This window comes from Trachurus japonicus, chromosome 5 (assembly GCF_045865225.1).
Source record: "Trachurus japonicus isolate A0001 chromosome 5, Traja_1.0".
NCBI classification, from domain to species: domain Eukaryota; kingdom Metazoa; phylum Chordata; class Actinopteri; order Carangiformes; family Carangidae; genus Trachurus; species Trachurus japonicus.
This window is the reverse complement of record NC_140911.1, coordinates 13,508,037-13,627,673: the sequence shown is the minus strand read 5'-3', so window position 1 is coordinate 13,627,673 and position 119,637 is coordinate 13,508,037. Positions and strand designations below refer to the sequence as shown.

The 119,637-nt window shown below is 43.2% G+C and overlaps 4 protein-coding genes across 5 annotated transcripts; 2 read left to right on the top strand and 2 right to left on the bottom strand.

Annotated features, from left to right (window-relative positions):
* Positions 1–12,846: 12,846 nt before the first annotated feature.
* Positions 12,847–20,329, bottom strand: ppp4r2b (protein phosphatase 4, regulatory subunit 2b). The gene is made up of 9 exons (XM_085776444.1): positions 20,155–20,329; positions 19,402–19,483; positions 18,889–19,059; positions 16,042–16,135; positions 15,908–15,945; positions 15,718–15,792; positions 15,440–15,580; positions 15,037–15,341; positions 12,847–14,424 (listed from the first exon to the last, which is right to left on the bottom strand). The coding sequence occupies exons 1-9, from the start codon at positions 20,186–20,188 to the stop codon at positions 14,054–14,056; spliced, it is 1,311 nt and encodes a 436-aa protein (XP_085632570.1). The 5' UTR covers positions 20,189–20,329; the 3' UTR covers positions 12,847–14,053.
* Positions 20,330–21,394: 1,065 nt separating this feature from the next.
* On the bottom strand, positions 21,395–37,432 carry gxylt2 (glucoside xylosyltransferase 2). Its single transcript, XM_085776443.1, has 7 exons — positions 36,961–37,432; positions 29,760–29,958; positions 28,497–28,628; positions 26,074–26,325; positions 25,606–25,729; positions 23,770–23,942; positions 21,395–22,377 (listed from the first exon to the last, which is right to left on the bottom strand). Exons 1-7 carry the CDS (start codon positions 37,260–37,262, stop codon positions 22,201–22,203), a joined length of 1,359 nt encoding a protein of 452 aa, XP_085632569.1. The 5' UTR covers positions 37,263–37,432; the 3' UTR covers positions 21,395–22,200.
* Positions 37,433–38,655: 1,223 nt separating this feature from the next.
* Positions 38,656–78,313, top strand: shq1 (SHQ1, H/ACA ribonucleoprotein assembly factor). 2 transcript variants are annotated; one of them, XM_085776442.1, is made up of 12 exons: positions 38,656–38,727; positions 39,803–39,969; positions 40,109–40,173; positions 43,195–43,323; positions 43,432–43,595; positions 43,689–43,801; positions 43,898–43,995; positions 50,328–50,485; positions 51,018–51,071; positions 57,597–57,720; positions 66,382–66,502; positions 76,223–78,313. In XM_085776442.1, the coding sequence occupies exons 2-12, from the start codon at positions 39,827–39,829 to the stop codon at positions 76,905–76,907; spliced, it is 1,854 nt and encodes a 617-aa protein (XP_085632568.1). In that variant the 5' UTR covers positions 38,656–38,727; positions 39,803–39,826; the 3' UTR covers positions 76,908–78,313. The 2 variants fall into 2 exon arrangements, with proteins under 2 accessions (XP_085632568.1, XP_085632567.1); XM_085776441.1 differs by having other exon boundaries at positions 38,688–38,724; positions 39,795–39,969.
* A 21,438-nt stretch (positions 78,314–99,751) lies between these two features.
* rybpb (RING1 and YY1 binding protein b) lies at positions 99,752–117,689 on the top strand. The gene is made up of 5 exons (XM_085776440.1): positions 99,752–99,903; positions 100,595–100,720; positions 114,829–115,158; positions 115,242–115,340; positions 115,710–117,689. The coding sequence occupies exons 1-5, from the start codon at positions 99,878–99,880 to the stop codon at positions 115,957–115,959; spliced, it is 831 nt and encodes a 276-aa protein (XP_085632566.1). The 5' UTR covers positions 99,752–99,877; the 3' UTR covers positions 115,960–117,689.
* The last annotated feature ends 1,948 nt before the right edge of the window (positions 117,690–119,637 follow it).

The following is a 119,637-nucleotide window of genomic DNA, read 5'->3' as shown; positions in this document are numbered from 1 at the left end:
AAATTATTCTCATCTGTACCTTGACAGACTTCATATTTCACACTGCTGCAGTAACATTTGGCAACAATGAAATACAAGTGTCAGATCAGCTATTATTTCTAAGAACAACTGACAACTGCATTACATTGTGTCGCTTTTTATCACTCTTAATTCAAATTTCCAGATGAATGTGTTTGCTGTGAAATCAGATGTGACAAGCGGGATGAATGAGACCGTCTCCAAAGGTAACCAAATATATCACATACATAAAATGAATAATAAAGTCCATGTGCTGTTCTGATTTATCACAAGTGTGAGATGGAACAACACAGAAACATTACAATGATTAATGAAAGGAAAAGAACACAGGAACATCTTGTTCAGCGAAGATACGATAAAACTGCGCAGAAGCCTGGACAACATGCAGGAACCTGTCTTATCAGTCTGTACAGGATCAGGAGAACAATACTCGTCGCAAGGCCATTTTGATACATGCCATACCATCCTGTCAAGTCTAACCATTGCAACATTTATTTGCCTGAAAAACGGGCAGCAAACAAAAAGCCACACTTTATGGTTCACTCTTTTTCATACATATAGCCTACATGAATGAGACAAAAACAATGAGGGTTTTTGTTAATTAGTACTTCACACCAAATCCTGCTAAGGCTGATGGGAAATGTCATTAGCTTTGGTAATGGATGAACGAATGTAACAGTGAGCAGATCTACAGTGCCCAAGAAAAAAATTGATAGAGAAGGAAAAGAAAAATCAAGTGACGAACTTTAAAGTTCAGATTCCCCATTTATTCCAGGCGACCTTCAGCAAGCTCTGAAACAAGCAAACAGTTGCACCATGATTACCTGTACCCAGTTTGGGGGGTGTTGATGCATCTGCCATTTCTTTGCACTTTGACAAAAAGGTCAGGACAGGTAATAAACAGAGGGTGTCCCGACGTGCAAGTGTGAGTGTCACATATAACATATTACTGTCCCCTTAACCAGGCAGAGGCAGCAACGGGACTGACATTCATGTAACATGAGTGGTTACAAATAAATATCCTTCTTCACTCAACAAAATCCAAGTGTGATATAATTTTTGAAACAATTTTCTATAATAGGATTTAGAGATTTTTCGTTTTGTGGAATTTATCTTTTCTCCTTCATCTTAACACATTTCTTTCTCATCTAACATTCTATTTTCCATCTGATGAATGCAAAATGCAAGCCAACTCTTTGAATGCCAAAGACACATAAATGTCTCTAACTACGTATTTGACCCTTGCGTGGTCTTGTTAGCTTCAAAGGCCCCTTTGCTTGTGTTTTGTTCATGGCCCAGCGGAGCCATAATTCATGGCGGTCCGTCCTCCCACAGCTCGTCCCTCTTAGCTCTGCAACCATTCTCCCAGCGCCGTTTCCTGGGTCAGATCGTATGAACCTCTGTGGCTCCCTTTCTGCAGATTTATTGGTTGACAGCTAATTTATCCATTATCCACATTCCAAATTATAGGTTTCGTTCAGCAGGATGGCAGCAACAGAACAAGGAAGGCGAAGAAGAAGAAAAAAAGAGAATAAGAGGAAAAAAACATGCTGTCCTTCCTCTGTGTCACCTCATCTCCCTCTGGATCCAAATGTTTTATCTTGTGGTTGTGTGGAGTGAATCAGACAGTGCTTGTGTTCAAAGAGTCTGAGAGTCAAAGAGTCTGAGAGCGAGGTGCGTGATAACACCTACATCATTAAGTGTTAAGTGCAGCACTATCACAACAGGCTGACTGGATGAGTGGAGGGAAAAGAGACAGGAAGGTTGGGGACTTATACCAATATAAAGTGTCAGCCTAAACGCTCTGTCAGTGTGGGTGTAACCTTCATATTCTCTGGTTTTGAAAGACAGAACAAATTAGATGAAAACCTTTGTCCTCATGTCAAAACAGATTGTCATCACTGAGCTTTTTACAGGTTGTAGGCTACAGTTTACAATCTGGCAACATTCCTACTCTTGATATCAACAGTATTGGTACATGGTTAAGTACTATGTATGGGAAAGTATTGAGACTTTCCTTTAATTCCCTTGCTTTCCATCACTGGAGGCAGCTGTTCATAAGTACTCTGCCAGTGGTGACGGCATTTGGACAAACATGTGTGAACAAGGACCGTAGTAGGGGTCCATGCCTATGTTCCCACAGCCTTATGTTCCCACAGCCCTATGTTCCCACAGTTCTAAGATTTTTCTCAAAATTAGGCCCTATGTTCCCACCGGACTCTCTCCACCTATCTGGACTGTATCTATCTGGCCTGTCTAGCCTCTACCTGGTCTTTTTACTAAACTTAACCAACTCCTTTCTTCATTGCCTAAACCCAACCAATGGTGGGACCAAAGGGCTGTGCAACATAGGGCCTAATTTTCAGTGACAACAAAAGTTAGAAATGTGGGAACATAAGGCTGTGGGAACATAGGGCTGTGGGAACATACTGTAGGAATGACCCCCGTAGGACTAGCTGAAAAATAAAATGTATCATTTGTGAAAACACCATCAGATGAGATGAATGCTACTAGCTGGTACTAGCACTATGCTTCAGCTCAGGAGTAGGCCTAACTGGAAACTGGTGTAAAAACCAGTTGGTGTTTTTAACATGTCTACTTGTCCAGTATAAAACAAGACATCACAATGTGCTTTAGAGGTGTTGGTGTTTTGAGACTCTGGACAAGGCTAAGCTGATGTTCAGTCTTTATATTAAACTAGGCTAATTGCTTCCTGGCTCCAGTTCCGTACTTAACGCCAAGAAGTGGGATTGGTATCGATTTTCTCATCAAGCCATTACCCAAAAGTCAAACAATTTTCTTTCCTGTTACCCCTCCCCGCAGCAAAAAACTTGAAACTCCTATTACTGTAAAGCATGTTTTTGTGTCTTGGACATTGAAGCCTTCATCTAAGTGGGGCTGCAAAATACTGTCGGTAACTAGACCTTCACTACTGAGTATTTCTGGCCTCCTGGTCCAAGGTTAACAATAGAGCAGATACACAGCTTAAAGCCTTTCAAGGCCTGAGATGATTAATTTGACCACGTAAATTTTTTATGTTAATCCAAAGATTAAAGCTAACAATGTCATGTGCTACATGAAACGATTAAACCGTTCCTCGTTTTCAAACGACCTCCCCCCAAAGGGCTCCACTTGAGAACCACTGGAGTAAGGAATTAAAATCCCAGCATGATACACGCTGTAATTGAAAGACTTCACTTACACTTCATTTGCAGATGCAGAAAGAGTCTTAATTATAATTTAAAAAAAAAAAAGAAAAAGTCTCTTCATTTTGGTAAAATGATGACTATCGGGCAGCGGGCCACTCTCACTTTCCTTTTCCCCCACTCAGTCTTGTGTCCTTGATACCCACTGCCTCTCATCTGCCTCCATGGTGCTACTGTCTTCTCTAGGCTGGACTTGTGAAATGCACATCACCTTGTTTGCATCCATGAGGGAGATGAGTGTAAAACAACTTTTAATACTCATCTCACCTAAGCCATTTTGAATATCTGGTAATGCCGTTTGGTTCAACTAATGGTCAACAATCTCCTGACAGGGTCACCTTCTTTTTCTTCTGCCTACCTGAATAACACTGTAGTTTACCCCCAAATTAGCAGCAGCACATACAACAGGTACTGCAGCAGGTGCAGATGGACCCCACCTCTCCCTTTTACTGGACACCTGAATCTTAAACTGCTGCCTCACCTCAGCTTCTGTCCTCATCCTGGCCCTTTCTGTCCTTCACGAACTCCAAGCTGCCCCCCAATACCCACACTCCCTTGTATTTCATCACCCATATACCTGGTTCCAACCTCAACACTCTTCCTGATCGTAGACTCTGTTGCACATCCAGCTTCGTTCCAGCTGTTCTTATTATTCAGCAGTTCTCTAGCTTTAGCCTTTTGCTAATAGTCCTATCCTTCTCCCTGCAGCATTCCCTGATCTGACACCCGTCACCATCTCCCTCCTGACTCATTTGGATCCACTTTTTCTGGCTCCCTCTCTCTACAAAGACCCCAGCCTCAGGCCTTTTCTCCTCATCTCCCAGCCCCTCTTCCCCTCTGGATGTCCATCTTGCTGAACTCATTCCCTGCCTCTGCTGCCATAGTATTTATGAATCAACTCACATTCTCCTGTTTACATGGGTTTCCACTCCGCTAATGTTCATATACTGCACAAGCACCCTGTACCTGTGTGAGTGTGGGGGTATACTGTATGTGTACACTCGGGGTCAAACCGTGTGTGTATGCATGTAGTTTAGAGGGGCTTTTATTGAGCCATTAGCGTTTATTAAAATCTCTTGAGAGCATGAGGTAAGGCAGAAGTTCTCATATTATGAAGGCTTGATATCTTTTTTACTATTTAGATGCTTTTAATATTTACTATCTCCATCATTCTTGTTCATTTATAATGTATGTACCATGACGTAGCACTAGAAATTCAAGTCCTGTCCATGTAATATGCTGGTGTGATGGGCAGTAACTCCTCTTTAGTGCCTATTGATTTAGAAAACAACGAGCAGCCCTAAAAATGACAAGAGGTCTGTTGTTCTGTTGAATGAACGGTACTTATGGCTCACCATGTTTTTCTTTTCTTTTTGTGGCCTCAGTTTTCAACCATCCATAGCATGTTTTCATGAGCTACATTTCAACTTTATCTTCCCCAGGCTAAAAGTAAAATCAATACAGTTTAAGTGGCCACCACAAAGGAGTCTTTTATTTAGCTGGTTTGTGCGAGAAAAAAAACTAGAAAATTTTCTGCAAGGAAATTCTCTAGTTTTTTTTTTCAATTGGTAGGCTCTGCCAGGGTGTGATGTGTCTCAACATGGGAATCAAATCCACAACCTTAACAGGAGTCACGACATTGTCTACAGACAGAGCTAATCAGACAGACACACGATCATCACTCTCTCTGAACACTGGCATGAAGGAGCTGTCAACCTGTCTGTGTGCATTGTGTAAGTGTGTATGTGTTAGACGTTGACAGTAAAGAAAGTAACACACACCACAAACATCCCAGATCTGATTTGAAACACCTGTGTGTCAGCCTGCCCTCTGTTGTAGAAATTTCCTTTAACTTGTGAGAGAGAAAATCATAAGTCCAGCAAAGAAAGTAAAGTTTAAGTACTTTATTTTTATCTTGCAAGAGGTGGACTGTCATACTGTACACACAAAAGTCTGTACAAGAGTGCACACTGAGATTTGGTTACATCAGGTTACATAGGCACAAGAGCAAGAGGGAGCCATGTGCTCCTCCTTGGAGGCAGCATCAAACATTGTCCAATAACATTATTGCATTCTTGCAGAATAAGTTTGCATAGTACAAGTTTGCACTCAGCGCTTTTGACATGTCATTGGGCTATTATAAAATCAACTCATATGTAAAGGCAGGAAGCTTGTGGTTGTCTGTAACTGACGGTTTGTTGTGGTTTTTTCACACCTCAGCATGTTGACATCTCATTGACATCTCACCGGGGTTTTGGATATGGAGACAACTGCTTGCTTAAGTGTAATCATCACAAAATAACAGGAACCAAGACGGACACCTGCATGTTGCCCTATACACAGCAGAAAAGTGCAACTTGCACTTTCTCCGAAGTTCACCTAAAGTTCATGAGCATACATCTTCAAAGTTCAATCAAGGGTCATAAACATAAAGATTTCCATTACACCTCAGAGTTCTATGTGTGTGTGGTTGTGTTTCACAAAGATTTCATGTAAATGTATGGGAGACAGAAATATCACTGGAATAATTGATAAACTATTAGATAAGGACTCCCTAATTAATGAACGGGTCTCCACTGTGGCTCTAGCCTGGGGCTCAGAGGTTGCCATGGCAATTCGAAGGGCTGCAAAGACAGACCACAGGCGGAGGCAAGCAAAAAGGCAGAGAAAGAGGTAGGTAGCTCCTATCAAAACAAGAAGGCTATAAGTGGCCAGAGGCCTTTCCAAACACATTCATATCCTTGTGGAGTTTCCAGAGTATATTTTGGAAACCCATGCAAGTTAAAAACTGGGAGCACTTCTGCTTTTCTCCGAAAATCTTTGTATTGGAGTTGAAAGGGATCTGGATGCACTCAGGGGCTCATAATTCAAATTGTTTAAGTATTTCTGCTTATTTGAGCACATTGTAAGAGAGATGATAATATAATAAGTTCAAACGGAGTCTCTTGGTGAAAGTTTGCTGAAGCAGTGGGTTGAATAAGTCCAATAAATATTCTGTTTTTTCACTTCCTCCAAATTATTTCTAAAGCATTTTTTTTGCAATTTTTTGTGATTTGCGTTTGTACATGGAACTAATTAAAATTTATTATATTCAGTGCAAGGAGCATGATTTCTTTCTTATTTATTTCTATGTCACCTGTAGGCTATCCAAAGACCTGAAGAATGAATATTTATATGTCAGCTTTTGTTTGGACGGAGAGCAGCAGCTCAGACAGACACGCTCCCATGAGCCTCTCCAGTGTGGCCTAACAATCCATTATCATCATCATCACAAAGCATCGGAGCAACCCGCCTCCTCAGCTGCAGGATGCACAGATACAAACCCACTCAACAGCAGTATCACCACATCCACACACAATTGCTGTAATTGCACCTTTATTAGTCTCCCATTCACACTTATTACAACCTGGCGCAAAGAGCAGGTCGCATCTGTGGAAATGGCCTCTAAAAGCATGGGTCTGTTATAAACAAGGCCCTTCAGTGCCATTAGACTGAGTGGCTGGGGGAAGCAGGCAGGCCCCACGCCGCCAGCACAGCCAGGAAAGTCAATTAATATACTTCGTTAGAGCGTAGTAAACTTACAGGGAGGCTATTACCTGATGAATACTGGTCATGTTTCCTGTGTTAGATGGATATTTTAGTATGGACATAAATAAAATGTCAGTGTTGTCACTGCTTCAGTATCAGATCAGAGACACCAGAGGTTGATGAGACGTGACACAACATTGTGGCTGAAAAGGAGAAAACCTTCCATTCATTCACTTGTGGTGCATGATGGCAGGTTAGAGGTTTAAACAAGCAGATGTTGCACCATTTTCTTCAGTTTAACAATAGCAAGAGAGAGATTCTTCTTTTTGGAGGTGAGCCTCTTACAGCAAATTCTTGCATTTAACATATCCGGGTACTTCATTGCTAACATGCTGATAATTAGCAAGTGTAATATTGACTTTGCTCATATATTAATTAAGTTACCATGTTTGCTTGCTTCACTGTGTGCTGGTGTCATTTGTTAAGCAGGTATTTGGCCATAAAGCAAAGAGTGATGGAACATTTCTGCCAATTCGTCCAAAAGCACATTGCAAGAAAAGGTTGATTTTTAATTACAAACAAGACATTGCATTGCATGAATGAAAAACTCAGCCAAACACAAAACATCTATTTTATTTTCACTACATGAAGTTTAGCAGAGGGGTTTTGGACATATATCAAGTTGAGAAATTGTGAATCCCCACACATCAACACTCCCAAAATGGAAAGTGTCTTTCTCCATGGTGGTTTTGGACTGTGTGCTGCCATGTTTGATTATAAGAAATTTGACAGAGGGCAATGCTAGTCAGAGACAGTATGTCCAAATTCTATTAAAAATTGATTGTCCGCCTCACATAAAATCAACACTGTCAACCTAATGGTGGCATTAGAGGATGGGCACAGTGGGTATCTATACAAAATTTAAACCCATCCATTTTTCAGTATAAATTTCAGTGCTGGACAGTGAAATCCACAGAGCTCCACCCTACTATCCAAATGTGGCTAAAACAAAGTGGCAAAGACAATGCCTGTCATGGCAAATGCAATACATTTGATTTGTCTCTCACTAGTCTGAAGAACATTTTGAACTAAAAACAGTAACAGTGATAATATTTACTTTTAGACAGTAAAACCTAACATGACCAAGCTCTGCAGGACATCTGTGACCTGTATGGTCAAGTGGTGCAGGTCCTCTCATTAATCCAAGGATTACACACAGAATTGGTGACGTTGCTTGTGTTGTTAATGGTGTGTTTAAGTGTGAGTCAAATGCATTGTCCCTATTTGCATACAACGCGTCTCACCCTGCCCTGATTTCCCCTGTCATAACTTATAAACAACACTTTGCCAACCACAAATGTCACCACTTCACATAACGTTTTATATATCTCCAGCGAATTCATCATCTTGGCACATTTGACAGGACTGGAAGCTGATCTGATGGGAAGTGACACAAATGCACCGACTAAATCAAAGCATTCTTCAACTTACTGTCTCTCTCTCTCTCTCTGAGATGATGCCATTCTTACAGAGAAGTGGAAATTCAAAACAGCAGCTACCTAAGGCCTGATCCCGCTGAGCATCTGAGCCACCCCTACATTGAGTTTCATAAAAAAAAAAAAAACACTCCTGGAACTCACAAGAGTCCAGACATCAGAATAATCCAATCTCTACCTTTTTTTCCCCCTCGCTGGACCATTTCAGAACATTACACAGTATTTCTCACTGTCCCCGCTTTGCAAAGGCGGGACTTGTTAAGCCTGTCTGGAGGCCTCCTGTGGTGTCTCCATTTTTAGGTGTGCTGGCTTGATGTTCTTGAAGTTGCAGGGGAAATAAATGTTTCCACCCCACCACCCCAGCTCCTTCCAGACCTTCTAGTCTGCCAACACAGTGTCCCACCCACCCACTGCTGGTGTTTGCCATTTTGTCAGAGCAGCTCAGAATGTGTGAACCTGCTGCGTGCCAAAGAAATGTAACGTGACATCGACACCAAACCCCACCCCCTCCACCCCCACCACGAGAGATACTAACAAACCTCCTTAGCAGGGTAGAGAAAATCAATTTCTCACCTTGTTTATTGTCTTAACACTTCAAACACTACCTTGAAATTCACCACAAGATTCAAAGCTGCTATTTACAAGCAGCATTTTTCTAGATCACTCTGATAAAAGCATCTTTTTTTTCCCACCTCCTGTGAGAAACGAGACGCGTGGGAGTCGATCTCATGTCTGTGGTTTTTGAAGAGGCGTGACAAATGTGTCGCAGGTTAAACCGAGCAGCAGTATCACACACTCTACGTTCTCACTGGCATTTGGAGGAGAAAGAGAGAGAGAGAGAGAGAGAGAGAGAAGAGAAAAGATTGGCCAAGTCATCTCATCTCATACTCATTTCACAAGCATGCACGGGACAGCTTTGCTCTGAACGTCTCCCCTCCCAGAGACACCACAATTAGACGAGAGAGGGTTCATCCTGCGGACAGTGCTGGATGGAGATGGAAGGAGGTCATGATTTCTGTGTGTGTGTGTGTGAGCGTGTTTGTGTGCACATGCTTTGCAGGCCGTTCAAGGCAGCGTATAAGAAGGCATGCAGAATGTGTCACAGCCTGGATTCAGTGGCAGCAGCAGCAGCAGGACTTGGCCTGCATCCTGATTTCAGGGCAGACTCTAAGCGTGTTTGGTCTGGCTTGGAAACTAAACAGTACCCTCTATTGGATGACACGGAGATTGCGTGTGTCAGGAGAGGACACGACCGGTGGTGAACTGTGAACTTTTTCAATCCCCGTTAAACCACATTATAGTTTCAAATCTCACAACCGATGCACTTCAAGAGCAGCTCCTGTGTTTTTAATGACTTTCTTAATACTTGGTATATATTTCTTCTTTTAATCCTGTCAAAGCCACAGAGTGTGTCCGACGCTCAAGTGCCTCCTCGTAACATGATGACTCGAGACAATTAGTGTGATTTGTTACGCGCTGCTGCTGACCACACTTCCATTAAAAAAGTTCTTCTCTTGAGGCAGGTGGCGATGCATGAGACTCAAGAAAGAACTTGATCCAGAGGCCTTGTGGGATTTAAGTGACAGTCCAGAGCCCCCCCTCCTCCAGGGGTCCAGTGAGGGGACAGATGCAAGAGAAATGAAAGAGAGTTTAATTTCATAGTTATTTTACGAGTTTGATCAAAGACTTCACTTCACTCATTGCAGCTATTGCTCCAGATGTGCTTCATTTACTACTACAACTCCAAAACGGCTAACATCTGTAGCAATTAGTGCAATTTACAGCATGTGCGCATTTTACCAAAAAAAAAACATGTTTAGAAACACCAACAACAAGTAATCCAACTGTCATTTGAGGATATATTCCAGCAGTGTGGTGTCTTTTTTGTGCAGTTGAAATTTTATTTGATTTTTTTTAAGGAAGCCAGAGGCATTTTTTCATGCAGCTCTGACAGCAGCCTGCTGTTTACCTTTCTCAAATTTGATCCCCCGTTAATACAGTCCTCGCTCCCCTGAGGCTGCAGACAGGGGAGGATGAGTGCAGTAATGACACATGAACTTAAGGAGTAATAGTGGTTTAGTATAAACTGCCTTTAGAAGAAGTGTGAAGAGTCAAAGCACATTTCTTTAGGCCCGAGAAAAGGCAGTGGAAGCTTGAAGTGGCCATCCTCCTCCTCCTCCTCCTCCTCCTCCTCAGTCCATATCATCTGCTGCTCATAAAGCAGGTGTCAGATTAGAAATCATTTGGTGTCAAGCTGCTTTTAATATCCCTCCCGACCTGGCATTTGTTTCCCTAGAGACGAGTCTTCAAAGCCCTTAAACACCACCGCGTGGATTAATGCGGTCCAGTTCTTATTTCCTCTGAGAGCCTGGGCAAATTTCAGCAGTCTGACAACAGCAGTGACAGATGGTGTTGTAAACTGACCAACAGGAACTCCTCTCTGAGCTTTGATGTACAAAGAGACACCTAAAGTCATCTTTTTTTAATGAGCTACTCTTTTGAATGTGACCAAAACCATACGACAGATTTTCGCGCTGCCCCCTGCTCAAATAGGCCCGTGCTTCATTATTTTTCACACCTTTCCTTTGTCCTCTGTCAGTGACTGAGGCAGTGCTGCTGATGGGCTCATCACTTGCAATAATAAAGATGCTGCAAGAAGATCTAAGCAAAACATGTTTACTTTATTCTTCAAACAGAGATAAAGCCTCAGAGAGTAGCTAGTATCCATCCCCATGCATATGGGATTTTTATGTAGCACCAATTCTACCTGCTTGTGTAGAGCTGATAGAAATATTTAACAAATTACAGGATGATATATATGGGAAATAGTCTGTCAAACATACAGGTATAGGTAATAAGATTTAAGTGGCAGCATTGCCTTAATGCTTTGCTACTGCCAGGGTCCTCTTGGTACTGTGCATGCAAACTATATATTGTTGCATAAAAGAGAGAGTGTGAATAAGGGAGAGAGAGGAGAGGGGACAACAATATTCAGGAGGGCGCCATTGAGCCATTCTTACCACAGTGTGACTCAGGTTTATAATGCAGTCTGGATAGTTCAACATTTTGGCAAATTCACCTATAGGAGTAGATTCATTACCTTTAATTACCGGTGCATGTTGTTTTGAGATCTGCGGGGCAGAGACGCAAGCTGGTCAACTAACACCAGAAGTTGTGACCTGCACATTCACCACGCTATGAAATAATAATGTAACATTACGCGACAGAGTTGTTTTCAAGGTAAATGCATAGCCGGAACTATGGAGTGATTTCAAAAGTGCGAGTAGTTCCAAGTATTTGCTTCATGTGTCATAATGTTACATAATTATACATTATTATTTCATAGCATGATGAATGTGCAGGTCACAGCTTCTCCATGAGAGCATTTTGGAGCTGTCGGATTATGTATTTGATGAGTTTGATGAGCCATGAGGATCATGGCAATAGGTAAATTTGCCAAACAGTTGAACTATCCTTTTGATACCCGTGTATTACCTGGCATGACAAGTAATAATGTCTGTGATGTGGTCAAAGTCTTGAGATCTTGGCACCAATTTGTGAAGTCAAAACACAATAAATAAATAAAAGATGTATCAGAACCATCCATGCGACATAAAATACTGGTCCACCAGGTTTAAACTGCACTGTGCTCAAACTGGAAAAGTGACAAAAGCATACTCCAAAGCCAAGCCACAGAGTTCTTGCAGAGTTTCCTGCCGTGTTGAGACACCTTTAGCCTGATCGAACAGAGAGCCAAGACAAGTAGAACACAAAGTATTTTTTCACCCAATGTCATTTACAGTATATGAATGTTTAAAATCAATGACCAAATCTGTTCTCAATGCAGCTTCTCTGTAAAAAAAGGGAGGGAGAGAGAGAAAGGGAACATCAAGGTTCTTCATCCTCTTCAATGGGACATGAGCAACAAGTGAAAAGACTTAAATGAGCCTTGTCCTCCTCTGTTGGCAGGTGAGGCAGCTCAACACATGGTCTCACCTGTGATGGTTCAGCTCAGACTTTTTCCATGTCTCCACCACCTCCTCCTGCAGACATGAGCTGTTTTGTGCTTTCAGGTTTGAGTTCTTGCAGAGCTGCTACGTCCGCCTGGTTTCTGTTGAGATTTCCTGCACCCATGGCAGTGCCAATTTCAGGCACTCAACACCCTCCTCTCGTTCTTTTTGTCTTCTTGCTCTTCTGTCTTCTTTCTGTGGTCTTGCGAACATTTTCCATCCATCTCTCTTTCTTGCATTTCCTCATTAATGATGTAATTCCAAAGGAAAAAGGTGGTTGTAAAACTTGGAACAAACTCTGAAATGACATTTTCATGGCAGGAAAAGACGACATGAATGGGTCTGCTCTGTTCCCAGTTCCTGTTCCAGAGAGCCAGCAGCCAGCGTAGATTAGGTGCGACCAAAATTATTAATTACACCTGTGCTGTTCTGCTACAAGTCAAAATGTCTGCAGTGAATCTGGTCTGCTGGAGAAGCACTGTATCCAGCGGGAACTAGTATAATCCATCAAATTCAAGGCCATTAGTAATGCACCCAGTGAGGAGAGTCGGTGAGATGCTATGTGCGAGTAAGCAAGACCATCACGCATAAAAATGTTAACATTTATTGCTGATTCTGAATACCGCATTGAAAGCAAAAGCATTCAGAGTATACACAGAAATTATACAATTATATATGGTTTCACAAAGGCAGTGAACACATACTGTATTACAATCTACAAAAATCTACTTTACAGAAATTTAAAATTCTAAATATCAAAAAGTACAGCTGCAGAAACAGGTGTAGAACTGGAACCAGAAACTGCTCTGGATATCGGTCGGTGAAACAACATGGTGACATCACGATACAAAGAAAGCAGAGGTCATCTTTGTACTTACAGCTGGTTTTGGAAACTACAACTGGCAGACAGAACCAAAAAAAAAAAAAAACATTCTCCAAAATAACTCATTGAATTGAAATGATCATATAAATTATGGTGGTTTTATGCATCCAAAATATATCATTTTACAGAGGACGCCTCTACAAGGTAGCATGTCATAGTATTGTTCAGTGGGATTGGTAGTGTATCTTTGCAAAATAATATGGCTAAAATAATATAAAGACACAATGGAACGAAATGGCCTCCCATCTCACAGGGATGGCGATGTAAATTTTTGAAAACAACGCGTGTTAATCAGCAGCCTGGTGGGGTTACAACACAGCAGTGGTGGGGTGTAATGGTCATTGCTTGACTAAAGAATATTTTTACATGAGCTCCTGTCAGGAACAGAAAGTGGTGGTAAGTTAGCTCATATTTGAACAACCTCATTAACAAATGAGGGCTGGTATGGCTCTGCTCTGACCCTGGTAGTGTGGTCCACTGGGCTTAAAGGGTACAAAACCTAGACCACCGATCCTGTCACAATGTCCGAAAAGTTGGAGAGAGTGGCATAAGAAAAGAACCTGACCACCACAGCACTCAAACAACCCCATAGACCGCCAAAAAAAAAAAAAAAAAAAATCTGCAAACAAACTCAAGGCTGCTGTATCGACCCCCTCTTAGGGAGAAACTTAAAAATACAGAATCAATAAAATATTCCAGTTACAAAGAAAAAAAGAACTAACTTTAAATGAAATTTTATTTTTATGCCCACATCAATGCCAGGTAGCCATTTTGGAGGAGTGTCCAAAAAGCGGGACGAGGCGTTCATCTTGTGTTCGAGGTGCAGTTATCCTCGTTCCCAGTGACAGTCAAGCTGGAATCAAGGACAAGCTGGTTTATGGTCACACGTGGCTGCAGGGAGGGGCCTTCAGTCTAGTCTTGCTCCATAGGCTCCTCAGTGGTCCCAGTGTTCAAGATGGCACTTTCCATGGCGCCCTCTGTAGGAGTTTCAGTCGTACTGCTGGAGGGAGCTAGGGCTACGTCTTCTCTGGCCGCTTCTGCACTATCCTCTATGCTACAGCTGCTGCCGCTGCTGCTACTGCTGCTGCTGACCGGGTCGCTGTTGCTCTCCTCACTGTCCCTGCTGGTCTCTGGACTCTCCAGGACGCCTGCGGGCGCCTGCTGCTCCGTCTGATCCATGTCGCTGCCCTCCTCCTGGGAGCCGCACGGCACCTCCCGCTCAGCCTGCTCTGCCTCCGGACCTGAGCCTGCACACACCTCGGCCTGTGTGCTGCTTGTCGGCTCTGTGGAGAAAAGGTGGAAACATGTTAAAAGGCTTTTAAAAGTATTTACACTGATCTTTACAAACAGATGAATAACTAGTATGTTTGCTTTCTTTTTAAAAGAAAAATCAGGAAGCAAACGCACATTCACACAGAGTACTTAATTTGTCATTCAAACTTGTCAAAATAGTTTACAAAATGAATCCCCAAATCCCTTTCATTACTACAGGCAAGCCAGGTTCATAATTACATTACGGAAATACTTTTAAACCTATATCATGGGCAACAGTTCATGTCAGCATGAAGAAAGACCACACGAAATTTGATCACCGGTCAACTGGTCAACTATATTGATGTGTATGCAAATGTGTTTTGTTGTACAAGTCTACCTGTCGTCTGTGCATCTATCTGACACAATAAACAACTGAACCCACTCCTGCCTGACCTGGTTTTCTGAGGAGGCTTCCATTAGTACTTGACTTTTGCACACACCTGCTATGATGTGTCAGCATAAAACAACTGTTTTCAGAGATGGCTGTCTTGGGTTCAGTGTAGCGGAATAATATGCAGCCATTAAAACTGCAAAATAATATATATATAAAAATTTAGCAAGAAATAAAAAATAAAACCTGCCTTGGTCTTCAGTGGCAGTAGCACTGCTGGAAGCTTCATTCTCCTTGCAATATGCTACTTTTTCCTCTTCTTCATCCTCTTGGACCATGGCCTCTGCCTCTTTCGAGAGGCAGGCGGCATGTGAAGGCCTCAGTGTGTCCACGTCCTGCTCTTCGTCTTCATCCTCCTCCTCCTCGTCTTCCTCCTCATCCTTGCTGAACTTAAGTCTCTTCACCTCCTGCTGCTCAGCTTCCATGTCCTCCTCTGCGTCTGGATGTTTGTTCTTCAATGAGCTCCCGAGGGAGGCTCCCGACGCTGAAACCTCACTGACAAAAAGGAATGGCAGATAGAGACATGACACCAAAGGCTTCATTTATGTTGAACACAAAAAACAGATTTGGTGAGGAGTTGCAGCTTAACAAACCTGGCATCTTTGTCGTCTTCCTGCTCTGTGTTGAGGTCTTTGTTGTCTGTGCTGTCTGGCAGACCATTAGCTGCTAGTGAGTTGGCCAGAGACACCTTTGGTCGATTCAGCGGCCGGGGAGTTCCCGGACCGTTCACTTTCCTAATAGAGAGCCAGGAGAGATACAGAAGGATTGCAAAGAGGATTAAAAAAATCCCCCAAAAGTATCATGCAATGTCATTTAAAATACCGTATATGAATTTTACAAATCAAGAACCTAAGTCGGTCCTCAACGCTACCTCTCTGTAAAAGCAGATGTGTTCCCAGGAAGCATAACTCCATTCATTCTATTGACGGCACTGCATCCGTTTTTCCTGTACAAATGTTGTTCAGAAAAAGAACAGAATTTTTAGTCCAGTGGAAATAATAATCCATGTTAAACTTATAATTTATTCATTTAAAACCGCTTCATTTGGACATGACACTTACTCTGAGGTTGGATGTACACAGCTTACCACCATTACATTCTATAAGGAAACAAGGATTTCCATATGAGTGACATGAAGTCTGAGGTTGATGAGACAACAAAAGGAATAAACATAATTTGCCCAGTTTGGACTTACCTTCTCCACCCCCCGAAGAAACTTATCTGTTCCTGTGTAGTTCCTCTTAGGTTCCGTGAGCAGCTCGCACAGGCGCTGGATCGTAAAGGGGATTCTAGGGAGAGAAGTGCAGCAGAGTAGATATACAGCAAGTAGAAAACACGCCATTCAGGCAATCTTCAAATAAAACACTGCCCCAACTTGACATTTGGTTTATCCTTTTATGTGGTCAATAGTAAACGATAGGACCTACAGTTATAGGAGTAGTCTGCTCACATGCACTGTCTGATTGACTTTGCATGTTGATTATTTTACAGTATTTACTACATAGTAAATTGGGAGTGATTTTGGATACAGCCCAATGACTATGCATAGGCCCCACAATAAAAGTGCCAGTGTGTATAAAAGCTGAAAATGGCGTTCACCGAGGTTTCTACTTTTCTCCCTCAGAGAACATAAAGGCAGCTGATGTCAGAGAGCAAACACTATTCTCACTATGCACTATTCAGTTTTTCCCTTTTCATATCTGCGCCTCGAATTTATATGTAAATCCTATAAGTTGTTTTTGTCTCCTTACTACATTAACCCTGAGGAGCAAGGAAGGGTTCATGCCTATGTGAGAAGTGTGAATAAATCTTGATTTACTGGGTAGTAAGAAAGAAGACTTTTTGGCAGAGCTCTGTGAACCATGGATTTCTTTTTAACAACAAGAAGTGCTCTGACCTTCTGTGGGCTGTGTTCTACCAAACAGCTCAAGTGCCTTTTGAGAAGTGTGTGTGACTTGCGCACATATTGCTCTCTTGATACTACATCCTTAAGATATCAGCTACATACTGTGCCACTGAGTTCAGACGTGTATTTAAAGAAGGTGGTGCTAGACAACCAAATGACAACTGTGGCGGCCTCAAAGTGGCGCTGACACGAGAGTTGTACAGCATCATGTCTCATGTGCAATAGTGGTTGATGTGTGGATGCGCTGTAGAAATAAATAAATGTTAATCTGAATTACTATTTTCTGCTCACCGCACACACTGCCTCCTCGTTCACTGTAGACACAATGAAAAATGTGGAAAAATCTATAAATTTTTTCCTCACGCTGCACTTTCCCTTGAGTTCTATGGCTTCATTCATTCCCTACAGTCATTCAGCGGCTGTGCAGTGCCGCTGCTAGATTATGAGAATCAATGCTAAAATTACACTTGACCATTAATATCAACAGGCCACAAATGATTATATTTGCCAACTGTGTAAGCGTGACAACACGTGACGTTACGTTGGAACTGTTTTGAGTTATTGATGAGTACAACAAGTCCCACTGGCCGTACCTTCCCGTTCTTCAAAATTAGACTAGTGTAGCTGCTTTGGTGAACAGCGCAGTGAGTAAGTAAGTGAGTAAGGGGGTTGTAGCGTGCACACTGACCTGCCGCTGCAAAAAAACAGAAGGGAAAACACTGAGATCTTATCTCCCCTCTGTGGTGCACTCTACAATTGCCTATGACTGTCAGTAACTTACAGCAGTCTACTCTACTCTACTCTACAACAGCCATCTACTAGGAGTGTTGAAAAAAAATTGATTATTCGGTAATCGCGATTATTGTATGGACAATTATGAGTCGATTATTAAATTTCCCAAAATCGATTATTATTGTGTTTTTTTCACTGTAATACAAACTCTTGACCGCTGGACACGTTGCCTCTCCGCTCCGTCTCCAGAGCCCAGAGCAGCTGGAGACCCAAGATCACATATCACGGGAGAACACGCTAACGTGATAACAGCCGTGTGTAAAGTGAGATGTAAACAACAGATTACTTTTCCTTTCTGAGGTCGATGTGCTGTTCAACATTACTCCATGTTTTTTTTTCCTTCTCTTGTAGAGCGGATGTGTTGTATCATAAAATGTTTCCACCTCCACTATTATTTTTTCTCCATGCATAACGTCCTGTAAGCTTTAGCTTTAGGACCGATGACATGGATTAATGTTCACAAATGATGATTTTATTGTGTTAAATTTCTGAAGTTACAAAGCTAGATTTTTGTTCTGTAGGAAAAAACTCAAATATATGGACTTTTATTTGCAAGGGTGGACATTTGTTTTATTTATGTATTTTGACTGTGAAAGGCTACATCTAAAACAAACAAAAAAAGAAAATAAATAAAAAATATAATAATAATTTGGAAGTTACATCTAAACTACACAAATTGAAGGTGCAGTGATGTCTAACACAATAAAAGAGAAGTAATTCAGCAGCTGACAGTTTTTTAATGGTGCAATAAGTTTGTGGTGTATTTTGTTTTACTGGTACTGTTAAATGGGAAAACAATCAAAAATCGGGTGGCCTCAATAATCGTAATTGAATCGGGCAATCGGACCGATTAACCACCCCTGCCATTTACATGTGGTAATTTCCCATGACTGTCAGTAACTTACAGCAGTCTACTCTAGTCTACAACAGCCATCTACTAGTGGTCGGGTTGTTACTAACGAGGCCGGTGTGTGTGATAGTGAGACAGCGCTAATGAAACATTGGTCAAACCTAATTTTACATCTTTTAGAATCTAGAATAGTTGTATGACATAGGTATGCCTTCCATAAATAAAACTGATTGATTATAGCTTTAATCAATGTGGACAGAGCTTGTGCAAGAACATGCAGAAAAGCCTCATAAGATGTCTAAAAAAATTACACAGCAGCCATAATATAGACTTTTGTAGTCATAACAGATTATGAAAATGTCATAATCACTACATCATAGAGCACAGATGTCTGTGGAGAGAAGTCATGCTTTGTCCCGACTTCTCAGTCCTTCCAGTCAAGCCTGTCACTATCACTGTCATACAGAAGCACACTCATTTGTCTGAACACCTACCCGTTATATCCTTTCACAATCTTGAGGATTCTCTCCTTCATGTCTTCAAATGGAATTGACTCCACGTTGGGATTTGCGGGACCTCTTTGCTCAGGTGCCGAGGCTCTGAAGTCATCCATCACCTTCTCCAATTTAAACAGGAAGTAGTTCTTAAATTGAGACCATTGAACCCTGGAGGGAACGGTAAACACACCAGAGTCAGCTCACATCAAATCAAACAGCAGCATAGGCTACGGTAATATTATAAAAAGGAGACCTGAAAATAAGGTCCCATAGGTATCATAAACTAAACATCAACTTATTATTAAAAGCCACCAAAGTCAGCTCTATAGAAATACTCAGAGTGCTCAATTACAAAGACACAAATACATTTATCATCAAAATAATAAATAAACAACAACAGAAATACAATGTGCTTGTCTGTGTGTGCGTGTTGTAGTAGTAGTAAGAATAGAAGTAACAGTGGTAGTAGAAAGGAGGGGGACATTTTCCAGGCCTGCAATTTTCACTTACATGGTCTCTCCAGTCTTGGCAACATGACATAGAAACTGTTCCAGCAGAGGACATGCCTCCTTCTTTGCTTTCTTATCAAAATCTGAAAATAGAAACAATAAACCACAGAGTTAGTTAGGTTATAGCCACACCAGGGATCAACAGGCTTTGATTTTTGATCTTTGAGCTTAACCAGTTCACAGTTGCTCCTGACTGACCTGCAGTCAGTGGGTACCTGCTTCTTTAGCCGACTGAGCAAAGCTTGTTGGCAGGTCTGTGACCAGTCTTAAACTGAAGCCAACCACATTCTGTCAGTAACGCTAGCTATTTACATAACACGTCGGGCTAGTGTTGCTAAAAAATTAAGCTAATTAACAACTAGCGTCAGTTTAGCACACCGTGTAGCATGCTAAGTTAGCCGCAGTAGCACAACCGGCAAACAGCCGGTGACAGTAACGAGTGACTTAATCTCATTCTCAACCAAAGATATCGATCAGAAAACTGTCAATACCGAGAGTAAACCCATACATATTAAGAGGAAAGAACGATGAAATTGTCATTTTAGTTTGCTTCTTTTGCCTTGCTAACGCATTGAACAGCTAACCCATTTCCGTGTAACCCGCTTGTAATATTAGCTGTTAGCTTTAGCCAACGTTAGCTAGCGACATTAGCCTGTCAGCTACAACAATTTTATTGTGTAACTATCACGGAAGCACGCGTATAACACGTGGCTTTTTAGTAAACGCAAAAGCGATCGAAATAAACTCAAGTAACCTCTGAGCGCCTCTTGAAGCGAGTCAATTTCCATCACGCCGTTGCCCTCTGTCAGTCCTGTGGATGTATAAAGTACACTGGCTGGCGGCTAGTAGCTGCTGCAGCTAAGCTACGGTCTCACAGGCGAAGAGGAGGAGGAGGGAGTATTTTAATATGGCGCCGTGAGGTCACTGCCTGTTCAGGAACAGACGAGGCTCTGCACTAAGAAGAGCTGAGCTACACACCTAACCCAATGAATGGAGTCTAGTCCTCTCAAACAGATAGGAGCTATAGAAGATAAAATAAAATGAATGAAATAATATAACAATAAATAGACAATGATAACAATAAAATGTAACATAAAACATACCATTGAAATATGTGAATTATACCAGGGCTCCAGACTAAGTGTAAGAGTACATTGGCCCTTAAAATGTTAGGAGTGCAAAATTTAAGGACACAAATCAACTTGCAAAGCAAAAACCGGTATTCACATCCTTTTTTAAAATCCTCCTACACCTTGGCCTGCCACCTGTAACGGCAGATTCCAGATTTAAAAGCAACCGCAAATTAACTGGTTGCACATGCGCAAGTAGATGAAACATTTACTTGTAGCCCTGTATACCAGTATAATAGTTTTAAGCTTAATCCTGTAAATACACAATAATAATGCTACACATTCATTGTCTTATTTAATCCATGCAGCCTACACTAATTCCTCTCATCTTTCCATGTCAAAAAACTACTACTATATAAAAGGTAATTTTATAGATGAAGCAACTGAAAGTGGTTTCAACAGATGACATTTGTTTGAAATCCTAAATGAGTAGAATGGGAGGACTTTGTACCACATTGCAGTTGCAGTTTCAGAGAAATACATTTCATCCATTTGAATTGTTTCACAAGTTACCATTCCTACAAAGTGCATGCAGTGGCATCCAATTGTACTTTCAAATGAGGCTCAATCAGACTCTGTACATTGCATTGTTTTATTTAGAAACACGTGATGACTGTACAGCCATTTCAGTTTCCAGTTTGAAAGATTTGATATGTTTTTCGACAATCAAACCACATTTAAAGTAATGTTGCTAAAACATTCAATTCATTTGCTCACAACATAACATACATTATATTACAAACTAAGATACCCTCTCAAACACACACATGCCTATATCACTCAATAGTAAACATTGAATGACGTGAATATTTATATGGCACATAATCAGCTGTAGCATGTAGTATGTCACCTTTTAAAAAAAAAAAAAACACTAGCACTTTTGGTGATGTTTTACTCAGTGTAGCATCTTATGTTGACATGTGTACAAATACCCATCCAGTCCTAATATCATTCTGAAAGTGCATTTCAACATTTGGTGTGTAACATAGAAGTCCATATTCCCTCTGTTGTACTGTATTTACGTAATACTGTCAGTGGCATTTGGCAACTGTAGAACAGACCAATAACTCACAACAACAACAACAAATCCTCTCACTCAGGCTCACATTTCAAGTTATTTGCTGATAAAACATTCACATGTTTTTAAAGGAGTGGTTTATGATGCTTTCCAAAAGTTCAAAATTGACTTTGTTTAGTGAATACCATGTCCATCAGGAAAAATAAAGTACATAATTTTGTTAAAATCATGGTTGGAAAAAAAATATGTCCTCAATTTCGCTTTTACGCTTGAGATGAAGAGCTGATGCTTTACTTATTCTCGACAAAAAAGGGTCCATGCAGTCTTTTTTCCATGTAGTTTTCCAACATTCTCATACATTTCATCACCACCTACATGAGGGGATGTGAAAGTTTTAGGATGGCAATAAGGCAAACCTACTCTATGGCACCACTGACCAGCACTGTATGCTTCTGTGTATACATAGGCTTGTTACTTATACCGTCACTTGAGAAACATAATGTCATTTAGACCATATTTCCAGGAAGTGGCATGTAGTGAACAGACTGCATTTGCCGAGCCGTCAGTTCTATCTTGAAGATGCTGGTTTGACACATTGTGTACAGCAAGACAGTCCTTAGTGTTGTCAGACAGAGTCCTCTTCCTCCATCAGTTATTTGTGCGGTTTGGCGTGTCGGACCACTTTCTCTTCAAACATCTTCTTCATGGTCTTTTCTATCTGCTTGAGAAAGACTTGAGGAATCCGGCCACACAGGGTGTTGACTGTGTCCAGGAACTTGGTCTGGATGGGGTAGAAGAGCGACTGGAACATGTTGTCCTCAAAGGGAAACTGCAGAGACAGAGACATTACTGTGCATCAGTTCTGGTCCCAGAGCTATCACAGACTAAATGGTATTTACAAAACTCGTCAGCAGGGTTCGGGTTAGGGTAGGGTGGGTTCTCTATTAATCATAAATTACGACACAGCTCATCTTTAAGAGGCTTATCTCAACAGTGCAGGGGGAACTGACTCTGCTGCCGGAGAAAACAAATTCTAAATTTAAAAACTGACCCAGATTGTTTAATGCAACTAGCATGAGAGAAAATATTCAAAGCTGCTCTTTTTGCAATGTGATGTATTTAAAGGAACAGTTCAACATTTTGGGAAATGTGCTTCTTTGCTGCTTTCATCTATGTCGGTCTGACTCAAACAATATATCTAGTAAAGACTTCAGAACTCAAACGATATTAAATGCATTTACAGAATATTATGATGCCATGGTGAAGCTGACCCTTTGACCTTTTGTATATAAAATGTCACAATTTCATCTTTTTGTCCTATTACATATGGGGGCGGGACTAGATAAGCTTTTGCTTCTCCCGCTTTCCCTTTTGGCCATGTGTATTGTATTATTTGAACGAAGATGAAGTGTGATGATGATGATTTAAATTGACATGCCCGAAATAAACAAATTGATTGATTGATTGATTGACATGATTGTGTGAAATGTTGTCATAAGTAGTGTTAAAATGATTTTGTTATGAGGTCACAGTGTCTTTGACTTTTGTTCTAATCCAGGGGTGTCAAATGTGCGGCCAGTGGGCCAAAACCTGCCCGACAGAGGGTCTAATCCGTTGTGAAGTGTGAAAATTACATTGAAGACAGAAGAGGCATAATATTGTTGAAACTGCACATATTTTTATCAAAAGATTTCAGGTTGTTTATAATGTGTTTTGTAAGTGTAAACATATTAATAATACTAAAACAAAGGGAATTCAAAGTTTTCTTTTTATTTATAGGTTAGCATGCCATTATTTTACTGGTCCAGCCCACTCAACATCGAATTGCACTGCTGTGGCTTCTGAACTAAAATGAGTTTGACACCCCTGTCAATTCAACCTCAGGTCCAAATGATCATTTGTATGAAATCGGAGAAAATTCCCACCAGGTATTCCTGAAATAGTCCAAGAAAGTTCAAAGACATTAAAGACGTAAAGAAGAGTAGATTAGATAAGAGCAGTCAGTTATTGTCATAAGTATTTCCATGTCATGAAAACATGGCTGTTTTGAGAGCAAACAGATCCCTTTCTTAATATCAGAATGGGGTTCATAATAAAGTGTTCATTGACACACATACATCAACATCTATCTTGCACTGGGTGTGGGATTTCAACAGAGGGCGCTATGCATCAGTACCACATTGTGGCAGGTAGAAGTGGGTACCCCCCCTGGACTACTCACCTCACGTATCGCATCATATACTACTTTAAAGGCCGGCTGCTTGTCGTCATGATACACTCCACGGTTGCCATGAAGGATGGACACGCCCTCCTCTTCAGCCGTTTTACAGTTACTCCCATACATACAGTGATCAGGCCTGTAGTTCCACTGGCAGGGAAAGATGAAGAGGCTCTCTGGAAAAAAAAAGAAACACACACACTGTGACTCATGCACTTCAACTCCGCGACTGCAAGGAGGACAAATTGAGGACAGTGGTTAATAGAGTGTGATAAAAGTAATTCTCCAGTTCACAGAGAAGAGTCTCGATAAAAAAATATTGAATGTCTCCTCATGAAACAGAGGTTTGAAAGAAAAAGAGAACCTACATTTCACCTAGTACCACCATCCAAACTAGACTGCATATGTATGATATAATGATTCTATGGAAAACAAATGACTGTGGAGAACACAAAACATGAAGCCGAATCTATGGCCACTACACAACCAGCAGTGGGAGGATATGCTGTCCGATAACAGATGTATTAATATGGATAGATGTATATTTTTTACAGTACCACCCTATTCAGTCAAATTAAAGTCCTGCAATAGGTGCTCCACAGACTTTCTCTGACTTAAGTTTTCTGACTGGCCACACACAGGCATAACACACACATACATGATCATCAGACTGATGGGATTTTAAATATATAGTGTACCTGATGGTTCACTGATAAATGAGTGTTCAATGAGTGTGCAATGCTCACAGTAGCGGGTGTACAGTGGATAACAAAACATATTCCTGCAGTGCTGTTCCAGCAGTTTGTGTCCTGCACATTAACAATGAGAACAATGTAATAGCAACAAAATAAAGTGAATGGAAAATTTAGGAGTTATGTAGTCAGGAGAACTGCATCATTCTATATGATATCTACATTATAGTCTGCCAGTGCAAAGATTGAATTGTTTCTTCAATCTCTGTATGTACCTACACCAAACAAAGACAATGAGCAGGACATCTACAAACACTGTAAACTGTTTATACTGCCCTTGAGCAAAGAAATCAACCTCCAGCTGCTGTAGTGCAGCGGCTCAGTGGCTGCTGGTGACTGTACTGCAGCTGGGAGATGGGAATGTGAACATGCTGTTATGTGTGAACATTTAATTAAACAATAGCATGGATGCACATATGTGGTTGACTTGATTTGTCGGTTCATTTGAAACAGTATAACAGTATACTGTATGATACGGTTCAATGAGCTGATGATCTAGCATGGAACACGATTTAAGAAACCAGCTCCGTTTGATTCCCTTTACATGGATTCAAATCCTGATCTGAAGAGATCTTAAGTCTTCAGATATTTTCCCTTGGTTGTGTTAGAAAGCAAAAACACGTCAGAGCGATGCTTACAGTACGGACTAATATGACTATCCCTCTGGAGAGAGAGCCTCGGCATGTAAAACAAACACTCCACTCTGCTGTGTTGTCAAGCAAACACCAGCGATGCCAGCTCCGCTGATGGCTCTGAGCCCTTAATGCCCACATCTGGCTGCTGCAGCTGGAACCCAGGCTGCTGCTCAAGTCTGCCGTTGCCTATAGCCACATCCTCATGTGTTTACTGATCAACATTCACAAGGTAGACTTGTATGTCTACAGTGAAATAAGACACATTTTATGTGAATGCACAGCTACTGAGTTAACCAATATTTTGAATTACATTCATATACACTGTGATGTGTTAGTTATGTCTTTCACTATGCTTGTTTTATGCTATTACATAATGTGTTTCCAGTGTGATAGTAATACATCCTATGATAACTGTAGATGACATGAAAACACTACTAAAAAAGGGGCTGTACCTGGATTGTAATGGAAGATAATGTTGAGGAGGTCCTGGTCTCCCCAGGTGATGTGGTTCTTGTATTTCTGATAGAGTGGATGTAGAAGATCCTCCCACGACAGGCCATTGGAGATCATACTGTTCTGAAATACCAACAGCAATGATCAAAAACTCACACACTCACAAACATCTCAAGCAGCCATTTTTTTCCTTCTTCAAAGGAGGAGCACATTTACATTCCAGCTTCCATTTCCAATCTGCTGGCGGTATTAAGAAGTGGAGAGCTGCTAAATTGAGTTCTGAGGGCAGAAGTCTGTGATGCTAGTATGGTAATCAGAGAGCTTCAATCACAGCCCACTCAGAGCGCTCAGCCTGTGACTTCAACTCAAACAAACCTTTCAGAATGCAAAAGAGACACCACAGCTGACTTTAGCTTTCAACCTCTCAGAGTGTGTAGAGAAATATGACGGTGACGATTTGACCTTACTTTGAACAACGTGCTGCGGATTCTTGTGAGATTCATCAGCATCACTCCAGAGTTGACCCCCGTGACCCCGTAGAATGGGTGACGTGCAAAGCGGCTGTACCAGCCAATCTTGGGGACCTCGTGTTCGGGAGCCATAGCTGCAAGCTGGGTGCTGTTGAAGGACTTCAGGAGACTCCACATGTCATCCATGGGCCTCAGGAACAGGACGTCTGTGTCCACATAGAGTAAGGAGTCCACATCTTTCAGGATGACCTGGAAGTACAATGGGAATTTATAAGTAAACCCTCAAAGATTAGTTAATTAATGAAATAGTTGATGAAGAAAATTACTTAAAACTCAACAATCTTTAATTAATAAAGTGTTTTTTTAAATCAAACAAAACTGATTGGAAAAATCAGTAAATTATTTCTCTGACAGTGTCTCACTATGCCTCCCTGTTTGCAGAATTGGGTTGTTCTCGCAACTAAAATTATAGTGTGGAAGAGTGTAATTATTCAATTGCCCCAGTTCCAGTATTTCAGAGAGATTTGATGACCTGGGGTTTTTTCCCATTACTGTGTCTGCAGTTTCTGATAAAGAGTCAGTCTTGAGACAAAGGTGGTCGGCAGAAGAGCAACTTAGACTCACACATCATCAAACACTGACGCTGATAATTGCTTCCAGTATCCACTGATGAATTTCGCTGTTAGTGCAAGGCAGATAAATTACACTAAGAGTCTGGTAAAGACAAAATATGTCTTACTTTTCGTAGACATGGAGACAGTTTTCAAAGTTGAGAAACCTTAACAGTTTCCTTTACATTTCTGACAAAGTCATCCTCGCCATATAGGATAAGGAGTATCGTACATGTTTTACCACATACTGTATGGTCAGTAACTGGACAGCAACTGGGTAGTGCTCAGTGTCAGTATTTGTGTGCTAGCTACAAGAAATGATTCTTTTCAACAGAAATCTTCATTGTTCAAGGCCAGGCTCTCTTGGTAACAATATAATCTGAAGGTATTTAGTCTTTTAGGCAGACTGGAGGCAACAATGAGAAAGTGTTGATGCGGGCCAAGGCCGGTTTGTAAGCGTGCAAACCAACATGAGTTAATATTGGAGTTTCTTTGCACTGCTTGAGACAGCTCTTGGTGAGTAAAGGAATAAAGTTTGATGCTGAAATCACTTCCTTCTAGACTGGTACTGTAAGTAATCAACCGGGTAATGTTAATGTTAGCTATGCAGCAAAAGTTACCAATAACTGCCTGGCTCTACTGTGTTTGATAAATAGAGAGTTTTGAAATGTTCCAATTGAGAGGCCAACACCATTTTATTTATTCTTATTTAACCTTTATTGATCCAGGGAAAAAAAATCCACTGAAGTTAACAATCTCTGGATGTCGTGACCATTTTAATGCCCTGTTTATTGGGAACAGAGTGGAGTCATGAGGCAAACAGTAAAGGAAAAAGTGGTTCTAATATTAGGTTTACATGCAATGACATTCGTGTTACAGTCAGAAGTCGACAGAGTGGAGCAAAGTGAGCAAATAAAACCGACTCAAGAGTTTCCACCCCACTGAACAGATCTGTGGTGCCAGCTGCGTCCTTCAGAAGAGGCTCTGCTCTCTCCTTCTCTGCTCAATACCTTCACATTCTTTACGATTCTTTCCTGACTCAGAACAAGGGTTGAAGTGAAACTATTTCTGAGCTATATATTTGCTTTATTTCAAGAGAAAATAAAATACAGTGATTGAGCATCTGGTTGCACTTTCCTGCTACTTAGAAAAAAATGATGCAGTGATTTAGTTCCAAGAAAGTCATTCTCCATTGTGGGGAGACAACTAAAAGCAGAGCCTGTTTAACTGGCTGCGCTTCAAGTTATGAAAAATATGTCAGCATCAAATGCCCAAATATTGATTAAGTACCTGATGGTACTGAATCAAGATGGAACAGCCCATCCATTAAATAATTCAGGGTATTGTGGTGATGCTTAGTAGCAGGAGGCGTTGCTAATAAAGTGAATAGTAAATGCTCATTGATCGCCTTGCAGCAACAGAGAGAGAAAACAACCTATGGATCTGTCTGACCTGCAATATGTTCATTACATGGTAAGTAAGCTGGCTGCTATTTCAACCGACGCCAGCAGAAGAGGAAAATCAATAGTCAGGCACAACCTTCACTTGATGCAATTACTGGGTTAAACCTCTGGAGACTGCTTATTTGTTAAGTAAGTGCTGCAAAAAAGATGGTGTGAAATCATCAATCACCACGCTGGTAATTAATCATAATCATACGTTGGGTAAAATAAAAAGGGTGGGAAAACGCTGTTTGAGTAGAAAATGAAATGGATTAATGACATTTTTTTTTTTTTTTCTAAATGCTGGTTAATCACATTATACATGGTGTCTGAGGATATGAGGGGAGATAAGTGCTGCAGGCCTTACAGGGAGAAAGAGTCTCTGAGCGGCGCAGGGCTTGAAGAGTTTCTTCCACTCGTCAGCGTTCCCCACAGAGAAGGTGATGGGGTAGATGTTGTACTGGAACTTGGCCGCAACGGGGCGAGGCCACTGCTTCAGCTGGAAGTAAAGCAACATATCACACTTTATAAAAGAGGAAGTGTCTAATGGACTTGTTAAGAGGCTGAGCACGGGGGGAAAAATGCCATCATAAACAATCATTATTCTGAAAGCTAACCTCTCTCCTGCTCTTTTCGCACAGTTGTCAACATAGAATAGTTGGTAGAGCCGGCCATTTAAAACAATGAAGTCATGTCTCGTGGCGCTGTTTCTGCGTTGAGGCTACGCAGCTGCCAGCTGTTGTTTTATTAAGAAACTAATAGTCTAAACAAGGCAAGGCACCCTCTTAAAGTCCATGGTGTAAGGCTGGAGGTCCGTGTTATCTAACCTGTTAGACACCGAGTCCCTCTGTAATCATCAGTTTAACAGTTTGGCCCTGGAAAGAGTGAGAGTGCTGCAAGCATTTGGCAGGGATCGTGCTGACGAAGATGAGTGATCAAAAGAGATTGTGAGCGACCTCTTTAAAAAACACACACACACACACACCATGTCTCTTAACACTGTGTCTCTACATAAGCTCCTTGCTGTACAAACCCCAGCACATGTGCTACATTATCTAGGGCCTTGACTACCACGACTCCACGTCCTCCATGAGGGGATTTTCTACATATGGCAATAATTTACAAAACACGGCGGCAAGCTCACAGGTTTAGGGTTTGGATTTAAAGCTGTTTAAGGCGCTTTTAGGTGCTGTTTGAGGTCTGTTAATTGGAGTAATTTTAATAGACTGTTCCTTACACTATCAGTGGAACTAATCAAAAACATGCCAAGCAACCTTTGTAAAGGTGACTTTGAAGTGATATACGCTACCGGAGAAAAAGCAGGGTGTCTTGGTGATATATTACACTGCAGCCCTGAGATAAAAGGGTTATGACTGTACCAGAGGGAGTCAGAGAGGCAGAGTTGAAAGTGCTCTGATCTTGATGTAATCCATTACAAAAGAGAGAGGGGGAATGTTTAATATGTGCTGCATTAAAAGAGAAATCACAGCATCCTTTAGAGAGGTGTATACATAAAATAAACTGTGTGTTTAGCCGTGCCAGGAATGATTTTGTACCATTTGTTAAAAAAAAAGAAAGAAAAAAAGCGCACCGCATACATTCAGGTGTCAGGAAACTCAAAGCGTCTTACCCGTTCTTCGAACTTTGGGGCCAAGGGGTCTTCAGCAAAAATGTGAAACTTGATCTTCTTGAGGCTGAACAGGACGGCCGATTTGACCATGGTGAGGGTCTCATCCAGACGGTTCCCACAAGCCACCACGGCCAAATGCATGACCTCCTCAGCCCGGGTGCGCTTGATCACAGGTCGGGCCACATTACTCCGTGGTTTACTAGAAAAGACATGAAAAGAGAAAAGGATGAAAAGTGAACGGATCGTTAGGCACAAAAGAAAACAGAATACAGACAGTTAAGCATAGAAAAATGAAAGAGCAGCAGCACTTATCCAACCCCCGAAAAGCCCACTGAGGTGGTGCCCTTGAGCAAGGCCTTACCCCATAGGAGCTGCTTCACTGCTAAATTAAGGTGGAAAAAAGTAATTAACCTGACGACTTTTACAGTGGTATGTCATCTTTTTCAGTGCAATGTAACAATAAGGGCAAAATGAGCTCCATTAATCAAGCAAATGATGTGCAGGATGTGCAGTTCTGGCCTCCACCCCACGGCGCTGTCAGATCTAAATGGGCCAAGGCCGTGTGTGGGGGATGCGGACGGGGTTTGGACCTGCTGACAATCACTTATTACACAAACCTCGTTCCCCTCACTCGTCGCTTCCAAATTGGCCCAAGTGCTGCAGAACTGCTGAAGAGCAATTTGTACCCCACAACAGATGTAGTGGACTAACAGCCAAGCCAAAATATACATTGGATATTAAAGCACTGAGGCATGTGGTGCAATTTGAAACAAACGTCCATAGGAAGTTTGACCAAAACATAACTTTGAATGTTGACACCAACATTTCATATTTATTTGGACACTATTATACGCTCTTGCATGATATCATTTTTTGTGCTATAGCAATTAAGCATTTCCTACTATATGATACTATGGTGAAAAAGCCTGTGCAACAGCATTTCAACACCATGTGATTATTATTCAGATAACTGGGTGAATGGGCTTAGCTTGCATCACCCATTTATTTATAGTAGTGATGAACCGATTGTGAAATTCTGGGCCGACACTGATGTTTTAAATAACTCTTTGGCTGATGGCCGATGCTGGTGGTACCAATGTTTTTTTTCTCTGTGGTCAATTCCTCTTTTGTGTAAAGGAAACCAAAAAAATCTTCATTACTCACAAAAAATATGACATTTTCAATCACTTAATGTTAAAAAATTGAACGGACATGTGCCCTCTGGTGTCTCGGCAGAGTCACGTCCCTCCAAAAAAAGAGAGAGAGGAAAAAAAACAGGCTTCTCCTCTGAGTCAGCACAATATGCCACGAGACATAACACATCGGCCACTGAGGCAAATATTGGCCGATACCGATGTTCAGCCGATGCATTGGTGCATCCCTAATTTATAGAGTTGAACAAAGTCATGTTTGTTTCTTTGAAATATGAAATCAAAAAATGTTAGTTTGCACAGTCTTGCTTTAATGTCATGAGAAATCTGACCAGTGTCTTGCAGTCCTATAATGAATTCAGATCAGCCTTTCTCAAGACACTTCACAAATGTTGATTCATTGTGGAACAAATATTAACACTGGGTCCAAACACAGATTGGGTTGCATCACATACTGAGCAAATTTATCCGTCAGCTACACTTCCCTCGGCGGCTGAATGCATGTTGTCTCAGAGCAGAGCAGCACATGCGAGCTGTCTCCCTCCTCACCTGCCAACATGTCACCGCTGAGCAGTAATGGCCTGTCATTTCGTGAATATGTCAACGGCGCAGGACTCAAAAATGTGGATCGAGACAGAGGAAAGAACGTCTGAAGAAAATACCACATTCACCCTGCTGTCAGATAGACATGGCGCCAAGTCAAGGATTTCTCCGAAGGGCACGACATCTGTGCCTTTGCATTGTCTTCAACACTTCCTCCACACGCACACACACATAGACACACATATACTTCTTCTCTGCAGCGCTGGAAGTTCCCACTGGACTTTGTTCTTCCATGCTCAAAGGCAAGGAGGTCTTTTATGTGATGTTTAAAACTCGCTCTCTGCAGACATTGTGCTGCTGTGTAGAGTTAAAACACACTCAGCAGTGCAGAGCATCTCCCGCTACGACGAGGAAACATTTGTACAACGGTGGAGCCTCAAGCTACGGCCAATATCATCTCCTTGTCCCCTATGTGTACATGCAGAAACTACATGGGGCTGCTTATAATAAAACATGTTCTTCAAGTCAAGATAAAAAAAGAAATTATAGCCTATAGGAAGAGAAGACTGGCACACACAAAAAAACACAGAGCAGGGAATGTTTTCTTAGAGAACAGTGGAAGGCAAACGGTTTTACATCGAAAGACTGCGCCATTCTATAAAGGCATGGATTTCCTCTGAGCCTGGAGGAGGCGAAGAGTCTACCATAAAACGGATGGGAAGAAGAGAGGAGTGAAATTTGACAGGTGGGGTACAGGGCTGTCTCCAAGCGTGACACTTCGTTTTCTGCATGGCTACGGGACAATGATGAACCGCAGATTAGGATGAATGAGAAGGTGCTGAGAAATCTGTCTGCCACGCTTCAAAGGCTGATGCTCTGTCAAGGTTGTTGAACACGCAATTTTTTATTTTCCGGCAGAAAAATGCAATCCATATCTCCCTACACAAGTGTAATTATGTTGCACTTAGTCATGCAAAATAAAAGCCCTTGAAACGATATCTGCATGAAATTGGACGACAAAACAAAACAAAAAAAAACAAACTATTTTCTTTGTTGCATAAAGCATGGCCTGCGCACATGATGTTTAGTGTCATGGCAGCCTTCCCCACATCTGGAAACAGTCAAAAAAGCACAGAAGAGGTACAAAAGGACTGAATTCATTACTGGCTGCAGAGTGAGCATAAGAGGAGCCCTCTGCCTACAAAATACCACAGCTAATGCTTTGAAATCACGGAAGGAGAGAGAATAGATAATGTCGAAGAGAAAAAAAAAGTACATGCACAGGAAAGAAAGAGGCAGACTTAAAACGAGACCAAAGGGAACCTTGAAGGCATATAACTGTGTCATTGCTTTGGCTGCTCGCTTTGGTTTGGCCCAGTGGATAGCAGAGCCTTTAAATTGAACATGTTTGCCATTACGCCTTTCATCTCTAGGTGGGTGCAAACAAAATTCAGCTCTTCATAACAACCTTAAAATGTCAGACTGTGTGACAAAGAAAAAAAACCTACAGATCCTTCTCCAAACTGACTGCAGATCATATGCGAATCAACAGTCGACGAGGCGGCTGCAGCCAAATGAATCAAACATCAAACGTTTTTTTTTGTTTGTTTGTTTTTTATCTCAGTCGACCCATTACATGACTTGCAAATTGCAATCATCGGGATTTCTTGCTGAATCACCTCAAGCAAACGTGTGATATCGGGTCCAAATCATAATTCACCCAAGATGTGCTGAAAGAACCTGACTGAATTTTATAGGCATGTTTCGAATAAAGTAACATTCACATTACTGAAATACATAACAAAAAGATCTAATCATCGACCAGTGTCTTGGATATCAGACGATATCAAAGGTGTTATGATACACAGGTTCTTCTGCCCAACCTGTTCTTTGGAACTTATTTAGGCCAATACTTAACTCTCTCTCAATTTCTTTAAGTGTTTTTTGGGCTTGTATGCCCAGGACGGCTGTAGAGAGACAGGAAATGGGGAGACAGAGAGAAGGGGAATGACTTGCAGCAAAGGGCTCGTGGAATCGAACCGGGTCCGCTGCAGCGAGAACTATAGCCTCTGCATATGGCGTGCCTGCTCTACCCGCTGAGCTAAACGATGGCCTGATACCTAACTCTCTTAAGTTTATTACACCTTGTAAACCCAATAATTACAGCTGCATTAGCCTAATAAATCCCAAGGGCAGATGTATGGTTCCTGCACATGCTCCTTACCAAATGCATGCAAACCTGCAAACCCCTGCAGCTGTGCAACTACGCACGGCTTTTGGACAATCTGTTGAGTGCACACCGATCGTTGTTGAGGTTTCACTCACTGGTCTGTGCAACCCCCCCTCGCCCGATTACTTCCTCTGCCCTTCAGAAGTCACACCTTGTTAAATAACCCATAGATGAGAAGAACGGGGATGCATGGAAAAATGACACATGCTGCACATGAGTTAGACAGTTGTGTTCTGCTTTCCCTGCTTTCTTCTCCCATACAGCAGCTTTCCCACGTTTTTGCTATAAATCTTTAAGAGAAGCCCTTTATGAGATTGGGGCCACACTTCAGTGTTCCTTCACATTTGCATCGGTCTGTTGTGCCAGCTCACAAAACAAGCTCCAAATGTGCAAAAACTTGCATCAGACTACTGTGAACCTCACAGCACCAGCGCCATGTGATCTATAGTCCAGAATTTAAGACACACAATGTTCATGACTAATAACCGTTCCACAATGATTAGTCTTCCAACTATGCTTTTAAGTCATTGATCATTGTTCGATAAATCAATGTGAAAAGTGTGTTAAAAATTCTCCCGATTAATCATAGCACCGAGCTGACATCTGTTGGTTGCTGTGTTGGTGCATCATCCCAAAACTCTGTCATTTCCAAAAATAACCAAACACAGAAAAACCAAATATAATTACATGATGGATGACCTCAACGCTGAAGTTGGAGTTTCTCTTGATTTGCTGAACACAACTAAACTGAAAAACAAATTCCTTCAGCATTTACTGGATCACTCGCTGTTATCTTCAGTGCTTCCCGGAAAACCTTTTAGCATTTTGAGGCATGATCTGACACTTGCTATGCTCTGGCTTCCAAATCTTGCTCCTCAGCAATGTTGGCTTTTATCCCAGCGGAGGTCTTTCAAACATTTCTGCATGGCTTCTCCCTCCACGCCCTCCGTGACTCATTCACCAGTAATTTAAAAGCTACTCATCCAGTGTAAGAGACAAATACTTCTGCTCCTGATGTGGCTCACACAAGCACACCCTCTCGAGCCAGGTCAGGCTACACAGGCACGAAGGGAGATTTCAAACTGCGAGCAGAGATAGTGTTCACTCATGCAAGATGACATTTTTATAGCTATGCATAATGCCCCTGCGAGAGTATGACTTCTTTTACTGCAAGGAATGCTGCTTAGCTATATTTGAAGTGACAGGCCAAGGGATTTGTTTCAATACAAAACATCAACAGCATCGAATACTGCAGATATGTCTGTATTATGGTGTGTTTGACACACATGCTGAAGGCAATAAAGAGAGGAGGAATGTGAATCTTACAGATAAGAACATCACGGCTTTATGATACATACCGACAATTTGCCAGCAATTAACATTACACAACTAAGAAACACTGTCATTATGTTGATACTGAATAATATGCTGATCAAGATTATCCCAAAATATTGAGTTTGAATTGATACAAAATAGAGAAAGCAAAATCTCTATGTAAGCAAAACCTCACATGGATCTGGGACCAGAGACAGTTTTTAATTAATCATTAATATTTTTTCAGATGATACTTTCATAAACCGCTTGACTAATTGACGGATCATTTGTCTCCGACACGTTTGCTGGAGCTCTATTTTCTATTTTTAGCCACAGGAAGTAGTGTGATGTGTCAAGAGGAAATGATATGATTAGGAAAAACAAGGATGTTTGTCTATTAGCATGCTGCACAGGAAATCTGTCCAGCGCCCAGATTCACAGATGACCACCACAGTGTCGACACTAGCGGATGTGAGAAGCAACAGCGAAAACATCTGCCCTAAAACTCACAAAATCAGCTCTTTATTTGAACACGTATCCTCGTCTTCCCTGTGATACAACTATCAGAGCACTGGTGTTGACCATAGAGCCCAGGTTTGTCTGCTAACCACCAGAAAACGACACCGAACATCACACACATACAAAAAAAAAAAACACATCTGATAAGGTAATGCTTTTAAGAGGAGAAAGTTTTTGAAGGCAAACATGCAGTCAGCTCTGAGCATTTTCCAAACCTGTTCATGTTTTCTTTTCTTTTTTTCCCCAAACAGCAACGAATGACCCCCTCCAACCCTCATCCGCCTTATCAGTGCTGAGCACACATGGAGGAGTGTGGTTTGTGGGAGGATGTAAAGGTCCTTTCTCAGTGGAACGCCTTGATGGCTTTTATCTAGCGAACAGTGTCCTCAACCTTCAGTCTGGCTTTGGAGTAGAATACATATTATTGCCTGGTTTTGTGGAGTGGGTATCTCTCTCCACAAGCACACAACATGGCTGTTGTGGCATCACTGGCATTCAACCCAGGAGAAAAAAAAAACACATGGGGATGTGTGAAGCTGGAACTGGAAACCTGGAAGATACAATAACATGCTCCCATCCCTTGGACCGAAATAGCACCTGAAAAAAACTCTACCCTTTGTCGAAATCTTTGAGGAGATGGTGACTTAATCAGATCATCTGTCAGAGAGCAGCCTGCCTTTAATGACAGAAAAGGGAAATCACAGCTGACAATCTTGTCACTCCAATGTAACGAGTGTTTTGTTAGTGAGTTTGACGGGAGAAAAGTCAACAGGATGGGTTTCCGTTCTGTGTCATTTCCAGTCAAACTGTTTAACAGGCAGCCATAACCACTCTGGGCACATTTGTAACCATGAATAATTGCCATTTATGTCTTTCAAGGTGACCTTTGCCCCCCGCCTTTTTTTTTAAACAGCTGAGAGTTGGCTCATAAAAAAGGCAGAGAGCACCAGGGGTCAAATGATCAAGATTTAGAGGTCAGGTAATGATTTATCATTCTGTTGTGCTGTTGTCTGATGTCCTCTGTCAACATTTGCACCTAATCACATTAGTCATGCTCTCAGTCTCTCTACTCACATTTCAGCAGTCACCCCCTCTGATTGCAACAGTGTGATTCACAGTTCAATAAATGATGAGGAAATAATGGTTATAAAAATGCAGCCAAGCAAGATGCGAGCCCATATGCATGTTTAAGTGTCCCTTGACAGATTAGGGCTATTGTGGAAGCCAGCGTCCTTGAGCACAATGTAGGCAGTTTGATGGAGGGAGCACGTCTGCTTCAAAGCGCGATTAAACGCTGACACACTCACTCTTTTAACTTCCCGGCCACGGCAAAGATGAGAATCAGCCAGTGCCAAGTAGTTAACGATGCTTTTGTCTGAGCAAAAAAAGAAAAAAAGGGATAAGGCGTGGAGGAGAAAGGCTGAAAGAAACAAACTCCCCTCACCTCTTTGCATTCACGCTGGCACCTCTATTGATCGCTTTCCCCTCTTTCCGTCCCCTGAGAGGCTCCTCCGCACGCACGCCGCCGACTCCTGCGGATGATTTCCTGACAAACTTTGACGCAACATCGCGTCCGAGAAGCTTGGGGGGCGACGTGGGGAAAGACTTGCTGCTGTCCTCCTCATCTACCTCATCTACAACTTCTTTCAACAGCGGATCGTCCGCGGCGTTGCCCCCCAAAAAGTACAAAAGTAGGAAAACTCCGAAACACACGGCGATCACAACTACTTTGCAGTGGATCCGCATGGTGAGGGCGACTTGTTGCGGCTGCAGGAGGCAGAGAGGACTCCGCTCATGTCTGCGAGTGGGGGAGAGCAGCTCGAGTTGACATTTTGTTACCGTTCCCCGCTCGCATTTTTCTGCAGATGATGATGGAGAGCGGAGAGGGGCTCCTCATCGTCCATGGAGGATTACACAGGAGAGGCGTGGCTTCTACAGCGCTACCGTAATGACGGGACTATTAACGCACGGTTATTTTGTAACACCACTTAAGATTGAAATGTGTCTCTTTGGTTTTTTAAATCTTTTTATCATTATTTTTTACCTGCGTCATTTATATCTCTGGTATAATGGCAAGAATGTTTGCAGATGTTCACACTTCAGTGTAGCACTCAAAAAAAAAAAAAAAAAATATATATATATATATATATATATATATACATATATATTTTTTTTTAACTTACTTTCTTTTGTTTTAAGCACTTTTTATTATAGACGCTATGTGCCTTTCAGTGTCTACTACTTACCTACTTACTACTATGTGCCTGGACTGTTAGGTTTGTGCACATATGGAGAATAAAATCTCTTCTATTTCGCTGCCATATTAATATCACCTTAAAGATTATTAAGTTTACTTCACTACTTCTTTAAGAAACTTTTTAGAAACACAATAAGTTCCCATTACATTAAGCAGCATTTATTATCGACGTAGACTTCTAAAAAGTATTGACCATTTGCCTGGTCAAGTGATTATGCAGAGCTGCAGAGTTGCATTGTTTCTTTGGTTAATCCTGTCATAAAACTAAACAAGGCACATAGGGTAGGCCTAGATACAACACACATAAATAAGCACTCATGACATCAGTTTGAAAACAACAAGCAAAAAAACAACAAAAAGAGGAGAATGACATAGGATAATTAAAATAATCATGCAAAAATATAGCTGTATATGCTGTAAAGGAGATATTATTATTATTTTAAAAGCAACAGGAAAAAAAAGTTTTATATTGGTGCATATTATGCATTAAGGTAATGAGCAGCGAGTCCAAATAACAGCAAGTCAAGTTGAGGTGTCATGTCAGGTGTTGAGTGCATTAACTCCATACTGATCTTGAGCCCATTGTCTTTACTGTAAGTTTTAAGCCTATCGTCATTTCTGACTTGTGCTGTCATGAATGCATGTGTTTGCATAAAGAGTATGGAGAAAAGATACTGATAGGGTTAAATAGTCGTCTCTGTTGCACCAAAGTATGTTTCAGTATGCAGTCTAACTTTTCAAACTTGTTCTTGTGCAATGCCTGCCAGTCTCCCTGTAGATGACAAAAATGATCCAGCAACTATTATATTACAACATTAATCACAAGTAATATTCTGTGTCTAATTGAATTTTCTCAGAATAAAATGTAACTGCGCAGTTTGTGTCTACTTTACGGTAAAACATGGTCGCAACATCTCAGAGCTGACTGTGGTGTGTGGGAATACTGTTCTCCTGGTGAGTGTATATTATTTTAGATGTAGCCTAAGTACCCCGTTTCTCCTGCTGTCATTGAGAATATCCAAACAGCCAGTTTAGACAGGATACAATGGAAAGTAGCGTTAAATAGCCGCTGTTAGTGTCCGTTAGCTAGCATCTTTACTGTGCTATGTTAGCCGAAACACACGAGGAGAGCAGTCATGTGTTAGCTCACTACACAGCCTGGTAGCGAGTTAGCAGTAAAACAAAACTTCGAAACAGCCGCTAAGTCAGCCTTGCATTTAGTTTATCTACAACTTTTGTTCGCGGCAAAAGACGACACCCTCTTGTACGGTTTTTAGGGCGTCTGGATAAATGGGGATACGTTACTCGGACGCCATTAAACAAGCTTGTTTTTCTTATCAATTAGAAATTGTAGCTTTTAATTTATGCCAGCTCCACAATGTTGACGAAACAGTCACACAATAATACCACTGTTAGTTTCAAGTGAATATTTTACGACTTAAGTGACATACCTGAAGGTGAGGACGATCCCGGAGATAAACACAGGGATGTATAATCAACTAAAATCAATCAAAACAGTGGTTCAGTAAAATTAGCGAAATGCACACGTGTCTAGAGCTGCTTAGAGACCTAACGGTTGCCTAGAGACCGTCAGGTCTCGCTTAGAGACAGATACATTTCGCTGATTTTACTGAACCTGTTTTTAATATCTTTATGCAAACTACATAAGAAAAAACTGGTGCATTTTAAAACCATGGCATAAAGATGTTTATAACGTTATATAAATAATAGAAGGCGAGAGAGAGTCGGGTCCCTTTTAAAGGAGACTGTATTTAGCTTCTTGCAGTAGGAAACAGTATTGTATGAAACTGTTAGCTGTGTTTACAGTTGTCACCGCCAATGTGGCACATGTGGGCTCCTGCTCGTGGACACATGTGATCAACTGCAACAACGTCTAATAGAGTCAGCCACAAGGTGGCATGCTCTAGTCAGCTGGGCCACGATTCATTACGGCCACTGCTTACACTGCTGTGTACTGTGATCCCATACTGACTGGAATTAAAGTTGTTGCCATCATTGACTTTTCCAGGTCTGTACTACAGCACTGTCCAAAATGATAACTCCTGCCTTTGACCTGAGCCAAGACCCCGACTACTTGATCCTCAGCATCCGCGTGCCATACACCAGAACATCAGAGTTTGACCTGTATATTGATGGGACAGATTTCAAGTTCTACGCCAAACCATACTTCCTAAGGTGAGTTAACCATCCACGGACTGATGTTAATGTGTTTAAACCTAGCTTTGATGACTGAGGGGAAGTCGTACCATCTATCTGCCTCACACTTGAATTTGAGGTCTTTATTTTTTCTCATCTGTCTTTATATCATTTCCAGATTAACGCTTCCTGGTAGAATAGTGGAGGATGGACGAGAAAAGGCCAAATTTGACATTGATAAAGGTAGGTCATATTATTATATGATGACAACAATGTGTGCTGAACGGCTGAAAAGCAGCAAATTGCCTGTTGATTTACAGTAACCATGTCATCAGTTTAAATTTCACTAAAGGGAGGTCAGGTTTGCAATATTGTGACTTATTGTGACAATATTGTGTTGCAGTCTGTATAATCTGGTGGCACCGTAGTTCATTTATTTTTCTATAATTAGCCTAACTAACAGTGATACAAAAGATTCCCTGAGAGGGAATACATTTTTTATTGAGGATCCAGTCTACTCACCAGTTTGCATTTTACTTGTGTTAAAGGGACAACGAGGAGTTTCTTTTCGGTTATAAAAAAGTCTCACGTTAATGTGGATGAATCTCCGCTACCCACACTTGTTAATGGGCCCATTTTCGATAAATATATCGTTCTGTCTCTATCGTTATTTTGTTATTATTAGTGGTGGCGGAAATGCTGGTCGAGCCGACCAGCGTTTCCTTAATGAGAATAACGCAGCTGAATGGCCGTTTATGGTCGGAACTACGACGGTAACTGAACCTCTTTGAACCTCGGACTTGAATTATTGATGAATGAAAACATGAGTCCGTCTTGCGCCGGTCAAATAATTTTACGGTGCGCGCGGAGGCTCATAAATGTAGTGTGAAAACGCTTCGCTTTTCCAAAACTCCTCGTTGTCCCTTTAATCAAAATAATGACTTGGTAACGGGTAAGAAGTTGTTTTCCTGGATATGTTTGTTATTTATAAAACTGTTGTTCTTTTTTCCTTTGTCAGAATGTGCTGACCTTTTTTTTCAGCAGAGGAAAACACTTCCCAGGATCTTACAACTAAGTTGTTTCAGATGCTATGTCAACATGCTGAGTTGTACAATCCACAGAAATGCTGAACAGGGTTTTTAACTTTTCATTCAGTTTATTTCAAGTGTGTAAACTTTTGGAACTGGAGACCCCTTTTTCCATTTTCAATGTTATTAGTTTGAAAGTGAACATATTGACAGAAAAATACATGCAACAAAAGTCATTAGCCATAATTGCAGTACTAGATGTCTAGGACATCCTACATTGGTTTAACTTTAAAGCTTTATGTTTAAATTCACTGTGCATTTTGTAAATAGTAGCGATGGAAGATAAGCATTAAAGGCGTGAAGAAGGATGCTTGCATATCTAAAAAAAAAACACACTTTTTTTTTAAGTATTTGAAAACCAACATTGGTGGTTCTTTATAAACCTGTACATTTGGTGAAAATGAGAACATACACTGATGTTGTTACATAGCAGATCTCCGTAGCAGATGGCTGTGCTGGCCTTGCATGGTATTGGTGACCAGTTGCACTATTGCAAGACACTGAAGCCTGTTTCTAATTGCAGTTAGTGATTGATCCCTGGGGTGTCTTTAGTTTGTACTTGAGTCAATCATCCAGGCTAAATGAACCTACTGATCATGTTATTTCATCCCATTGAAAGGGCCACTGGAACCATCTGTAACGTTATAATGATCACAGCCTGCAGACTCCCTGTAATATCTCCTCTCCCAATGACAGGGAGCTCACACAGGATTTACTTTAGATATATATAACAAGCAAATGAAACATGATAATGACTATTGGCACGATTGTCTAGACACTACTCTCTGTCACTGTGATCTGTCTTTGACTTTCCATTGCCCATAATCAGTTGTAATGAAGTTGTCTTTATGGAGACGTCTGCCTTATGGACTCTGACACCTCGTTGCCCGTCTGTCAGCATGGCCCCGGTTAACACGCTGTGTCTAAATAAGCCTGTAACATCTGCTAATAAAGCTCCGCTAATGAGTGTCCTTGTTTAGACTTATAATGAGCAATCATTAAGATCCCTCTTTCAGGCTCTCCACTCTGCAAGGCCTGCAACTCAAGCAATTAATCAGCTTCTATCGTAAAGTGGTTGTAAGCTTTTACACTTGGGTGCATTGAAATTTTACGAGGTCTTTAGGCGACCATCAGATCATCTATGTGTAGTGAAGGCAAATCATTCTTATTCATCTGTTCAGTGTTAGTAGCAGTTTATAAAGTAACTACTTCATTTTGAAGTATTGCACATGCGGGTGGGCTGATTTATCGGCTGCTGCTTGTAAAAAGAGATGCTCACTTTCAAATTCAAATGTATGACTGATCAATCAACATTGACTTTTTTTCTCCTGTGGGATTTAAACGAGTAGTGAAGTTGAATCTGTCAATGACTTCATAGTCATTAATTTAATGTGAAACATGAGGATGAGACTCTGGACTTTAATTGTGTCATGACAGGTCAGAACAAGCATTAGTTCATAAACTTTTCATGACCGCTCTCTTTTCACAGCTACAGATATGGAAATAAATTAAAGTTTTGTATTAATTAATCACCACAAAGTTGTTTGATAACTGCATAATGTGGTTTACTTCTCTTTTCTGTTTAAAGTTATTTTTTAAAAAATAGTTTAGAAAGTTTTGAGTATTTTTCCTCTACCTGCAGGTGGCAGGTGTGTTAGTTATCACACGTCTTTGTGTGTAATTGTGAGCTGTAGGGAGATGTCACACTCCTTTAAACTGAAAAATGGGATTGTGACAGTGGATTGTGTTGCAGGAGGCTCTTCAGTCCTTTTCTCAGTCCAGTTTTCAGTCAGCATCACCAGACACTGTCATTACCATTCGACACATTTACTCAGATGATCAGTGTCTCACAAAATGAGCAATAGCTGATTTTATCAAAGATGGCATTAATCATTTTTAATTGGTTAATATATCCATCAGTCCCTCTTGTAGGCTCCAGGTCACTTTAATTTAATTATCAGGAGTTATTGTCATTTTCTCTTGGGATTAACTGAAAAAATAAATAATTCATGCCAATATTATCTGGCCTGGTTTTCCATACGTGCTTGATATGATAACGAAACTAGTTTTAAATGAAATTCTGTGATCTAGAAGACTTTGATTCAGCTGGGTGAACAATGCAGAAATCCCTATGTGTTGTTTAAAAACCATCCCTTCATGTCCTACCTTGCTGTAGGTCTTTTCACACTTAGGGTCCCTAAGGAGACAGCTGGGGAGCACTTTGAAGGTCTCCAGATGCTGACAAGTCTCCTCGCCCCAAAAGGCTCCCGTTCAGCACAACCTTTAGTAGAGGATTTAAACCCAGGTATGTCGATTTTTGCACGTGGGTTTTTAACTGAAAATCAATCAAAGCAACATGGAAAGTGTGCAGTGTACACCTAGAGCCAACCATACATGTTTTATGTTTTATAAGGGTGCAGTGAAAGCACAGGAGATGATGGGGAAGACGAAGAAGAGGAAGAATTTGACTGGCAGGTTGAGCAGGAGGTGTACACGGAGAGCTCTGCAGAGGAGCTGAGAGCCCTAAACAAGTACGGCTTTGGGAATCAGAGGTCTGGCGTTTTTGTCCGATTACAGGTAAGATCATGGAAAAAAGATTCTTCCCTGATTTCTGAAGTGCTCACATTCCTCGTGAATGTTTATTTTCATGATGCTGGCTTGTTTTCACAGGAGGAACTGAGTGATGTGATTGATATCAAGAACCCAGAGGGAACAACAGCAGCAGAGAGGAGGCAGGCGAGGCTGCAGGCCGAGGCATCTGTCTTTTCACCTGACCACTATCTGTGAGTTTATCAGTGAGAAAAAAAACTCCAACACTACTGAATGTTACTTTTTTTTCTGGGCTGTGTTTGTCAGCTTATGTTTATATGTCACTGCAGAGCTGATTTGTTTGAGGATGATGAGGTGAAAGGTCTGCTGAAGTTTAAACCATGGTGGACAAAGCTGAGTCCTTCCACAGAGCAGGAGGGAGAAGCTGGTGAGTTCACGTTTTCCTGTCATGATCCTTGAAAGTGTCTGTGGACTATTGACTGACTAGTGTTGCTAGACTGGCCTCCTTAAAATCAGTACACGATTATTTCTTTTTTCTATATTATCATTTCCCACTGGGCAGAAAGATGATCTGCTAAATGATGAGATGGAAAAAGAGAAAGATAGAAATAAACGTGTTTTTTTTTTTAGCTTTTTTGAAGTGGGGTTGTATGAGCTACACATGCCCATTAAGTACCCTAGATGCAGTAGAAAGGCTGTTCAGTTGTTTGGATCAGCAGTGTGGAGCCTGCTTGTGCGAAGGAGTACCGAGGAGTACTGAGTGAGTGAGTTAGTTAGTTCCAGATAAAAAAGAAAAACTTTTTTCCAACTGATGCATTGTAAATTTTTACTTTAGATCGTACTCTTGAACTGGTGTATTATTTTGAGACGGGACTTCTCGTAGGCGGCGAAAATATGCTGATTAATTGTCCCTCATTGACAACAGTGTACTGCCTGTGTCTCGGTGCAGCGTGATGTGCCAGTGTTTCTCAGTTGGGGATAGCAGAGACCTTTCTACTGCATCTGGTGTACTTAACGGGCATTTGTAGCTCATACAACCCCACTTCAAAAAAGCTGAACTATCCCTTTAAGATTTAAGTATGAGTTAAAATGACCTTATAAAACATTGAGAAGCACACCTGTTATTGTTGTCTTAACCCTGCAATCTAACTGCTACCTGAGGAAAATGCAGTACAATTGATGTATAATATTTCCCTCTGAGACATAGCGAAGTATAATCGTAAAGTAGCATTAATTAAAAATGGTATAGTAGTGAAGTATATAGTTTAAAATTATACTCAAGTCCAGCACTGGTAAGAGCTGAGCAGTACGTCTGTGTGTAGGTCAGTAGGTCGGTCTGTGTGTTTGTTTTCACAGTAAACATGGGAAGATCACATGGGACTTGTTACGTTTTAAATTTGATTTGTCACAAATGCTCAATGATTTAGTAAAACACATTATAAACCTTATATCTTACATCAATATAGCACATGTTTAACAATGTTGATTTTGTGAATGAATGTGAGTTTTTCAAGTAAACTGGAAGTAACCAACAAAGTAGTGACTGAAGGCTACCAGAAGGTGGCATGAAGTTGCAAACATTGAGAGGGCAATCGAGCATTGTCTCAAAATGAAAACACTCTTGATGACCATTTTATTATTCCCACTGCACCATTCCGAAACTTCCACTAATTGAATAATGAATAGAATAAAAGTGCGTATGCGGAGATCCAAACAGGAATGTGTTGGCTGGACTGTTTGTCTGCCAGGCACAGACATTGTTCTCTGACAGTATATTAATCCCCAAAGGACACATGAGTCTTTCTGCTGCCCCCGTTCCAGAGGAAGGTCAGAGCTCAGCGAGTCGGCCTGAGCTGCACTCCCTGCCAAACAGCCTCAGGGCTCCTCAACAGGAAAGACACTTGCCATTATGAGAGATTGAACTTGGACCTGCCCTAATCACTACATCTCTCTGGTGCCTGTTGACCAATTTAAACAACAGCAACCGCTGAGTTTGAATGTCACAACTTAAAAGGCCTATATTTCCACCTTCCTGCAGCAGTGTTAGTGTTTTTTCTCCCCAATTGTTGCTTTCCTCTTTGCAGTTATTTCCTCCCTATCTATTTCAAATAAATGACCTGTGCACTTCTGCTTGTTGGCTGGAGCCTCGCAGCTTCACATCTTAGCCCAGCCCCTCGTACAGGCGCAGTAGCTCATGATGCCTCAGCACTGCGAGAGACTATTTAATTGTGCCACCCCAGCTCCTCTAACGACCTGCTAATTCCAGCGCTTCCACTGTTTAAGCGGGGCGAGTGGCTCACAGCCATATGTGTAATGCATGGGTGCTGTACGCTTGAGAGAGGATTTAGATTAAACAGATAGCATTATCACAGGAGGGAGCGCTGGCAGCCACGTTTTCCAACCAGCACCAAGGTTCCCGACCGCTGACGAGCAGCCATCAGTCAGCAAATGCAGAGGCCATTAGCCGCACTCCGAGCTTAGCCTCCCCAAGAACATTACGGCTTTCTGTAGCCCCGCCGGCTCCCTCGCCTCATTCTGCATTCTGAGACGGAGCGCTGCAGTCAGGAGCCCCGGCGTAGATAAATGGGCCAAATTAAACTTAATGGCTTGATTGACAAGTGGAATAGCATTAGCCTCGGCTGAGTGTGAAGAATGGCGTCGGTCAGGAGATTTAAGCGGCTTGCCATCAAATCTTCGAAAGCGTGCTTGTGATTTTAACTGTAATAAATTTCAAACGGAGAACTACAACTCCTCCACGTGCCCCCCTCCCCTCCTCCTCTGCGCCTTCACTTCTGCTAAGTCTGATATATATGTCAAGTGACAGATGGATGTGGTCACAAGTGCTAATGAAGTAGAAACTGGCCCCCTTTGTGCTCTCCAGTGTCGGGGCCAGCGTGCTGACAGGCCACAGCTGCCCACTGGAGGCCTGAATTCACACACTGGCTCAGGCTAAGTGATTCTGACAGCTCGGTCTCTCTACCTGCTGCACTTTGTTACGGCTGAGTTTAGAAATCCGACCTTTTGACCAAGATCGTCTTCTGCTGTTGTTTCAGGTTCCTTATGCACCACCAAAAGTTTACACTTTGAGGAGACTGCATCGTTAAATATCCCTGCGATTTCCACTTGACATGATCACAGCATGCACACACAAAATCGACCATATCTGCCAATGCCAAGGTCACACGGTGACCCCCCTTTGCATCGGTGGAATTCTGGGCGCGTTCTCCAGCCCTCCACAGTGTTTTGACGAAGCATATTTACTCCATGCCATCAGGCCATCTGGACCTGTAGAGAGCAGCGACGAGCCAGGCTGCCTTTCCAACTGGTGGAATTAGGTCGGAAATTAATTTGCAATCAGGAGAAGCCCTCATACACCGCTCGCTAACGCTGGCTAGGATTGATTGGCTCCACAGTGGAGACGAACGAGCGCGGCGTTTGGGTAAATCTATCAGGTCTGCTCACCTCACCTCACTTCACCGCTTCGGCTGCAGAGTTAATAGAAAATATATCAGCGTCATTAGGCCGCCGTGGCCTTGCAAGGGGGTGAGTCAGTGCTCTGTTTCCGTTTTACATTCTGCATTTAGTTTTTAATGGTGTTGTGCAGCGGCTCTGTTTTAAAACAGATGGCCCATGTATCCACAGAAATCTCCAGGACTGTTTGTGTGTCAGTGCAGCCATACGTTTGCTTTGTAGTAACATTTGTTTCTCTTGTCTTTTTATTCATTTGTGCCTGTGCATTTCATACTGTGTGTGTGTGTGGGTGCACATTTGCTTGGATATCAGTTGCTTGTGACTCTGCAGATTTGTGTGTTGCATGTGTGCTTTTTATGACGCTTTCATCCCTCCTCTCTGTGTCTTTTGAAGAAGAGTGCGTGCACTGCAGACAGATGTGTGGGGGCACTGGTTTGCGTGCGTGCCTGTGCATCTTGTCTGTGTGTGTTCTGCTCGGCCGCGCTCTCCCGCTGCAGCTGCATCGACGCGGGACTCAGGTAGCATCTGCAGGGAGCTAAAAAACTGACGTAATGCAGTGGGAATCTCCCTCCCAGCAGAGCCAAGTTCCCACTGCAGCCAGAGAGATCGTTCTGAAACGCTGCACGTGTGTGTGTGTGCGTGTGTGCGCGCCCTGTGTGTGTGTTTGTGTATTTGTGGACTTGCTCCAGCCAGTACACGCCGGTACGTCTCGCTCATCAGGGGCTCAGTGCAGGGACTCTCCTCTCCTCATGCAGAGAGAGGAATTGCTTTCAGCTGTTTTATAAGCTGCTGGGAGAAGGAAAAAAAAAAGACTGTTTGAGTTACAGCGTTTTCCTGCAGACATTCACTGTGCCTTTCAATACTGAACGATGCAGATAGCTTAAATGGGATTGAAGTCTGTTTGTGTTGCCCCATTAGGCCTGCCACAGATCCTCATTAAGCAGATGTCTCCTTCAAAAGGCTGGAGTTAGTGAATTTTTACGAAGAGCAGGAAATAGAGGTATTGAGTTATTTTCATGATAGAGCTCTGCGTTTTCTCAACGCAGAGCTGTTGAGCTGTCATACAGATGAAAAAAAAAAAAAAAACGGTATCTGATTGACTCGTTTATGCTGGTTTGATGTCCGTTGAATGTTTGGCCTGCTTTGCTCCTGCTGCTTATCAAGCTCAGTCAGGTGCCCTGCAACAAGGCACTTTGCCCCCAACTGCTCTAGAATAACAGTTCATTGGCCAAGAGTGGAAACACCTTAACAACAGGAAAATGGCCAAGTCCTCTCTTTTTCCTTTTGGTCTGCAACAACACACACACACAACACATTCTCATCAGAGGAAACATACCCCTACACAAGTGGTGATGACAGATTACCTGTGATTTTAAAATGATTCATCACAGATTTGGCAGGATTTGACTTCCTCAGGTGTCCGGCTTTCATGTTGATTTAATTATGAGAAGAAACAGTGACATAACTTCTGTTCTGTCATGCATCTGCAATAGAAATGGTGTCTGACTATGTTACTAGAACTAGTGAGGTGGAGCCATTGCATGCAGCTGTTTCGGCGCATTTATTCTTCTGTTTGAGGAACTAGATCCTCGATGTGTAGTTGAAATGTTAAGACTTCAATTGGTTCTTGATGGCCAATTATTGAAAACGCTCTGCATGCTGATGTTTGGGGTTAAAGGTTATATTCTCCCGCAACGGTACAGTACTTGATATATTGACAAGGCTGACACACTGGCTTATTGTAGCCATGTCTGTGCTGGTGTTTGTGCTGGCTCATAAGTTACAAGAAATGCCAAAGCAGGTCAGCACAGAGAGAAATGCAATCATGACCTGTCCCCATTATAATGTGTAGTGTGTCTAAAAGCTCTGTATCAACATTTTCTATAATATTTGTTGCACTGAAAAGAACATTAGGCTGACTGTACATCATCATCATTGTCGGTATCGGCCTCAAATGTCTCTGGCGTCTTCGTTTCGTTACACATGATAGCCTTTGGTACACAAACACACAGGCGCACCCAGAAACACAAGCACACACAGATACACACATGCTTAAAAACCTCAGCCTCCTGCACTTATTTGTCTAAGAAATGGGAACAAGTTTTGGCAAGAATTTGTGGGAAATACCAGGATCTTTATCTTCAGCATTTAACCACACTTTAAAAGGTCTGTTTTCTCATATCTAACTAAAACATGAGGCTGGTAGCACAAGACAGAGAAAATGATGCATTTTCAGATTCAAGCCAATGGACGTAATCTTTTTTTTGTAATTAACTTTTTTTATTGATTCCACATATCAATATTCAATCAACATTTTACATACAAATTTCCAACAGTATAGAACATTCCTATACTTCTCCACTGGGGAGCAGAGACATAGATAGACATACATTCTCAGATAAAGTTGCAGTAGAGTAAATATGAAGAAAAAAGGAACCCTTTTTCACTCCTGTCCTTATTTTCACACCTCTCTTGCATTGTCCTTTTTCTCCTCTTGGAGGGTAAACATGACAAATAAACATATGAACAATGAACAAGTTTGTAGCTTGAACCAAGGGGATCAGTAATCTACCATACACAGCGTCCGTACTGCACAAAGTCTGCTCTCAAAGGAGACACAAAATTAACCCAGTTTTCCCAGTAATTTAAAAAAAAAAAAAAAAAAAAAAGTCAGCTTCTCCATTCTATAAATATTGAGCATTACCTCTGCCCAATCCTCCATTTTTGGTGCATCAGTTTTTAGCCATTTTCTGGTGATGGCTTTTTAGCTGCCACCAGCATTATTCGAAATACGTATTTTTCTCCTGACCTTGTAATCTTTTGGTTCTCTTTTCCCAAATATAAGACTTCAAATGTACTGTAAGTGGAATTTGCACTAGTATGGATGTAATCTTAAAGACTCAGAATATTAAACCCACTTTATTAAAGCTGCTTTTAGCCCATCGGTGCTATAATGTGATCATTGTGCCCTTTATCTTGACATTTGATGGTTTCGGTATGATTTTAATAAGAAAATCATTGATTTGTGTTCCTACTTTGTGGCAGAAAATCGTGCTCAAGCGATGGTGGTCTGGTTGTACAAAGAGTTTGTACAAGTCATACGCTCCCTCTGAAACGTATGTGTACAAAGGAGCTCATGCAACCACCTAACCACCGCCGCTGCTTCTCACACCCACAGCTGGATTCTTTTGCGCTTCTGCGCCTCGGCCCGTTCTAAATATACCAATGACTTGTGGTGACTTGAAATGACACGTCTCTAACTGTAGAATCCACCTTCTTCTCGTGCAGCTGTGTCGTTCACCGATGATGAGAAGGAGCAGCTGAGAAAATTCACCAACCGCTCCTACCTGCTGGACAAGGTGTCCCGTCAGCACGCGTGGCTCGGCCTTGTGGACACCCTGCTGGCTTACGCCTATGAAGTGCGCTCGACGGAGGGAGAGCACAATGTGAGTGTATGTGTGAAGAGGCAACTCCTCCTGAGCGGCACTTAGACTTGGATGACAAAGCCCTCGATCCTCAAATCCTTTAGACCCCCTTCCATTCCATTCAGAGCCTTAAGAGATTACCAGCCGATCCGAGAGCTCAGTCCAGGCCTCTTTGTGTCACTCCTATGCGGTAGCTACACACAGGCAAGGTGAGCGAGGCTGATTTCATTGTTAAAGACACTTCATCGTATGTGTATGTCAAACACTGCAGATATGTGATACAGTAAATCTTGAATCACAGCCAACAAATTCTATCGAGGGAGAGTATTCGGATCTCCATTTGAGATATTCTTATATGCAGAGGGTCCAGAAGTCCCCCCGCTTTATTTCAACTTGTATCTTTTTTTTTACCATGCATGAACAGACATCGTCTGGGCAGCTACTCTCCGTGCTTTTGTCCAAAGCAGAATTTATGGTGCTATATGTTCTTCTAGTATTTCCTGTCTGTCCTGTGTGTTGCAGTGATGATGAATAGTTCTCTCCCTCCCCGCAGGTGGAGTCACCGTGGACAATCAGGAAACTCAGCGGGACTCTCTGCTGGCTGGAGGTGAGTTCACTGTGCACAAGGAACTCAGACATGCAGCAGTGAGTGGTTTACTCTCACATGTTCATATTATTCATTAAATAGGGAGAAAGCACAGATTCAAACACCCTCTTATAACTTCTCATCTGTGGCTCCTGGATTGAACACTTTGCCTTACTTCCTGACACATAGTGGCAGAGCAGTCACTAAGATTACAGATGTAATCAAACCCAGCTGCAGTTCATCAGCCTTATGCAAAAAAGATCTGATGATGGGCTGTTTTGAGACTTGTCTGGAAAGTAATGGAAAGTGTTTCCTTCTTCTGAACTTTTCCTCTTTAAACCAACTTTAAATTGGTTTAAAATATGATACTTTTAGATCTGCAAGTATGGATTTTCCCCACAGGAAAACAACTGCATATGCAGAAATATTAAAAAGCCCATTCTTTTCAACTGTACAAAAAAAACTGTATAAAAACAACAACAATCTGCCCAGTCACTTGAGCTGCTGAGATCCATTAAAAGTTAGGAAAAAGTATAAATCAGGAGCCAGCAGGAAAATGCAAAAATATTGCTACCCCATTGTTCTGTGCAGATCTCTGGTGAAGTTACTTTATAAAGTGTCTTAATTTGTTTCCTTGCTCACTTTGTCTCTCTCACTGTTCCTCCTCACAACACTCTCACTCTCTCTCCCTGAGTGTCTGTCCACTTTAACAGTGCTGCAGTGCTACGGTGCTTTTAATGCAGTTTCCTCAGCCAGCACTGCTCAGTCTGCAGCGATAAATCAGCCGCTGAAGGTGTTTGTATAAATTTCTAGTCTGATGTCCATTGTATTTATCAGCTTGAGTTATTTTACAGGTGCTGCTAAACATAGTGCTGTCCTTTGGTAGAAATAGGGATGGGCTCAGTTTGATTAGTTAGGGCCCTACAAAACGCTATGTATCTTTTACTAAACATCCCCTGTGGTGTGTGGATCTGCTTCTGTTTACCAAGTTTCTCATCTTAGCATTCATCTTGCATTCAGTCATCCCTCCTCTGGATGTTGTTTCTGGTTTTATAATGCCAGTGAGTAGCAGCCCCAGTGCTCCTGCTTTTGAAAGTGCCTGTGGCAAACAAAGGACAGGTGCTCATTAACAGATGGGACTGGTTCCCATTAAGTTACAGATGTGAATTTAGAACACGTGTTGTCAGGTCTTTTCGCCACCCTGCTGTGAAAAGTTCGTCACTCTGCTATTACTGACTCTGTAACTGCACTTGGAGTATCCTTATCAAACGTGCTGGATATTTTTGCTCTGTTTATTTTCCCTCCGGTCGCCGAAAATTTCAGCAGAGTGTGACACATCACCTACTGAACTGGAAAAAGGAGCAAGTAAAAGTTCTGTTTGATTCCTTCCCATCCCTCGTTTCAACAAGCCAGCAAATGGACAAGTGCTTATTTGGCCAGAGGGTAGACAAATATAGAGACAGGTCATGGTTGAACAGCCGTTTGAAATCTGTCCTTTTTTAGCAACAACCGTTAAGACTTGTGAAGATTGTAAATGCGGAGGCGTCAGAACTGCAGCAGAATTTATAGTGTAGTTCCAGTCTACTGGTTGCGTTACTTGAATTTTGACCATTTCAGACTTCTCACCAAACACCCTGGTGTTTATTTTTCACCGTAGGTTTATATTCGGCGTGTCTGTGATAGATGTTACAGCTCGGACAATGTTACAAGGTGATTAGAGAGGCACTTGAGGTGATTATCAGTGTGTGAATAAGCAGATAGCTCCACTCTGTGTAAATATGTCGACAGTTAACAGTAACGTTTAAAGGTGCATTAGAGACTCCAGCTGATTTTTCCAGATGACTCCATCACTGCTACTTGCTCTGAAACAAAACAGTCGAGGTCCAGGCTCTCTCCATGGCGCTACCACAAGCCTGTAATGTGAACTACAGGAAGTTGTCAATTGTCGGACTTGGCACAAGACATGTACAATAGCAGTAACAGGTGTTCCCAGTTCAAAGAGTAAATGATAGGTGGTGTGTGTGTGTGTGTAGCCTGTCCGCTTACAAACTGCCACTGAACAACCACTTGAGGGTATGTGTGTGTGAATGACATTAGAAATAGGAGTCTCACATCTTAGCCCATGTCCACAGCAGGGAGAACAATAAACATGTTGCTATAAACTGAGCCAGTGCTTTTAGATAATTTGCTGAAAGTTTGCCATCTCATTAACGGCAGGAAATAGTTCAGTCTCTCCCTCTTCTCCAGGCTGATGAAGGCTGCATCTAGGACAAGTGCTTTTAAAAATGCACCACTTTCTCTCTCACACACACACACACACACACACACACACACACACACACACACACACACACACACACACACACACACACAGTTTCTCTATTCAGTCTCATTGCTCCTTTGTTCTGTTGCTTCCTGCTCTTTATTATTACTTCTTTTAGTATTTTTTGTTCAGGTAAGCATGCTTGATGTGCTCTTACTGTTGCTCCTTTTGATATTTTTATTCATCATCACTGATGAGACATTTGGTTTTATCCATTAGTAGACTTCAGGTAAAACTTAGCTAAGCGGTGACATGTCTTTGCACATGGTTATCCAAGTCCAGTTGTCCTTGGTTCAACTTCTTGGGTAACATGTGATGAGGAGTCTGTTCCAAGAAGACCAGTAATCTTTACTGAGTAATCTGGACCACCTTGCTGAGTAAAATCTCACTCAGGAGTAGGACACTTGACGTCAGATAATGATCCTGACTTTGCCTTTTACTCAGCAGAGTTTTCCAGATTACTCTGTTACCCTGGTTCTTAGAACAGGGCATCGAACTGTGAGAACAATTTAGCACATTACTATGCGAAATCGTTGATCATAGGGTTTTTATATTTTTGTTAGATAGCACCTTTGTAGGTATATTTATAATGATGTGGCTTCTCTGTCTGTTCTTCAATATTTGAGCTTTGTTTCAGATTTATCCACTTGATAAGATCTTACTGTTGACAAACTGATACCTATAATGTGGGCATTGCCTGAAGAAGTGAAAGCCGTTAATAATTACCTCATTGCTGCAGATTAAATTGATTAACAAGTTGCTATATAATGCAGTTCTCTGACTGTCTGACATCAGACTGCATATCATGTGAAGTAACATTCATTCTTCATGCACAGGGTCACCACGAGGTCCTCCACATTAACCTGCATCGAAGGTTCAGACGTCAGCGATTTTGTGGATTGATATCTCAACCTCAATGCTAGGCTTATTCAATATTTCACTCGTCTCATTGCGTGTTGAGTAGTTGATTTATTCACTGTAATACAGAGCTCAACACAGCTGTTCACAGAAACATTAGAAACGGATGTCTCTGCTCAATGTGTGGCATTGAAAAGGAACAGTCTTACCATCAACAGTGTCTACTGGCGTGAAAAACAAAACAATGTCTCCTGGTGTAGAGTTTTACACATTCTGTATTTCTACTTCAGTTTCAGATACTCCAGAGTTAGGATATCCAACAATGCAACATTCGTATACTTTTGATTATTTCAATTCCTTAGTTGTTTAAACTACCTTCAATTTGTGCGAGGACTTCTCCCTCAAATTCTAAACAATACCCAGGAGTGTTAGGCCTGTCTGAGCCGTGTAAGTGCTCCGACGGCACGTCTTTGAGAAAGTTAACAGGACTTTATTTCTAGAACTAGGGCCAACCGAAATAGCTGCTTCCTCTCTGCAACTCTATCTCTGTAGCCAAGCCAAGCCAAAGTGTAGTGACATTTTTAAGGAGGCTGACATCAGTAACACAGTGACCCCCCCCCCACAAATGAATGGCCATGAATCAAGCTTCAAGCTCAAATGACACAGTTGTGAACTGAAAGTTGTGAAGTTGATAAAGGCTACACCACTGCTCAATACAGACCTTGTACTTCATTATTTTAGGTGCTGTGGTTGTTGCTTCGTTACTCTCAGTGACATCAGTTGTGCATGAACACATACAGCCGCCTTGACAGACGCTGCAGTCGAATACACAATCCGTCATTCATGTTCCTGTTAGGGACTCATTAGAGTTCACACTGCACTACAGATTTGGGGAAATGTGTCCCAGAGCGTCCTCATTAGGTCTTGGGGCGGTGCACACATGATCACCACTTGTGATCGCAACACCCAAGACGCTTTCCTTTGCTAATTACAAACAAGTCAGTGAAGCAGCCTGGAGGAGTTTGCTTCCCCCGACCTCAACCACATTTAAGAGGAAGTGGTTCTACTGTCGTGACACTGGAGTAGAGAACAGTCTTCAGCTGCTGCTTGTCAGTCGGCTATTGGCTCCTATTGACTGTAGGGATGGAAGCTGGAAGGATTTTACTGGCAACACTGCTATTATTGATTCTGCTTATCAATTTTCTGTGTGGGCGGAATAACATTAGAGCCTAGAGTGTGGTGTTTATGTAATGTTATGATACCAGGATATTTACCCTCATGGTGCTCCAGGAAGATAAGTTCATGGTGCATAAACTGGCTTTTTTTTTTTCATTTGATTACATGTTACAACTGTCCGAAAAAACTCAACAGCATCAATAAAAGGTCACGATGAGCTCATGTTATTCTAGTAGTACAGATTATTTGAAACCTGGGAAGACAGAAAGAGTGATGTGACTTGTCCCAATTTGGGATAACAAATACAATCATCATCTATCCTATCTTACTTCATCCTATTTTTATCTCAGGTTAGAAAAATCCTAAAATACTTTCAATCAGAAATTGGGCATCACTTATATGTCTGTTACCTAGCAACCAACAACACCTTTCTCATCTCAATGAAACGTCCAAAATAATTACTCAAAAACAATGTTGGACACCTGGCTACAGCACAAGTTAGAAGTGTTGGTTACATCAGGAGGAAAAATAATGAAATGTTCTTTTTTTGGGAAGTTTACAACAATTGTAACACAGAAGATAAAAGAAATGGAGAGGGTAAGGAACTGGTATCTACTAACAAGCATTTTATCATCGAACAAACACATCATTAGGATGTGTCTCAGGCTTCTCAGTGACTAAGTTCTGCCTGCATCCATTTCTCAGGTTGCGTGAAAGCAATAAAAGAGCAGAGGTATGGATTTAACAAGTTATCTAAAAGTTTTGGAAAAGTTCAAGTGAGGACAGACTAACAGGAGTTTTTTTTTTAAAGGATAGAAACATTTAGAACTTCGGAACTTTTCCTCTTTAATGGCATTTCCCCGAAATCAGTCTTAACTCTAATTACCATGGCTCCAAACTGTTTACATATGATCTGCAAGTAGGAAGTTTCTGTAATACCGACCCCAAGTGCTGAACTGGAACAGGTTCCCGATTCCCATCCATAACTGACAGGCCACCTCGCTTAATCCCCTGCTCCCTGTCTCCCCCTCCTCCTCCCCCTCCTCTCCTATCCTTCACTTTCTGCTCGACAATGAATTCCTCTCTGTCTTTGACTGCCTGCCTGCCTGTCTGTGTGTCACTGCTGATATCGGCTCTGCTTCCTCACTCCGTTCTCCCTCTGCGCTATCTCTTTTATTCTCTCACTGTCTCTATCTCTTGCCTCTCTTAACATCCCACCACCACCACCACCACCTTACCCCCCTCGGTCTCCCACCCCCACCCCTTTCCATCTGCCGTATGTTTACTTGTCCTCAGTCAACTGCTCTGGTGTGACTGACTGTGAGTTTCCCCCCCCCCCCCCGCAGCAGCAGACCTTATTTACACTCCTACTAAACAAGCCCAGGGGAGAGCATGATCCCCAATGACACGCACTCGCAAGCTCGCAACACATCCTTAACAAGCTGCAAAGAAAAGAAGAAACGAGGGATAAAAAAAAATCTCTGTTTCTGTCTCGGGGCTGTGTGTGTGTCCATTAGTGCGGAGAAAATCTGAAAGCAAAGGCAGTGATTAAAGACAAGCGGCAATTAACCGGCCAGGGCTGCAGAGGTGTTTAAGAGTTGTGAGCCCCTATTTTGCCAGCTCTATAATTGAGGAGTTGTTAGGAGTAATTAGAGCACCAATGACTGCAATGCACTCCAATGGGGACCAGCCTGCAAACTAACAAAAAAGACAGGAGGGAAAAATTCCTTTTTATTTATTGCTGAACCAAACTGTTAACTTTAAAGCTGCTTTCACACATGCAACACCAACCCTGGATTTTTTTTCAGGCATTACCTGGAGCGGCTTTTACACGTGAACGCAAATGCACAAAGCAGTCGAAGCGAATATTAAATGGATTTCACCCTGCAGGCTCACTGATTGAATAGAATAGGTCACTGTGCAGAGAATTCACAACCAGCTAATGGCCATCATTTCTTCTGCACGCTCTGCCCATTTCTAGTAGGTTCATCTCTGGCTCTGTGCTGCATGTGTGGGCAACTCCAGACAGCGTCTGAACCCGATTCTCCCGCCATTGTCCAGATTTCATATGTGAAAGCGGTTCAGTTTTCAGAGTCTTAGTGATTCCCTCTCATGTCTTTGTCTCCCTGTGGTTTTGTGCTGGGTAGATTTCTGAGTGTCATGTTCTCTTTTTTTTTTTTTTTCTGCAGACGTACAGCTCCTTGCAGGAGGTCCTGGTATCGTTTGGACGGAGGGTTTTGTGCTTCCCGCTCCACAGACACTTTGCATTGGTCTCTGCAGCCATTCGTGACACAACTAAGATTTTTCTGTCAGGTGAGTGTGGCCACCATCAACCCACACACACACACACACACACACACACACACAGTCTCATAAACACACATTACCACAGTGACCTCTTACCTCTGCAGACTGGTCGTGACCCCACAGTGTCTGCCACATGTTCACAAGTGTGCAGTCTGTGTGGGCTTTGTGGGTTGTTTTTGTGCTTAAATACTAGCACCTTCAACTAAATCAAATCCTCTTTGTGTGGATTCATTTCACTCCACTGAGAACACATGATCATCACTAATTAGTGTTAATTGATTTTGTCCACCCTGTGGTTTCTTCCGAGCGCTGTTTTTATATGTAAATAAGGCTTTTGAGCGTGGAGTCGGACAGCGCCTGCTGCCCGCCTGTAAGAAGTGGGATGCAGGTCGATCGTGAGACAGCCTGAAAGTCAGCATGCTTTCGTGGTTCATTGGCTCGCTAAAAACAGCCTGCTGGACAGGCACCGAGTTTGGAGAAAGTGCTTCACGAGTGTACTGTGGCGCGTGTTTGAAAGTAATATTCCTCCAGCTAAGCAAGAGAGTGGCCCGACTCCCACCTCTTCAGGGAGCGAAATGTGGATTAGTTGAAAAGGGACTGTTGACTTTGATATCTCAAAGCCCTGAGTAATCTTTAAATCAAAAGCCCCTGCGGACAGATGAAACTCTGCAGTGTAAACACACTCAGGATGTGTGAGGGCCAAGATTATCCAGCTTGTGATGGTTTTAATGCTGGTAAATGACAGCAAATTAAAGGCCCTTTAAGCTCCGGATTAGCATTTCTGCGCATCATTAAGTAGAAAGATGAGTTGATCAGGAGATTCAGGGAAACTGCACTTTGACTCGCTCTTTCCCTCACCTTCTTTCTCATACCTCCTGTCATACATAATGAGATTTTTTTATGTGCATCTTACGCCAGAAATTCCAGTGTTTCCTGACAACTCACCACATCACACTGGTCCAAACAGCCAACTAGCAAGAGGCTGTTTTTTTTTTTTCTTCTTCTTCTTTTGTTTCAATATAAGGAAGGGTGGGGGGTAGGATGTGGGGCAATTATTTCACTATTATTGCTCATAATTGTAACTCCCAACTCATAAAAGTTATTATTTGCAGGCATTAGGGATGTATGAGTAATAGAGCTTTTCCTTAATGAACTGTAACACAGTTTTTCAGGCCGGCGTGTGTCTGAGGGTGTGTTTCCTCCCAGCATTACTTCACGCACTAATTAATTTGTCAGGATAAGGCAAATGGAAATGCATGCTCCATTTTTGAGGCACTCCATTTAAGTGGCTGTGAAAGCAAACATTCATAGGAATTAGTAAAACAAACCCATTAATGGCGGCGCACAGGTTAAGGCCTTAGAGGAAATGTTATCCAGAGGTAAATATTTGAACAGGCCTCTGGCAGTGTGGCGAGTATTCTCAAGGAGCTCCTCCACCTGCCTCCTAAGTGTCTGTAACTAAAGAGCCACTGGGCAGGTACAGAGGGGGCGGAGAGGCAGAGGAGCCCGCAGGCAACAAACCGGCGGAGGAAAGCCTCTGGGTCCCGTCGCTGTCATCGCCGGGGCCGACAGGACAAGACGAGCACTGTCACATGTGGTCCTCTGTTACAGATCCATCCACCACGGGTCTCTCTCTGCTGCCATTCACATGGGGACATTTCACGCTGGTCATGGAATTTCCTCTGGGATTCTGGGAGAGCAGGGAAAGTTTGGGAATTTAATCAGCGGAAGTCAAATTTTAGGTCAAATTAGCGCTCTGACCTAGTTTATGGAAAATCAAGGGAGAGTAATGACATTCTGTTGTCGGGTCTGGGTGTGAACACTTTAGGTCTAGGGTGCTGATGATCTTTTATTGGATTAGATACATTTCATGTGTGTGAAGGAGTCTGAAGGAAGGTGTTATTGAATGGTAACACACATCTTCCTTGGAGGTTGTCTTAACAAGCAGTCGGCCATCAGCTGATGTACTTCACCTTCTATACTAAGAGCTGGCCTATGTTCTCACTTGTTATGTCGCACAGTTCAGTTTTTTTATGTGCTGCTTTTATAGTTTAACTCAGTGACTTCCACACCCCCCGTTTTTTATTGTGATGCGTCTGGCTGTAAGCAGCTGTTTTAGTATTACCCCGACGTGGTCTCCCTTCATGTTACGTTCCCTCAGCCAGTCGAGAAAATTGAACTGCAGTGAAGAAGATTGTGTTGTCAGTGGGCAGTGCTGATGTTAGAGCAGACGGAGGCTGAAGATATGTCTCTACTGCCTTTTGAAGTGCATCATCATTAGTGGCAAAATCAGACAGACACAGATTTTATCCCGCTGCTTTTCCTGCAGGCTGCTGCTGCTCTTACTCTCAGAAACTTAAAAGTGAGAATTAAAGTGGTCCATTTGAGTTAAACAATCTGTTCCTAGAACAATCCCTTCTTCGCAATGTTATTTTGTCAACGAAGCCACTAGTCCAAACAGTGAGATAGTGCTCAGTTATTAAACCAACAAGCACATATTCCACTCTTCCTTTTTCTTTTCTTTTTTCAGATGATGTGTTTTAACTTTCATCTTAGGTTACTATGAAATCCATACATTCTAGAGTAGTATCTGTATACAATACAATGCGATAAAGCTTGTGAGTTCATATCCTCTAGAGAATGGTGGAATTGAAATGAGATAGTCTGGTCTATGGAGGATTTCTTCTTTGCAGCACCAACTGTGTCCACCACAGAGCGCCAAGCCCTTCATCCAGCAACCTTGTCAGCTCTGGTTGTAGTTGTACTGTATCCTACCGAGAAGCTAAACCACGAGATGGTCCCAGAAATGTTATTAAATGTTCAACTGAAATCTAATACTTACAATTGAAAGTGCAATCCTCTGGCTCTGTTGTCATTGTTTGCCGCCATATAAATTTTATTCATGGTGCAGGATGAATCTTTGGATAAGTTGGGCCACGAGCTGGAGGCTTCATTTCCCAGGAAAAAGAAGGCTGCATTTCTTGGCCACGTTTGAAGGAGCCTTTAAAATGTGAGAGCCTGGTCACACCGCTGTGACACAATCAGTCTTCAAATGCAGTGTCTGAAAGTTGCAAACCCAGTACAGGGTCTGCATCTTTAAATTTCTCTTTAAAAAAAGACTGTGGCAAAGAATTTTATTTGACTATCCAGCACTATTCATTGAGGTGTAGTTTGAGGGTATTATTCCATCTCATCATCAAATGTATTTCCTACCCAGAATAAATGTTAGTTTTGTCCCCTTCAGCCTTGTTTTGTAAAGCTTAACTAAAGTAATCTGAGATCAGATCAGAATCAGAGTCAGATGGAAATGATCAAATCCCAAAATGAAATTAAAAGTGACTGTTTTTTTTACTGAAACATTTTGCATCTTTTATGAAGCTGCTGCAATGACTTTTTTTTCCAGGACACACAGAGGACTGTGAATCCAGTGAGTCTCTCTTAAATAAATATGTGTCTGTTAGACGGTGTAAACGGAGGCATGGGCACACGCATTAGACTGAATTAATACATCAGTGGGGGGTTCAAGCGGCATATGAGACATTTATTGGTACACATAATATAATCCTCAACATAATGTAATGATACAGCACTGGTCCTCCTATCATGTGTGTCATGCTGATTATGTTATGAATTCTTCAACCACAGAGCTCAGAGCTGTCATTTCCAACTCTCTGCCTCTGCATTTTTGGCATTGCAGCAATTCTGTCCAGGGGAAACAGCAGCCTTTGTTTTTGGTCGTCCTCACTCCCACTGCTGCATCTATGCAGGCCTGATTTTTCAGCAGCCGTGGGCACGTTTTTCCCTCAGCCATTAACATAACTTTCTCACTTGATATGGGCATCTCACCAAGAATCACAAAAGGTGGACTGGTGTCGAGAGCAACCTTTCCTCTGGTTTTCTGCAAACAACTCATGAATCTTCCTTGTGAGGAAAAAGAAAAGTCAAATCTTGGAAGCAAGTGTGCTTTTTCCTCACATGATCCAAGATCCTGAATTTGAGGGCAGAGTTCCCTGCATACGATCCCATGTCTAAATGAGAACCAAATGTTTGTTTAAGGTTTTCCTCTCTGCAAGTGTGCTGTTTATTTTGATTGGGCTGGAATTTCTCTGGACAATGCCAACCAGCCCTGCAGAGGTGGAGAGCAGCATTTTCTCTTGCCCTCAGTGGATTGTTGGCCACATCATAAGGCTATTTATATGCCTGATTTGGGAGGAGGATGGGGGAGCTGTGGCAGTTTGGTTTGTTGAATACTTAAGGGAAAAGTCATTTGTCAGGATAACAAATGGAGACTCTGCGTAGTGTAGTTTAGCCTTTGTGGTGTTGAATGGTGGCTGAAACAATTCCAAAACACGTTGCCAAAGTGCAGGTGACAACCATAATCCACGTCACATGGACCACAGCTTAAAAAGCTCCCACCATTTAGCAGCTAAACTCATTTGATAGTTACCATGATGATTTATTTAAATCATGATTTGGCTCAACTCGCATGCTGAATGCATCTACCATACAGTCCTGTTCACACAATGTCCACATTAACTTAATGCATAGATGAAATGAGTCGAGTAAATTTAAGGAAACCGCACAATGGCTAACGTAGATGGTATGATAATACTTATGATACCATTGTATGTGTATAATTAGATGAACTTAAATAAATGAAAGCAGTAATTAAAGTCTATCCATCTCCATGACATTGTTTATGTTGATGGTGGGATAGAAAAGCAAACCTCTTGGGTTATCTCCTCTTCTGCACACATGTAGGACTGTAAATTGTGGCTTGTCCTCTTTCCAGTCTCTACACTAATTATTAAATCCCAAAAGGCACATGAATATTCAGAAAAAAGGTGACATACTATACATGTTTTAAATTACATAAAGCCTATACAACAGCTTTTATGCAAAGTTTAATAAAACATGTAGGTATTTATTAACATTGTATTGCACATTTTTTTCTTTGCCTCAACCAAACCACACAGTTGTTTCTGTGCTGTTTTTATTTAAAGCTGTTAAGGCATCAATTCACCCAACTCCCTGAGGTGGACATATTTCCTTACTCACATGTAATTGATATCTAACTCTGGATGTAGTTCTAGTTTTCTGTGCAGAGACATTCATCTTGACGTCCGCTGCCTCCACCCCTCTTCCATTGAGGTGAATGGAATTTTGTTTATGCTGCTCAAAGCATCAAAAATGGAGGTTTGGAAAACACATAAACATGTGTCCGTTGGCAGAATACATTTGCATTCAACAGTATGGAGGGTGGGGCAACACATTTTTTTCTGAAACCCTTTTGTCTTCTTTGAGTTAAATTTTGGCGTTAGAGCATTGTTGATTATTAGTGCTGTCATAGTGTTTTTTTTATCTCCCATTCTTAAGAAATCAAAATCAAGCATTAGCCCGGTAGTATCACATTTGTCTGTCTGGGGCAGTTTTTAAAGGGGACCTATTATGCTTTTCCAGCTTTTCAGACTTTTATATATGTTTAAAATGTTGGATAATGGTTCTAGAGGCCGTGGAAGTGTCATATCCTGAGGTTAATGCATTTGGAGGTAAACCCTGCTAGATAATTGGGATTTCTCTGCACACCTGTTACACTCGGTTGCGCTGAGTTTTTTTTCACATGAGCTCGCGTCTACGTCGATGCGTGCCGGACTCCCCTACATGGTCATGCGAGGTCTCTGCTCCAGCCGGCCCCGCCTCCTCCCATGCTGCTCTGTTGTGCCTGGTGTCACAGCGGAGAGCGGAGCGGACTACTTCCTGCTTCTTCCCTGCATGTTTTAGCGCTGTAGCGTCACTTTACTAAGTTTTATTTAGAAGTTTACGCCGACGTTTCATGTAAGTGAAGCTGTACCTGTGTGAGGAGCGACGTACCGCCGGGGCGACGTTGTTCGTCGGACCGACGTAACGCTGGACCACCGGAGCACCGGAGCTCTGGAGCTGCAGCGGCTCCTCACACAGGCAGAGCCCGTCTGCAGGCCTCCTTGGCCGGGCAGGCGTCCGTGCTCATCGCGGTAGAGAAAACCATCGCTAATAAACATACCCGCAGGTTTTTTAGACGTTTACCGCTGTGTGGTTAGTCTATTTAGCAGAATGTTGGTCTCATTGATGAAATCTTGTGGCAGTTGAATTAGTTTGAATGAAAAGTGAAGCTGTGAGAAGGAGGAGGAGAGGAGCAGTGCTGCGGAGCTCTGTAGTCTATGTGCACAAATCACCACATTTACATCAATAAATAACTGTTTTATTATGAACTGACCAGTCTGCATATATTTTTAATTTATTTTATATATTTATTTTTGCATTTTTATATTACATGTTACATGGTTACAGTAGCCTATGGCAAAGACTACTCTATACCATCTTTGGTTAGGGTGAGACTAGGTCATGGGTGCATTTCATTACACAATGTAGACTGGTCAGATGCAGACTGGAGATCTGGCAATTTGCCTACTGCAGATTTAGCTTTTGTTTGCATACTGCATTTTGGCCAAATCAGTAGGTACTAGTAGTAGACATCGTCATGGTAACACAATGCTGAGGGAGTGGTTCATTTGCATTTAAAGGGAGGGGCCACTGAAACAGACCGTTTTGCAGAGCCCTGTTTTTGAGAGTGCTGTGATGTTTGATCTTTGGGGTATTTTGACCGAAGCACATCACAGACATGTCTATAAGACACCCAGGAACTATTTTAGTTTGTGCAAAAAGGAGCATAATAGGTCCCCTTTAAGTATCACAAAGGCTAATTCAAACACCAGACTTCGACACAGTTTCTGTGTCCGTACTTCATACTGCATACTGATTCAGTGTAGCTGTATCTGATAAGTAGAAAATTAAGCACACTCAAATTACCCAGATTAGTTTTAAGGCAGTTGTGGGGGTGGGGGATTTGAGAGCTTCTGACTCAACACTAACAAGCTGCTTTCACACTCAAGGAACAACTTGAACACATCTACAGTATCCTCCTAAATTAAAGGTCTCATGTCGTCTAAAGGTAGATGACGTCCATGTATTTTTTTTAAATTGTAAAGTAGGTCTTGGTTCAATATTAATACTGTTAAAGTATCAAAGCCTTAGTCAGCAGGGGGATGCACACAGCTTATATTCATAAAACTAAGCCTTAAAATGAGCCATCAGGACTTCTGTAACATTGTGATGTCCTCATAATACATTTAATAATAATAATACATTTTATTTATAGAGCGCTTTTCAGGCAGACAATAAAAACAGCAGATAATACAAGTAAAATAGAAAAAAATGGAAAACTCATTCAAACATAGAAAACATTTAAATACAGATTAAAACAAATACGACAATATATCAAGAAGTAGCCTACTACATGTTAAAAGCAGAGCGGAATAGGTGAGTTTTGAGTTGTGACTTAAATGACGTGGGGTCAGTGGTGTCTCGGATGTGTTTGGGGAGGGAGTTCCAGAGGACTGGGGGCAGCAGTGGAGAAGGCTCTGTCTGAGGAGAATGACATCAGAAGAGCGGAGGGTACGTGGAGGGATGTAAGGGTGGAGAAGGTCTGAGAGGTAGGAGGGGGCCAGCCTGGTTGTGGAGTGCTTTATGGGTGAGGAGAAGGATTTCAAATTTTGTGGATCAGGGAGCCAGTGGAGGTTCTGGAGGACAGGGGTGATGTGGTGCGTGAGGAGACGTGCAGCAGGGTTTTGAATGCACTGGAGTTTATTGAGGAGTTTGGAGGTTGTACCATAAAGGATGCTGTTGCAGTAATCGAGGCGGGATGTGATAAAGGCGTGGAAGGTCTCATAAATTCGTCAGTGCTTTCCGCAAGCGTCGCCCACCCAGACCCACAATCCAACCTTTAAGGATTTGGTTTCTTTGAAATCTGACATATTTTTATTCCACCTCTCCGAAAACAATCTGAAGAGAGGCTCAGACCCTCCCTGTAGTTACAAAAACCCCAGAGAGAAGCTTAAGATGTAAAATCATATAAAGAGGGTTTTTTGTTCTTCTTCTTCTTACAGATATCAACACTTCAGATGAAATACTGGAAAATAGTAAAATATGAGGCCCCTAAGACCAGAGAGCACTTTTAGAAAATGATTTTCTTGAACAAAAGCTTCACACTGTGTATTTAAGTGACCTGAAACAGCCTTGGAGCCACGCACATTTAGAATAACATTCATTTCCTTGCTGGATTGAATTATTGATCTCATCTAAGTGTGTAAATCAGACCTTCGTGTTTGTCAGATCACAAGAATAATGGATGGAGATTAGGACAATTGTGGGGCTGCACAATGGCTGAATGGACCGACTAGAATAGATGTCAAGTGGAAGATCATCAGAGACATGCAGTCCTGTTTATGACAGATAAAGGCACACCATATTTTTTGACAAATTCAGAACAGAACCACCATTAAATTGACAGATTGAATGCCAGAAATAGAGCCATAGTCTATGGTTCTTTTGTCTCATATAAACCAGTTCTTAACCAGGAACTCTTCTCAAACCGTCCGGATCAAATTACACTGCTGCTCACTGGGATTTTCCTCTGATCCTGTACCTTGGCTTTTATGTATGGAACAATGAGTGCAAGCCTTTAGATTCAAGCTGCGTCTGCCAGCAGCTGGAGTACATTGTCATCCTTAATACCGCGCGAGAATAACACTGTTTTTCCATTTGCCTGCCACGGTGTGTTCCTGTGCCCAGGGAAAGCCTGTGTCCTCAAATGCCTGCTGGATATTCACCAAGTCTTCAGAGAGAACGACCCGGCCTACATACTGAACGATCTGTACGTCACAGACTACTGCATCTGGATCCAGAGGGTCAAGTAAGTTCAGCAACGCACACATGAATTCATGCGGGAACGCACCTCAGAGACCTTCAACACAGAGAGAGCCACCTTCAGAGCCAAGGGAAGTGCCACTCAGCCCCTACGATGCATCGGTGCTTTAGAGGAGAGGATTAGACGAGTCACTTGTCACAGCAGGGCCAATTGAACGACCAAAGCCAGCGATAGATGCAATCCCCCTTGTCTCCATTATTGTGTGTCAAAAGTACCATCATTGACTCTCAAAGGAGCCAGCTGCAGTCAGCGGATTCGCTTTGTATTAAACTTTAAGAGTGCACATGTGCGTGTGTGCATATGCTGGGGCTTCTCATATCCTCCATGGATGAAACCGTCCACCAGCATTTCAAGCCAGTCATGCCAAAGCTGCAAGAAATGATATAGGTTTGAAGACTCTCTCTTCCTCCTAGCACATATTTTACAATTACTTACACATTTCAAATGTGAGCCTGCAAGCGCATTACTCAGTAATGAGCTCTGTTTTACTCTTGGCCAGAGTTCAGCCAAGTGGTGTGCTCGTCTGGAAAAAGCCCAGTTGAAAAATGTGTGCCTGATGTTGTAGGCTCGGCGCCCAGATGCAGACACGATAAAAGGTCTGCGGGGATTTAGTGCTGTTTTTCTCCCCCCTCCGTCCTCCTCACATTCTCATTTCTACATTTTTCCAGCACAAGTCTTGAATTCTGCTCTTAAAAACGCTACGGATGCCAGGATCTCAGTGTGTGGGACAAATCAGTAGATAAGCTTAGTTTTGGTGTGATCTCTCCTCTCTCTCTCTGTCTCTCTCCCAGACAGTGACCAGAGAGAAGACACACGCTCTATCTTACTCCGTGAGCACATGGAGCTGTTGAATCTCTGTCAACTCACTGAAAAACTCAATCAGTCTCTTCTTGGCTCAGGGGCACTGGAGCACTCTTTCTCCTCTCTTTCCTTTGCGCTACATTGGAACTAAATGTCAACACTTGACCTAACGCGCTGACTCCTACTACGCCCCGCATCGATCATTAGATGGATTAGCCTGTACTCTTGTAGCTCTGACCTGTGATTGAATTGTTACATTTCCCCTTCTGTGTTTTTTTGCTTTTTTTTTTTTTTCAGGTCGATAAAGAGAGTGAAATTCACAGAGGTTTCTTTTTCCTCCCATATAAAGCTGTCATGTTGTGGAAAAGACATTCAGATTAGCAGAAACCACTTCTGTCACCTCCAACCACTTGAGAGAACGGCATAGCTTGTTTAGTGTTTCGTTGTCTCGGTGGGGGTTTTTTCAGGCTCAACAGAAATTCCATAGAGTCTCCACTTGTGGTTTGTGAAACTATGTTCCCATGTTTGGAGTGAAACATTGTTAAAAAAAAAAAAGGAAGAAGAAGCCTGCAGTCAAAATGCAAAGCAGCACCGGAGATCCAGGCCCCGTTGTGTGAGGTTTTTGGAACGATCGGTTTCCGCAGACCGGCCTCCGCTATCACACATGCAGTTTGTTGTGGCAGCCCTTTTGTGTCATCTGACAGGTTTGATGACAGATCGTGGAGGCATTGTTTTCTTCAGTGTGAGATATTCCCCCGTGCTGGATTTGTCATCCACCGCTAAGTGAGTCGTCTCTGGGAGCCGGGGTGGGTAAAATGAGATGTAATCTATACCCCCGCACCACCCCCACCAGTACCCCCATGCAATCCCTGTATCTTGTCACTCCGTGCTGCCGGCTAGACAGACGCGATCAGCGCAGTATGATGGACACAGCGATTAATGGATGTTTGCTGGCTAGAGGGGTTGATTTATTTAATCTCCTCGCTGTCCCCACATGCATTTCTACTCCTAAAGTTCCTCTGACTGCCGAGACATGGCTCTCGAATTTACAACCTCGTAAAGACTTCAGTGTGATTTAAGCCACAGGGCAGGCGCTTCCCCTTTACTCTCACACACACGGAGTCAGAGGAGGACCCTGCGCACTGAAGTCACAAGTGAAACCACAAAACACATTGCTCAGCGTCGTGGAACTTGGCTCTATTTCTCACCGTCGTTGTTGTTGTTGTCATCATTGCAGAATTCAACACCGACACCGTTTTAACTCGTCCCAAGCGCGACCTGGTCCAGGGCTAATTATCCCTGGATTGTTAGCAGAAAGCATCGCTCCAAATGGAGCCACAGCCTCTCCAGTCAATTAGCCTCAGTGTGTGCTTAAGAACGTCCTCAAATGCCAAAGCCCCTGCAGAGCTTCTGGACTGCAGAGAAAGACACGAGTTGCCTCACTTTCTCCCTCGTTCTTTTCCTCCCTTTATCAAAAAGCTTGGAGAGGCGCCAGTGTAGATTCATGGCAGCCAGTACAGAAACAGCTTATAAGGCCCAGTGTTGTGTTGCAGTACCTCGGTTAAAATCAGAAGGGCTACAACTTCCTTTCTCTGTGCGGTTCACTCACAACCACCCACCCACCCTTATTAATTGGGTCAATTAGATTTGAGTGGGAAAAAAAAAAAAGAAATAACATGGCAGCATTCAAGCAAAGTGCTCCAGGGTTAGTCTGAGAGGAGGGAAAGTGAGGCAAGACTCATGTTTCCATATGAAGTCATTAGTTTAAAGGGGAAAAAGTGGCTCTCTGGGTTTTCTTTTTCCTTTTGTGAAGTGAATTTGTCTAGTAGATGTGTGAATTGGACAATCGCACATAGCTCCTGAGGGTGGAAAATGGTTTAGGGACAGACTGAGCTTTGCACCATAACAGCTTATTTGACAGACTCAAATAATCATTAATGGGTTATGTGTGAAGGGAGCAGTCCCCGGAAAAACACACCGGGTGTTGTTTTCACCGAAGAAAGGGAGTACAATGACAGAAAGAAGAATGTGCGCTGCTCCGTATGAAAACAACAAAAGAACCTGCCAAAGATGAAGTTGTCAACAATCTTTTTTTTTTTCCTCCTTCTTTTTATTTTTGGAGTACGAAGCAGCCCTCGGGGTCTCCACACACTCTCTTCCTCGCCTGTCTCATTCATCCTCTGCATTGTGTTGCATGACAATGCCACTGGGGAGGGCTGTCAGCAGCAGCTCCCCCCGCAGGGAAAAGCATCTGGGGCTCCAACAGCTGGGAGCGTCCGAGGGCAACGAGGTCGGAGCGTAGGGGGTCAGCGTGTCGGCATACCCGCGCTCAAAACGTCTTGAAAGTGCACTTGTGCGTGGTGGCGTGGTAAACACCCCCGCCCCCCATTCCCCCCGCCGCTGAGCATGGCGGGTCAGTTCACCGCAGCATACCTCATGTTGTGATTGTAAGGCACAAGGCACTTATTACCCCGATTTCCCACCGGCTGTTTAGCGCGATAGGTGTTTTCATTTTGCTTGTGCCTGGGGGCTTTCTCTGGAGAATTAAAATGAGGTGTTGGAGGCTGTTCCTGGGATTGCCCCTCCACCCCCACCCCCACCACCGCTAGCACCATCCACACAGCTGATGCGACATCCAGACTTGTGCTTGGAAAGGACTTCCCTGGAAAACATTGCACAACTGGAGGCTTTGAAAGATAATGGTGCTGCTCTATCTGATGTTAGCCTCAGCCCTGAAGGAGATCCTCGAGGCCCCGCTGGGGAGAACAAAGGCACAAATGTCTCCCAGCTAACAGGGATAAGTAGTACAGATTTCCTCCCAGCATGAGGCCACTCCAGCTTTTTGTCTTGAGTACACAGGCTCATCTTAAACACAGACTTACACAGTATGTTTGCATAATTTCCTCTGTGCACATTTCGAGTGCCCACTGCAGTTATTACAGTCGATTAGAGTGAAGGGATTTCCTTGTCTTTGCAGCTTCACAGGCTTGCGTATTTAGCTGAGGCCCCGTAAAACAACTGTCTACAACCTTTTTAGAGATGTAACAGGAGTAACAGCTGAAGATAAAGCAGACGGGCTGAATAGCTAAGACAAGTTTTCAAGGCTCGAACGTCTGAAGGATTTCACAGATCAAAAGGTGAGAGAGGAGACGGTAACAGCAGATGATGAAGAGCTGAACATAGTTTGTAGTGAATCTTAACTGTGGAGTAGCTCAGACCTGAAAATTTAAACTTTTCAAGCTGCATTGTTAAAAAGAAGAAAAAGAAAAAAACAGGAACTCTCAAATCCAAGCCTGAGGGGCTTTAACTTTTTTTTAGCCAACCTACTGTATATTGATGAAAATTTCAGCTCAACTTTTAAACTTAAATGATGAAGTGGGAATACAACAGAGCCTTGTTAGTTGGGGCATACTTTGTACTACTACAACCCGACTCAAGTTCCACCACAACCACAAAAGCCTTTAAGCAAAATTTAGTTTCCACAATGTGCGTGTTATCTTTGTAGATATGGCCTTTTTTCTACTGGTTAAGATTCCTGTTTCATTTATTTGGTCTCTGCTTTTTAGTTATTTTTTCATGCATTTTTTGTCTTTATAGCCATAGTGAGAGAGAGAGGCAGGATGTTGGGATAAGACAGAGATTGGTGACATGCAAAAAAGGTTACAGGTGGGACTCAAACCAGGGCCTCTGTGGTCAGGACTAAACCTTAGACTGCACGCCACCCACACAACTACATTTTCATAAAAACCGTCTAGATACCATTCAGATATGTGACTTAGCTCCGCATCAGAGACAATCTGCATCAACACTATCACACCTTGAAATGCATACATGCATACCCAGTGAGCATTCATGGTCACTGGGCACATGCACGCCGCTGTAGACACAGGGCAGATTATCCTCTGCAGGAAATACCGTGAGGGAGGAACAGCAGACAGTTGCAGTGTTAAAAATGCAGAATTTAACTGGACAACAGTTGCTAGAGAAGACACCAAGGTCAGTTACAGTTTATCTCATTATCTTTAGACCAGGCTGAGAAAATCCAATCAGGGAGCGACCGTGGGTGCGTACGTCATCGTTTCCAAAGCTCTTTGTCTGGACAAGGGAAGACAAAGATCTTCGGAGGTTTCAAACTAAGACAAAGAGAGTCAGTAAGGTTTTCTCAGAACTCTCTGATTTTGAGGCTCTAAAATGCTAAAGAAGTGCGGACAGGAGGTCAAAATGTCACAAAAAGATGCGTTTTCATAAAATGGAAACATCACAGTCTGGATGCAAGTGGTACACACTTTGCCAGATGACGTTCCTAATTGATATTTTAATATAAGGGAGAAGAGACAATACACTATAACTATGTAACACTACACTAGGTAGAGATGGAGATGTATATACCACACCAGGAATGCAAGTCTGTTTATGAGATAAGAAAACAGCACTGGTTTACGAACAATATCTCATGAAAGACACGTGTAGTGCCACAAGCAGTTGTGTAACGAATAACAGAAGAGCCGAGAGAAATCGTGAATATGTTCTCACCTCACTTCACGACATTGACAACTAAAACCTACAAAAAACAAGTTGTAAAAAAAAAGATCTCTTCCTTCAAAACCAGCGGTCCTACAGTACAGTAAGTCATTTTTTCTAGGCAGCTATAAGTACAGCCTCCAACACTGAATAAATACATCTGTGTTTTTCGTTTCTGGAATCAGAGTGGCATCCAGTGCCTCGGACCGTTCCAGTGTTCAGTCACACTGACGGATCACATCTCCCGGTGTCGGCTTTTATCCTCCCTCAGCTAGTGAATGATGCATTCTGTGAGTTACACTGAGGAAATCTGCTGCTCATATTACACAGATTTATACATCTGAAGACAAACTTTATCTGAAATGTTTTCAAGAGCACAGACACGCCGAATGAGTTGCTCTTTCACTGAACACGGGCCTGATGGAAAAAATGTCACATTGTAATTTAGCTCGCCTCTTTCACCTACACACTCAGACAAACACACAAACACACACACATTCACGCACTCTTCCCATTTTCATCTAAAGACCCTGGCAGATGGAGGCGTCTTTGTCTCGCCAGAAGTTTTCCAACCTTGAAAACACCACCCCTCCACAGTTTAATGAAGGCAAGCCACAACAGTGGTGTAGTAATGACTGGATTGTGTACAACATTATCCCTCCCCCCCTCCTGGACAGAGCCTTTGTATTCACCGCAGGCCGAGCTTCTCCCACCACAGAGCAAGGCAGGGGAGAGAAAACAAGCGCGCCTTTCCAATGCTAACTCAATAATGACTTCCCACGGGGGAAAGGGAATACGGGGTGGTCTTTGAAGTGGCTGTGCTTGCAGGAGCCTCTTCTACCCCAGTCTCGCTACAGGAAGCTCTCGCATGGATTTTATAGAGCCTGGGACCTCGGCAGGCTCCACGCAGCCTGCACACAGTCATCATCATTACTCCAGGTTATGTTAATGTCTTGATATCCTGTTGGTAATGTTTGAAGAAGTTATTTGTGGTTCGCCGAAGTTGTGTTGGACTTGTGGCTTGTAGCTTTAACGACATCCACACATGGGACTTCACAAACGCGCCACAGTCAGTTATCTGAAGAATGCACCGGTTTATTGTTGTTCACATGTAATCACCTCTTCAGACGGAGTGTGTGTCAACACATTATCTGATTGTGTGTAGAGATGAGGCATCGCTCACATGAGATAAAGTGCCTCCAGTACTCTCCTTTTCTGTACTGCACGGTTTGAAGAGTATGTAAACAGAAAATTCCTCTTCTCCTTCTCAAGTGTCAATCATACTCTTTTCTATGATCTAAGGATGGTAGTGTTTGGACTGAAATCCGTCAGCAACTAACAACTGTTGACATTACATTTGCTGCAGATATTCATGGTGCCCAGAGACTTCTGACTTTTCATTTAGCACTACAATGAAGTTGAAGTAGAACTGGGCAATGTGGCCTGAAAATAAATCTTGGTTAGTGTCTACCCAGTTTACAATTTCTTACCTTAAAGGGACTATGAGGGGTTTTGGAAAGCAAAGTGTTTTCACACTACATTTCCCATGGAGGAGGTTCGAAGACGATCAGATACCGTTGTAGTTACGACCATAAACGTTGCCAACTAGCGATCTGGCGGCGTTATTCCCATGACCCGCCGGTCAGTGTCCGGAAAACCGAAACTAGGAAATGCTGGCCGAGTCGACCACTAAATAATAATATCAAAATAACTATAAAATGGACCCATTAACAAGTGTGGGTAATGTAGAATCATCCACTCTTTTATAACCAAAAGCAAACTCATCGGGGTCTCTAAAAACATACTCTAAAATTTAGGTTAACATTTGAAGTTTTAGGCAAAAAAAATGTTTTTGCCATGAAAAGTCAGCCACATTCATGATCAGCTTCTCATCTACAACCAAATTCCTACAAAACTAATGGTATTCCCATCAGGTGAATTTGGTAAACCTTGTACCTGCTTGTCGACAGCAGCGTTTAGCCCGAAGCACCGAGCATTCAGACCTCAATCAGGCCCGTGTTAAAACAATGCCTGGGGTTGAGTTGGAGGAGACGTGTTGTTTCAGGCACTGGTGAAAGACATGAAATACGATCCAGGAAGTCCAGTATGAGTATCGTATATCTGTGAATGTGAAGGCTTGACAGCTGCCAAACCACTGCACAGCAGTTTCAAACTGTATGAGGATTTTTTGCAGCTTCAACACCAGGGCCATTGGTTCCTACTGAAGATGTAAACAGACCAAAAACACACATTTTCTTTGTCGTTGTGAGACTTATTTATTTCTCCATCAGCTGGGTACTGTGGTAATGAAGGAACAAGTAACAGCGACATAGGAATAAAATGTATGTAAAACTCCACTTGTTAATAGGAACAATGATTTTTGGTGATTTATTGACCGAAAAGAGAAATTAGAATGTCTTACTTATCTCTTAATGCAATAAATCACTCAATGTGATCACCTCCTTTTCAATTTATATATCATATTCTTTGATGTGTCGTGTTGGTTTTATTTAATAGGATCTTACAGAGTGTATTTCTTTGAGTAGTGTTGTGTATTCCAGCCACACGCACAACTCCATGACTGAAACCACAGGGGAAAAGTTTCTTAGAGATCTTGAAAGGTTGTGAGCTGGCAAGCTGCCCAAGCATCTTAGCAGGAAAATGGACTTCAGCTACTGTTTTCAAATTCTGCTTCACAGTGACAGAGAAAACTGCCAAAACATTTTTTTTTTTGCATGCAGGAGCCCTTTTCCCTTTCCTCCCCCTCCCCTCCCCCACTTTATTCTCTCCTGTTTCTAAGTAAACAGAGAAGAATGTGCATCCAGATGATATATCACAACTATAAGATCTGTTTACACAGCCTCTCCTGAGGTCTTAAATGAATGCACAGCCTCCACATGCTGCTTCCATAAACACTTTACTCTCCAGAATAGGGAGCTCATTAGGGCTGCACGGTAATGAGGAGCCATCCCGGTGCTCAGCAGTGGGTTAATTGGGCCAGAGAGGGCAACTGGAGCCGAGTGTGAAAACGTGAATGGCAGCGGAAGGAGTAGCCTCTCCACACGTACACACCACCCCCCTACACATAAACACACACACACACCAGCACAGCTCCGCGCATTTTTTTTTATCCCACCCTGAATGGATGTCGTCTGAATCGCGGTGACCCACAGAGGTCAGCCCATAATCGCCATGGCAATGGGGGCGTCACACACGCCCTAGCCGCAACCGAGGGGACGAATAGCAACCACTTAAGTTTTTTTGGCAGCATGGCGGGCATCCCCAGCATGAATAATGTGCAGACTGGGGCCTCCCAACAATCTGATGGCTTTATACAAATGGGGCCTTGTAGGAGGACATTCATCAGCAATAAAACACCTCTCTCCCTTCAAGGAGTCTGTTGTGTCTTCTGCGGTGACACAGCTATAAAACGGAGGCTACGGGAGAGGAACATTGTGTAATGTACTGCTCTATGAGGCCATTCTCTTAATCTTAATCTGTGGAGACATTTAGCTGTGCGGCTGCAGCTCACAGCCATTCTCCGTCCAGGCTTTTGATTGACCGTGTTGCAGCACAAACTCTTTTAGCCGTCCGCTGTTACCTCTGCTCCTATTGAGCAGGATTTCTCTCAACCCGTTTGTTCTCTCACATCCCACTGCCCCCCCCCGATAGTTGGGTAATACATCCAAAGTTTAATAGAGAATCTTTTTATTTTTTATTTCTTTTATCTCTGAGTCAAAACATTCACCGTCCTTGTAGGCTGCTCTTGAAACGCATTCTTCTTGTCTGGTGTGAAAGGTTTCCCTGCTTGATATCAACCCTCCACACAAGCCTAGTCTGTTTGTTACCAATCACCGTTACATCTCCTCTCACACTGCAGAAAGCGGAGGTGAAAGAGTGTGTGTGTGTGTGTGTGTGGACCGAGGTAGTGGAGGAGGAGGGGTGTGCCTCTCTCTGTAATCCCTCTCAGGCTCTTATCACCTCTCGCAGGGAGAGCGGCAGCAGCAGGGGGAGGAGAAGCCCTGTGTATCAGCAGCACTCCTCTCCCTACATTATTAAACATCCATATTTCCATATTTCATTGAGCCCCCCGCGCCTCGGCAAATCGCGGTCTACTTAGCATTCAGATGAGAATGGGATTTGGTTAATGGGTATTAGATTTGTAGATGGTTATCCTCTGGCTATGTCTTTAGTACGCAGAGCCAGTCGATCAGTCAGTCCTTGTGCCTCACTCCTCTCCAGTGCCACTGATTAAGTTGTAGTTGGATGTCTTTTTGTTTTTTTTCCTTCTCTGTGTAGTCATTCACCAGTTTTGCTATGAAAAATTCAACAACTTCTCTCCTCTCCTAACTTGTCTCCATTTCTTCCTCTTCATCCTCACAGGTCCAAGAAGGTGACAGCCTTTGGCGCGATGTTACAAAAAGCCTCCCTGCAGAAGAAAGACTTGGAGCTGGAGCTGGAGGAGCTGGAGGAGGCAGCAACAATGGTGGTGGAGGAACAAGAAGGAGATGAAAAGCAGGGAGCTTCCAGTAGCGCTGTGGTATCCCGCGGTGACAGCAGCAGCAGCGCTTCCAGTGACAGCAGCAGCAGCAGCAGCAGCAGCAGCAGCAGCTCGTCTGATGAGAGCGAGGAATCTGAGGCTGAAGGGCAAGGCTGCACCGAATCCAAGCAGGGGGGAAGAGGAGGAGGAGGAGGAGAGACGTCTAAGGACAGCCCTCTCCAGCCCCAGCCCACCTCCACTACTGCTGCCTCTCCCATCCCCCAGGAGCCAACACGCGCAGCCTTCTCAGCGGAGAGGAAAGTGGACGCCCTCCCCTCGGCTTCAGGCGGCACCAGACAGCTGATCCAGGAGCTGGGGGAGCGGGTGGCGGAGGAGCTGAAAATCTCTCATGACTCGGGCTGTAACGCAGAGAGAGACGGCTCACAGCTGAGCACCGGCGAGGCAAAGACAGGAGCAACATCTGGGAGGAGCAGCAGTGGGACTTTTTTAGAGCTGAGCCCTCGAAGAAACCCTCTGCTCATCGTCCAGACACAGGACGACCCTGATGACAGCGACTTCATCAGCTGATCCAGAGCTGAGACAGCCGTGGAATGAACTATTGACTCCGTGTTAGAAAATGTGTCGGACTTTTGGAATTTTTTTAATGTTTTTGCTTCTTGTTGAGAGACCAAGGGAATGATTTCTGCTTTATCTCTTTTCTAAAGGACCTTATTTTCCATCTTGGATTATATTTTCTTATTTGATGGACTCACTAACTGAGCCTCATTAAAAATCTTATTTCATATTTAGATGATTTTAACAAGCATGTGTAAGCTTTAGTTTCCCTCCTCCTTCTTCGCCTTGTGTTATTTGACTTTTGTGCGATTGCTACAACTCCACTTGTAATTTCTGAACACACTCTGCTTGATTTTATATGAATTATTCATTCTTCTTTTTAATTGTTCAAAGTAATTGAAAAGCATCTGTGAACATCCGCTAATAACGTAAAACTTATCCACTATCCATCTACATTTCTGTACTCATGAGCTATTTCAAGCTGCACGTCCATGTTGAATAAACCAAATGGGAATGTCTTCTCAAGGAAGCCGACAAACGTTTGTCATTGTTCATTGCCGTATATCACTCAGCCAAGGAGGCTGGCAGTGCTACTTTGAAAGAGCTATTCTTTTCCTAATAAATAGTAGGAAATGCACTAACCCCTTCCTAAAGCCCTGGCATTGATTGAAGAGGAAAAGACTTTGTCGGCACTAAACAGGGCCGCAGAGCACGCCGGAGTGATTGATTCATCTGGCATGAATGGAGGAGCGCCGTCGACACAGCTCAATATCTTCGGCCGCGTCTAGCAGGCAAGGAGAAAACGAACAAGGAAGCACATGTCAGGCAGATAGATGAGGGCTGCGAGCGGGGCTGCGGCACGGCAGCCGTTTGTTTGAGAGATAAGAGCACCCTGGGGCCTGAGGCAGCCGCCAGATAGAAGAGCAGAAGGCCAGCAGAGAGCCAGCGGAGGCAAACTGACACTCCGGCCAGCTCACTCGTGTCCACGTTTGCTGGAGATGGCAGTGGCAGAAAGCAGCTCCTCTATGCAAGAGGGTGGGTGTACAGTTCTGTGTTCCCCGGAGAAGAAAAAAAGAAATGCAGAAATGACCCAAATTAGCAGGATTTGTCAGGTTTTTTTGATCCAAATGGGTCATAACTGGCAGAGGGAGCCACTGATCAAGCGCGGCCCCTGCATTGCCTCAGGCTCTTTTCAAAAGGGAATTTTCAATCCAGCGTGAGTGAAAGCAGCTCGGGGAGGCACCGGGGATGATGGCTCCTTAGGTAGACACTGTCTGTAGCTCTGTGTTACTGAGATGGATGGTGTTGTTAAGCACCTCCCAAGAAGAGGCAACCTCCTTGCACCAGCCCCCTCAGGAGAGAGCGTCATCATCGCTGTGACTGAGATGAGTTACGCTGCGATCGTCAGCCCATTTAAACCCACACACACCCACCCACCCCCCCCTCCTTCATTCCTGGGGACACGAGTCCGGGGACTGAGCTTCCCCCGCAGGCGGTGGTTCCCTCTCCCCACTGGGGTTTCACATTGATTAAGTGACACTGGGCTACGTTGCCGTTTTTCATCTTAAAGTGGCCTCCATATTCCTCCATTAGCGCAGCCGTCTCGGAGCCTGACCAGGGGGATGCGCGGCCGCGGCCCGGCACTCCGGTTGGTTCTCCTGCAATTAATACCCCTCAGCAGCTGACATTCTCCAACAGACTAGGCCATGTTTTAATGAATGTAGCTGATAAATTATACAAGGCAGTAATTAATGTGATCTTTATGCTCTATTTTGACTCAGATTGATAAATCAGCTCCTTATCCATGTACTGAGTGTGCCCTTTGACCTTCAAGGATCTCAGAAACTGCACTAATGTGTCCAGGACTCATGTAGGCCACCTTGGAAATTAGCCCATTAGCAGCAGCACTTGTCCAATAATGAGGGTGAGCTCTACCAAGCCTCATGATATATTCCCTTTTGAGCAACCCATACGTGCAGCACAAAGGAGTCTGTATTTTATGAGAAGCTGATGAAGATCATCTCTGGCTGATATCACAATGTCTTTCTTGAGGGTTTTTCATTTTGCACAGTGGAAATAAAATCATTAATTGCATTTGGGAGCCAATAATTGACATCCAAAATATTAGTTTGAAAAAATAACCAAATGTCATAAATAAATCAGCTTTTAAAAAGCCTCAACAAATAATCTTTTATTGATGTTATTTGCTAGTTGGTGGATTGTTTCCTTTTCCTTTGGTCTTCACAGTAAGCCAAGCAACCATCTCCTGATTTTGATGCTTCATATTCAAACAGATAGATTTGGAGAGTGTATTGATCTTCCCATCTAACCCATCTAGGGAAGAGTTTATTTTACTTCCTCTCTAGTTTTTAGTTGCTTTCTACCTCATGGAATGACTTCATGTACATGTAAACTGAAGTAAAAAGCAACACAGTTTCATCCAATGTTATTTATTCAGAATCAGAAGAAAATGCAGTTCAGTATATGACAGAATTATAACTTAAAGGTGCCATATTTGTATAATTGTCTGTCTTCTATTTGATGTGTTCTCTATCTTAGCATAGATCCATGAGAAGATTGACAAGATATTTGTGGTTTTAAGAACTAAAAACCATCAGTAATGTTGTTTTACTGCTCTCTCAGGCTTCGCTGGAGCTCTAGTAACAACCAGTCTGAGAGCCAATCAGAAGACAGACTCTAAACCTCTCCTCTCATTGGCTGAATATTTTCTGAGTGACTGAATAAAACATTTTAGATTTCTGGTAAATTTACACACTCAGAGAAACCTGCTTTCTAATTAAATAAGGCATGTGAATCTCTCCTAATATAAAAATGCCACCTGCTGTATGTGTAGAGGAAGAGGAATTTGACCACATGGACCAACACATGGACTCATTTGAAATCATTCAGGTTGGACGCACGTGTGTGAAGATTAATTGGAGTCGTATACACTGTGACCTTGCCTGACGCGCTTGTGTATAGAAATTTGAGAATCATCTCACTGATGGGAAAATGCGTTCCCCTCCTTTGTGTTTGTTTTAGGCAAGAGAGGGAGCAGCAAGGACGGTGTCGTCACCGCCCCCTCTCCCCGCCACACACTGCCTCTGGTTGATAGTAATAGAAAACTCAATCTCCTCTCCTGCTCCTGAGAGGCAAAGTGATTCTGGTGCTTGAAGAGATTAATAGCCCTCAAGAAGAAATGAATCAGGTGCTCTCCAGGGCCTGACTCGTCCAATGGGTGTGCAAATAAAAAAATCCTTTTGTGTGCCCTCTTTCTCCAGCAGCTGTGTCGCCCGGTGTGGCTCAGCTCTCCCTTTCTTTTTGTGGCCTTGGTGCTGTGTCATGTCGCTCCAGGCTTGGCCGGCGAAGAGACGAACAGCGGCTCCGGTGCCACGCGAAAGAGAAGCAGGTGGCCCGTTCCCTTCGGCTCCATTCTTCGCGCTTTGTAGTCGGCCCTCTTGAAATGACTGGCGTATGGTAATGAGGGAAACGAGTGCATGGGATGTGTCAGTGTCTGTCGGGCTGACAGTGCTGACAGGGAGGGATTATCTAAATGGGCTATTTTCATGCTCTTAATCACAAAAGAAACAGCGAAATAGCCCCTATCCGCAGTTTGTGGGAGCATGTGTGTGTTGACAGCGTCGGCATCCACTTGTCGTCGGTAGCGTTGCCTGGCTGATTCACTCTAATTGGTGTGAGCAATGTCCGTTAAATCACTCCCTAACTCTCAGTGGACATGTGCTATCAGGCAGCTTAATGCTGCAAATTGCCTCTGCCATGCTGGAGCTGTGTGTGTGTGTGTGTGTGTGTGTGTGTGAGAGAGAGAGAGAGAGAGAGAGAGAGCGAGAGAGAGAGAGCAGGAACGCTTCTCATCGTTATACCACCTTGTTAAGTGCACCAAGGGGGGTTGGAGGGACATTGTTAAAGTGTTAAGGTAGAGGAGAATCACCTGGAAGAGTAGCCTTGACTACAAACCCTGACCTGCTGAGATCTGAATGAACATTATAAAATCTTCCACTTAGTGCCCCCGAGCAGCAAACCTCCGCGGCTGGAGAATGATGACAACAATGAAATAACAAAAACTGAAAGTCTTCAAATGGCTGTTTTACTTTGGCTCCAGAAGTGACTCAGTCTCTCATGCTAAAATGTTCCAATTCAACAAGGTTACTGCCTAGTACAGAAACATGCTTTATGGTCTTTATGGCTAAATTATTTCTTCTCCACAACTGTACTGGGTTTAAAACATAAAGTTCTGTATAATCAAGGGCCTCGTTGCATGGAGTGACAAGCAGGTAGGCATATGCACCAGAAACCCCGTTTCCACTACAGGGACTTTGGGGTAATTTTACAGGGGTGAGGCCGGGGCCAGGGTCATTGGCGCGTGTCTCTGTAGCAGAAACCGCCCCCAAAGTACAATCTCATGGACTTTCACGGAGGCTAAACGAGTCCCTGCCTCGGGATAGGTAGCCTACTCGGAGCAGCACCGAAAAACTCCTGGGTGGGGCCTGATGTTTACTCGGTGCTGACAAAAAAAGAAACACTAGTAGATAGCATCTACACTCGCAGAAAAAACAACAACAAACGACACAGCCATCCGGGTGAGACAACGTTCTTGTAAAGGTCCCGCCTCCTTAATTAGGAACTTCCTTCATGCAAACGGGACTAAAGTCTCAGCTCATCCTCTTTTCCCATTTTTGTATCAGCCAGGACTTCAGTGGAGGAAGTCGAACTTCAGAGCCACTCTTCATAAACCTGTAGATGATGTCACAGAGGTTACTTCCATCTATTTCCGGTCCATGAATGCATCACAATGCTGCTCTTGAGGACACGACAGCTGAGATGCGCCAGAGCTCTGCGTGATTTCACACTGATAAACGGCGTCAAGTTCCTAACGCGGCTGCCTCCACCCTGCGGTGCCTCAAGCCTGTTCTCCTTTCGTCCTCGACAGACACTCCTCGACGGAGCCGGTCCTCGCTCAAGCGTTGTGTCTCCACACGCTCCTCCAAAAGAGCTCCGGTCTTGTGTTTGTTTTCATAGCCAAAACAGCTGTCAAACACGATTAATATTTCAGTGAGAGACTGTGCTGGAGGGAACCTTTAAGTGCTGGGGGAGTTGAAAACAACAAACCAACACTGTTGTTTTCTGCCTTTCTCCCTCTTCGGCTGTGTCTGCTGTATATATAAATATATATATATGTATTGTATATATATATATGTATATATCTGCCACTCTCCTGCTCTGCTTTCATGGAGCTGAGTGGCTCTTTTATGACTCCTGAAACGCACCAGCACAAGATGTAAATCAAAATAAACCGGGTAAAGCGCTCCTGGTTGGTGTCAACAAACTGTTGGTGCATCGCTTCATTCCAAGCTGTGGGAGATTGAACAATCATCGGGCAGACTGTTTGATATCTTCTGTTCAGAGGCAGGCAGATGAGAGATTTGTGGCAAGGGGAAGGGAGGGGGGCTCTGAGCCAAACCTCCGAGGCAGTGGCTGTGTTTGCTCTGCCTTATGTCCATGGGACGAAGCCCTTTAGCCTCTATGTGAAGTCCACGTTTCTGCCCCTCTCGGCTCAGCGCGTAGCAGAGCAGCCTGAGCCTCAGACTAATGATGCCTCACGGATGTTGGTATGTTGCAACCAGACGGTGAACAAAGGTTTCTCATGCTTGTACTCCCCGAGCGTTCTGTAGACAAGCTCCCCTGACATTACCAACACAACAGATCTTGACACAGATAAAAAAGCTTGTGCTTTCACGTAAACACAGAAACACACTCGGCTCCTTGTCTGGATTTGTCAGTCCCAGTGCTTCCATTGACATGCACGAAGCAAACAACTGGAGTTTCCACCCTCATCGCAGCCACTGAAGCAGAACACAGCTTCATCCTGCCGTGCTTCATCCTCCTCCTCCATGGTTGACTTCCCAGTTACAGTCCATATAGTCAACCTTATTTCCTTGCTCTTTCTGTTTTTACTCCCCTTCCCCCCAACCCTCTCACTTGTGGCCTTGAGTCTTATCTCCACCTGGCTTAAACTCACTCTCTTTCCAGATCCTTTCAAAGTGCTGTCAGTCACCTTGTTTGCCGTCCCGCCCAGCCGTGCAGCATTTCCAGCCGTCCCCCCCTCCCTCTTTCTCACCCCTATGCACATCACAGGAGTTGGCCCCCACCATATTCCTCTCTCTCTCCTCCCCTGGGGTGTGTTGCACGAAAGCTGATACCCACGCATGTGTTGCCATGCCGATCCTGTCGACATGTCACAGATCGGCTACCCGCTGCGATTGAATCGCTGCTCTCTGGCACCGGAGAGGTGTAGATTACATCTGCATGGTACAGCGCCGTGCCTCCCAGCTGACACGCAGCATCAACGGAGTGAAAAATACAGACTAAGGGGGGAGAAGAGAGGAAGGTAAAAGAGGGGGAGGGGGAAATCACTGTCAGCGTAGCGCTTCTGTCTGAACTTCCTGTTCACACTTTTCTATCCAGCTGCTTGGAAAAAAACTTCTGCTTCTCATCAAAGGGGCCAGGCTTGAGATGAATGAAACATCCCAGGGAAGCGTGTTAACTAGGAGTAAAGAGCAGAAAATGACTAAAGTGTCATTAGTCTTACAGACTGCGGGGCCTCGGCTCTGCCATCCACGTCTGCTGCAGCATGACTGGCAGCTCGCTGGATTTCCCTGACATCAGAGCAACAGAATACGTATGTTGTATGTTAATGCAGTGTCAAGCTGCGGGAACGGTGTCAGATCAGATAAACTGATAATGTGGAATGAAACAATCTGCGAGCGCGCTGTGAGCTGAGTGACTCGGCACTCACAAGACAGAGGCGGCTATCAGCTCGCACTTGACTGTTGATAAGGTTGTTGGACCCATTTACTTGTACACAAGGAAACTGTTGACCTCTGAGCCCCAGCCAGAGTGACTGCTCTCACTGACCTTTAGCTGCATGGTCCAAATGGCACGGGATGATAATGGAGTACCTGTGTGCCTGCAGAGGGAGGACTTTGATCGCTCTGAAGGTGTGCTGCAACAAAGACTGTTGATAACATTGGACAGGCTGTTTTAGAAAACATCCTCAACAGACTGATGGAAGAAAATGTGATTTTTCCTAATAAGAGGTTGTATGAACAATCAGCCCATGCCCTTTCACTGTCAGTGTTAGTAGGACAGGTAGACCCATCTGGTCGAGGTGATCCGAGGTTAGCAAAGTTGGCAAGTCTCATTGCACAGCCTAATGTCATGCCTACAAGTATCCCCAATAGTGTTCACCAGTATCCCCAATTGTACGATGTCACATTGTGAGACCAGCTGGAACGGCTTTAAACATGTTCGTCTGTGAACTCACCATGTGCAAATTAGTTTGTTTGAAACACACTGGGCCCTGAGAGAAAAAGTTGTGGTTATTTAATGTGCATTTGTTTGAGGAGCTTATTAATAGTCACAGTATCACTTCCAGTAGATTAAGATCGGTGAACTCTCCGTTTGAAGGAGTAGACATGGTCGGCATGCTGCTGCAGACGAGGGCCATATGCAAAAATATTTTATCCACACATAGCTAATATCAAATTAAGATGGGTTTTTTTTTTGTTTTGTTTTTTTGTCTGTTTTATCTAGCTGCTTCTTAACCTTTTTTATTTGGAACTACAGATTGTGAACCAAACCCTAACCCCAGTCATTTCCTTTCATTTCATTTCATTTATTTTACAGTCATGAAGAGCTAAGCCTTTGTGTGTGGGATTGCGGTAGTTAAATGGTTGAGACAATGTAGTTCTGGAGCTAATACATTTTTAAGTGGGTAAAACACATTAAAGGGGGATTAAAATGGCATTGTCAGCTAAGAGCAGGAAACTGAGGCTACATCTTGGCTCACCAAAATTAGACAAATGAAGATTGGAAAAACGTTGCCACGTGTGATGAGTCTTGATTTCTTGATGGTGGGGTCAGAATTTGGCACATACAGCATCCATCCTGCCTTGGATCAACAATTTGGGCTGGAGGTGGTGATGTGATGTTGTGGGGGATATTTTAGAATCAACTGACAATCGCTTGAACACCACAGCCGACCGGAGTATTGTTACATGTCCATCCCTTTGACCACACTGATCTTCTGATGTTCTTCCAGCAGGATAACACTCCATGTCAAATACTTAAATCACATCAAACTAGTTTCTTCTTGTATGATGCAAGGACCCTTGGCAATACACTGGATGGGAAAACAGTCATCAGCTGTCAGTGAACACCAGAGCCAAACTAGCCACAGGACAGATTGAAGAGGGAGTTAATGCCACTGACCATTGACACCACCCTTGGACTGAAACAGAGGGTGTAATTTTCCCACATCTATGTCTACTTGTTATTATGTGATCAAAGTTTCTCACTTGGATCGTGTGGTGACAACGGAGCCAGCTCCATTTGCAGAATAAAGGCCATCAGATGAAAGCTAGAAAGTGGACGTTCGTGCTTGGAGTATCTTGTTACATGGACTCTTCCCAAAGGGCAAAGATGAACTTCCATCCTCACATAAATCTCTTGATTTGAATTAGAAACACATGTTTTCATTTCATCCCAGATTTTCTCACTCAAATAACATTAACAATCGCTATTAGATCAAAAGACTTTGAGATGCATATTTTTGGTAATACATCTGTTTGCAGCCTGGTCCGGTCCATCCTCTGATCTCACTGAGCAGAGAGGGAGGGTGATGGGAGCACAGGATTGCCGGCCAGGCTAAAAGCGTACGTTTCTCTTTAATATATCCCAGCCCTAATGTGCACTAATCTCTCCAACACGAAAATCAATGAGCCGCTCGCCCACCCACACAACATTTCATCTCTGCGGCTGAGTCAGGAGAGTCCAGCCTTCACACATCTGTGGGATGTTAGCATCACTCCTGGATTTACAAGTGTGTCGACAAACCGTGCACACTCATTCACACACCTCCCCTCAGCCTAGAGGTAACATCAGGACACACCTGCTATGAATCTTATCAGGAGACAACAAGACCTTTCTAAGTGTACAGACAATATGAGAAAATGTGTCACTTCCCCTCCTGGGATGAAGTGGAGCTACAAATGCATAATCTTTATAATGAATCACAGTTGTATTTGAAGATTTATCCTTAAATCCCCATTTAGCTGCACTGTGTTGTTTTTACTTTAAGCTTTTACAATAGATAAAACATGCCAGATATAATAAGTATATATAAGTGAACCTTAGAGAGACTTGTAAGTATTTATGTGTTTTTCTCCCCTCCCAAACATGCCAGGCTAGCTGTTTCCCCACACTGCCAGTCTTTAAGCTCGGCAAACTGCCAGTTAACCCTGACTTCGTATGGAGCATGTGGAATCAATCTTCATATATCACTCATAAATAATAGGCAGATTTAGCAAACATATGAAACTATTTCTTCTAAGAGCTTGTAGCAATTTCAAGAAAATATTTTATCCTTTATCAATATAATAAATATTCAGAAAACTGCTCAAAGGTTCTAGACAGGTCATTTATTCTGTTGCAAAATATAAGAGCTTTGTGGTGTTATGTGAAGTTTCATTCACAAGGTGCTGTAATAAATTAATATAAAAATGATTTTTTAAAAGCTCGATTTTTCTCTGGGAAATAACCTAAAGCATAGCAAAAATCAATGTCAACCCACTGTGTAATAGGTGGAGGTGCAACATCAATCAACACCGTTTGAGACCTTTGAGTCTCACATTGTGTTCATGTCAAGGAGCTCGACAAGTGCTCAGCATTCAACTCAGACAGACAGAGACATCCTTTCTCTCACAGAGGGTCAGAGAGGCTGCGGTGAATAAATCCAAGAGTGGGTCATTGTCAGTATTCATCTCAGAGGGAGGGAGAAGGAGAGAGGGAGAGAGAGGGAGAACAACATATAGCAGAGAGTCTAGTGCCAACAGAACAAGTCTCATTCTTGGAAAAGGTGCAGCTTGGCAGTGTCACAGTCATCCAGCGTGTTGGAGGATGCAGCGACGTGACAGACGGCACGGTGACAGGCTCTAATCGAGAACAGACCTTGATTCTGGACCCCAGTGATTGAGAGCATCTTGTCATCCTCCAAACTGTGAGATGATGTCTATTTAGAATCTATTAGGAAAAGTCTGTGGTGTGTCTGTCAAGTTGCCGACGTTTCGTCTGACATTTAAGTGTGTTTGTTGATGTTTAGTGGCCTCGAATCAAGATACTTAATGACTACCTTTAAATTCATTACCTCCTTTGCTTTCAACCTGATGCATTGTCACATTTCAGAACAAGTTGTTGGGTTAGAATCACTTAGTGGGAGCCGTAGCACACTGTTACTAGGTATAGGCCAACTGGCAGGTTCTTAATAGAAATCTGTTTCTACCTCTAGAGGACTTTTAAGCTGCCATTTGGAGATTTTTCTCTCGCTACAGCATTGACAGCTGTTAACTTATTAGTCTTGGCAAGAGCTTCACAAGACGAGAGATTATAATACACCCTGTGAGCAGCCTGGACTAACGGAAAGTGACAAGACAGTCCGTCTGGGCTGGGGATAGCCAGTTAACATGCTATATTCGGTAGGCTACAAGAAGCCATCTAAAAGTATGGTGGCCCCCCCTGAGGACTCAACAAGTATGCAGCTTAAGAAAACACGTGCAAATAGACAAGACAACATAGGCCCTAAACAAGTTTTTTTTTTCTCCTACAAGATACAATCAAGTGTTTCCTGAAATACTGCAACTACGCCTGATGGATCTCAGCTGTCATGGTTAGCATAAACAATGGAAGTGTTTCTGGTAGACACAAGCATGCTAGGAGGGCTCTATGAAGGCGTGATCCTGACCGCAGCAACACGCGTTGAAGTCCAACCTGCGGCCCTTTGCTCCGTATCATCCTCTCCTTCTTCCTACCTGCCTTTTCTTCCATCTCTTTCTCACTCTATGTATTGGAATTGAGATCACAATGACTTGAAAGGAACAAAGTGTTGAACCTGCTGGGACACACTTGTTATTGAATGCTTTCAGCATGCTCATTAGGATTAACGAGGAGGGGCCTATCTGCCAGGTTTAACACTTTTTAAACCATCACCTGGACACACTTAAAGTTGTGAAGTGTGAATTGAATTTGTATGTTGTTGTCAAATTAAGATTTTGTTCTGAGTTTGTTGAAGGCTTTGTATGTATTTTCTTCATTGGTGTTGAGCCCTCAGGGCCACCATGGTAAAGGAAGTTTGAAACTGAACTTGCAATGTTTCTTCTAGACTGGTGAGTAAGCAGCTAATAATGATAATGTTGGATATTTAGCAATAGCAAAACTGGCAAATAGTGTCTTTAACATGACACAACATAAATGCAGTCACAATGCTGGAGGTGCTCCTGACCACAATACCAAAATGAAAAGCTATTTATTCATTAATTTCATTGGAATGTGTTGATATTTGGTTTGTAAACTCATTATTCACCAACAAAGTTGTGATAAGAGCTTGCTTGAATTTGTAGAAATTAGGGCTGTCAGTTGATTTTTTTAAAATTAATCAGGGGCACAACGAGTTTTGGAAAGCAAAGTGTTTTCACACTACATTGACCATGAGCCTCCGCGCGCACGGTGAAATTCTTGGACCGGCGCAAGACGGCCGTCTTGCCAAGAATGTTTTCATTCATCAAGAATGAAAGTCAGAGGTTCAAAGACGATCAGATACCGTCGTAGTTCCAACCATAAACGCCGATTCGGCGGCGTTATTCCCATGACCCACGGGCAGCGTCGGCAAAAACCAAAAGTAAGGAAATGCTGGTCGGCTCGCCCAGCATTTCCACCACTAATAATAATAACAAAATAACATAGAGACAAAATGGAGCCGTGTGCCGAAAAAACAAGCACATCGCACTGAATTTCCCTCTGTAAAGTGAATTTAATGTAGACTGATTGGTTCATTATGAAACATTAATTTATTGATGTAAATGTGATGATTTCTGTACATACAGAGCCCCGAGGCAGCACTGCTCTTCTGTCAGTTCACACATGAAATTTCACTTTTCATTCAAACAAACTAATGTAGCTTCCACAGTTGTTAGGTTTCATCAATGTGACCAACATTTATCTCCTAAAAAGAATTAAACCACCCGGCGATAAACCTTTAAAGACCTGCTGCAGGTATGTTCATCGGCTGTCTTTCTTACCCCGGGGTGGTGATGCAGGTTGACCGGCCGACCTCTTCAGGAGACCGGGCTGCTGCCTCTGATATGACCCGCTGGTCCCGGTCGCTGCTCCCACAGATAGAGCTTCACTTCTCCCAAAACGTCGGAGCAAACTTCCAGCAGGCGTCATTTGGATAAACTAACCGCATTTTTTAAAACGCATAACATTTTTGAAATGAATCGCCAAAATTAACATGTTAACTCTGACAGCACTAGTAGAAATTATTCATCAGCCCAAATTCATTAGGAAGTGAAAATTAAATCAATATGTCTCATATGAGTTTTTGTAAAAAAGTAAAGTGTGACCAAGAATAAATTGAGAAATAACAGCTCAAAAGGAGAAATATGTTTTATATTTGTGTCAAATTCACAGATCCACTATTTTCAACTTGGTAATAAATCTGAAAAACAAAATTTTAACTTGGGAGACACACATGTCTAAGTCGACTGTAAATCATTTGTAAAAATGTTTTCACATGTTCCCAAATGATCCCCCATTTTTTCTCATGTATTATGACATCCTCCAGCTTTTCTTCCTCACAATCCTGGCTCCCCTATGTTTCCACGATTACACATGAGCCCAAACATGCAATGCTTGCTCACAAGGCAGAGAAACCGTGCAGTATTTTATATGTTGCAGTTACATGGATGAGTGCGAAACAGATAACCTGCCGTGGGCCTGTTTCCACTGTGCAAACACTCGCTCCAGTGGACAAGGACAAGGCGCAACCTTCTCTGACGTGACAAAGCAGCGGGCTGTGTAAAAGTCTGATCTGACACAGCTGCTTGACTCTTAATGGCGTGTTTCTCCTCACATGACAGCCCCTCTCACAATGTTATGACCGCAAATTGTGCATGCTATGTGGGACCATTAGGGAGATGCACATATAAGATTAATCTGGAAGTACTTCTTTGACCTAACCGGTGATATGCTGCATGTGGGTGATGTGAGGTTAAATGCATGATGGCTTATTGGTGTATTTCCCCTGCCTTTAATCAGCAGGAGCAGCCACTCACTACACATATCTTTGACATCGTGATCGTGGATAACAGGGGTTTAGCTTCTCTGTAATAGTCAATGATTTGACTAAAACAATTTTCTATGTATGGCAGCATCAAGTCTGTCAGTCTGCCACAGTTCAGATGGATAAAGATTTGCACAGATGGTCACCAGGATAACTGACACTGATCTTCAGACTTTTCTTTTTTTTTTGCCTCTACCATGTGGTTAATATTCACATTTCGAGTGAAATGTCTTGAAAGTAATCGAATGGACTCTGAAATATGATATAAACATTCATATTCACCTCAGGGTGAACTATGATCACTTGGGTGATATTGGACTTGTAAATCTAACTTGTTTGGGTTTTGACCAAACACCCTAAAACCAATTCCCATCATTCTCTGCTGTACCATAATATAGCCTCATACAGCTGCTATAGTGTGGCTTTATACTTTTGAGGCTACACAAGCATAATGAGCAGAGCAGAGCAGCAACAGCAGCAGCGTCGGTCCTCAGGATGCATTCAGGCACAGAATCTAGTGTAGTTCATCTCCATAGCTGTATTGATTACAAGAGAAGCGTATCCGTCCCATCAGACGTGCATAAGACAAAGGGAAAAATGCAGCTGAAATTCCTCCTGTATAGACAAGCCTTCTCAGCTTTGTTCTCCCTTTTCTCCGGAGCTGTTGTCAAAGCAACAAGATAAGATCAAATCTGCAACCACAGCTGACGGTAGCCTTACTTTTTATGGTAAAACAACATAAGGTCATTACCCTTTAGGTTGTGGATCTTAGATCATCATAATATGCAAGAAAGTATTGCTAATTAGAAAACTACACTAACAAACCAAGCATCTAAAGAAAGGGGTGAATGAGATTCAACAGGATTATATTAGCTGGCTAATCATGAATTCCTCGGGTAGTTACGCCACTGTGAAGAATGGGGACCTGTTTTAAAGGCATGTTTAAAGCAAATTAATTTGCATCACTTGACCTTTTAGTTTAGAACATTAAATACAATAAAATGCAAGATTATGTTAGAAATGTAAACGTGTGAGCTAATATTAGCTGGACTCCAGGGCACAGCCAGTGAGTGTCCTAAATTTTTCAATTCCTTAAGGACACATGCGAACATGCAGCCTCAGAGGGGGATTAAAGCGCCACAATCCACCGTACACTCTGGGTATCCCATATTGATTTGTTTTGCCCCTCGGTTCGTTAATGATGTTGATTTTATTTACATGCTCGTTTAACTCAAGTGTAAAGAGTTATCAGCAGCCTCTTAATTAAATCAAATGCACGGCGCCCACGTAGTGCACTCGTGTCTAACTGTCCCGGTGGCAGACAGCAAAGGGCAAACTGTCACCCTGGGCAAGGAAATCAGGTGTATTAACAAGTCAATGAGAAATTCATGTGTGTATAATTTCTCAGTGAGCACATCTGACCTTTGTTAATGATGCCACTCAAACCTGCAGGTGGTGTTTCTCAAATGAACTCCCAGTGGAGCGGCGTGTGTGTGCTTATACGCCGCCAGACTGGTAGGAAAGGAAGGAAGAACACGTGTGTAATGAAAGGGAAAAAAGTGAAACCGAGAAAGGAAACCATCGTCCAAATCACTTTACATCGAAACTCAGCGGGTTGCTCGCTTTAGTCTTTTTTTTTTTGAGTCACTTTCTTGTTGCGTCGTCTGAACAGATGCACCAAAGTGCTGTTTGAGATGCTAATATGCAAACATATTTCCATTTGTGAGTGCTCATCTGGATGATGTCTTCTTTCTTTTTTTCCTCCTCCCACCAGACAGCAGAGAGAGTTGAAGGGTGTAGGGGAGGAGTTAGGAGATGCCCATTCAGAAACTGGTTCTCTTCTCCACCAGCAAGTGCAAAGGGAGAGACAGAGAGCACCCAGTTTTTTTTGTTTTTTTTTTAAAGTCCTTGAAAAGCAATTTATCCTCTTCCATACGCAGCCAACTTCTACCTGCTTGCTCTTTCCACCTATTTTCCAACCATCTCCCCTTCTCATCTCCTGGAGCCCTCTTACTCCATCTTAATTTTCCGCTGTGCTTTCATCACCTGCTGACTCACCCTCTCCATCTCACCCCTCTCTGTACCTCCCATATAACTCTCTCTTTCTCTCTCTCTCTGAGCAGCATCACACACTTATCACATCTAGCATCGTAAGAATCAAATGTGAAGGCCGGCCGTGCTCTCGCTGCTTAAATCTTCCCATAATGGAGCCCAAGGGTATCTGAAATTGAGTGTGAAGACTGCATCAAGGTCATTTACTCCACCCCACAGGATAGTGATGGATGTCTTGTCTGATTGCTCAATTTGGCTGCCCTACTTGAGGAGGGGGGGAGCATATCCCATTGCACTCTTTGAGCAAGGGAGTGTTGCTTTTGCGTGGATGGCAAAAAAAAAAAAGAAGTCATTCCAAGCAGGAGAGGAAAGATGGAGGAGGGAAGGGAAGGAGGTGTAAATAGGAGGGCGGAGATACAGTATAATAGCCACTGGAGCCTGAGAAGAGTGGAGGGCTCTGTGTCCAGATTGTTGAGTAAACATTTGAAAGGATTAAAATAAAACATATTGATTGTTGGATGGATGGCGCACCATCTGTCAATACGTTAATCTGCCAAATTGACTGCACCTCTCTGGGCATTGTGCGGCTCCAAACAGCTGGAATCAGTCATAGAAAACCATAAACACCAGCCGTAGTCATCTGAACCCTCTCCCAAGTGCCTGTGATTTATAATCCTTTGGATTGTGTGTGTGTGTGTGTGTGTGTGTGTGTGTGTGTGTGTGTGTGTGTGTGTGTGTGTGTGTGTGTGTGTGTGCGCGCACGTACGCACTTGTGGGAATTACTATAGAAGACTGTGAATGGACATGCGCAGGGCTCAGCCTATGCAGTTGTATTGAAAAGGCTCATTTGCTCAACGAAGCAAGTTCCAAGAAGAGCAGCTAAATTGTGATTCTTTGCCATTTAGTTGGTAGCTCTACCTTCTTAAAAGCAAGGTTGTGAGGAGGAAATTGGTGACCCATGACGACCCTTTTATCCAATCTCATTTGTTACGTTTCTTTCGGCATGACTATTATGAAGATTAGGTTCATTATCTCATTTGATCCACCATAATAAATTTTGTAATAAAGTATAACATTTTAACGAGTTAAGGGGTTCTCTTAAAACTCTTAAGACAATCACATTTGTGTCCCAAACATACAATCTGACACAGCATGGTAAAAAATAATAAAATCTAAGAAAACACAGATCTCTCTGCACACTCATTAAGACAAAATACATTTAACCATTTCCCTTCACTTTGCTGCATGTCATCCTCTCTCACTCCCTAACTTTCCCATCTCCCTCCACCGTCTTCTCCAAATAATTGTCAAAAAGATAAAATAAAATAAGATTTCACAGCTTAACAGCTAGCATGGATGAATAGATATAAATATATAAAAACAGCAGCAGATCAGGAATATTGCAGAGATGGTGTGTATAGAAAATAGAATATATCATTACAGCTTAACACTGTGGTTCCAACTAACAATAATAGTAGCCTACATTAACAGCAGTGATCAATGGTAACATATAAGGATGATGCTTTGTGTCATACATTTTTTAGTGCTTATACTGTACTTACGTTTTAATGCAGAGCTTTCACATATAATGGGGTGATTTTATAGCCTGGCATTACTGCTTCTGTTGTGAAAACCTGAAAGCTCACCCTGCAGAAACGTGGAGAGGCTCTGGTTGTGCACAGAATCGACTTGTTCGCCCGTAATTATTTGCTCTTTACTTGATCACTATTTCTTGACAAAATATAACCTTTGCACCTAAAAAGCACATGTTTTTCTTTGCCTAAAATGTCTAGTGGCGTGCTCAGAATAGATAAACATGCAGAGCGCCACAACGCTCAGCTTCAAGGAAATACAGCAAACGGTAATCCTGCAAAGGGGGCTATACAGCAGGAGTCACGCACAAATCCCACAGTCTGAGGTGTTGCGCTGTCAGATTTGTAATCAACAGGCAGGTAATTGACAAGTGAGGCGTGATTGTCTTAGTCTTTATTCAGTGTTATGTTTGAGAATTAACAAAGCGTGAGATTGGGCCGTGCCTCTACGCTGCACATTCTCAGCTTGCAGGCCTTTTGTTCTGCAGCCCTTTGTGGAGCCTGTCCCGGATTCATTGAAACTCTCCACTGCTGAGTGAGCTGAAGGAGCTGCTTTTTTGTCACACACCCTTATTCTCTCTCCCCCAACACACATACATGCACACACACACACACACACACACACAGGCATGCACAAAGGCTGAAGCTCTGCCAGCATTTCGTGGGATAATCTACCTTCCTGAAGGTTTGCTAAAGCACCCTTCCCTTCCTCCCTTCCCACCGCATAACCCCACTTCTTCTCCTCCTCCTCCCTCCTCTCCCCTCTCTCCTCTCCTCTCCTCTCATCTCCTCTTGCCTCCTCCTTCTCCTTCTTATCGGCCCAGTGTTATAAGCATGTGGTTTCCTGCCAATTTCTGGGAGCCATAAGCAGCCTCTCCAAACAGGAACATGCATGAAGACATTCCACCGCTGAAGGAAACAGTGTCCTCAACCGCCCTCCCCTCTTTTCCAACCCACCCCCCCCTCTAGAAGCTTCCACACATCCCACACAGCTCCGCCGGGGCTTGACCACCGGACAATCAGCGCACACAAACACACACAAACATGACAGACAGACAAGACCGGGCACAGACTACAGCCATTCAGCTACAGCCATGCACATGGAAATGAAGATGGCTGGGAGGCTGCGAGTGCGAGTGTGTGTATGAGAACAGAAATAGTGGGAGAAAGAGTGTGTGCATGACTATGTATGAGAGAGACAGAGTGAATGCGCGCATGGGTATTTACTGTAGGAGTGTGAGAGAGAGAGGGCGTCTGAGTCAACACAAAGGACAAATTTAATTTCGTAAAGACACGTATCCACTTGATTTATCGTCATGAGCTGTCATGTCAAAATTTTTGGTTTAGGAATTAGGGGATCGTGACTGTGAAATAAAAAGCTTCTCTTTAGGGTGCTTTCCCACCTCACTTATCCATAAGTTGTTTGAGAGGTGCTTCTACTGTATGTTTCTTTTTTTGATACATTGGAAATCTATGGAGGCTTTAGTTGAAAAGCAAACATCACTGTGAAGAGCACGAGGAGAGCAGTTGGAGGGCTGTTATGTGCCTGTTAGAAGAGCAAATTTGTTTAACATTGCAGAAGCGCTCTTTGAAAGCAGACAGCAGGTCTGGGCGAAAGCAATTAAATCTAAAAAAAGGCAAAGCTCTGTTAACGTCTGATGAACGCAATAAGATACAGAGAGAGTCGGGAACAATGGACAGGGCTCACATGGGCATCATCTACATGTGAAAGGTCAAGTAGGTCTAATCGGGGTAACGCGGTGGAACCAGAGCACACGCAACAGCAGCCTGGGTGTCGTCACGACAACGCAGAGAGATGAGTCCTGATGACAAAGGCAGCTTCACTGTGAATAAAAAATAAACTGTGTAATTAGTAGGCACACAGGGAAGCGGCCGCAAGGGACTGATTCTGAACAAAAGGCAAACAAAAAATTACGGAATTGAAGCGAGCTACCCGAGCCCAAAAGTAGGCATTAAATCATTTCAAATCTTATTTATAAGCTCGGTGTTTTCTCCCCTGGCATGTGAGGCGTATCGATTAGGGAATCTTATTGGAGGATTCTGTGGGAGATGATTAATCAAAAGTCACTTTTCTCCCTCGTGTGTATGGATCAGTGCCAGAAAAAGTGTGTGTGTGAGTGAGAGAGAAAGAGAGAGGATCTGTCCTCAATCTGCCGTCCCACTGCCTTTTTAGCAGCCAATTCTGCCACTTCTGCCTCGCTCTCTCCATCTTATCTCCTCTCCTCAGTTTCTGAATGTTTTCGAGGAACGGGTAAACAGAGAGAAATGGCCCAGACGGAGATTTTGAGGAGCTGATTTCTCTCCTCCCATTCCAGGGTGGTTGTGCTCACCAGGCGTGTACGTGGCACAGCATCTTTTTGTGTGCCCACATAAATGATTCAGTGGCATATTGAAATTACACAGTGGGCTCCTCTGGGGAAACTGCAGAGGAGTTTGGAGATTCAGGTCAAATGTTGGATGTTCAATACAAACTGAAAGTACTTGAAGCACGAGGGCTTGTTTTTTAAGATGATGAACAGATTTATTACAAATCTAATTGCCACATACTTGGGTTTCCTGTCCATTACTGCCCACGCTTTGAATGGGATCTTTGTGGAGATTTTGTATATTTTTGTGCTGCCAATTAAGTCTGTAAGAAAGTCATGACCAGTTTAATCTGGCAATTAAAAAAAAAACATGATCACAACACAACAAGTACGAGGATTTAATGAGTTTTGCTCAATCTCTGATTTCAGGTTCTACAAATAAGATTCTATTTGGAGTCTCTTTGGTTTCAGTATTTTGGAGACTCTTACAACCTGCACAGCCTTTGTATATCATGATAATTCGGACCAGTAGATCACACCACTTTTTGTGGTCAGTATAAAACCACTCCACCCACCAACCATCACACTATGTGCAAACATTTACCTTCACCCTGTCTCTTATGCATTTGGCAAACCTTCACATTCAAGTGTGTACATTTGTTATATTAAATTCCAGCATTATTAAAAAATGTCCATGTGTGTAGGTGTGAGAACGCACTTACTTCATTCCACTTTTCCTGTCTAGAAATGAGAGCAACACACTGTGAGCCTGCCTTGCTATGACTGCTGGTTTATGACCTGAGGCCATGAGAACTATACTTCTTGTTTTATGTGTTTCCTCCAAACATGTTTGGACAACATATATGAAGCAGTTTGCTATAAGCATGCCAATCACTTTTGGATTAGGGAAGGAAAAAAACATAGTGACGGTAAATGAACAATGGCAAATATAGTTATAAGGTTGGTGGTTACTGTTGAGCAGAGTTGAGTGATATCTGTAGCTCTGTGTGCGTTATGCAAACTTGCCACCCGGCCGTTCGCCATCCTGCTGCCCAGTATGTCTCATCACACAACTGCTCATCAGCTGTGGAAACACATCCCTCCCTTCAACACCTTTGTGTGCAACTATTTATGTCACTTTTCCGAAACTGAACTTCAGACGTTCACACTCACTTCGCGCCGCGTGTGGACAGCTGTGCAGAGGTGAGAAAGGAACCAGGCGTTAAACTTCTCTCTCCCAATAGCTCTCATTTTTCATCCTTCACACACCTAATTCTGTCAAGTTTCATATTGACAAACAAGCACAACACCATGAATGTGTGTCAGGCGTGGCTGTGAGATAATGTGCACTGTTAGCCACATTTTCTTCTTTTTTTTATCATTAATGCTCCAGCCAACTAACCTCCCACCCCATGACAGTTGGCTTTTCACTGCACGTTTAAGTGCAGCCATTTGGAACAACTATAAACACTTTTGATTTATGACACCGTCAAACATGTCATACCATTTTGAGTTGCCAGTGGCACTTAACAATAGCGTTAGATGAAAACTGGGAGGTGTGGAATCATCCAATATGAACTTAATTCCTGGGACACTGCGGGCTGAGTATATCACACTGTGGTGATGATGTTTGATCAGCATATCAATACCTGCTGAGATTAAATATGTGACCTGTCCAAACATTTGACATAACTCAGGTTTTTACACATTATGCCTTAGAGCAGTATGCTACAACCTCAATATTCTACTGTCAAACATTGAGCAGCCCTCTGGAGTTACTGGAATTTAAGGCTGCTACGTGCCTCAGACAAAACGCTGTTTGAGACGTCGAGTGCGCTCAGAAGGAGTCTGAACAGTTTTATGTTGTAGGTAAACAACAATCTGACAGCAACTCTCACTTTCTTTGAGTCTGCTGGAATTATTTTCTTCTCTATATACACTTTTTTTGCGCATGCATGATTGGCACAACTGTCACCACCCTTTGCATCACAAAAATTCTTCCAGCGTATCTCACCCTTGATTTGTTTCTCCACCTTAATGTCATGCTGTTCAAACTCCGCTACTCACCTCTCATAAATAATGAATGAGGGCTAACTGTTTGTCTTGTGAAATCGTCTGCGAGTAATGTAAGCGTCTTGCTCAAGGGTGCAGTTGATGAGGGAGGGAAGAATCTGCTCCACAAGTGCGCCTCTCCTGCCTTTGGGCCAGCTGTTCTCAGTAAATGCCTTCTTTAATATGTTCCTCATCCCTGTTGTATCAATAAATTAACCAGTCTGTGCTGATATTGTGGTCTGTCTCAAAACATATGTAGCAGCAAGGAGTCATCCCACCTATGAATATAAATTAACTTCCATGCTATAACTTTGCAAGTTAAAACAAAAGAGCACAGCTTTCCCAAGAACTCATTACAAAACCAGCGAGGCAGGGCTTAATGTTGTTTTGACTGAATTGTAGTTATCAGTAGGCCACCGTGATGAAGCTCAATTAGAGCAGCATGCTATGAGCTAAGCAGAGGTAATCACTGGGCGGAGGGCAGACTTATGTGGAGGCACGGATATTCACTCTGAACAGAAAAAGCGAGGGATTCACAATAGGACCTGGAGCCGTGGAGAGCAGCTAATGAGCCTACATGATTCACGCTTGGTCTCCCCCACAGAGAGCCTTGTCCTGGGCAGAGCAGAGGCGCACAAGAGGTGCAGGTTTTTGCACACATTCCATGACACAGCCGTCAGATCCAGGAGGGCAAAGGGGGCGATTGAAAGTTTCTCTTGCAAATGGCTGGGTGAATGAAAGTGGATTTTTTGTACTGTCTTATAAGAGTCTTGAATCACTCCGGTCACTGTGGATGTGTTTATTTCAGTAAACAAAGGACGATGTGCCGCATGCACCAAGACACTGTCTGTTCAACCTGATGTTCCAGAGTGCCCTCAAGATAAACTGTTTGTGGTTTAACGGGTAATGAAAGACGACTGATAATCTGTGCAGATAAGCCTAATCCTCCATGCAAGAAAATTACTTTCAACTTCAAATGAGACAAATTAAAAGCTGTCTGTGTACATGCTGTACATAAAAAACCTGTCTTTTATGGAGTTAAGCTGTCAGTGATGGTCTGCATATCCCTGGTTATATGTGGAGAGTGCATGCTCACGGAGTTGCCTCCTGGGTTTGATGGCATCCTCATTGTCCAAAAATAAATCAATACATGTGAAGCATTCACCAGACAGGGTTTCTCTCGCTGTCATCCTTTGCATGCTGGGATGATGGTGCACAAAAAATGTAACTCAAGAGCATTTTGTTCCATTGTCATATCTCTGTAACACAACAATTATTTAAGATGTGATTTTTCATTGCCACACATGAGCTGCAATATTACCCCTGTACTTTTATAAACCAGAAATTAAAAGGTTTATTTTGTAAATAGAACTCCACATGTCGAAAGAGCTTCACCACTTCTCTGTTTATTTTTATCTATTTTTACACAAACATAATCAATATTATTGCCTAATTAACTTTATGTATGTGAATAGGTTGAGGTGAGGTCTATCAAAATATATATATATATCTCTAGTCCTTATTAAAATAGCCACTAAATATCCATCCAGACTTTTAAACCAACTCGGCCTCTGATTGGCCGCGGCGCCGGTCACGTGGTGTAGTGCAGTCAGTCGCTGTGCCGTGCCTCGAGCCAGCACTGAGTGGAGCCTGTCTGCCAACAGCTTCAGCAGCAGCGGCTCTATCTGGATCCTACTACCACTCAACTGACAATTAAAAAAAGGAGGCCCCCTTTTTCTTCTTATTTCCGAGGGACTACTCTTCACCATGGGCGACAAAAAGAGCCCTACCAGGTAATGCGACCGCCCGCTGTCGATTTTTACACTTGTTCTGGCCGTTTTTCGGGCTCGATATTCGGACGCGTTTCTCCTCTCTTCTCACTGAGCTCGTTTCTCCCCTTTTTTTCAGTTGGTATGCCACAGCTAGCTAGAATAGTGCAGTCACTATGGCGGCTTCTCGCTCCCTACAAACCCAGTCACTTAAACCAGACAAAGGGAAATTTTTCAGAGGAGACGCCTGGCATTCCCTGAAACGCTCTTCCGTCTCGACGAAGCCTTTAGCAGGGCCAATGTCGAAATTGACATTGTTTGATATTGGTTTCTTTAGCCGACATGCTAAGCTTCGATGCCGAAAATTTTTAGCAATGCTTCCCTGCCTGCCTGCCTGCCTGCCTGCTAGCCTAGCTGGCGATACAATCGGACGGTGTGGATAGTCGTCCGCTTCGCCACTGACTGAGGAGGAGGGGGATTTATTTATTTAACCAAGGAGCTCCACTTGCCGGGACTCGAACTAACAAAATTAATGACAGCACCACCACCACCATGCTTTGTGTCGCGTTACGTCGCTTGTATAATACACAACAGGTTATGTTTGCCACAATCATCTCCCTCCCTTCCTCCGGTCTTGTTAATTCACGAAATATGTTGGTGGTGGCATTGCTTAATCGTAACTAACTTAACATTTGTCTCGTTTGATGAACAACAGGCCAAAAAGACAAGCCAAACAGACCGCTGACGACGGATACTGGGACTGTAGTGTGTGCACCTTCAGGAACACCGCCGAGGCTTTCAAATGCAGCATCTGCGATGTGAGGAAGGGCACATCCACAAGGTAACGTAGCGTTCTCTCTCTCTTCTCCCTCTCTGTCTCTCTCTCTCCCTCTCTCTCGTCTGAGCGTCTCGTTTTTCCTCAGCTCGGCTGGCTGGCTGCAGCAGCAGCATTGCATCGCAATTTATGGGAATGACAACTTTGATCGACAGCCTATTTGTCTGTGAGCGAATGGGGAGACTTGTTGATGGACAATCTTGCACACATCTTCCCGGTCGTTGTCTGGATTATCCGTAGTCTTTTTTTTTTTTTTCATCTTATGCGACTAACATTGCTTTGCTTTTTTTAATGCATTGGTCTAGGTAGGCTGGCTGCTTCACCAGCCAGAGGGAGGTGGGGGGGTGGGGATGGGGTGGGGAAGAAGGGACCATACTTCATGATGGCTGTACAGCTACAGTGCATCAGCAGAGCAACGGTGAAAGGGTGGCTGCTGTCTCATGGAGTGAAACCAGGTGATTGCATGTATGCACATGTCACCTACCTGTAGGATTGCGGAGGTTCTTGTATTGTTCTGAAATGTATTGTGTGTGGAGATGACATACAGTAAGAGCATGGTCGCATTTCTCGGGGTTAAGACAAGTGAATGTAAGCAGAATTAAACACAACAACAGAAATTGGCTTTTGATATGTCTTTGTCAAGTCAGACTTGTGCCATGCAGTTGCAGTCATTTCATACCCAGTCTGGTGTGGCACAGTGTTTAGAGGAGGTTTGCCAGTTTCTCACAATGTTGCAAAAAAAAAAAAAATCCAGTCTTGGTATTTTTTAAATGTCAATCCACACACTTGGCTGTGAGTAATCGTTTTCAAAACTCAGTCTACCACAAACCTGCTTTGTTCTTCAGATCTGTTTACATGTGAATTCACTCTTGTTTGATGGTAAGATTAATCATATCAGCATTTATAGTAACAGGCTTGTATGTCCCCGTTATTTCCCCTCAGCTCAGCTCAGGGTAAATGAGATGTCAGTTGACGACGGCGCCTTATGGGAAACTGAGATGAAATCACAGTGTTAACATGAATATCATGACAGGATTCCCTTTCGGTTTGGTCTGTTGAGACGCCTCCTTCTGTTTTGGGGAATGTTTTTGATGATGAGTTGCGTGTGACACTGTGTGAGTTTGTTTGCTCATGTCATCAGTTGCACGATGAGGTGGAGAGATAGATGAGTCATTTGCGGGTTTGTTGACAAGTCCCCTGCACTCTAACCTTTCCAGCTGTGGTTTTACAATGAGTGGCTCGACTGACACCTCTGGTGCACCCTCAGACGAGGGAGAACACATTTTACGCGTTATTTTACTGAGAATCCTAAAGATTGGGCTCAATTTTAATTGTCTGGCTCCCCCCTCCCCCTCTTTTAGCTTTTCCCAGCAGCGTGTCGTTCGCTTAAGACCACAGCTGATGATGCAGGCTGAGCACGCCGCACGAAAGCAGGAAGCGGAGACAAGCATGTCGTATAGCCATCCTGCCACTGTTCTTTGGCAACAGCCCAGTTGCCTCTATTTGGTAAATGGGAGCACATGACATCACTGGAGCGTGTGTGTGTGTGTCACACACATTGCTGTTTGATCTGAATAGTTAACCTTTGATTAATGCAATTGTATAGTTGCGGGGCTGCCTCTTATTCTAATGAGTACTAATTAGCTGTCTTTTCTTCAGCGTGTGATGTGTTGCAGCAAAGCATGGGACAAAGCAACGCGCTCTTAGCTAAATGATTCATACTTAAGGCTACGTGTGGATGTTTGTCTTGCTGCTTTTATCTGAGGCTTCGCTCTGAATGTGCTTTTATGCATGAGGACACGTGTGTTCGCTAATTAGGGTTCCTCCTCACAGCTGGTTGGAGTCAAAACACTTGTTTTGTCTTATGCTGAAGGCATGGTTATGTTTTTTTTTCTACAGGAAAGATCAGGTTAGGTATTGATTTTTGCACTCAGAGTGATTTGATTACATTTAAGACACGGTTGAAATTGCTTGTTCTGCATGGTCTAAGCGTGCTCTTTTCTCAAATACTCCTCCCACAGTTTCCAAATGCCTGTTTTCTTCCTGTGTCCTGGGACAAAGGTCAGCCAGTAGTGACTGTAGCTGACTGTAGCAAAGGAGAAAATGAATGCAACTTAAGTTTTAGGTGCGGGTAATTGCACACACTGGCACAACAGGTTGCAGTCAGTCCATTAGTGGAGTCATTCCTGTCCGAAGTGAAATCTGAAGATCACATTAATATTTCCATCCCCCTAAGCTAGATACATTCATATCTCTCACAGCTCTGTACCGGGTCATCGAGACACCAGCTGTTTCCACAGGTGTTGACGGAGAATACACAATTAACATGATCCGCAGTGATTGACAGACAGTGCCGGCTTGCACTCAGCAAGACTTGAATCACACTTTGTCCCCTGCCAGCGTAAGCTAGGTAACTGCGGGTCAGGCAGCTCCGATTTGTGCTAATGGAGGCAAGAATGTGTGTTAACGAGAGCTGTGGCATCAGCATGCAGGGAGAGGCCCCCTTCTCCCCCGTCCGAGCACAGCCCTAATGAACCTGTTGACCCAGTCCAGCTCAGTGATGTAACATGATACCCAAGTAGGCTAAATCTAGCCTCTGCCACTCTGACTCTTAAACAAGAAAGCACCCTGTTTTTTTTTTTGCACCTGACCTCTCTGCTAATCTACAAGTCCGAGCAGCCCGTGCTACAATTCGGTCCCTGCCTCTTTTGGTAATAGGAGGACGGCTTGCATTAGCATGCCCTGTGCGGTGCATGCGATCATATTTAAATGTTTCTGGCATCTGAACCCGATCGTTGTGCGAACGTGACACCGCGTTGCTGTACATCAGTTTGCTTTGTGGTGGTGTTTGGTATGCACCTCTGGCAGCCCCCGGGCCCAGGGAGAAAACCATTAGGAGCCTCTAAAGTTGATTGATGGTTGGGATCACAGGAAGTCTTGAGGTACCTCAGTCTTTTGACTGCTGCGCTGTTATCTTCACGCTGTTGCTCTCTTGTCAACCATTTTCAAGTAGCTTCCATATGTGCTTTGTATAAAAGAGAACAAACGGGTGTTTCTGACTTGTTAGCAAACTGCAGTGCTCCGACTTGATTTAATGAACTTGTGTCAGGTTTAGTGAATGGGTGGAGTCCAGATGTCTATGTAAAACAAACCTAACCTGTCCAAAAAATCCTGACTGTCAGTGTGAAATATGCAGCAAAGGCGTAACTCTTGAAAACCTGATCTGAGGTGATTCAAATAAAAGCACATGACATATTTTTCCACATATACTTTTTCTTTATATCTGCGTGGCTATCTCTGAAGGTTCATTATGGCTGGCTTTTGCTGCAGTTGGTTAAAACGTGAGACTGCTGTGCTGTGATTTTTCTCTCAGTGCAGCGCAGCCTCACCACAAGTCACTTTTCTTTTCAGTCACCTGTAGCCTGTGCGACGTTGTTGCGTCTTTCTGATGATGACTGTGGCAAACCAAACCAGTCAGCCATCGGCGGTTACTGTAATTTGTCCACGGCTCTGGAGATATTTACAGATGCAAATGTGCTTAAGCAAATGTGTTATGCGTTTAGTTTTGTGGCTTTATAGCAAGACCATATGGGAAATCCATAAATCCACAGATTATGAATGTTAGAGGCTGGATGGATGAACAGGAAGGATAATATCTAAATGATACCCAGCCCTAAGCTATGGGTTAGTAGTTGGGCCAAGAAAGTAAAAGTGCATCTCTCTCTCTCTTCTTTCCCTCTGTAAGTGTTGAGGCTGCACAATTATTGGAAAATGATTGCTGTGTGTGTTTGCGTGTGTCTCGGTGTGTGTGTGCCTTTCTGTCTTTTACAATGATGGAATAGAGTCATTATAATCCGTGGATTCTCCCACTGTCACATTAAGGCAAATTGTCTTGGATAATGGAATTACATAAGAGGGACATGCAGGCGCTCAATTTATATCTGCACTTCCTCGCCCACCCTGGGCCCCCCCCCCCCCCCCACAGCAGCCCCCGCTCAGAGGAAGCTGCTTTTGCTTATCCAGCATTATCAGCATCTGCACTAAAACCCTAAGCACGAGCGGGTAGCCCTAATCTTTACGTTAATTGCCGGATTTAAAAGTTCTTAATTACTTCATGGGATTTGGCAGAGTGTGAGTGATTAAATACAATGGCCAATTTGGCAATCTGACAAAATAGAGAAATGTTGAGAGAGAGCCGCTGAATCGCGGCTCCTCCCATTCAGGGAAAAAAGACGAGGCAGGCAAATGAGTGTGACAGTGAGCGAGCGAGGTGTCTCGGAGAAACTCGAGACAAAAGAATATGAGGACAAGGAGGACGGAAGCGAGGGAGTTGTTAAGTATGGAGTCGGCGCGAGCTGAGGAGTAAAAAAGAAGACGACGAGGGCAAAAGAGGACAAGGAGAGAAACAGAGCGGTGAAGAGACAGAGAGGAGCGTAGCGTCTGGACATTTATGTGTGTGTGTTGAAGGAAGGAAGAGGGGGGGGGGGGGGGTGTGGATGGCTGCAAGGGGGATGTGCTCACTCAGCCGAGAGTCTCCAGGGGCACACCAGAGCGAAGGCACATCATTACCCAGGGAGGGGTGGACTGGACAGCCTCTTCTGTTTCTACCAGCTCCGCCATCCGTGCATGGGAAAAGAACAGTAGCCTCTGACATGTCGTTTGCTCCATGTGTGAGAATGAGAGAGAAAAACCAAACTGGATTATTTTTTGTCACGCTTTCAAGTGTTTTAATCTTTATTGATCTTAAATTCACTTTCAAAGCTTGTTAAGCCATGTTGAGCATTAGTCTGAAGCCTGAGTTTAGGAAAACTCAAATCATTTTAGGTAGATTTGAATCTTGGCTGTTGTAATCCTTCACACGCTTTGTGTTTGTCCTCTTGGTGTCAAGTTTCCCCCAACTTGTTGATTTGTTGTCTTGCTTGTTGTTCTCCTCGTGTAGCGCACGAGTGCCTGCTGTGAAGCTGCTGCTTGATGATTTGTTGAGTAAATTCAAACCGGGCTGTGTTTATACTCCGGCAAATGGGCAAAGAATGAGTGGACGGCAGCGAGACGCGGTGAAGGGGTCTACTTGACAGATAACTCACGTACACCAAAGGCAAGCGGCAGGAGAGAGGTTGAAGAGAGGTGAAGAAGAGACCTACTTAAAGCCAGCAGGATTTAGGGAGGGCTGCGGGGGGATGGGGGATGGGGGGGGTGGCTAATGCGCAGGGAGAAAGTGGAGAGAGAGCAGAGGAGAAGACGGAGACAATGATGGAGAGGGGAGGAAAACAAACGAGTGATACTGAGAAACATGACACAGTGCTGCTGATGGAAGTAGCTCGTACGTGCTTAGCGCCTTTGCAGTGACTCTCTGTCTGTCCGTCTTCCTGATGCCAGGCAGTTCGGAGCCTGGACGGTCAGTCAAGGAAAGGAAAAACTTGTCAGTGTGAAGATAAACTGTCTTTTACACATGAGCACACACAAATTTAGACACTTCCTCTTCATATTCCTCCACCGTCTACCTCCTTTTCTTCTCGCCCATGTCTGTCTCACTCAGATGTAGGCTACAGAAAGTCAGATGGCCAAACTCCTGTTGCTTAGGAAAAGAAGCAGACAATCACAATCCTGACAGCCAGCATGCTGCTTGAAGTATGTTACTTAGAAGTTTTAGATACTTTTGAAGGTTTCTCTGTTTCTTGTTTGCCTTGTCGGAAATTATCAGTAGTTATCCAACATGTTTTTTCAGTTACAATTCCGATTTATTGGCGAGCAAGAAAAGTGATAACTTACTAATTTGGGGAAAAAATTGCAAAGCAAGATCTGGTGGTCTAATAAAGGACTGTTGTATTAGACTTTATCCGTTTTTGCTGGATGTAGCTAAGAACCTGCCAAATGATTTTTTTTAAAAAAAAGAATCTTTATCATCACCATTAAATATTGTTTAACCCCTCTTCTCCCTTTTTTGTTTTTGTGAAACTTCTTAGCTGACCTCTTCAACAAACTGAAATAATTGTACCTTTCTCATGCTGAGGTGCTGCAGTAAGCAGACTGTCTCTTTTCCAGTTGCAGAGTTTCTGCTACAGGCATCATTTCTGCTGCTTTATCTTAACCAACTTAATGTTGCTGTTGTTTTTATCACAGCAGCTAATTTCTCACTGTATGTTTAAACCTACATTAGTTCTGCTCAAGCACCCATAGCTCTCTCCTTTTGGCAACTTTCTTGTAAATCTTGCTAATCCTACTCTCTCTCCCCCTCGGTGTGTCTTGGATCAACAATTGAACTTGTTCATAAGACCAGTGTTTTTGCAACGTCAGCACAGAGGGTTGTAATGTTTATTGCAACGAACAGCTCTACTCGCTCTCTGGAGCTGCTCCGGTCTGTGCCTGTCTGTGAACACACTAAACTTGAGTGTTGATGGGCACTCACTTCTGACCCAGTGGTGTTTTTACATGTAAAAAAAAATGTTGGGGCACCAGCACCACCATTTAACAAAAAGGCTGCACGCCAGAAAAACTGCAGTGCTTTCTCTTGTTACTGTGTTCATCAGGGATCAATGCATTGTAGCAATCACACAAGCCTAAATAAGGAATAATATTCGAATATATCCGAACGAATTATGGGTCATTCAATATTCGTTCGAACCTCATTTTTCTAAAAACTGACAGCCCTAACAGAGACAGAGACGTCTTACCGGTTTTGGGGCTCAGTGCGGCAGTACTGAACAAACTCTGAGAAGACCGAGCTGGTTGACACTGTGAAAACCTCGGTTACACCTGTGGTGACGTTGATTGTTTTTCCAAATTAGTTAGTGTTTGCTAGATCAGGGTTAGTTCAGACAGTTTCCTCTGGGAGAGTTTTGTTTTTCCCCCTTCTTGCCGACTGACGGAGAGCCAGTCAGCTCCGCCATGTGAGATGACGCTGTGGTGTCCTGTCATCCACATTAATGCATCACTCTGAGCATGCACAGTCATGTTTTCTCGTGTACAGTACTTTGCATTGAGAGAGAGGGGCAGCCCCAGCTCTGCCCCACCGGCGCGAATCAGGAGAACTGTGGTCTGATGCAGCGAGACAGGGACAAATAAAGAATCGTAATACAAATAATATATAATATAGAAAAAAGCTATATTCGTAGATAGTAAATTATAGAAGATAATAACCATTGAAGATTAATTTGCACTTTTTTCCTCTCGTGACGACTGGTGGGGCACTGCCCCACCTGCCTCTATTGACCAGTCGCCACTGCTTGCGACCAATCAGATGGTGATGAGGGCATGACAGTTGTTAGAAATCAGAATGGTGACTGCAGACCAGGAGTGATGGCAGATTCACAACCAAAATCAATCAATTTTTAACAGCAGCGCTATGCTGATCATCATAAAAATGCTGAATGAAATGAAAATCCCTTGTCAGTACACAGTACTGCAAGAACTAAATGTCATACCTGTCATTCCAGGATAAGTTGTGGGGATGCTTTCTGGAGCCTGCTGTGCAAACTGACAGAGAAATTTGATGGAAACTTTGTGGGGGAGCCACAGACCCCCACAAGGAGAAGGTGAAGGGGTTAGAGGGGGGAAAGTGACAGTATCAGTAAGCCCTCAAAATCCTGACTGGAAGGGACGGATGAAAGGATGAATACTAAATGCCTCTGGTGGGCAGTGGGAATGAATTGAGAAGCACTTATCGCCCCAGGCTGCTCTTCAGGTGCTATCCTCATTCAACCTTCAAAAACACACACACCCACTCACACTCATTTATTTACCCATGGATTGCTAAAGGTGACAACAGTTCCTCAGTTACCTCGGGCTCAGACTGATCAAAAAGTTTCTTCACTGGGACTGTAACACTCAGCTGTCACCGAACTAAAACTAACGCAGTCTGATACAACAGTCCTGTGATGAATCCTCCTCCATGAAGGTTATGATGTTCAGTTTCTGTTCAAACTTTTCAAGAGAGGTGTTTATTCAACTGTATGGTCATTTTAGGCCTTGTCCACACGAAAACGGAGCTTTCTTGCTCGTTTTGAAAAAAAGCTCCATACAGCATAGTTTCAAGAAATATCTGTGTACACACAGATCCACTGAAAACGCCGTAGGCCTGTGTGGAGCATGTGTGGCGCAGTAATGCTGCCACACATTAACACCAAAAACGGAGAAGAAGATGGAAAGTTCCCCCACTGTATTCAAACTCAAAACATGAGTGGATTGAATGTTGACTGGGAGTCGTGTCGGTGCAGATACGATGATCGATGATGATTTAACGGACGCGATTCAGCCGCAGAAGGCAAAACGCTGGGGTGGCCAAAATGACAAAAAACCTATGCAGTTTCACTGAAACCCATCTTCATCTGGATCTTCATTGTTTGTTGCGCTGTTGAACAGAATTGAATGATACAAAAAGCATTGGTTTTCACTGTTTTGGACAAAGTAATAGGGATACCACTATACTATGTGGTATTTGTATTTGTCTATACTGTTGTTCATGTGTACTGATGCAGGTCTTTAAAACTTTCTGAACAAACAATGAATGAGTAGATTTTCTGTTTGAACAATGACTTTTTGTTTGATGATTTTTCAGCTCAGCTCGTCACTCATAAACATGACGTTACACTCCTGAAATGCAGCTTTTGGTATTAAATTCCCTGCAAAAAGATATACAGAGAACAATTTCTTGCACTGTTGTGTCGTTAAGGGAAGATTTTTGGCAGTTGTCAGTCCCATGAGTTGGATCAGGCAGGGGCCACGCGCTGCTATTCCCAGGCACACTTCAAGTCATTCCTGAAAGACTGCCCAGCGTTCAACAATACAACAATGGAGCAGCATACACGACGTATGAAATCCTGCTGACTGGTCAACAAATTGGAAGCAGCACAGGCCAGGGCAGGCAGCTCTGGGCTCGTACTGGTGTTGGGGGGGGAGGGGCGAGGTATCACGTTGTTCTGCATAATAATTAAGGTGTACAACAAGTGTGGACACAGTGTAGATCCTTGGTGACATGGTTTTCCGGCATGTTACAGGGAGGTGCTGTGATTAAACTAAAGCCCTGTGGCATTTGTTGGATCTGAGAGATGTGTTCAAGGCAGAGGATGTGATAGTCTCTCAGTCCTGTGTGTGTGTGTGTGTGTGTGGAAGTGTGTGGGGGCGAAACCAGGTCACTGATGAATGTATGCGAACAGAGGATTCATGTTTCTCAACAACTTTTTTCACATCACAGAGGACAGAGAACCCACGTTCGTACTGGTGTAGACACGGTCTGAATGAGAGGGCCCCTTCAGTGGGCTGTCTGCGGTCGAGGAAGACTGTTGTCTGTCGGCCGTCTCACTCTCCCTCTCCTCCCCACTCAGCTGTCTGCCACTGCATTCACTCAGCCTGGCAGGAAATAATTGCTTGTCCTCCACACAGCACTTCAAATAAAAGAGCTGTGTTAATGAGGGCTTTCCTGCGCCTCTCTCTCTCTATCACACTCTCCATCGCTCGCTCACTCTCTTCATTACTCTGTCTCTCCGCGAAGTGCACAGCCTCATTGTTATTTTTTTTCGGTTTCTGCAGAAAGAGTTCCCTCTCTCTCCAAAAAAACCGGCAGCTTCAGCTTTTTGCACATGAGGGCCGGCAGAATCGGCCAAGCAAGACCCCCCCCCCCCCCCAGCTGAGCAGAGGTGTGTCTGCTTCTGGGATGGTTCAGGCTGAGAGGAGCAGTCTAACTATGGGTGTCAGTCTTGACTGAATTAGGAGCTTTTAAGCATGATGATAGTTATTTCAGGGCATCCCGCGGAGGGAGTCTCCCCACTCCTCCCTCCCCTAGAAGGTGGAATTTAGGGGCAAGCGGAGGAGGAGCTGTCAATCACGACTTATTGTTGTGCGCAGGGGAGGTAATATGCTGTAAGCCCTCACAGTGGGAAATGATTTGACAGCAGGATTTATACACTATACACATAGGCAGGCACACACACACACTGTCGCACTGATTCCCCAGGAATATATTGGCAGCAGTGGGAGGTTGGAGCGATCTCTCCAATTGGACCCTAGGGTTCACTCCTGGTCCGGGGCCCGGTATCATTTCCAATACCTCTTGTGTTAGACAGCAGATCCTCACTGTTTAATTTGGATGTTTGTGTAATAATTGCATGGTGCTTTTTAAAACAATTTTGTAGTAATTAGCACACTCTATGACCAGTGACATGCAGAGATTATTTAAATATAAACAACAATTCATTTTGAATGTGGAACGTATTGAGACTTTTCCAGCTGTTTAGGACCACCACTATGTAATGAACTCAAGTGGCACACAAACACACACATATGTGGTGTCATGCAGAATCTCCAGCCATGTTAATGAGCCGCAGAGCAGCGCCATGCAAAGCCATGATGTCTGGTCAGTAAATAAATAATGGGGCAAGGAGAGCAGTGGCTGTATCACGCCAGCAGCATCTCATGGCTGAGTTACAGCTGGCACTGAATCACTGCTTAACTACCACGGATGCTTCTGCTTCTGCTTCTGTTGCTGCCGCCGACACAAACCTCCGGCTCTGACCGGGGCCTCGGCTCCACAACAGGCGGAGGAGGCGCGGATGTTGTCAATCAATCACTTATTCATCACCGTCTCGGCTCTGAGCTCCCACTGCCAAACTAAATGATTTCTGGTTTCGTCGAACTCCGTCTGTGTTCAAAATCTGTTTACTCACTCGCGGCTGCGGGTTAGACAGACGAATATCTTTTCATGATGGGTGAATGTGGGTGAGCACGTCAGCGTCGCAGCTTTGATCACCGCTGGTTTCTCATGTAGCTCAACCCAACACTTGTATTCTTTGTCGCACTGTTTCAGTGGCATGTTGACAGTTTCTCTCCAGCTGTTGACATTGGATCAGGGATCCTGTGTTACTCCATTAGACACACTGTGGGGCTGTATGTGCGCTACACTGGACTGTCATCAGAATAGGGACATGACAGGGAAAACCAAGGCTTAGAGGTGTGCAGGAGAGCGGAGGAATTTACATTAATATCATGTGACGTTTGTTTTCAAATGTCTCGACTAGTTCGGCATGAGGTTGTGACATCTATTACACGCTCAATGTACATTTAGAAAATATGTCATACGGTATGAGGCTGTTTTGACAAATTGCAGTTGTCAGAACTGTAAACTTAATATCACCATTTCTTGATTAATCATCAACTAAATCACCAACAGGGGCCGAATAATTAATCCAGGGTTTTACTAGTGTATTTGAAGCCTGGCGGCTCACCAGCCCTAAGTTGACCCCCCACTGGGTTTAAGCATCAGGGAATTTGTAGCAGCTCAGTTGGAAACCTAGATATAATGGTTGGAAAGCTTACTAGCAACCTCGGCCCCCAGAAGAAGAAGAGCCAAAGCCAGACTGGCCATCGGGCGTATCAAGACATCCTGATGGGAACGCTGAATCGGCCAAATCCGTAAAGGTTTACTGGTCCTGTCTGTGTGTCTGTGATCCAGACCGTGCTAATGCAATTGTAAAAAGCAGAGCAGTAGAGCTGCGAGGCGTAGCAAGTTGTTAATGTAATATCCAAATCATAGGAGCTGCTATGTTTTGATTAAAAAAAAGAAGGTAAAAATCATTGTAAGTGAAGCATTGTGGTGTGAGATGTGCTGGCCTACAATTCATATTCTCTGTCTTATAAAGATCCCAGCAAAAATCACATACTCTTTTTTTTTTCCAGGTGAAAATTAAATACACAAATTAATTACCATTCCTGCTGAAATTGTGACTAATTACAATCACGTCACCTGTTAAAATAATTGGTAACCCTTTAATTTACAGGCCGCTAATTACTGATAATGTTAGGAAATAGCCAAGAAATCATAATTAATTGCTCATAATGTCTAGAAATAGCTTAGAAAAATTGTCAATTCATAGTAATGTTGAGAAATATAGCCAAGAAATAACGATTGATTGCATAGAAATAGCCCAGAAATAATGGTCAATTGCAATGACTTGGTGGAGAAAAAATCTGACCTTTCCCAAAAAATTCAAAGCATGAAAAGCATGTGTAATCTTTTGCCTTTATGAAGGACATTACATGATTTCTTGGCTATTTCTTGACATTATCACGTAATTAGCGGCCTGTAAATTAAAGGGTTGCCAAATAATTGCAATATGATTTATTTTACTTTGTTAGATTAATCAAAGCACTGAAAGGAGGAGCTTTACTCAACAGGGGCAGTAATTACTCTAGATTGAAATGGAATTGGGATTTATTTAATGGGACAGGACGAGGTTGGCAGTTTTGAAGCCAGGCTAGGATGAGAGGAAAATCTCACTCCCACATCACCCTCTTAACTCTCAGCTTCTTCTGGGGCTCAGAGGTTGCCCCATTCGAGGGCTGGAGGTAGAAAGACCCCGAGGCTCTGAAGAAGAGCCGCGGCAGCAAATGGATACTGGATCAAGAGCCGAGGGCTCATCAGCATTCGCCACAGCTGGTGTATTGATTGGAGTGTAGTGCAAGCATTACGACATGATGCTCTATTATGCCCAGATAGATTGCCTCGGGAACCGGCTGCATGCCCACCAACCCCTCCTCAAAGCCGCTGTCAGACAGTGAAGGGCTGCAGCAGGCGGATACGAGATGAGCTTGATGGAGCAGTGGGGAAAAATGTCGTGAAAGAATTGGGCTGGAAAGCAATAGGAAGGATTGACAAAAGGTTTAATAGTGCAAGGCTACTAAAAGATACATGGACTGTAGGAGCGGAGAGTCAATTTTGAAAGACCCGGGAGGATGGGAGTGCTGAAATAAGAGTAAGAGGACTGACCGTATGATGTTACCAAACTGAAAACACTGAGGTTAACCATGTAAGCAGCTGTCTGAAAACCACTTTGCACTGAAAGCCACAAAAATCAGCATCGTCAGTCGGACGCACTGTGAAGTTTAATCTGTTTTTGCCACATGCATTTGCTCTAAGTCTGGGTCCACCCCCCCCCCCTATTCCAACAGTAGAGTCAAAAACATTAATTTTCATCGGAGGAAGCTTCGTTTTCAGCAGCAACACTTTGACTGACACTTTCAGAACTCCCTACTTGAGCACAGGTCTCATAAAGCAGTCCTTGGGATCAAGGGCCCACTTCTCCACCGTTGGGACATCACAAATAACTCCTCCTGCCAAGACTAGAATTGGGCTTGGACGGGTTGCGTATACACTGCTAGATAGTATAACTTGTTGTGTTCCCGTTGAACGGCCTCCTGAGCTGCCATCGAGCCGTGCCAAGCTGTTTGTTTGTATGCTAAGCTTTTCAAGTGCGCATTTGTGTGTGTGTGTAGATCTGTTATGTGTGTGTGTACTGTGTGGTTTGCTCCTCACCTTGCTTGCCCAGCACTGGCCTGTGATTATCTATGTTGCTGGCTACAGTTTGGTCTCGGCTTGAGACGGAGTCTCTGGAAGGCTGCAGTCATTCATCCCTCTCCCCCCGAGGTCCTGTTTCCCCCAGATGCTGCCAGCTGGTGTCCATTATGCTGCAGGTGTGTGCGTGCATGTGTGTGTGCTAGCTAGCTCAGGCAGCCACACTGTGGGTTCTTATGCACAGCTGATGGAGCAAGATGCTGCTCTTGGTGCATGCATGTTTGTCTGTGATAGATCTCAGAAGAGGATGGTTTCAGTGGGTTTCTTATATGACATTCAGCTCCTGTGTCTTTATCGCCTTTGATGGATTAGAGAGATCAAACTGAAGAGGTAATGGTTTGTGTTAATGTGCGTATACGTGTTATAGATTGAATGAAAAAGGGGGACAGAACAGCTCTGCGCTGGCGAGCGGTCGGAGGAGCTACACCGCGTTCGACTGAATCTCAGCCTGTGACAAATGGGGCCAACCCCGCAGTAATCAGATTAGAAGACCTAAGTGACGTGCTGCAAATGTCCCACCTTGTGATCCTGTGCATTCATTTTATTACAGCAGCGAGCTAATGAGATTAGCCCTCAAAACAGAGCTGCTTCACCAGGAAGCGGCTGTGTAAACCTGCCTCAGCAGCAGCAGCCCCTTTTCTCTCACCGGCCTCTAGGTTCAGCCACCTCTCTTTTGTCTGCCGCAGTGTAACTGTGCTGGTGCGCGGCCAGCGTCGGCTCACGGCTCCACTATGAGGCTAATCCATGTTTGTGCCTTGGATCCCCTCCACAGGAAACCCAGGATCAACTCCCAGCTGGTCGCTCAGCAGGTGGCTCAGCAGTACCCGATGCCTCCCCCGCCCAAGAAGGAGCGGAGGGAGAGGAGCGAGCGCACAGACAAGGAGCGCCCGGAGGGAGAGGGAGAGCGAGAGCGCGCCATCGGCGAGGCACGCCCAGAGGTCGAGCGTCCAGAGAGAGTGAGGCCAGAGGGAGACACCCCCGAGAAGGACAAGAGCGAGAAGGAGAAGGAGAAGGAGACGGAGCAGCCGATCCAAGACAAACCCGACAGAGAGAAGGAGATCATCCCGGCCGTCACGAAGAAGCCCAGCAGCAAAAAGACCAGGTCAGTGTGTAAATGTTGACGGCTTGACTTGTGTCTCTTGGTGTCTCCTGCGTCCTCACTTCTGTGTATCTGTTTCCCTCCAGACCCAAATCGGACAACCACCAGAGTCCACCCAGTGACAAACACAGCATACAGTCTGGCAAATCAACAACCAAGACCAACAAGAACTCTCACATTTCCAGGTGTGTAGCAGCCTCTGCTGCTCCGCATGTCTGTGGCAAAAAAAAAACACACAATTCACACTTTCACATCCACGACTACACAGTTCCTCCGCTCAGAGAAGCTCACGCTGCACTCGGCAAGTGAGAAAACCTCAAATGATTCACAAATGATCTCTTACACTAAACACCCACTCTCACTTTATATACACTTGTTCTGACTGTTCATGTGTCACCCGATGAATTGAGCAATTTAGTGTAACCGCCCCCTCAGTGCTGGCAGCCTCCCCCTTGTTGTTGCTGAGACACACATATTGTGCTTGATATTTCTGGTTATTAAGGTCGTGTGTGTGTGTTTTTTTTAAAATTTATCTCTCCGTCTGTGTCTCTCAGACCCAAACTGAAGAACATTGACCGGAGCACCGCCCAGCAGTTGGCCATCACCGTAGGAAACGTGACGGTTATCATAACAGACTTTAAGGAGAAGACCCGCTCCTCCTCCACGTCCTCGTCCACCATCACGTCCAGCGCAGGCTCCGAACAGCAGCACCAGAGCTCCGGCTCCGAGAGCATGGACAAGGGCTCGTCGCGCGCCTCCACGCCTAAAGGGGATCTCTCTGTGGGGCATGACGAGTCGTTCTGAAGGGGCACCGCCGCCCCTTTTTCCTTCCCCTGTCTTCACCCTGCTCCACGGCCCCCTCTTTCCCCTCCCCCCTCCACCAACCACGTTTCTGGACACTATGGATCCCATAGGGGGAGAGATTTCACCCTTGTTTCCCCATCGCTGCCCTGCCTCCATTCCATGACCAACCCCCGGATGCTGGATGAGAGGATCTGGCCGGCTGAGAGGAACAGTGCGGTGCGCCTGTCGGGGAAAAACAAAACGCCCTGCTTGGGAGAACTTCCCACCCGTGGCACAGGCGAGGAGAGCTGGGCTACAAAGAGTAACGCCCCGTCCCCAACCCCCCTCCCCTCCTCCTCCCCCGCCCCCTGCGGTAGCATCCAGACACTTGTATGTATTGTTTTATATTTGTATGTGGATGTGAGGCCAAGTCGACATTTTATTTTTGTTTGTTTGTTTTGTTTTTTTGTAAAGAAGAATTCTTCGCTGGGCACAATAACCACCATCATTTTAATGACTTTAAACTATTATTACCCTTATTTATTACCTGTTTCACCTGTATACTTTGATATTCTCCTTTTTATGTTGAAGCTTTGCTGTGTAGCTCTGCCGATCGATCGTTCCTTCAGTGTTTTTTATTACAGGTTGAAAATGATAGGACAAGACTCGAGTCACAGACAGACACACACATATAACACACACACACACACGCAGACACACACACACTGGTGCTAGATACACTGTGAAGCGGTTTTTGCAGATCTGGGATTGCCCATTCACTCAATGTGACAAAGTGCTGATGAATCAAATTCTCATTCACTTTTCTCAACAACACTGTCTCACTCTGAACACTGTCTGGACCTCCATCAGGTCCGTCTGCTCGTTCTGTACAGGTCAATGTGCATCAGAAGAAGATCACCTGAAGTTCAGACACCTGTGACTTTTTCAACTAGATTGTCTATGATTTAGTATGCTCTAGCAGATCTCTTATACAGTATCTTATGTCCTTAACTGTACAGTGTAGGCTGTTGTGTAAAACACTAAAAAGCTGTTGATATTTTCTGCATTCCATACTTAAATACTGAGTTTTCTGGCTGAAGGTAGAGCTGTCCTCTCATCTCTTGGGCCAGAGAGTTTTTCTTTTCTTTTTCTTTTCTGTTGCCACTGAAGGATGGTCACATTCAGTTCCACTTTTGGTAAAACCAGAATCGGACTGTAAAAAAAGACCTGTTGTGTCAAGCTGTTGTGAATTGATTTCATTTTTCTTTCCCCTTCTTCTTCTTTTCGTTGTGGTCCTGAAGACGATTTTGGATCTTCCTTTTCTCAACCTGATATCCCAGAAAACAAGTGCAAAGACATGAACGATTTACAGAGATTGACAATTCAATTGACTTGTTTTTTTGTTTTTTTTTTAATTAATTTATGACTCCTGTCATTGAAGGCGAAAAAAAATATTGCAGTAGTTAATAGAACACAATTGCTCTTTCAATTTTTAGAACAGCAAGGCTTATTTAAGGGTTTTAATTCACTTTTCACCTTAGCTGATACTAGACCAACATAATTTCCTTTTAACTGTATGAAATTGTATAAAGAATAAATGTGTATATGATATCTTAGTTTTATTTATTGAAGGACCAAAGGAATTTCATAATGACATGATACATAGACAGATGAATAACAATTTGAAATGCAATTATCTAATGTGTGAGATGAATAACAGTTTAAATAAAGACTAATATAATCCATGTAAATGGTGTTCTTATTGTCCACTTGTCTCTGTGCACGGCTAAATCGGGGCAGAGAGCTGTCAGCAGCGTGAGCCAGAGTTGAAGAAAAAAACAACTCCCGGCTCTCACTCTCAGTGGTGGATGTTGCTTCATTGTGCAGGTGATGAGGAGCAGACTGGGTGTGGTGTGGGCTAGATGAGGAGAGCTGTGGGTCTGCTGGGTTGAAGATTTTTGACCTTTAGTAAATCCCCTCTTCATTCTGCGAGACCACCACAGTGCAGGTAGCTGCCCCTAACAGAGGCCCCAGCTCATCAGCTGAGCCTCCCAGAGCAACTGAAGCCAGGTTAGGTGAGGTTAACGCAGCCCAGAAAAACTCCTACTAGGAATCTGAGGAGCAGGATTTGAAAACCCGCAGGTTCACACGTAGGGACGATAATACGTGTCGTAAGCAATGTTTGAAGGCCAGGAGATATGTGTTCATAACTTTTTTTTCCTTCCGCTTTTAAGCTATGGTTAATATGTAATTATGTACTTTATTGCATACAAATATGGAATCAGTGTTCAAAGTGAGGAAAAGCAATGTGAATAGAAGTAAAAAGTGAGACTGTCGGGTCAAAGGGGAAATGTTTTGTCCAATTTTTACTGAGAATAAAAACCCTGCTTTGTAATGCAATCTGTTTAGAAATGGGCCTAACAAGCCATCTTTTCACCTGCCTTATCTGCAACCACGTTCACTTGACTGAGTACTCCGACAGAAAGGATTCATTGTTAAATTATTGACAAATGGCCATTTTGCTGAATATATGAATTATTGCTTGTAAATAGAATTTTAAAAAGATGCAAAAGCAAACACTATGAATAATGGCATCGGAGCTGAAGTCTTTTGTTTCCTGTTTCCTTTCCGCGCAAGCAGTTCTGTTCTTGTGTGCGACCAGTAACCTTAATTTACTGTGTAAAGATGGTTACATTTTTTAGCTTTGTTTGTCAGAGACCCAAATATAGAATGCTTGTTTTACTGACTGTATAACCTTATCCGTGAATTTCCAATTAAGTGTATTATACAAACTCATTTCTTCCTATAACAATGTCTTGTACAATGCTTTTAAAGTTATTGCTCGGTTTTAAAAAGAAAATGGAAAAAAAATGTAGGGACAGTACAATAATCCATTCTTTGTTTAATCCAGTTTTAATTTTTCTTTTTTTTCTTTCTTTTCTTTTCTTTTTTTAACTTATAGCTGATGTGTCATTGTTTCCCCTTGTGAAATGGTCACATTATGTTCCTGGTGTGAAAATGTATGCAGCATTTTCAGCAGATCACGGCTCCTTGTCTAGCTTATAATGTTAAAATAATACATGTTTCTGGCATGTGCACGACTTTGCGCTTATAGGCTAACCTGATCATTTTCCTCTGCTTCAAATAGAAATGTCTATTTATGAATTTTGCTTGTAGTTTTTCACAAATAAAATTGTTAAAGTTATCTATTTCTCTTGCCTGCGCTGTGTCCTTCATTGATTCCGCCACATCCACATGCACGCATACATACAGTTCAGCTGCTTTACAAACAGGAAGTTGGTGTGTATCTGAGATGGCAGACATATTGATTGAGATGTCCCAGGGAGCGTGTGTTTGTAGGAGAGGAATCCTCCGCAGTGCAACGACACATGACATGAGGGAGCCCTCATATTGACAACAGCTTTCAATCATGCCTCCCTCCAGAGGCTGCTTAGCGGCCCACTAATGCGCCATATAAAAGCTCTGACCGATGACTGCATTCCTCTGTTGCCACTGATAATCCGCACAGATATGGAAGTCAGTCCGCAGAAGGGAATAGTTCACCCCTTTCTTGTTCTAAGTGCTGATTTTTTTTTCTGAATGGAGGTTTTCCACCATGGGAGTGTGGCTTATTCCATTTCTCTCTGTTTTATACATTAATAGCTTCTCCAAATGTTCCACCCTCTGTCATTGAGAACA

What these genes read in the sequence shown, in the direction of transcription:
- ppp4r2b (XM_085776444.1), bottom strand. Translation starts at nt 20,188, where the DNA reads ATGGAAATTGACTCGCTTCAAGAGGCGCTCAGAG. An exon ending in ATTGTGAAAGGATATAACGG is followed by an intron (nt 16,136 to 18,888) that starts GTAGGTGTTCAG and finishes TTCTCTCCCTAG; the next exon opens with AATCCCCTTTACGATCCAGC. An exon ending in TGTGTACATCCAACCTCAGA is followed by an intron (nt 15,793 to 15,907) that starts GTAAGTGTCATG and finishes ACATTTGTACAG; the next exon opens with GAAAAACGGATGCAGTGCCG.
- gxylt2 (XM_085776443.1), bottom strand. Translation starts at nt 37,262, where the DNA reads ATGCGGATCCACTGCAAAGTAGTTGTGATCGCCGTGTGTTTCGGAGTT. An exon ending in TATCTTCCATTACAATCCAG is followed by an intron (nt 23,943 to 25,605) that starts GTACAGCCCCTT and finishes TTTTTTTTCCAG; the next exon opens with AGAGCCTCTTCATCTTTCCC. An exon ending in TATATGATGCGATACGTGAG is followed by an intron (nt 22,378 to 23,769) that starts GTGAGTAGTCCA and finishes CTGTCTCTGCAG; the next exon opens with TTTCCCTTTGAGGACAACAT.
- shq1 (XM_085776442.1), top strand. Translation starts at nt 39,827, where the DNA reads ATGATAACTCCTGCCTTTGACCTGAGCCAAGACCCCGACTACTTGATC. An exon ending in GCCAAACCATACTTCCTAAG is followed by an intron (nt 39,970 to 40,108) that starts GTGAGTTAACCA and finishes TATCATTTCCAG; the next exon opens with ATTAACGCTTCCTGGTAGAA. An exon ending in ATCTGGATCCAGAGGGTCAA is followed by an intron (nt 66,503 to 76,222) that starts GTAAGTTCAGCA and finishes TCATCCTCACAG; the next exon opens with GTCCAAGAAGGTGACAGCCT.
- rybpb (XM_085776440.1), top strand. Translation starts at nt 99,878, where the DNA reads ATGGGCGACAAAAAGAGCCCTACCAG. An exon ending in GACAAAAAGAGCCCTACCAG is followed by an intron (nt 99,904 to 100,594) that starts GTAATGCGACCG and finishes GATGAACAACAG; the next exon opens with GCCAAAAAGACAAGCCAAAC. An exon ending in AGGAAGGGCACATCCACAAG is followed by an intron (nt 100,721 to 114,828) that starts GTAACGTAGCGT and finishes TCCCCTCCACAG; the next exon opens with GAAACCCAGGATCAACTCCC.